Genomic DNA, 144,179 nt, shown 5'->3' with positions numbered 1-144,179 from the left:
TCCCATTCTGGTGACTAGGTACTTATTACTCTCTTATTTTTGGACAATTTTAAGTTTAAAAGTTAAGTTTTCTAGTGAATCAAAATCTGCTTCCCCAGTTTCAGTATTTATTTATTTATTTATTTTTAAGATAATTTTATTGATTTCAGAGAGAGAGAGAAACATCAACGATACGAAAGAAACACTGAGCGGCTGCCTCCTGCATGCTCCAGACTGGGGATGGAGCCCACAACCCAGGCACGTGCCCTGACCTGGAATGGAACCGGTGACCTGCTGGTTCATAGGCCGACACTCAACCACTGACCCACACAGGCTGGGCCAGTGTTCAAGTATTTAAAGGTCATGATTCTTTCTGCCTAAATTTTTAGGTTAAAGTTCTCAAATTCATCTCTTTGGTCCTCTTCCTCCCTTTCTCAAGATTGTGGTCAGACCACATAGAGTTCTTGGAATAGAGTCTGCTTTTTGAAACCTTTTTGACCTTTTGTCACCTATGATACTCTTCCTTCTTATCCTCCTGTCAAAGTATTCATCTTTTAAACCCAGGTGAAACAAGCGCTCTGTGAGATTTTTTTCTCAAATATGAGTCACACCATCCTTTGTGCCACCACGTGAGTATATGCATCTGCCATGTCAGTGGATTTTAGTTCTATGTTTGTGTGTCTGTCTCTGGCAGTACACTGAACTCTTTGAGGCCAGGGATTATGTCTTTGTGTAGTCAGCACTTAATGTGGTACCTAGAATGTATTAGATACTCAGTAAATGTTTAATGAAGGGGAAAGATTCCTAAAAAAGACCTTTAAGTTTTTGGTCCTATGTCATAATTTCTTTTCTGGTCATCTTTAACTATGCCACTCAGAACTGACCCATATACTTTAAATAATGGCTGACTAATGCCAAGTATAATGCGGCTTACTGTGTCTTCATCTGGATGCTAAATTCTTATTAATACTACCAAAAATTGCATTGGCCTTGCTCATATTGAATTTGTAGAAACAAAGTCGCTTCCTCCCCTCCCCCCCGCCCACATGAACTGCTATTAAGCCAGTTTTCCTCATTACATGTATGTACAATTAAATTTTTAAGCCTGAAGATAACATATAACAGTGAACTTATTTCCTTCAATTTTATCATTTCTCTTGTGCTTGTCTAGTGTTTCGTTCTATAAAATCTATAATAATAAAAGCGTAATATGTTAATTAGACCAGACAGCTGAACGACCTTCCTGACATTCTCTGGACAACCTTCCAAACGAAGCCGTGGCTATGAGGGCCGAGCTCCTTGCACAAATTTTGTGCATTGGGCCTCTAGTCTCTCTCTCTCTCTCTCTCTCTCTCTCTCTCTCTCTCTCTCTATATATATATATATATATATATATAATAGAGAAATATACTAATTAACCGGGACGTTGTAATGGGTTGGCTGGACCGGAGGAGGTTGCAGGCGCAGGGTCGGGGGCGGGGCGGCAGAGGCCTCGGTGCACCTGCGCTGGGGGAGGGGCTGATCAGCAGCGGCCCAGAGAGCAAGGCAGGGCCAGACAGGCGACTGGAGGGTGGGCGTCCGTGCGATTTCCAATGGTGCGCTGGGCTCCTAGTTACTATAGTAAAACCGCAAGCCCTGGCTGGTGTGGCTCAGTTGGCTGGAGCGTTGTCCTAGACACTGAAGGGTGTAGTGGGTTCAATTCCCTGTCAGGGACCATACCTGGGTTGTGGGTTAGATCACCGGACAACCAATCTCTTGTTCTCTCAAGGTAACGTTTCTCTCTCTCTCCCCCCCCACCCCTACCTTCCCTCTGAGATTTGTCAGCCTGTTTCATGCTTCTATGTCCCTGGATCTATTTTGTTCATTAGATTCCACATATGAGTGAGATCATGTGATACTTGTCTCTCTCTGACTGTCTTATTTTGCTTAGTATAATACTCTCTGGTCCCTCCATGCAGTGTCAAAGGGTAAGAGATCCTTTTTTATAGCTGCATAGTATTCCATGGTATAAATGTACCACAGCTTTTTTATCCACTCATCTACTGATGGGCACTTGGGCTGTTTCCCAATTTTAGCTATTGTAAATTGTGCTGCTATGAACATAGGGGTGCATACATTCTTTCTGTTGATGTTGCAGGTTTCTTAGGATCTATTCCCAGAAGTGGGATCACTGGGCCAAATGGCAGTTCCATTTTTAGTTTTTTGAGGAAACTCCATACTGCTTTTCATAGTGACTGCACCAGTCTCATTCCCGCCAGCAGTGCGCTAGGGTTCCCTTTTCTCCACATCCTCACCAGCACTTGTCGTTTGTTGATGGTAGCCATTCTGACAGATATGAGGTGTACCTCATTGTTGTTTTAATTTGCGTCTCTCTGATGATTAATGAGTGAGCACTTTTTCATGTCTCTTGGCCATCCTTATGTCCACTTTGGAGAAGTGTCTACAAACATTTAATAAGTTTTTTTTTGTATCTGGGCTGTAACATTTTGATTAGTTCTTTGCCAAAGGATAGTTTCATTTTTTTAAACTTATATTTACCGTTGTAAGTATTACAGATGTCCCCTTTTTCCCCATTGACTCCTTCTACCCGCCCTCACCCCCTACCCCAGGCCTTTACCACACTATTGTCTGTGTTCATGGATTATGCATATATGCACATAAATTAATCTCTTCCCACCCACCCACCCCCGCCTTCCCTCTGAGATTCCACAGTCTGTTCCATGCATCTGTCTCTGGAGTCAAAGGATAGTTTTAAAAAACAAATAGTGTAAGTTAATGCAATAGTAATCTGTGGTGTTTATTATGGCACTTAAGTAAGCAGTCTTAACATTTGATGTTAATATTTTATTAGCTTTTAACTTTGTCTCTGTGTACTTCCCCTTCTTCCCAGGTAAACACTCTGTGTTACCAACTGTAAATTGTTACTTGTCTTGGGCAAGTGGGTAAGTGAGCACTTGCATTAGTTGAAGACAGTTGGTACTTGGCTGTCATCGGCACTCTTGGAGAGTTAGGGATAAACCAAAAAATAGTAAATAAAATAGAAACCACTTTACTTTGATTTTAAAACACATTTGTGGTTCACTCCCTATGTTTCTACCTTTTTACTTCTGGTATGCTTAATGTAACATTCAAATTTCTCTTTTTGCATATTCCATTTGACAGTGGTTGTTTGGAAGATTAGTTGGTAGTGTGAGCAGGTAACCTTGAGATGAATACGGATAATGGCCCCTTGTTTCCTGTGTACCCCTGCACTTACACATGTTTTGTCTCTTGGTGTTCTATGCAGCACTTGGGTGTTTAGTTTTACAACTCTTTGACATTCTATAGTTGTTTCACGCAAATATATTTTTCTTCCCTAGTAAGATTGTAAGTTTCTTTAGGACTTGGACCATTTATGTTCAACCTTTATTATATACCTTTCTTGACTTTCTTAAAGGAATAGTCTCTACTTTTGTCTTCTTCCTCATTGCTCATTCCTCTTGAGTAATGGTTCCTGCTTTCATGATGAGAATTTTACATTCTCCACTGCTTATGAAGAACGTAGATTTTGCTTCTGGCTGTGATGGAACAGATTGAAGCAGACCAAAACTACTGCTGAGAATAATTAGAAAAGCCTGATTTAGAAAAAAATCTCTATGAAGGCATTGGTAAGTTGCCAAGGCAGCCAGGACCTTCAGACATTTGTGGATTCTGGCAAAGGGAGAGTGCAGCTATTAAGAAGCAGAAGAGCCAGCAGAGCTTTCTTCATGGAGCTAGAGATTAAAAAAAAAATTGTGGTTCAGGGCTGCCAAGGCAACCAGAACTTGAGAGGCCAGATACCAGAGAGAAAGGAGGTGCATCCCCCTCCCTCTGCCCCCCTCCACCTGCTTTTCTCTCTTGAGGCATTTGCTGAGTCTTAAACTGCGCAGAGTAAAAGGCTAAGAGGTTTCACAGAAAGATACTGAAAAGCAAAGCATTTTTTAGCAGTTCCTTTCAGTGTTGAGGAGAAAAAAGTTAGGACCTTCTAAGGAAGGTAGGCTTGGTAAACACCCCAGACTCATTTGGACCCTTGAAGGGCTACAAACCAGGGTAGAAGGAGCTTTACAAGCTTTGCAAAGATTGCAGCCTGCCTTGAATCAGCTCATGTCCCGCCCCCATTCTAACTGCCTATCAGAGAACATGGTGAATCCTCTGTAGGAATATAATATCATCCAGAGCCTCTACAGTTTTTTATACACAATGAATGACATTCTAAGAAAATTACCAGGTAAACCAAGAAACCATGTCAGGCATAAAAATAGACAGTATAGAAATATATTCATAGTACCCCAGTTATCTGATAATTTATTCAGTCTCTAGTTGAAGGACAGGTTGTTTCCAGTCTGAGTGATTTGCAGTGAATATTCTTATATGTACATCTTTGTACATCTGTATGATATTTATCTTTAAGATAAAGGATGCCCTTGCTAACTCTTGCCTTTATCAAACATTTTTTTAATCTTTGCCTACTGATACATAAAAGCATTTTGGTTTAAAAGGTTTTAATATCTTGAAATATGAATGAAATTTAACAGATTTTAATATGTTTGTAAATAATCTAAAATGTCCTTTGCCCATTTTATATGGCTTTAAAAAATTATTAAAGAGGTCATTAGGCTTTTAAATTATTAAAGAGGTAATAAGACATAGTGAGTAAGAACACAGATCCTAGAGCTAGATTGCCTGGGTTTAAGTCATATAGCTCTTTCCCTTACAGCAGTGTAGCCTTGGGCAAATTAAAGGCTCTGTGCCTCAGTTTCCTCATTTGTAAACTGGGGATAATAGTCTCTCCCCATCAGATCATTATGAAGATTAAATGAGTTAGTAATTATACAGTCCTTAGAATTGGGCTTGGTATAATGTGGTACATAACTGCCGGCTATCATAATGATGGTGGTGGTGGTGACTGAGATGGAAATTAGCTAAAGAGATTTTTTTATTGGCCCAAGGGCAAACCGCTCGTCAGTGGGCGTATAAGGGCCTGGTCACTCTGCTGCACTGGTGAGTTGAGCCTACAGAGTAAGAAACTCACACATAGTTGTCAGGGTAGCATCTTCCCATTAACGTTCAGTGAGGTTCTTTTTCTAATTTTGTATTGAGTGTGGATGCTTTGACAGTGAGTGACACTTCATTCCTGAGGGTTTGGTGCAATTAGCAAAATGTTTGTCTTGTAGTTTGTTTTGTTTGTTTGCCTCTATTAATACCCGGTAACCACGCCCCAGAGAAAATCCTTTTTAGGAAGGACCTTCAAGGAAGTGTAGCTGCTCCTACAGTTTACATTACCCTGAATGCAACAGTCAGCTTAGGGTACTGGCCACAGGTCTGTGTCATTCTTAAGGCATCATATTGATAGAGTTCCCCTTCCTGCCAAACATCAGTCAGAGGACAGACATCAAGAAAGTACTTGAACCACTGGGTTCATTTACAAATACCAAACATTCAGCATCTCCCTGCCACCGGAGGTCCTGCTAGCACTTCTCTGTGAGGTGAAGGAAGGGCGAGTGGTTGTTTTTGTGCCACAGAAACACTTGAAAACCCCCATTGAAGCTGGTGGAGGGATTGGTGAGATTGGGACTAACTCCTCTGGACTAAGGTTCTTTTCTGGTTCTTTTGGCATCTTGTTGCTCTGCTTATTATTATTTTTTAAAATAATTTGTGTGGTTTTTTTAGAGCAGTTTTAGTTTCACAATGAAATTGAGGGAAAGGTACAGAGATTTCCCATATACTTCCTGCTCCCATACATACATAGCTTCCCCCATTATCAATATCAGGATGGAAGATTGGTTACCAAGGGTGAACCTACAGTGATGTAAGCACCCGAAGTTCATTAAATTCACTTTGAAATGTTTATTAAGAAATAAGTTCATAAATAAGGCCAAGTAGGTACTCCACATACTGACTGAAATCTTACTATGCCTTGACTTATTTGAGAGTAACAAAAATGGGCAGGGGTGGGGGGGAGTACCAATTTACATTTACCAAATACTGCCCGGATGGACGGGGGTGGGCAGCGCACAGAGGATTCGTAGGCAGAGAAGTGCTCTGTACAGTATTGTAATGATGGATACATGTCACTATACATTTGTCAAAATCCACAACACGTACACCACCATTGTATAGTGGATGAAGGTGATGGAACGTCTTCTCTCCCATACCCAGGGTCTAACAGTTCTCTAGTACTTGGTAGACCTTTAAGTTACCGTAATTCTACGTCTGCCTTAGATGCAATGTTTCTAAGGATCTTCCACTCTTCTCAGATGTACTAAATAAGAGTCTTTGTAAAATAGTTGAGACAACCGAAAGATGACAAAGTCAACTTTTCTGCAACAAGCATTTATCAAACTCAATGGGATGTAAAGTTATTAGAAAGTCAAAATAAATACTGTTTCAATCACTGAATAAATGCATAGGGGAATTTAGAAGTGTCATGTACACTTAAGGAGTTTGTGTGTACTTTCCCCTCCTTTTTGACAACATTTAGAACTTACCTTTTATTCCTGTTCTTAACTTGGATTTTAATCATCTATTTTTATAACCAACATGTATTGTGTGCCTTCTATGGCCTGAGTATCTCGGATTCAGAATTTTAGCTAAAAAAACCAACATAACAGATTAAAAATATTATATATATATTGTAACTAGGGTCAAGAGACACAGTGCTTTAGAAAGATGGTTATGTGCAGTCTCTGGAGAACCTTGAATGACATGTTGAAGAGTTTTTACTTTTTGGCAGATCAAAGCCACTTGAAGTCTTTGAGGATAAAAAAAAATCTGGTTATATACTGGAAATATTTACAGACTGTGTACAGGAAAACAGTCTGGTGACAGTGTTTAAAAAATAGAAAAATACAGTATTATGAATAAAACTTTAGCTCATTTAAAATGTTACTTGGTAACATTGAACTAAGACCTTTAAATATAGTTTTTCCTTAAAGTCTTTCAATATGTTAACTTTACCAGTCAGGCCCTTCCAGACCACTCTATATAAAGTAATCTTTTTCTCCCATTTTACATTTGTTTTCTTCCATAGCACTTAGTGCCACCAGTTGTATTATATACACACATTTATTTGTTTTTTGACTGTTTCCCTTCACAGATTGCGAACTCCATGAGAGCTGGGACCTTATTTGTTCACTGCTTCTCTATGGTGCTTAGAACTGTGCTTGGTTTACACCCTTTAATAATCATTTGTTAACTGAATGAGTGAATATTCAAGTTAGTATGACCACAACTTTTAATGTAGTTTACAGTGTGGGGACAGCAGTAGGATGAGGAGTTGGTTGGTTCCTTCCTAGAACGTCCTGTTTAAAAAAGCATCTTCTTGCCCGGCTGGTGTGGCTCAGTGGTTGAGCTTCTACCCTATGAATCAGGAGATCACGGTTTGATTCCTGGTCAGGGCACATGCCTGGGTTGTGAGTTCAATCCCCGGTGTGGGGCATGCAGGAGGCAGCTGATCAATGATTCTCTCTCATCATTGATGTTTCTATCTCTCTCCCCCTCTCCCTTCCTCTCTGAAATCAATAAAAAAATGTTTTAAAAAATCTTCTTTTCCCTTTCTTCCAGAGTTTATATTCAGAACACCAATCAAATTAAGCAAGCCTGGGGAACTTCGTGAGGAATATGAAAGCCTGAGAAAGGTACAGTATACATGTTATCATGCCATTCATTTTTAAAAAGTAAATTAAAATAATGGCATTAAAGAATGCTTAGTGGGAGTTTTGGTTTACACTAGGGGTTTTTTAAATTTACAATACAGAGCCTGTCTTTCTCCACGTTACATTATTCCAGCATAGTTAGGTTGTAGCTATAATGGAAGTAGAGTAAATCTTAACTAAGAGCTCCTTCTAAGCTGTCCTTTCAAAGATGAAAGTGTAGCTCATAGGCCTGTCACGTACCTGCTGCAATAACTGGCCACCAAGAGAGGTCTTCTTGGCATTTAAATGTTAGTTAAACACCAACGTTCAAGCTTTAATAATAATAGCTTGTATTATTTTTCCTTATGTTGCAAGGTTCTCCTAATTGCATGTAACTGGTATTATCTTTTATTGCTTTTACTCTGTTAAGTACTCCAGAATAACTGTAACTTAGGCCAGTAAGAGGGTAATGAAATAACTTCCTAGAGAACCTTCACCCTTGGGAAAGCTTTTACCTGTGTCCACATCATCTTATTTTGGATGTTTTCAAGCTAATTGTCTGGGAATCACTTAGAGAATGAAGTCTTTAAAAAGGCTAGTAATAAGAAGTATGTTACAAGATCTGTATCATCCTTCCCCAGCCCTCTTCCTGCAGCACCATCTCTTACCCACCCTCATAAATGATTAGATAATCATTCTACCTGTGGATATTTAATATTTTATAAAGATGAGTAATCCACTTAATCTGAATCAGGCATCTTCAAACCGAGAGGCGAGACAGATTATTTGTAGAATTTTATATTGAATAAAAAAATCAGTATTAACAAGGCCATGTTAAAAAGGTAATAGAAAACTGTTCTTAATTACTATATATTCTTTGACCCTTTTAAAAAGGAGGATGTCATATGCTGAGTTGAGCTGTCATTCTCCTTTAATATTGGTATTGTGAGGTTTTTTTGTTTGTTTGTTTGTTTTTTGTATTCTGTGTTTTAAAAAAATCACTTACAAAGCTTTTTCTACATAGTAAGAAATTATTCTCAGGGCCACATCAAAATAACCACAGATTCCTGTTAAATAAAATTCTAGAATATGCAGATACTTAGTTCTAATGTACCTTTTCAAAAACATGGCCCTGGCTTTGACTCAGTGGTTAGAGTGTTGACCCTCGGACCGAAGGGTCTGGGCTCGATTCCTGGTCAAGGGCATGTGCCTAGGTTGCAGGGATCTTGGAGAATATGGTTTAAAGCTATCGGCTTGAAGATAAAGAGAAAACACGGAGTGGGAGATAGAAAAAGGAGTTAAAGCAGAAGGCATAGTAAGAGTAGAGGTTTTTATAAGCCTTGAGAGAAAAGAAACCTTGAGTTACTTTTGTTCCTCTTAGGAGGGAGGTGCAGGAAGATGGTTTTAAAAGGGACTGATGGCATAATGTTGAAGGAAGCTAGGACATTCTCATCATGTATAAAGTGAATTGTGTTTGAAAAACACCTGTGTTATTTGGAATAAATAAAAGTTAACTATAGGTCCTTCTCCCATGGGATCTATACCCAAATACCAAAGTTATCCTGCATTCATTGTACAACCTGGAAAATGAAAATTCAAGTCATAAAATCAAGTCACTAATAGCACATCCATACAATGGAATACTATTCAGCAATAAAAAGGAATGAATCATTGGTACATGTTACCACATGGATGAACCCCAAAAAGATGATAAGTGAAAGAAGCCAGATACAAGAGACCATGTATTATATAATTCCATTACAGAAAACTAGAGGCCCAGCACGCATGAAATCATGCACGAGTAGCTCACTTCCGCTTGCCTCAGCTGGCCGCCCCACCCATCCCGCTTCTAGCTCGCTGCCCCGCCCGCCCACCGTGAGAGCCGCTGCTCGTTTTGTTGTGACAGCGTTACGGTGTGACGGCCACGGTCCTTTTATATAAGAGATGTTCAGAATAGACAAATGTATAGAGAAAAACAGATTAATGGTTGATTGGAGTAGGGGGTGAGAATGGGAATTAACAATAAATGGGTGTGAGTGATTTTATTATAGTAGTGAACATTTCTAAAGCTGATTTATGGTGTGTTCCCCAACTTGAGAAATTTACTAAAAATCATTAAATTATACACTTGAAATGGATGAGTTATATAATATGTAAAATATGCCTCAATAAAGTTGTAAAAAAAAATTTAAAGGCACTAGACATTTTATGGAGACCTTGATAGAGAAAAAGATGTCTCAGAGTGCATATTTTCTGAAACAAAAGAAATATATAGTTATCTGGGTGAATCTCTAGGGGAGGAATGTCTTTAAAAATTGGTACTGAGCAAGGGATGGTAAGTGGAAATGAACTCTATAGGACTCCCCATTACTAATTTGATGTATAACATATTACTAATATATTTTTTATTTAGTATACTTTATTATTTTGTGTAAGTGGCAGTAAAAACCTTTATATGGGCTATAAAAAGTTAACAAGAAATTTTATTCCCCTAATTCTGGTTTTTTTAAGAGATGTTTTCTTAATAATCATAGATTATCCTACCCAAGGGATAGTTATGCCTACCGAGCTTACTATGGATTTCTAAATTTTATGATTCTATGAATAGATTTATATTTCTAAGTCTGTTTAAAATATTCTTCCTGCCATATGTCAAAGTTGTCTTTTTTAAATTAAAAATATAATGCAGGAATGTGCCGAGCGAAAAGGTGAATGTTTCCCTTTTCCTTATTTTCCAGGCTCTTCCTAGGTCCTTACACACACACACACACACACACACACACACACACACACACACACGTGCACAAAGCAGGCTAAGAAAAATTAAGGGGAGTGGAAGGGACTGTTTTATTTTGAATTGTTTTTGTGTGTGTGGACACAGCTCGTCAGTAGAAGGGACTGTTTCAGATAAGGGCGGTCAGGGAGGTCTTTCAGAGAAGGCACCATTTAAGTTGAAGCCTGCAAGAAGAGAGGGCGCAAGCCAAGCTAAGGTATGAGGAAAGTGCATTCCAGGCAAAGGGAGCAGCGAATGCCAAGGCCCTGAGACAGAAACAGGTTTGGCTGTTGGAGGAACAGAGCGGCCAGAGCTGAGTGGAAGGATGGCATGGGGACTTGGTAGGAGATGAGCTGGGAGAGATAAAGAGCCAGATCAAAGAAGGCCTAGTTTACCTGGTCAGGAACCTACGTTTATTTAAAATGTGATGGGAAGATAGTCATCTGGCTTATACTTTTGAAAGTTTTCTGGTTGCTATGTGGGGAATAAGCTGTAATGGGCCTAAGAAGTTAGGAATTGTATTTACTGTGAATAATAGAGTCCACAAAATAATGACTCAAACAAATGAGAAGTTTTATTTTTATTAAGTAACAAAAAACTGTAGGTAGGCCGTCCAGGACTGATATGGCAGCTCCATGACATCAGGGATTCAGGCTCCTTGTGTCTTTCTGTTTCGACATTTTCAAGCGTACCTATCTCATTGTGCGGTAAGTGGGCAGATCCTTCTCTAGAAGCACATCTAGACAGAAGGCAGAAAGGCGCATGCCAGCTGACTTGGGTCCTTTTAAAGAGCCTTCTCCCAACGCTCACCAGTGACTTCACTTTTATTTTATATTCCAGTGCCCTGGCTTCCTGTAGTTGCCAGGGGCATCGGCAGCCTAGTGTTTTACCTGGGTGCGTTAGCTTCCTAAGTGGAATCAGGGTCCTCTTATTAAGGAAGGATAGAATGGATATTGGGTGGGCATCTAGCAGTCTCTGCCTCATGGATCAAGAATGGAAATAAGACCAGTTAGGACATGTTTGGAATAAGGCATATGTTGAGTTTAACCAGGGTTAGGGTTTTGCCAGAAGTATGTTGGAGGGAGAGATGTAGTGTACTATAAGGTGTATATGAGGAAGTTGTTACAGTTTTTGGACCATGGTTATTTCAGGAGGGAATTGAGATACATGATAGGGAAAGAGCCGTATGACCCATGGACTGAAGGTTTTAGTGGTGGTAAAGAATTGTAAAAGTAAGGCTATTAGCATACAAGTAAAGCTGGAAAGCTAGGAAGTGATGGTCTAAATGGGAGAGACTTAAAAGTGAGACTGGGAAGAGATTTAGTTATTGGACGTGACAAGGCTTAGGGTATGAGCATGGGAGTGTGTAACTGAAGTACGATGGAAGAAAAGATTTATTAGAAGGAGGTGCAGGAACTGAGAGAGTATACTGATAATGAAATCTTCAGGAATGATCACTGAAGTAGTTGGAGAGAAACTTAGATGGTAAGTTTTTCTGTGAATTAGGGGACTTGACAGAGAGGTAGGTAGGCGACTACCATGAAAAGGGGTCTTGGGTGTGTCAGTCTGATGGTAAATACCTGAAAGAAGCTTGGATTTTTGATGAATAATATGATCCATTGCTTTTTTCACTAACAATATGATTTTTTTTGGGGGGGGGGCTTTTATATAGATACTTTTTCATCTGAATATTTTATAGTATAGATGAGGCATAATTCACTTAATCATTCCATTGTCATTGGTCATTTAAATTGTTTCTCATTTCCCCCAATTTAAAAGTTATGCTGCACTGAACACACATGAACATATATGAGCAAATACTTCTGTTAGGTTAGATTCCTAGAAGTGAAAGTGCAGATTTAAAGGGTACATACACTTTGTATTTTGGTGGATATCAACAAATTACCCTTTAAAAAGACTTTTTCAGCTTACTCTCTCACCAATAGCAAATGAGAGCCTCCCTTTTTTTCAAATCCGTGCTCTAAACTGTTATCATTCTTTTTAATATTTTGCTGATCTGCTGGATAAAATATCTCATGGCTTTAATTTACATTTTTCCTGATTACTAGAGAGGAGGAGCATCTTGTGCTTACTGGCCATTCATTTATGTGTTATCTCGGAATTGCTTGTTTATAATCTTTTCTGAAAACCATTTCCATCTTTTGGGTATTTGCAATTTTGACTGCCAATAACATGATTTTTTTTGTTGCTTTTCTGTGCTTTTCTAGATGTAGTGTATTAAAAATAAGTTTTATGACATTTTATGGCATTTTAAGTGGAGGGAGAACATTAGCATGTGCCCAGTCCTCCATCTTGCTATTGTTTGAGGAATTATTCATTCTTGAAAAAAATACATGTATGTATATTCTTGTTATATTGTTGTCTGCATTCAATATGTTGAAATGAAAATATAATTTACAGTGAGAAATTATTTTAATATTGATTTCATTTTATGTTTCCATTCTATATGAGATTGTTAGGCTTTTTTATCTTTTGAAATAATTGACTCGTCTCTTTAAATTCTATTTTTTTGTTGTATTAAGCTTCTTATTTACACCATTAGTAATTCTGTTTATACAGTGTGTTAGGTGCTTAACTTTGACCACATGGTTAAATAATCGTTGCTTTATGTTAGAGTTGGGAAACATATGATCCAGCATGCACTAGTTTGTCTTTGAATCATTGGACTCTGGAAGGTTGAAGGTAGGGGAAAAACAGCTTTTGCTTAGAGTGCTTATCTCCCTGGTTTCTGTAGTGGGAAAGATGAACTGCTTTCGATAATTCTGTGGATCACATGAGTGGTTTAGGCTTTCTCTGAATTGGTTTACTGACCTATCCATTTTCTTCTTCTCCTCCCCGCTGGTTCTTTTTTGAGGAGTATTTTCTCCCCATTGCTGGCTAAATTATTCAAGTAGTAAGCATGCAGTTCTTAGTCCTTAGCCAGAGTGCAGAGTAATCAGATATGGTCAATGAGTTACTGAAGTGAATAATGTCTCTATGATGCAGACATTGACTTTTGTGAAGGAATTTTTTTAAAGGTAAGTAAACTTTTAGGACCTAATTACCTTTGAACTTATGTATCTTTAACGTCTCTTGTATTATCTTTCTGCCATGAACTGTAAAATATAATGTACTTTATTAAAACTTAAACATTTCACTTAAATCTATATGGCTATGTAATGAATCATTAGCTGAATGTTCAATTGGCCTTACCCCTGACCCCTCCATTTTACAAAAAAAGTTTACTCATTTTAAAAGAAGCTAATATTTACCTGGTAAATTTAAAATATGTTTTGTCACACCGCAGAAGCAGCAGGTTATTTTCTTGTTTGAAAATATTTTTTCCTATTAGATTGTAAAATCTTCCAGGATGGATCTGTTTGTTTAGTCTCTTTAACTCTCCACTGCACCTGATATAATATCTTGCACACAGGTAGTCATCAAATGCTGATTGAATTGAACTGTTGATTAAATAGTTTCAGAGCCACTTCTTTTAAGAGAAATAGCTTGTGTAAGGATGTATAGCTGGTCATGATAGAACTAGTGGTATTTTAAGATTTCTAGAGTTCTTTTTGCTACATTTTTTCTCCCTCTGAAATGTTATGTAATCTTTGAGGAAATGCTTATTTATGGCATGTGCTGAAATTGTCTCTCTCTGGAACCAGAAAATAGATACTGAATCTTCTACATCTTTAAGAGCAGGTAAGTTGTATAGTACCAGGAAGGGAAAACGCAAAAGAGTAAGTTTCAATTTTGACTGCATGAGGAAAGAACAGTTGTTTTGTAGGATGCTCAAAATCTAAAAATGTTAAACATGGTTGTTTTTTCCTCTTGCTACTTACAATTACCCAGACGAGGAAAAACAATTTTATCAAGTAATGTGCTTTTTAAAGAAAATAATACATTTGGGAAATTAAAAGCATGATTAAATTTAATTAGAATAGTAGGTTATTTAGGCTATTTCTACAAGGTGCTGTTTTTCCTTGTCTCTTTTATTTATGAGAGGAGAGGATCAGTAGTTATAAGAATACTGTATCAGTATAATAGTTTTTATGGCTTAGAGAATAGTTTCAAATCATTGCAATGCTAGTTGTAAGCCAAACTAGAGAATTTTCCAGAAGCAGTTGCACCTCTTCTATCTCTAGCACAAAATAAAATATCTTGTTAAAACATTTGATTAGGGAGAGTTTTTGTAAATTAAAATAGCTTTATTTTTCCTGTTTATATCAAAGCAGAATTATAAAATTCTGTGCAAGAATAAAGTTAGGATTGTTAAAAATTTTGACATTTTAACCATTTTAAGTGTAAAATTCAGTACCCTTAAGTACATTCACAGTGTTATGCAACCATCACTGCTATCTTTTCCCAAAAGTCTGTGATCACTCCAAACAGAAACTCTGTACCCTTGAATCAATATCTTCCCACTCTGCTTTCCCCGCAACCCCTGATAATCTCTAACCTGTTTTATTTCTATAAATTTGTTTATTCTAAATATATAAGTGAAATCATACATTTGTCCTTTTGTGTCTAGCTTATTTCACTTGGCATAATATTTCCAAGATTCATCCATACTGTAGCATATTTTAGTAATTCATTCTTTTTTATGGGGCTGAATAATACTCCGTATCATTTTATTTATTCATCTCTTGATGGACACTTGGGTTGTTCTCACTTTTTGGCTATTGTGAATAATGCTACAATGAACATTGGAATGCAACTGTCTGTCTGAGTCCCTGTTTTCAATTATTTTAGTGTATACCCATGAGTGGAATTGCTGGGTTATACAATAATTGTGTTTAATTTTTTGAGAAGTCGTCAAACTGTTTTCCACAGCAGCCGCACCTACCAGCAATGTATGAGGTTCCAGTTTTTCCACATTCTTGCTGGCACTTTTTCTTTTTTTAAATAGTCATCCAGTGGGTGTCTCATTATGGTTTGGTTTTGTATTTCCCTAATGAACAGTGATGGTGAGCATCTTTTATATGCTATTGAGCATTTGTATTTCTTCTTTGGAGATGTATCTATTCAAGTCCTTTGTTCAGTTTTGAATTGGGTTGTCTTTATGTTGAATTGTTAAGAGTTCTTTATGTAGTCTGAATATTAAATCTTTACCAGATGTATATATGGTTTGCAAATATTTTCTTATATTCTGTGGCTTGTCTTTTCATTTTTTGTTAAGGTTCTGTGATAAAAGTTTTTAGTTTTTATGAAGTCCAATTTATCTCTTTTTATGTATTGTTTTGTTGCTTATGCTTTTCTATTTGGCTTTTTCATTCAGCCATAATTATTTTGAAATTCATTCACTTTGTTGCATGTATCTGTGGTTTAGTCTTTTTTATTGATGAATAGTATCTCACCGTATGGTTTTGTCAGTTTGTTTATCTATTTGCCTGTTGATAGGCATTTGGGTTGTTTTCAGTTCTTGACTATTATAAATAAAGCTACCTATGAACATTCATGTACAAGTTCTTGTATAGATAGGTATTTTGTTTTCTCTTAGGTAAATACTTAGGTGTAAAATGGTTAAATTATACGTTAGGTGTAAGTTTCATTTTTTTAAGAAACTGCCAAACTTTTCCAAAATGATTTTACCATTTTAATTCCTACTAGTAGTGTATGAAAGTTCTGGTTTCTCTCACTTATCGCCAACATTGGTGATGGTCAATCTTTTTAATTTTAGCAATTCTAATTGGTGTGTAGTGGTATCTCATTCTGGTTTAACTTTACATTTTCCTAATGTCTAATGATGTTGGACATCTTTTCATGTATTTGCCTTCTGTGTATTTTCCTTGGTTTAATGCTTGGTCATACCTTTTGCTCTTTTTTAAAAGTGGGTGTGTATTTTGAGAGATCTTTATATATCCTGGATACGGGTCTTTTATCAGGGATGTGCTTTGCAAATACTTTTCTCCCAGTGTCAGTCTTTTTATTCTCTTGTCGTCTTTTGAAGAGAAGTTTTTAGCTTTTCAGAATTAGAGTGTATAAGTTTATAAATGTTTTCCTAAGAATGTTTTGCCCAGCTCAAAATCACAAAGATTTTCTCCTATGCTTTCCTCTAGAAGTTTCAGAGTTTGAGGCTTTATGTTTAGGTCCATTAATTCATTTTAACTTAATTCTGATATCTGGCCTGGGGAATAGATCCAGGTTCCTTTTTGTGCATATGGATGTCTTAGTTGTTCCAGCACCATTTGTTGAAAAGACTCCTTTCTCGATTGGATTTTCTTTTCACCTTTGTTAAAAACCATCCATCCATATATTTGTGAGTTTAGGCTCTATATTCTATTTGTACCATTGATCTGTTTGTTTTTACACCAATATTATGCTGTTTTGACTATTGTAGCTTATAATAAGTCTTGAAATCTGGTAGTGTTAATCCTCTAGGTTCTTCTTTTTCAAAGTTATTTTGCTTATTCTTGGTTCTCTGTATATCCATCTGAATTTTAGTATTGACTTGCCAATTTCTACAAAAATGCCTACTGGGATTTTGATTGTAATTGCATTGAATCAACAGATCAATTTGGAGAGAATTGACATCTTAATAATATTGAATCTTCAGACCCACCAACATGGTATATATATTCTTTTATTTATTTAGGGCTCCTTTAATGTCAACAATGTTTTGTGGTTTTCAGTTTCCATATCTTTTGTCAGATTTATCTTGTTTTTAATATTTTCGATGTTACTATAAATGGCATTTAAAATGTTTAAATTTCTAATTGTTCATGCAAGTATATAAATACAGTTGATTTTTATATTTTTATATTCTATCCTACTGCCTTGCTAAACTCATTTAGTAGTTCTAGGAGCCTTTTGTAGGTTCTAGTAGATTTCCTACATGGATTATGTTGTCTGTGAATTGTGGCTGTGTTTTTGGAGGACTTTACCTCCAGATTTCAAGACACATATGATGCTAGTCATTGAGATAGTATGATATTGGCATAAGGAAAAGACATCTAGATCAGTGGAACAGAATATAGCTCTGACACAATGCATTGCTAAGTGACAGTAAACAGGCATAACTCATTTTATTGCACTACACTTCATTGTGCTTCACAGATGTTGCTTTTTTTTTTAATTGAAAGCAAGACTCTCCACCAGCAAAAACATTACAACTTGCTTTATTGTGATACTCACTTTATGCGGTGGTCTGGAACCAAACCTGCAATATCTCTGAGGTATGCCAGGAAAGTGGTATAACCACCATGGGAAACATTTTGGCAGTTGCTTTATAAATTTAAACATATACTTACTGTGCTATCTAGCAATTCTACTTGTAGATATTTAGCCAAGCAAAATAGAAACATCTGTCCACAAGACATGAATGTTCATAGCAACTTTATTCATAGTAGCCCAAAATTAAATGCAGTCCACATGTCCAACACTTGAATGGATAAACAAATTGTGGTACATTTATACAATGGAATATAACTCATCCACAAAAGGAATGTCTTAATAATAAATTCAGTATTGTGGATGAATCTTAAAGATATGCTGAGCGAATAAAACCTGATACAAAGGAAAATATGCTGTATGATTTTATAATAGGCAAAACTAATCTGTAGTCATATTCATCAGATTAAGGGGGTGCCTAGGGCTGAATGAGGTGGGAGATTGATTGCTAGTTGGTTTGAAGGAACTTTCTTGGGTGGTAAAAATGTTCCATAGTGCCCAGCCGGTGTGGCTTAGTGGTTGAGCCTCAACCTTATGAACCAGGAGGTCACAGTTCGATTCCTGGTCAGACCACATGCCCAGGTTGTGGACTTAATCCCCAGTGAGGGCAGAGCAGGAGGCAGCTGATCAATGATTCTCTCTCATCATTGATGTTTCTATCTCTCTCTACCTCTCCCTTCTTCGCTGAAATCAATAAAAAAAATTTTAAAAACTTTAATGTTCTATATCTTTATTAGGGAGATAATTACATGGATACATACATTTGTCAAAACTCATTGAGGTTTATACATTCTGTAAGTGTTCATTTTATTATATGTAGACTGTGCCTTAGCATAGTTGATTTTAAAAAATTAATTCTAAGTGGATTGTAGATATAAATATGAAAGGTCAAATAATAAGCTCCTTAAAGATAACATAGGAGACTTTCCTAAAGATGATATAAAAATACTAATGTTAGCTGGAAGCACTCAGAGGCTCCGCAGTCATGGCAGTGTGGGCTAAGGGCAAGAGCTGCCTGGCGGCCGGCTTGCTGCAGAATCAGGTGGCGATCGTCACCGGCGGGGGCACGGGCATCGGAAAGGCCATCGCGACCGAGCTCCTGCAGCTGGGTTGTAATGTGGTTATTTCGTCCCGTAAGTTTGATGTATTAAAATCTACTGCAGACGAACTGAAGACCACCCTGCCTCTTACCCACCAGTCTCAAGTCACTCCCATAAAATGCAACATCCGTAAGGAAGAGGAGGTAAATAATTTGGTCAAATCCACCTTAGATATTTATGGTAAGATCGATTTCTTGGTAAACAATGGAGGAGGGCAGTTCTTGTCTCCTGCTGACCACATCAGTGCAAAGGGATGGCATGCTGTGATTGAAACCAACCTGACAGGCACCTTCTATATGTGCAAAGCAGTTTACAGCTCTTGGATGAGAGAGCATGGAGGATCCATTGTCAATATCACTATGCTTACTAAAAACGGATTTCCGGGATTTGCGCATAGTGCAGCTGCCAGAGAAGGTGTTTACAACCTCACCAAAACCTTGGCTTTGGAATGGGCCAGCAGTGGAGTAAGGATCAACTGTGTTGCCCCTGGAATCATTTATTCCCAGACTGCTTATGACAACTATGGTGATTTGGCAAAAGACTTATTTGTAAGGTCCTGTCAGAAAATTCCAGCTAAAAGACTTGGAGTTCCTGAGAAAATTTCCTCCGTGGTATGCTTCCTGCTATCTCCAGCAGCTTCCTTCATCACCGGACAGTTGGTGGACGTGGATGGGGGCCAGTCTCTGTATAATCACATGTTTGATGTACCAGATCATGACAACTGGCCGGAGGGAACAGGGGACCTTTCTGTTATCAAAAGGATGAAAGAGTCTTTACAGCTTAAAGCCAATCTCTAAACTAAAGAAAGAAGGAGGTGTCTTTTTTCCCAGAATGCCTTAACATCTTAAGAATGCATTTTTGTACTTGATAGGAGCATGTAATTTGTATAGAAAAATCACTTTGTGTTTTTTGAATGTTTTCAATTTTGGCCATGCAGAACTATTCCTGACATAAATGCATTTTTAAGTCCCAACTAATACCATTTAACTTGTAGTTTTTTAAAAAAAATTAAGAATGAAAATTAACATACTTTATGATTATACTTTTAATTCTAAGAAAGGTATTTGAGGAGTGGAATACTTTCTAATTAATAATAGAGATATCATGATCTCCTAAAAGGTTTAATTATAATAAATCTAAATTGCAACACCACTGTGATTCCAACAACTGGAGTTATATAGTGACTCGTTTTACCTGGCAAACACTTTTGGACCAATAAAGCTTTATGGTAAAAAAAAAAAAAAGAAAAAAAAATACTAATGTTAAACTGCATAAGACCTGGAACTTCTTGTCTTCAAAAGATACTACTAAGAGAGTGAAAAGGGCAAGCTACTGTATGAGGGGGAAAAGGTATATGAACACACACATACATCAATACGTACATTTCTTTTGTATGATGGTGCCCCTTACTTGTGGGGGATATGTTCCAAGAGGCCCCAGTGGACGCCTGAAACTACAGATAGTACTGAACCTTACATATATTACGTTTTTTTCTATGTATACACACCTATGAAAAAGTTTAATTCATAAATTGGGCACAGTAAGAGATTAACGACAATAACTAGTGTTAAAATAGAGCAATTATAATAAAATAAGGGTTACTTGAACACAAACACCATGGTACCATGACAGTCGATCTGATAACCAAGATGGTGGCTACCACGTGACCCACAGGTGGGGAGCATGTACAACATAGATTTGCTGGACATGCACGTCCTGGGATGGGATGGAGCAGGAACGTGTGAGATTTCATTGCGCTTCTCAGCACCACACAGAATTTAACACTTACGAATTGTTTGTTTCTGGAATCTTCCATTTAATATTTTTAGACCATCATTGACTGCACGTAACTAAAACTGCAGAAAGTGAAACTGCAGATAAGGGGGACTACTGTATGTATATGTATTTTTTTTCCCTTGAAAATTGCCTTATATCCAAAAATATATAAATAGCGCCTACAAATTACTAGGGGGTGGGGAGGGACCCAAATATCTAAAAGAAAAAAGGGCAACAGTGTGAATAGGCACTGAGTGAAAGAGGATTTCCAAACATAAACATGTGAAAAACTCCTCTACATCTTCAGAAGAGAAATGCGAATTGAATTCATAATGCAGCACCAATATACATACTTACTGGGATGTCTGAAGTAGACAGATAGGCTGAGAGCACCTGCCATTCTGCCTCTCTGGGGGGTAGGCGTGTAAATGTGTCAGTTCAGACAGCCATGGCAGCATACCCATGCCTTATGAGTAAACAGTGTCTGTTCTAGAATATACCCCACAGAGCAGTATGTGTACCAGGAGACATATTCAAAAATGTCATAGCAGTTTAAGTGTAAATAGCCAAAAACTAGTAATTACTCAAATATCCATTAACAGTAGAACAGTTAAATTGTTTTGTAGGCAAACAATAGAATACTGAAAACAATGAGAAAGAACAAACTATATGCACCTTATATGGATGAATCTTACAAACAGTATGTTGACTGAAGAAAGACAGAATTAATGCATATGTGATTCCACTTATGTAAAATTCAGAAATAGGTAAAATTATTATTATTATTTTTTTTTTTTTTTGGTGTTGGAAGGTGGGATTGTGATTACTTTTGGGTGAGGAGTAGGCAGAAGAGGTACTGGTAATACACCATTTCTTGATCTGGGTGATGGTTATGTGGATATGCTTAGTTAATATAATTTACCACGCCTTACATTTATGGTTTGTATACTTTTCTGTGCACTGTATAATACTTTGGTTTGCTGAAGTTTATTTTTAAATGTTAGGGCAAAGTAAAGCCATTTTCAGGAAAATTTTCATGGTATTCTTGGTAATGTGACTGAGTATGAGGTTAATGTACAAAAGTCAATAGTTTTCCTCGAGTGATTAGCATCTAAAAAAGGAAGCAATAAAAATCATTCCACTTACAGAAGTGGGCAGCTTCACTCTGGTACAACCTGATCTTGTTCAGGGGCCAGCAGCTTGCTTCTTGCTTTTAGCTCTAGGGCTTTTCTCTTGTAGTAGCTGTAGTACCCACCTTGGGCACTTAAGTTGTACCAGCCAATGTGAGGGTTATTTAACACTCTGTGGAGCAAACTTTGGTCATTGAGAGGTGGGAGTTAAATAGATACATGTTTCCCTTTTTCTCACTTCAGACTGACAGTTTTGAGATACACTGAGTGGCCAGATTATTATGATCTCTGAACGCATAATAATCTGGCCACTCAGTGTGTGTGTGTGTGTGTGTGTGTGTGTGTGTGTGTGTGTGTGTAAGAGGCCCGGTGCATGAATTTGTGCATGCACCGGGCCCCTAATATATATATGAGTATATATATATATATTAGGGGCCCGGTGCATGCATACGTGCATGGGTGGGTACTGGCCAGCCTGGCCAGGGGGAGGGGACATGGGCGGTTGGCCAGCCTGCCTGCTGGTTGAACTCCTGGTCGAGGGGACAATTTGCATATTAGCCTTTTATTATATAGGATATACACTGAGTGGCCAGATTATTATGCGTTCAGAGATCATCATAATCTGGCCACTCAGTGTATAGTTGATGAATTTCTCATTTTGTCCTCTGTAGCCAATGATTGGGCCAGTATTCATGCATAAACCTTCTTATTAGATTCTGCTCAGTACCCCCGGTCCCATAGCAAAGAGTTATCTAGCCCAAACTGCCAGTCATGCTGAGGTTGAGACTCCCTGGTATCTGAAACCAATGGTTTACTATAAAATTCAAGTTCTTCAATATTCAATCATGGTGACTTTGGGAAATACTGAGTATTACTTTTTTGTGTCTATAAAATGATAATGATATATACAAACAGAGCCCTTAAAGATTAAATGAGGTGAGTTCTATAAACTTAATACCTGGAACATAGAAGAGTTTAATAAACAACAGCTATTGATTTTTCTTACTCAAGTTTATATGCTGCTTTCTGACACTCTCAGTCATTTTCCGTGAGTATAAAAATTCTTTCCTAGAGACCAAGTTCTCAAGTCCTTATAAATAACCACCAAAAGGACAAAAAAATAACTTCTACAGAACTCAGCATAGAGAAAACGCCAACATGATCCATGTGAAGATTTAAATGGGTATATAGGTTTTTTAACTGTGTAAATTTTTAGCTTTACTAAGATGATGCTGTGTTAGCAGAGACTCAGCACTGCAATGAAAAGGTGGTTTTGACAGCAACACAAGTCTGTTGTCAAAAACTTTGAAAGCAGAGGTAAACATTGTTAGGAGGCATAAGGATAAATTCTAAAACACATATTTAAAGCCATAGGGCATAGTATGTAAATACCATTATGCACTAAACACATTAACACTAAAATATATTAAAGGAAATTTAATATTAAGTTTTTTTAAATTTTAACTTCTGTGTATGTATATATTATTGGGGCTCTACTGTGCATTTAGGATGTTTACTAGCAACCTTTGGCCTCAAGACACTAGATGACAGTAGCACACACACTCCACCTTTCAGTTGTAACCACAGTGTCTCCAGACAGTGCCAGATGTGCCCCGAGAGGTGAAATCATTGGTTGAGAACCACTGAGATAAACCTAGATTTAAATTCCTGCTCTAGGGCTATGACTCTGTGAACTTGAACACATTACCTAACTCTTAAACCTTAGTTTTCTTAAGAGTGATAGCTCAGCACCTGGCACATAGAGTTCAGTGAATGATAACAATTATTATGATGCTAAAACCGGTTCTCTTTTGAGCCACTCCACCTCTTTATCCTCTTAAAGTAAAATGCCCATATGTGTAGCCTATGGCCAACTTGTTGAACAAGAATTTCTCATATAAAATCATCAACATTGATCATTCACATGGGCAGTTAGCATCGCTTAGGATGCTTTCTCCCTGGATATGGATTTGCTTCTCTTCCTCTGGTGTTGTTTGACTTTGGAGAGTTGGGAGTACATTATTTCATTTGAATCTCCTCCTGATACAACATTGTGTATGGTGTTCTTTTAATATTTATCTCCCTGAATTAGACTCAGGGTGTTAAAGACTAGTTCAGATTGTAGGAATCAGGCCTAAAGAAATTAGAAAGATAAAACTAAATCTTTATTGTTTTTTTAACCCTGAGGTAACAGCCAATTAAAAATATTTATTCTTTAGTTTTATATTTTTTGCAAGTATGATTAAAAATATTAGTATCCTGTAATTGCTTTGATATACATTGTCATTTAAATTTTATTAAAACCCTGGGCAGTGAAAATAGAATAAAAAGGAGATTAGGAAAGGAAATTCTTGATGTACTGTAAGTACACAGCAAGACACAACATTAAGTACTTTATTCTCATTTACTTCTTAAAATTGTATCTGCAAAGTAAGTAACATCTGTTTTTAAGAGGATATTTTTCCATTGATTTTTAGAGAGAGTGGAAGGGAGAGGTAGAGACACAGAGAGAGAAAAATCGATGTGAGAGAGATACATCAATTGGTTGCCTCCTGCACAAACTCCAACCTGGGCTGGGAATTGAGCCTGAAACCGAGGTGCATGGCCTTGACTGGAATTGAACCCACAACCCTTCAGTCAGTCTGTGTGCTGGTGCTCTAACCAGTGAGAAAAACAGGCCAGGGCAGCATGATCTGTTATACAGGTGAGCATATGATGGTTCATTTGCCAAAGATCAGCTGGTAAATAAGTGACAGAACCATTAGAACCCATCTTATTCCAAAGCCCATCTTATTTTCATAATGCCATGCCACCTTCCCCAAATAAGGAGCTATAACTCTGCCTTAAATTTCTTTGTAGGTCATGTGTCTTGACCTATTCTCTGCACCTGCAAGGTTAATAGCATAAATTGTAGGACATTGGAATCTGTTGCTACTAGGCCTACAGACCCAGTTTGCCTAGCCCAGCTTCTCTGACCCTCTGTGGCCTACATCTCTGTTGTTCTCTTGGTCCAGTACACTTATATCTGGTTTATGGGAATAAGAAGGTTTTTATGTTCAGCCTCTTTTTACTAAATGAGTAAACTTTTATTTTTTGATTGTGTATTAGCTTGTATGGTTTCATATTGCTCAAGAATGCAGAGCAGTTAAGTCTTAAGCCATGAAGTGTATGCTTGGCAAGAGTCAAGTAAAAACTAACTTAATTAAAAATTAAGAGGGTTTTATATCCAATAAGGAAAATAGTCTCAAAACTGCCATGTGATGTTTGTTCTAATAGACTACTGAGGAAAAGATATTTTTAAGTTTATAGCTGCCTAAAAGTCTACTGTCTCAGTGTGATTTGTATTTTTAGCTGAAAGAAGAAAAGTTACAGGAGGAGAAAACTTCCGAAGATCAAATCCACAAGCTGTTACCAGAGGACACAGACACAGGGAAAAGGAAAATGGATGAACAGAAAAAGAGAGATGAGCCGTTAGTACTGAAAACAAATCTGGAGCGTGTAAGTAGATCATTCTTCTGATGGACATCTGCCTCAAAATCAGCAATTAGTGCCGGTGATATGCATCTGAAAAGCCGGTGTTGGTGAACTCGTAATAGTCACTGACGGCAGTTTAAGTGTAGTGAGAATTTAGCGTCCGGATGAGAGCTGAAGAAAGTAATTTATGAATGGGACAATGAGACTTGTGTGGAAAGGTTAAGGGGAGGGTGGGAGAGAATGGTGAGAGGAAAAACCTAGTGCAGTAGACTACTTGCGGTAAATTTTGTACATATATTGTCATTTTGACTTGTGTTATTTCATATTTGAGTTTTACATGTCTTATATCTTCTAGATTTCCTTAAAGCTTGAATTTCCCTTTATTCTTTATTCTAAACAACACAGTACTAGGAATAAGGTCTTAGATTACTTAGTTTAAATTTAACCTAATTAGACTTTTAATTGAGCTAAATCTTGCCTGAAATTTTTTCATTACTTATTTACCAAGCAAATTACTGGAAAAGGTTATAAGTGGTATATTTAAAGTACTTTTGCAAGGTCCACTGATTAGCTCAAATGGGTAATTACAAGTGAGTTTTTTCTTTAGTAAGTTTTATTAGATTGGAAGTTTTTTATTGCTTGCTGTATGTGCTTAACATATCTATAGAGTCATATCTTTTAAAATATTTTGTGATTCAGGCTTGTTAGTATTTCAGTTATCTTTCTAATTAACTAGAATTAATAAAGCTTTACCATATATGAAGACAGACAATATAGCAGAATAGAGGGGGGGAAAATCTCTGATTCAGAAGTCAGCCTCTTGAACAGGTCCCAATATTAAAACAGACTATATAACTTTGGCCAGGTTACTTAATTTCTCTGTGTTTTTAATATACTATTTGCAAAGATATTGTTCCTGAAATTCAAAAAGTTCAATTATTTAAGCTTTCTTGGATTGATAGTATTTGTTGATTGTCAACAGGCATGTGGGGCTTTTTGAATCCAGTTATAATAATAATAATTTTTATTATTTAATTATTATTAAAAACAACTGCTTGCATTTTATAGGGTTTCAACCTTCTAAAAGATTCAGTTTAACAAACACAAAATGCTTTGTACTCTTAATGCTCTGTTTATTGGGAACTACAAAAGGAAAAAGACTGCTACCAGAGAGGCTGGGAATGAAATATGTGATAGTCTTGTGCATATAGTATGTCTTCTGACTAACAGCCCAACTATGGTCTGTGGTCTGAAGACTGCAATTCTGCCTGTGACGTCACCCCAGCAGGACAGTCCATTAGGGCCACAGGCAAAACAACGCAGAAGCTCGCTTGCCTTCGCCATGGTCTTTGGGTGGAAAGATTACCTGCTGCTGTTTTGGCCTTGCCAGATCCGGGTTTTCTCCAGGAATTGATCTCTAGTATTAATTCATGTTAAGACTGGGAAATTGCTCTAAGATTTTTTTTTCTTTTGCCACTATCATCTTTGAAATATAAATCAGTTGCATAAAACTACTTTTAATCTTAAAAGGAATCAAGAAGTACAAATTCTCAGACCTGTTTTTATTGGTAATAGCCAGTTATGAAAATTTTGTGTGCAAAAACACATTGAATACAATATGAACACTTCAGGTTTTAGAGTTTTGTGATTTTTACCATTTTTCTGTTTGCTTTTATATTTTTGAGGCCTTTTAAGTGGCTCTAATTTTGCTTTAAATATGTGTTAAGAATTTTTGGTGTTGAGTGGATAATTTCATTTAGTTTAGTCAAGGCTACATTCAAATTGAGACCAAAGAGAAGCTCAATAGATTTTAGAGGGAAGTCAGATGAAGGATATTTTATATAGAGAGTGTTATGATTAGAGTGGGACTGATTATTTCACTCCTGTCCCACAAATTCAGGAACTCCCTATCTCCTGTGAAATTAAGTGAGAACTCTTCACTCCAACATTGAGGTCCTTGGTATTACTTTAGCTTGTATTTCCATCCTTGCTTACATCCCAAAACTCCAGGAAATGGAGCTGTTTGCTTTCCCGCAAGTATATACTCTGTATTTTCCCTCCTTAGAGTCTTTGCTCTCGCATCTTCATCCAACTTACCCGTGGACAGGCTATTCATCTTTCCGTGTCCAGTTCAAAAGTTGTCGCCTTCCTGGGACCTATAGGGATTTCCCACTCGCTTCTCTCTACTCCATTCTGCCTTCCCAGCACCCCTCCCTCTACTTTGTAACTTTTATAGGACTTATTTCTTTCTCCCTTACCTTATGGTGATTTGTGTGTTTGTGCTTTTTTACTAGATTTGTAAGTTTCTTGAGTATAGGAAATGTCTTAACCTGATTTAAAATTTCCCACAGTACCTTGCATGTCGCAAGTGTTTGATGCAAGTTTGTCAAGTTGAATGCAAATGGAGGAAGAAAAGTGCTTATTCCAGAATCAGAAATTATGTTATTTGCTCAGAATGGAAACAAAATTGGCAGTGTTTAATTTATTATTTATTATTTTTATGGTACAATTCATATCAATAATAATGTGAATTGTTGGAAAACAATTTGGTATAACAATTATAGTCATACCAAAGATTATAAAGCAGAAAGCGAAAAATTGCTTGTCATCCCACAACCTAGAGATAACTTCTATAAACATTTTAGTAAGTGTCTTGCCAAACTTCTTTTCTAAGTGCATATATACTAAGTATATATATTTTCTTTTTAGAAAATGGAACCCAGTGTGCATACTCTTTTAAACCTTTTCTTATAAACTATTAAATTATGGATGTTTTTCCATGTAAATAAAGAATCCTACATCCTTATTTAGTGGTCTCTTGGTATTCTTTACAGTAGAATTAATTTAATTAATTAACCTGTTGATACTTTGCTATCTTAAACCACCATTCTGATTAGTTCCTTCAAATAAATAAATAATCAGAAGTGGAATGACCAGGTCAAGGGGAGTGTCCTTTTTAAGACTTTTGGTACTTATTATTCATTTGACCTCCAGAAAGTTTGTATATAGTTATCCTCCCACTAGTAGTTTAAGAAAGTACTAAACTAATTTCCTCACACCCTGCCAACTCTAGATATTATCATTCTTTTAAATTTTTTATGTAAATTAAAAAATATCACTTTGGGATTTTATTATGCATGTTTTATACCATTTTAGGAATTTGTAGTGCAATAGGCTTATTTTTACCTAAAGGGAAAGATGAGAGGTAAATATTTTCCTCTCTTATGGTTCTAGGTTTTTTGGGGATGGAAATATAGAGTGATGCAGGGAGGTGCCGTCTATTTATATAATTATCCTACCTAATAAAAAGGTAATATGCAAATCGACCGTACCAGTGATACACCCACAAGCCACGCCCACTGGCCATGCCCACCAGCCAATCAGAGCAAGTATGCAAATTAACCCAACCAAGATGGCTACAGCCACAGAGAGCAAGGTTTCCCAGGTAACAGAGCAAGCCAAGCTTTCCGAGAGCTGTTGCAGGCCTAAGCCTCCACTCAAGCTACAAAGTTTCAATTATAGAAGGTAAACAAATTCAAACAGAAATGGCGGTGGAACGGAGCTTGAGAGAGCAAGCCAGGGTTGCTGGCGGCAACAGGGGAAGCAAAGCTTTCTGCACACCCTGTCTGGGCCCAGCCTCCACTTAAGGCTACAAAGTTTCAATTATAGAAGGTGAATTAACTGCCACAGAAATGGCTGCCGGCCAGGGAGGGAGCCCCAGGCTTGGCTCCGCTCCAGGCTACAAAGTTTCAATTGTAGAAGGAAAACAAATTCCAGATACCAGGGTCGCTGCTTGGGTTGCCAGGGGGCGTGGCTGACCTGCAAACCACCACAGGCCCCTCACTCAGGCTGCCCCACACCCCAAGGGAACCCCACCCTCATCAGGGATACCCTTCAGGGCAAACCAGCTGGCCCCCACCCCTGTACCAGGCCTCTATCCTATCTAATGAAAGAGTAATATGCAGATTGATCATCACTGCAATACACAATATAGCTGCCCCCATGTGGTCAAAGATCCTGCCCCCATGTGGACACAAGATGGCCACCACAAGATGGCCAGCAGGGGAGGGCAGTTGGGAGGCACCCTGCCTTCAAGGGAGGGCAGTTGAGAGGGACCAGGCCTGCAAGGGAGGGCAGTTGGAGGTGATCAACCCTGCAGGAGAGGGCAGTTAGGGGTGACCAGGCCGGCAGAGGAGGGAAGTTGGGGGCAAACAGGCTGGCAGGGGGCAGTTAAGCATCAACCAGGCTGGCAGCAGAGTGGTTAGGGGGTGATCAGGCTGGCAGGCAGAAGCGGTTAGGGGCAATCAGGAAGGCAGGCAGGTGAGCAGTTGGGAGTCAGCAGTCTTGGATTGTGAGAGGGATGTCCGACTGCCCGTTTAGGCCCGATCCTGGTGGGATCAGGCCTAAACAGGCAGTCGGACATCCCTCCAGGGGTCCCAGATTAGAGAGGGTACAGGTTGGGCTGAGGGACAACCCCCCCTCCGTGCACGAATTTTGTGCACCTGGCTTCTAGTTTATAATAATGTAAATGTATTTTTCAATAATTAAAAGTAACCTAGTGATATCTATTATAATGCTAAAGTTTTTTCTTAAAAGATTAATAGTATTTAATTTGATAAAAATATATCTTTTGTTGAGCACTTACTACTTACTAATATACTAACTCCTTTTAATGGTAGATGGAGCATTTATTTTATAGATGAGGAAACTGAAGCTCAGAAACATAAACAACTAACCTACAGTGACCATGATAGTTAACTAATAGAGCTGGGATTTGAACATTCTTTTATTTGGTACTGAATTGATTATGTGGAAACACCTAAATAGAAATTGCCATTATTTATTCGCTGTCGAGTCTATAGATGTCAAAGCTTTTTTTTTTCCCCTCAGAGTTGAAAAGAGAATATTATATAAAATTGTATAATGGTTAGTTCTGTTTAAAAGTTTCTCCAGTGAACAGTTTGTACAACAGAGTTAAGGAGTTGTACCCTACAAAATTTGAAAAGCGTCCCAGTAATTTGTAATCCTATTTCTCAAAGACTAACTATTAGGAAACATAACTTATTGTACTAGTATGTATGTATGCGTCGGCCAAAAAAAAATAACAAAGCATTTCAGGAATGCAGGGTACTCTGAGCCATAAGATGATGTCTTGCATGCCTCTGTCCCTAACTCTCATTTTGGTAGTCATTTGATCATTATATAACTGGTTAATCATTAAATGATCACCTATGTTTTGTTTACCTGCTCTATAATGGCATTGGGATTCTTAAAGAAAAGATGGTCACTTGCTCTCACAGAGTTTATTGTCTGAAGCAGAAGACAGACTCTTAAATAAGAAACTAGAGTTCAGTGAGATTATTTGCTCCCTCTAAAAAGAAGACTTTCATACTGAATCATGAGGCAAATAAATACTCACTATATATTGTATGCAAAAGGCACATATAAAAGAAACGTCAAATGTAAATTGAAAGACTCAAAAAAAAAAAAAAGATTCCAAAATAAAACAAAGGTAAATGAATGAATATCAACAAGGGGGAAAGGCTGACTCTAGGGATACTTGGAAGCTCTTTCAGAGGAAGTGACGTTTAAGATGCCTCTGAAAGGCCAATGAGTGTTCTAGAGGCAGAGCATGTGGAAGGGGAGTATTAGGCAGAGGGAACAGCATGTCCAAAAGAACAGAGGTTTTGAGAGACTAGAGAGGTTCACGTGGAGAGAAGAAAGTGGTTTGGTTGTAACTAGAATCCAGGGAGTTCCCGGTGTGGGAACTGGTATGAGAAAAACTGTGAAAGAAAGTTGAGTCTAGTTTTGAAGATTATTGAAGTATGCTGCGGTGTTTAGACTTTCTCCTGAGGTTACCAATAGTTAAGCAGGATTCTGTGTGTTTGATAGTATGAAGGGGATTAGAAGGAAGGAAGGCTGAAGAGAGTGAGACCAGCGAGTAGAGAATTGCAATAGTCCAGGCAGAAGATGATGAGACTCTAAGGAAAGGCAATGACAATTGAGTATGCATGGGAAGTGTTAGATGAGAGACGTTTTAGCAGTAGAATGGAGTAGAGTGGAAATAGCATGGAGGTAGTTTGGAGACAGATGTTCTGGATTTAAGAACCAGTGTCAGCTACTTATTAACTCTACAATTCCAGGCAAATTAACTCCTCTGAGCCTCAGTTTTCCATCTGTAAAATGCAGCTAATAATCCCTTCTCAATAGAGCTGATATAAACAGTAACTGAAACAAAATATTTAGAAATGTTGGGGTACTCAAAACCTCTATACAATTTATTATTTCTTCAAAGAAAGGGAAAGAAGAGAGTCATAGATGACATTGAGGCTTCCAGTGGGGTTGGTAGTGTGGCTTAAAGAAGATAGATAGTTTGGTGTTGGATATATTAAGTTTGAGCTACATTTGGGATATCCAGATTGGGATCTCCAGGAGGCAGTTGGGAACATAAACATAAATTGGATCTCAGGTAGAAGTGACATAGCGGAGAGATTTGAAACAGCAGCTACGGGAGAATCAATGGGAACCCCTAATGGACACTGTTGTCTCCTTTCTCTCCTGCCAGTGCCCTGCGCGCCTCTCAGATTCAGAGAATGAAGAACCTTCCCGAGGCAAGATGACACAGACACACCGCTCTGCTTTTGTTTCTAAGAACAGCTCCTACTCCTTAGCTTTCCTGGCGGGGTAAGAGGCTGATGTGCATTCAGTCAGGGTTCTTTCATGTTGGGGGATGGGACAGAGGGGACTGGGGGAGCAAACGTGTTTGTGGTAGCTACTTTGGGGGAGGTGGGAGTGGGGAAAAGAGGTGGGAACTGGTTTTCAAATATGGTTGAGGGACAAGGGGCTGACCTGCATTTTTAAAGAAAGTGAATCTCACCCATTTCTGGTATCTTCTCAGGATAAGACTGTGCTAACTGCTCCGCTGCAAAGGGTGAAATTTCCATCCTTCCTCAGCGGACAGTGTCCTCTATTCTCTCTGTGGACTCTTTTCTCTTCGTAGGAAGACCAGAGTTGATTTTATTTTCAGTGCCTAGAACTAAAATATATCTTGATAGGTTTCAAGAGGGAAAACTGAAAAGTTTTTAAGACCTTGCCAAAGGAACCTCTTGATCCTTTAGATTTTGCAGGCCCGTGGGAGGAAAGGAGGGAGTGATTGAATTGGATGTTGGATGATTGGGGAATAATGCCGGTTTGGATGGAGGGAGGGAGAGAGGGAAGGAAGGATAGAGGAAACAGGAAGGGAAGAGCAAATAGAGGAAGAAGGTAGGAAGGAATCATTCATTCAGTAGACATTTTGTGAGCAGCTACTACATGCCATGAGGTTTTAATATAAAGATGATAAAGACAATCATTACCTATATTGCTATCTCTTTTTTTGTTGTTTAAAGCTGGCATTGCTCACCCTTATTTCTAGTCTTCCTCTTTTCCTTCCCAGCAACACTGCGAAGTAGATCTTTCTTGCTGCCCCTATGGACATATACCTGGACCCTTTTTATCTGAAGGCTTTTTCTTGCTAGTCACTAATAAATATGACCCAAAAAGCTACCATATTTAAGAATGTACTATTGTGATCGCTGATGTAGTTTTTGTATCTGAATCCTATTTGTATATATTCTTTTAGAGTAGTCTGATTTCCTGTTATTTCTGAGAGTACAAGTCACTTCCCCTTCCCCTTCCCATAAATGCCTTCCCTTCTCTAGGTAACGGTAACTCTTTGTTCCAGGAAGGCCCTTTCCTAGAATATTTATTCCCTCATTTATTTGTTGAATGGACACTGTATTGTTGTCACTTAGGCTTGACTGATGTAATCAGGACCCAGTAGGTAGGATGTAAGATGTAAGCCACTGTACTTTACATTTATGATGAGGATGAAACGCTTGCTTTGTGTAGATGAGTTAATTGCAGATGCCCTCGAAAGTTAAAGATTGCTTGACTGAGAATTGTCAGTTGCTGATTGTGTATATGGACCCCCCGATTCATAGCAGGCATATCTTAATGATTGTAAGAGGAATCTACTGAAAAGAGATAAAGGTTATGTCGTTCTTCCAATCAAGTCACAATAAACACTTCCTGAAACAAATAAACGTTGCTTTAGCCAATCTGTGATTAATCAGTATTTCATAATTTAGAATGACTTGGAAATGTTTTTATTAATACCCAAATATGATGCCAAGGCCAAATTGCCCCAATTAATTGGACTGACTATTAGACAGATGAATTATTTATCACCAGTTCCAGTGTCAACCCTTGTAATTCATTATCTTAAAGCTAGTTGCAGGTTAATATGTCAATATCTAGAAATGCCTATCAAGGAACTTAGAACATTCTTCTCTAAAGGGCAAAACAAAGCCTGTATGGTGGGTGTGCTTTTGGTTATGTGTGCCTCTGGAATATCTGGAATATATCTTCTTTTCCTGCTCTTTGGCCCATCCTTATCCTTATCCTATATCATTGAGCCACAACGGGTCTAATTTATAGGAATATATTCACTTAAAATTTACTGATAAGAAATGTTTGTGATCAGTATTACACATTTCTGGATTTCGGTATTCATTTTCTAAAATATCCAAGGTTGTGGGCTAAGTTCAGTTATTGGTATAGTTATTAAAACAGTTGGATTTGGTTGTTAGGAAATAGTTTACGAATGTCATGGAAACCTTAGGTTGGAAAATCTATTATGGTAATACTCTGGATTGCATCTCTTATTTAGTCAACATGCTTTTGTCCTTAAGAAAATATTGAGTTCCAGCTGCAAATGTTATTTAGGAAAACAATATAGAGTTGTTAGTGCTGACAATGAGTTGTAGTATATGGATATATTGAAAAAGAATTAGCTTGGTGGTGGTTGCACAATACTGTGACCATAAACTTAAAATGGTAACTTTTATGTTACATACTAGACTGGTGCACGAAATCGTGCACACGGCGGGGGGTGGGGGTCCCTCAGCCTAGCCTGCACCCTCTTGCAGTCCTGGAGCCCTCGGGGGATGTCCGTCAGTCGGACATCCTTAGCACTGGCACAGAGGGACAGTACGTTGAGCGTCTGCCCCCTCGTGGTCAGTGCATGTCATAGTGACCGGTTGTTCCGCCGGTGGGCTGAAACTGGCTCTCCAACATCCCCCGAGGGGTCCCGGATTGTAAGAGGGTGCAGGCCAGGCCGAGGGACCCCACTGGTGCATGATCGGGGCCAGGGAGGGATGCGGGAGGTTGGCCAGCCAGGGAGGGACCGCAGGAGGGCTCCAGGGCGTGTCCAGCCCATCTAGCTCAGTTCTGATCTGCCAGACCCCAGCAGCAGGCTAACCTACTGGTCAGAGTGTCTGCCCTCTGGTGGTCTGTGCACGTCACAGCGAGCAGTTGAGTGGCCTTAGCATATCATTAGCATATTATGACTTGATTGGTTGAACAGCTGACTGGATGACTGGACACTTAGCATATTAGGCTTTTATTATATAGGATATTCTACCACAATTTAAAAAAATAAAGAATTAGTGTTAACAGTTTTTGGATATTTCAATTGCATTTTTTTCTGTCTGTCAAGCAGCAACAAAAGTTTTTCTCTGCAAGTTCTTTTCCTAAAGAGTATTCATATGTAAAAGCTTTTAAAGTTTTTACAACTGTATTTAAATCAAATAAGTCTGCATTTGTTTTACTTACCTACTTTATACACTTTTCTTTCTTGAGCCCAAAAGCATGAAGGAGGTAAGCGTTAGTAGGTCTGATAGGATGGTTATTTTGGAAGGAATCCATCGACAGATTCTGGCTGAATATTGCCAACAGCTCGGTCTATTTTTATTTAAGAAATTAAAAGCCTTTAAGAGGGCTTTGCAGCACTATTAATGAAGTTCTACAGCCCTTCGAAATGAAACTTCTTCTAAATAGGCAGACAGAGTAATAGTTAAACCTAGGTCACTTCTAAGTTAATCACAAAATATATGTTAATTGAAAAAAAATAACTTGATGTACAATTGTAAAGTTAAATTTTATTTTAAATATCTAAAAAACTGGTTTGTTTGCTTTTAAATTTTATTTCTTTTTACTCCTAATGACCTTCTTCTCTACTAGAATAAAAAATAAAACCTTCTTAAAGATCCCTATGCTGTTAAAAGTAATGGAATATGGCTAGAAAATGAAAAAAACAACAACCCCAAAACTTAAGAAGTGATGTGGAACTTAAGAAGAATGGCAGGTTTTAGAGGTGTCAGTAATATCTCTGATATAATAGGATACAAATATCGTAGTAGTTTTTGCCGGGGGGGGGGGGGGGGAGGGTTGCTGGCCAGATGGTGAGTGAGCTAGCTTTTTCCCAGTGCTTCCTGCTATGTTGAGTGTGCTTTACCGCATTTCATTTAGTTCTCACATTAAGCCTGCAAAATTTGTAATATTATCCTCATTTTACAGCTAAGAAAAATGAAGTTCAAGGAAGTTAAATAACTCACCCAAGAATGTATCACCTTTGTAGAGTGACAGATGGAATTGGAACTCTTGACTATAAATCTATGCTCTTTCTATCAAACCATTCTTAGAACCCTGTGCTAAAAGGCTCTGTGCTTGGATCTTTGCCTTGAAATGATCTACCTTTGCAGCAGAAAGCTGCCTTTCTTCTTTTTGTTGGATAATTTATACCCTGCTTGTTCTAAAAAGATACCAGGTTGCTACAGAGATCTAAGCAGCTGTCCAGTTATCATGCTGTTTGAGGAAACTCAAATCCTTTTGCATTATGCTGTGGAAGCAGTGTTTCTGTCCATCTGCAAATGAATACTAGTGTATGTTCACAACAGGCAAATATGTAGAGACATAGTGGACCAGTGGTTGCTAAGGAGGAGAAGGGTGGGGTTTGGGAGTATTAGTTAAAGGGTATGAGGTGATGGAGTTGTTCTAAAATTGATTGTGGTGATACTTAGTAACTGTGAATATACTAAAAACGTAATTGTACACTTAAAAAAAAAGAATACTGGTATGTACAAGTCCGATAACCCAGATCATAAACACACAAGGGAAGGATTGTAACAAAATTTCACACATTTCTAGTTGTATGGCAGCTACAACTAGGCCTAAGGAAGTAGCTGGTTTCATTCAAATATGTGTGTATGTTGGGGGTTGGGGGTCGGTAAAGGGGGATCACACACTCCAGCCTTTAGCTTCTTGGTGGTACTCAGCTCTGACAGACCTGAGAATTTGATTAAAAAAAACTAATGTGGTTATGGGTGAGAGTGATGAGTGAGCAGTTGAGAGTATGAGCTGTCTAATGTTTTATATCATGGATTAACATTTCAAAACTTTTAAAGCAGTGTTTTATAAGGATTAAATCTTCTAGCTTTCCAGCTGCATGTTTATACTGGCTGTCCCTCCTTTTCTTTGTTTGTAAATCATTATGGTTATGGGCATTTTTAGCCTACCTAGACATCCCAGAAACCATCTGGCTTCTTGGCAGCGGAAATTTTAAACGAGTTGCCTTTCAGACAATGCTGCTTTCTCTTGTTTATGATTTAATGATGTGTTTGGGAGAGAGAGCTTCCTAGATGTGCTAGTTTTGTTCTTTGGCAAAGTAGAGCAGAGGGTAAGATCAGTATGCTGTGGCAGAAAGAGCTCAGGCCTGGAATCAGAGAGATACAGGGCGAAATCTTGACTTCAGCTGTATAACCTGGGAAAGGTAACGTCCCTAAGTTCTTCATAAATTGAGGAGGGTGATAACTATCTCATAGGGCTTCCGTATGGATTAAATGAGATACACTATATCTAAAACACCCAGCACAGTGCCTGACAGATAAGATTCCTAATAAATGTTAAAGTTTTCTTTCCTTAAAGAAAAGAGAGGCATTTCTATACAATATTTTTATTCATTTACAAGAAACTTATTGACTCTATCCACTGTGTGCCCAGCACTGTGTTAGGGTTTGGGGATACAGAAACTGGTGTATACACAGGTGGGAGGAGAAGTTACCTCCCTGTTTTTAGTGAAGTTATTGTTCGAGCTCTTTCAGGCCTAAGAATAATATCAAGTTTACTGTCCTTGACAATTTCCAGCCAGCATTTTGAAGCTTCTTAAGGTGACCAAATACTACAATAATAATATCTGTATATTGTTTATTATTTATACAATATTTTTCACATTCATGATTTTTGTGATTCTTTGTGTGCCTGTAACAATACAGTGGGGGGATAGAGTTATATATAGGATCAAAGTTTTTGTATGCTATTGAAGTTAAGTTCATAATAATTTGAAATAGATTGTTATAAATTAAGATGTTAGTTGTAATCCCCAGGGTGACCACTACGAAAATAACCTTAAACTTATACAACCTTATAATAAGGGTGGGACAAAAGTAGGTTTACAGTTGTTTGTATGGAAAATAATACAATTAATAAATAATAATACAAGAATAAACTGTTTCATGTACTCAAAACTGTACACCTACCTTTGCCCCATCTCAGTTAAGTTGAGAAAAAAGAAGAAGCATCTAGATTGCAAAGAAAGAAGTAAAATTACTCTATTTACAAGTGACCTGATGTTATTCATAGGAAATACTAAAGAATTCATGAAAAACTATTAGAACTAATAAACTAGCAAAGTTGTAGGATACAAAAATCAGTTGAATTTCTATACACTAATAGTGAACCATCTGAAAATATAATTAGGAAAGCAATGCCATTTACAATAGCATCAACAAGAATAGAATAGTTATGAATAAGTTTAACCCCAGAGGTGTAAGACTTGACACTCCAAACTACAAAACATTGCTGAAAGAAGTTAAAGAAGACCTAGATAAAGGGAAACACCACTGTGCTTATGGATTAGAAGATTTACTACTCCCCAACTGGTTTCACAGATTCATTGCAATACCTGTTAAAATGCCAATCTCCTTTATTTTTCAGAAATGAAAAGCTGATACTAAAATTCACATATGGAATTATAAAGGATCTCAAATAGCCAAAACAGTCTTGAAAAAGAACAGAAGTGGAGGCTCACACTTTTCTGATTTCAAAACTTACTGCAAAGCTACAGCCATCAAAAGAGTGTAGTACTGAAATAAGGGTAGAGATATCAGTCTTTGGAATAGAATTGGGAGTCCTGAAATAAACTCATTCATCTGTGGTCAGCTGATTTTCAATAAGGGTGCCAAGACCATTTGATAGGGGAAAGAATAGTCTGTTCACATATGGTACTGGGACAGCTAGATACCCACATGCTAAAGAATAAAGTTGGACTCCAACCTCACACCATATATAATAATTAAGTCAAATTGGATCAGACACCTAAATGTAAGAGCTAAAACTATAAAACGCTTAGAAGATAACTCTTAGAGAGTTTAGCAGTACAAAATACTGCTTTCCTATAGCGCTGTCATGCTATGGTGCAGTGGACGTCAGTGACTGGATGGTCTTGCTGGTCAAGGTTACCTTATGGTCAGTCTGTCTCTAGTGCTTTGCAGAGTTGGCACTCAGTGAAGTCTGCTGAACAAATGAATGGAAGAAGCAATGACAATTTCAGTTACACCGAGGCTTACCCAGAAGATTTTAAATGATCAGAAACTGCTCTCGGTGTCTTTCTGGTGTGCTGGAGTGATGCAAGTGTGGCTTTCCTTCCTGGGCCTTTTTATTGTTTTTACCACAAATCATGTTTAGCGTGTATGTAAAGAGGTTCTCCTTAGCACTGTGTACTTGTCATTTGTGCCTCTGATATCTTGGGCATGTAATCAGTGTCTTTAAATTTGATTCTGTTATTGCTGATGAAATGGATTTATAAACAGTTTTTTAAAATTATATTAAGGTAATTCTTAATTATGGAATGTTTGGACCTTAAAGTATAGGTGTAGCCTCAGTTTGAACACCTAATGACAGAGCTCAGTACCTCCTAGGGCTATCACTGAACTGCTCTATTGAAACTCACAAAGTTCTTTCTTAGGTTGATGAGTGTCTAAGTGTCTACTTCTTTCTCCGATTAAATCATGCCAAACAAGTCATATATTTGAAATAATAATGCTGTCTTTTTCAGCTCTGTATCCATTCCCCCCGACCCAAAGTACATGTTACTCACTGCAGCATTTTAATCTGCAGTCCAGTTTACCTCTGGGTGGCTTACAACACTGACAGTTTGTGTAAGTTCTGGGAGTACAAATGGATTTCAATATTGGTCTAGGTAAAATACAAACCAAGCTGACTTCTAAGCTGCCTTTATAGGGTGATGTTGAAGTTTACCACCTGTTCCAAAGTAAATCTCACACTAGAGGGTACAACTCTCACATTGTTTAGGTTCAGTGTTGAATTTTCTTGAAGTGCAGACATGTAATGCAGGTTGGCCACCACTTTCTCCTGTTGATAACACAGCATAGATTTGTTCATCAGATTGAAGCCATCTAGCAAGGTGACGTGGCCCTCAGACATAGGATGAGAAGTTTTGAATGGGAGGAATATCACAGAAATGCTGGAATGGAAGTCATAGGTAGGACAGGCCTTTGCTAGAAATGTAGGAAGAGGAGAGGTGCCCTGAAAATATACTTCATTACCACCTTTATAAATTTTTCTCTGACATAGTAAAACTTCAAAAGTAGGTCGTTTGCTATAAAAAATAGATACGATGTGTTCCATTCCAAAGCTAAGGAAAACTATTTAGGGAAATAATTTGTTTGGAATCATCTGCATGACTGTGTGTCCACCGTGACTTTTGGCTTTTCCTGCCCTGCTCTCACTCCATCCACGTCACTAACAACCCCTCTTTTATGCCAGTCGGTCTTTTAGGCACACTTTTGTTGTTGTGCCATTTCACTGTATGGTATTGAGTCATGTATTTGTATGCCTCACTGGACTCTGATTCCTTGAAGACTTAGACGGTATCTTATTCTTCTCTGTGTTTTCACTGCCCAGATAATGCTCATCAGTGAGTGGCATTTTGGGTACTTACATATTTGTAGGTACTTGTTTCATGGCTGATTTAGATTGTTTGTGGAGACATTTGAAGGGGGAAAATCTGTTGTTTGCAAAGGTGATCGGACAGTGTGTCCACTCTATTAAGGAAGGTGAAGTAGCCCCGTATCTCTCACAGCATGAGCAGAACAGCCATTAGTCTTGTGTTACTGAAGCAGTTCTAGTTTGGAAACAAAAGCGTAAACCAAATGTCCTCTCTGGAGAACTCCTTTTCTTTTGACAGGTTTTGTTCTTTGAATGTGTTTTCTTTCTAAATTAACTCATTTTCCATTGCAGTTGCCCAAGGGAATTGTCTTTCTTGGTGGGTGGCTTTGAAAGGACAGAAGAGATTTTCATTTTTTCCCCTTAGCTAGCATTATGGGCTACGCTTGACTATTGGTCTTTTATTTACTCTTTTTTAGGAACCTAAAGGTAGAAAGGAGTCAGAGCTGCAGTGACACTGCCCAGGACAGAACGAGGAGCAGACTCCGAGCAGCCCCAACCAGCAAAGCCAAGGTACACCTCAGACACCGGCCCTGGGCGTCCAGTCCTGTCCGCCACCTCCTGTCCATGGCCAGGAAGGAAGACATCCCATGAGAAGAGGCACAGGGTCCTTGGCAGACGAGTTATGCGGGGGGAATTTTATAAATAGCAACGATGGGAAGACAGTTTGAACTGGTAGCCCGATGGGTGGCATGAGGGTTGGTAGATGAACGTTTTTAGTTGTAGATGACTTTTTTCCCTATAGATTTTTAATTGTATTGTTTCAAGTTTTAGGAATTTCTGAAAATGGTGTACATTCTAGGTTAGGGATTTCCCCCTTTTCTTAGGCTTATATCACTCTTTATCCCTTTCTTACCCTTTCCCTCCCTATCCCTCTACCATTATGAAGGAATTATGAAGAAAAAAACACGCGTATATATGTATGTATGTATCATCTTTTTAACCTCTTTCAGGTCACAACTATAACCCCAACCTCCAACCCCATCATTGGTGTCCTCTTGTCCACGCAGAACAACCGCTGCCTCTCCGCCCCGGACTTGACCATTGAAAAGCGTCTGCCCTTCAGCTCCCTCTCATCCTTGGCCTCCCTGCATAAGCCCGAGCGCTCCATCAGCCCTGAGAGCAATGACAGCATCTCCGAAGAACTCAACCATTTCAAGCCCATAGTCTGCTCACCATGTACTCCTCCCAAGAGACTCCCTGATGGCCGCGTGCTAAGTCCCCTCATCATCAAATCAACACCCCGCAACCTAAACAGAAGTCTACAGAAGCAGACTTCTTATGAGGCCAGTCCACGGATCCTCAAAAAGTGGGAACAGATCTTCCAGGAGCGACAGATCAAAAAAACCCTTTCGAAAGCCACCCTCACCTCCTTGGCTCCAGAAACAGGGGAAGACGTGCTCGTTTCTGAAGTTATCCATTCTAGCAAGGAGAGGCCGCGTCTGGCTTTAAATACAAGACTGTCCCGGGGACATGCGCTCTCTGAGTGTGTTGGACCCGCCCCCGCTGACCCGGATTATTTCCCCTCTGTTAGCCAAACAAAAGCACAACAGGGCAGTGACAGTAAAAGGAGCACTGAGATCCCATTGGAAACCTGCTGTTCTTCAGGATCCAGAGCGGGAGCCAGTGGGACTGCTTTGAAAGAAAAGTTTGAAGGGTCAGGGTCAACCCCAGATGCCAAGTTAGACAAAACTTGTGTAAGCACAGCCATGAAAATCTCAGCGATTAATTCAGTGATACCCAAAAACAGTGTTTCGGGTGGGGTCCTCAAAACAAAGAAACAGCTGAAGACAGTGAATCATTTTGATCTGCCCAATGGTGTCCTGGCAGACAACCTAGGTGAGGAGCCACTTCCTGCCTTACGTCGGGGCCGGAAAAGACACTGTAAGACCAAGCACTTGGAACAAAATGGGCCCCTTAAGAAACTGCGACAAAGCAGTGGTGAGTTGGGTCTGGCCCCAGCGGACCCAGTCCTGCGAGAGATGGAGCAGAAATTGCAGCAGGAGGAAGAAGACAGGCAGTTGGCTCTGCAATTGCAGCGCATGTTTGACAATGAGAGGCGGACTGTGAGTCGGCGAAAAGGAAGTGTGGATCAGTATCTCTTACGGTCCAGCAGCGTGGCCGGGGCCAAGTAGCACCTCATGGACAGTGTTACCTGTTTTTAAGAGGTCTTTGTTTGGGGCTTGGTCATTTATACTGAAGAGCGCAGTGTTCTGACTTGGGGTTTTTCTTCATGGCAAAACACCCTGATGTGGTTCTGAGAGGTTCCAGGGCCTTTGTAGTCTATATCCAAGGGAACTGTGTCTCTGCCTCCCTGTGACCCAGGCCAGAAGCACTCCCCACCTCCTAGGTGACCCAGGCCTGAGGGCTTCGGGCCAAATCTGGCAGCACCCACTTGGAATGAGATTCAGGAGCACAACGGCCAGAGGTAGAAATGGTAGCGGAAAGAGGGGATACCTTCTCAAACCGATAGATCTGACTTCTTTTAACTGAGTGTATTTTTAAATCGACCTTGCAGATAAAAATAAGTTCCATCTTTTCCAAAGAAGTGGAACAATATAATTCCTTGGCAGAATCCAAAAGATCATGTAGCCCTTCTCCTGACCCTTGCCACAAGTAAATATTCCTAATAAGATCAGTGAGTTTATGCTTCTACAAAAGCTAATTAACATTCCCTGTTAAGAAGTAACATTTGATTAATGCTGTATAGTTGACAGACCATTTCAGTCATGGTTGAACTTGGTCTTACCAGGAGACCTAACGTGTAAGTGGGATTAACCCCATTTTTAGATGATGAAACTGCAATGCAGGTGTTCAGGTTCTCTCAACTAAGTGGCTTAGCCCAGACTGACCACTGGGTCTCCTGACAACAAATCCCATGGATTTTCCACACTGACAGGTGTTTCTATGGACTACAACCCAAGGTCATGCCAGGGGAGCCTAGGGAAAGCTGGCTAGGCATTGAGTACCCATTTTGCAGATAATGAGGTTGACTGGAACTATAAACCTTTGCTGTGCAATTAGTCCCACCCCCACAGTTGACAGCCTCCTTTTTTCCAGGCTGTGAGATAAAAGGCAGTTGGACATCATTATTACTCTCCACGTGGCCAAGGGTTATCTGCAATGTTGATCTAAAGTCCAAAAACTTTGCCCAGAAGTCAGGCAAGAACAATGCTGAAACTCCATACTATGGAAACAAGGTATCTAGCTGGATGCAGCTGGTAAATTCAGTCCCATGGACCTTTGGGGTTTATTTTCCTTAGCAGCTGACACCATGTGTCTTTTGCATCCCTGGTGGTGCTTGGTGCTTCTGCCCATCTGGGCTCATTGAGAATAGGGATTAAGATGTGATTTTAGGGAATCTCAGATGGGCTGACATTCCCTGTGCATGTATGAGCTGTTACTATAAAGTCATATGACTGGCATTTAACAAACCTTTCAGAGTTTATATATCCCAATGTATGTTGTCCCCTGTGAGTGGCCCCAACAGGATACTGCATCGTTTTTCCAATGATGTTGCCATTGGTGAAAACATGTCTGGAACTGTCCTCAAAGTCTAGAAACATCTGGAAACATAGACTCCTAAAATGTTAGAACTGGAAGGGACCTTAATGGCCAAATATTCCAACTTCTTCCTCTTCTTCAGGCAGAAGCTAAGATCCAGAACAATGACTCACTGATCAGGGTCACTAGGGATTTATCTGTCCCCTTATTTTGTTTCTTCTCAGGAGACTTGTCTCCCTTCTCTGAGAAAATCTGTAATCTTTTAGGGTTATAGGAGAGAGAATTTTAAATTTCAGACTAGTCAGCAGCTATTGAAACCTCTGGAAGAGAAGGTGGGATAACAAGAAGGCTTGGAATAATAAATGAGGTGCACCTTTAAAGTCATCAGAGCCATTTCGTGCGCAGCTCATAAACAGTTCCCAGAGATAAGTTCCAGAGATGTCAGTATTTTGGTGATCATTGCGATATGTGGAACCTCCTCAGTGACTACTTTGGTGGGGAGTATCACTCACCTGAATGTATGTATCCTGTGTTCTCTGTGCGTGCACACACGCAGATGTGTGTTTAAAAAACACATCAGTCTCATTACTTTATATTCACACCACTTCAGTTCTAGGTCCTACCAGCAACATATGCCCTCCAAAGGCTGCTGGAGGGCACCTTGGTACCCAGGACAGAAGAGCTGGCACTGGTCTGCAGAAGACAGAGAGGGTGACTTACTAAATGCCCACAGAGAAAACACCAGTCACTGCCGTTTCAGATAGTTCCTTTTTGATCTTAGTATTATTGGGAGGCTAATCTCATTGACAGTAGGAAAGACTTATTTTTCCACTTTCCACCTTTTTCTATATCTCCAATAATTCGAAAAATACTTTTCAGTTGGAACCGATTTTTGTTTTTGGAAAAAAAGATAAATATTTTTAATAGAAAAAGATATATATTTTAAATATTTCCCCAGAGTAATACTTTCATTTTAAGAAATTACATAGTAGTAGCAACAAGTTATAGCTTCAGGTACAGAGTGAAAAGCTACTTGTTGGTAAGAGAATTATGGATCCAGCTTTTACTGACTTTCCCCCTTAGCCCTGCTGTGGTACCTACAATGGTATTGACAGTTGTTGTTTCCCATACTTCCAGCTGAGCAGCAGTACTTCAAATATATGCAAAGCAGTTTAGGTTAGGGAGGGATGTGGCTTAATTTTTAATATGCTTGGCTTCAGAGGAGGCAAAAATCACTAAGGTATTATCTGTATTTTAAGATTCTTCCCATACTTAATAACTAAAACCTGAACACTTTTTCTTTCTGAAAAATTTCCCCTCTCCTGTTGCTTGATTGTGAAGTTGATCACATATGGAGTTGTTGACATGAATTCTTTGGAGAAAAAGAACGACAAGGTAGGGAAATAGAATAATGGGGAGGGTTTATCAGCTAGAATGAGAGATGCACTATTTCACAAAGAAAACGTATTTGTCACAAATCATTGGAATCTGATTCACCGTACTAATTTCTCATGTCCTACTATCTTTGTTTCTTGTGTATATGCATTCTTTGTTTTTTTTTCTTATTAAAGGGACAGTTCTGAAGGATGGAGGTCATTCTAATGGGAAATCTAAGAAATGTGGTACCCTGAGAAGGGGGTTCTTAGCCCTTCTCCTTGGAGAGGGAATGACACTTGGGAACACGTTCCTGACTCTGTTGATTGTATCTGTTGGAAGAAATCATCTGGGCCTGTTGGGTTGGTGTCAAATCAGGGTAGTGTGTATCCAGCCCTTGGCCCCTTTCATGTAATTGCCTCTTTTTAAAGGGTTCATTCTTTTTGGCTGAGGCTTCCCAGGAAAACTTTTTGTAAGTGGCTTCATTTATTTTGTAAATCTAATTTTAAAATTTTTGCCTGGAGAGAGCACTGGTGATGCATGCCTTCTCTCTGTGTTTTTTGTTCATTTTCCCTAAAATGCCCTTAAGAGATTAAAGCTGCTTGACTCATTGCTGTGTGATTACACACTGACCAAAATCGGAGGCTGCCACTGTGTTTGGTGAAGCTGGTGGCCGGAGGCTGTGCTGGTGTTCCTCCTTTCTGCTCCGTTGGACAGACATCTGCTGAGTTTCGAACGCTGTGCCCACTTGTGCTGGGTCGTGGAGATACAGACGGAAAGGACAGTCTCTGCTCTTGTGGAGCTCAGTGTCTAATGGAATGTATTTGAATGTATATGTGGCTGGAGAGTTTGTTAATGGTCTTATGAAAGGCCACTTCTTCCATAGAGATGCTCTTGGGTGGTGCCATTCAAGATACTGTCTAGCACCAAGCAGGCTGCCTTGAACATTTTAGATATTCCCATCAGTATTTGTGGTGTGATTGCAACACTGCTTTCCATTTCCTACATAATTTTGCCAGAAGAGAATGAATGTTATCCTCCAGTGATCGTAGGACAATGAGATCTCTTCAGAAGCTGCTTTTAGCATAAGCATCTATGGCCACATCTCAACTTAGTAACCTCCTAACTTCTTCCCCAATCAGAACCACTCAACTGGAGCTGGCAGCAACATGGCATTTCTTTCCTTTTTCTTGCCTGGCTTTTCATTCAGATGGAGGGCCAGCAGGAGAGGAAGGAAAGAACAATTGAAGGCTGGATCATAACCATAAAATATCATGTAGCTGGAATAGGCAGGCATGGAAATCAAGTCAAACTCTCTCCCTTGCCATCCCTCTTCTTTTTTAAGAAATTAGGAACTTATTATCCAGCACCCTGTGTCCTAGCCTATCTAATAAAAGAGTAACATGCAAATTGACTGTCACTCCAAGACACAAGATAGCCACCCCCATGTGGTCAAAAATGGCTGCCCCCATGTGGACACCATTGGCCGCCACAAGATGGCCACCACAAGATGGCCTCCAGGGGAGGGCAGTTGTGGGCAGTTAGGGATAACCAGGCCAGCAGAGGAGGGCAGCTGGGGGAGACTAGGCCAGCAAGGGAAGGCAATTGGGGGGGGGACCCAGGCCTGCAGGGGCGGGCAGTTGGGGGGGGGGGGGGGGGAACCAGGCATGCAGGGGAGAGCAGTTAGGGGTGACCAGGCCTGCAGGAGAGGGCAGTGGGGGGGGGGGGGGACCAGGCCTGCAGGGAGGGCAGTTAGGGGTGACCGGGCCAGCAGAGGAGGGCAGTTGGGGGGGGGGGGGGCCTGCAGGGGAGGGCACCAGGCCTGCAGGGGAGGGGAGGGCAGTTAGGGGAGGGCAGGTGGGGGGCACCGGGCCTGTAGGGGAGGGCAGTTGTGGGGGACCAGGCCTGCAGGGGAGGGCAGTTGTGGGCAATCAGGCCAGGGGAGGGCAGTTAGGCCTGCAGGGGAGGGACCAGGCCTGCAGGGGAGGGCAGTGGGGGGGGGCAGGCTTGCAGGGGAGGGCTGTTAGGGGTGACCAGGCCAACAGAGGAGGGCAGTTACGGGTGACTGGGCCAGCAGGGGAGGGCAGTTGGGGTGTGACCAGGCCTGCAGGGGAGGACAGTTAGGATAGAATCATCAATGATGAGAATCACAGATTGGCAGGGGAGGGCAGTTAGGGGTGACCAGGCTGGCAGGGGAGGACAGTTAGGGGCAATCGGGCCGACCGGGGAGCAGTTAGGTGTTGATCAGGCTGGCAGGGGAGTAGTTAGGGGGTCATCAGGCTGGCAGGCAGAAGTGGTTAGGGGCAATCAGGCATAGGCAGGCAAGTGGTTGGGAGCCAGCAGTCCTGGATTGTGAGAGGTATGTCCAACTGCCTGTTTACAGGATCGGGCCTAAATGGGTGGTCAGACATCCCTCAAGGGGTCCCAGATTGGAGAGGGTGCAGGCTGGGCTGAGGGACATCTCCCCCCCCCCCAGTGCACGAATTTCGTGCACCGGGTCTCTAGTTTTATATTATAGTTTTCTAGGGTCTGAATAAATAGTCCTTTAAGTTACACACACACACACACACACACACACACACACACACACACACACACTATTTGGTAATAAGGGGGACAACCAAATGATTTAGAAGGCTTTTGGTTTTAACAGTTTTCTTCCTGATTTTTTTAAGTTAGATTTAAAAGGTACCTATACCCCCTGAATATATACCCAGGTAGGAAAAATCCTCCATAGTGTAAGGTGAATATGGAGTCTTGGGAAGTGATATATTTATTGGAACAGTCATTTTAACTACCAAGGGTTAAAACCCAGCCAGCCCTTCATTTTTTTAAAAAAATTGAGAACTTAGGGACTTAAATCTCTCTTCGCCAGCCTTTTCCTTTAACCTATAGAATGGTCTTTGGGCCTGGTTTTTAAAAGTAAGTATAGCTGCTTATAAATTCTGGGGACTCAAAGAGAAAGCAGGTCTGCTTTGGGAAAGGTGGTGAGGAGGGCAGGGCAGTGGGATTCTAGGGAAAGAGGTTGCTGAATGGATTTTCCTCCAAAGAGGATCCAGAAATGTATCCTTATACATCAGTGTTATCCACTGTAACTTTCTTAAGAGGATTGTTCTACAGAAAAAGATATTTCAAGATATAATAGAGGTCACCAGTTTAGAGGTTGGTTAAACTGGATGAAGGAAAAGTGCCAAGACTGTATGTGCACATTGTTCTATGTATTATCAGTATTTCTTTTTCTTCCTAAGAAAAATATTTACACACTTTGCTTTGAGTGAGTAAATGCTTCCTTAATGCCTTGTCAGTAAGTGTGGGAGGCAACCTCGAACTTGGAGCAGGCTGCCTCTCTACCTTTTCTGGTGTCTTAAATCAAGAACTGGTAGAACAAAGCCAAGGTAAGGCCAGGCTTGCTCACCTTCCTTTTCTCTAATTCAAGAAGGGGTAAAAACAGGCAGTGACTGCTCAAAGAGCAAGCTGTCACAACTTAAGTAGCTTTTGGGCCCTGGCTACGGAAGGCAACAGTCAGATTCTCCCGCTCACCCTCCAAGCTGTGCCACCAATGGGAGCAGGTGGGGTCATCCCTTAGCCTCCAGCAGAACACTTCAAGTCCTAAGGAGAGAATGGGTAACTACAAAGAAAACAATGGTTATCATAAATGCCCGTGTGTGTGTGTGTGTGTGTGTGTGTGTGTGTGTGTGTGTGTGTGTGTGTGTGCGCGCGCGAGCACGCGCTCAGTTCTTTATACATAAACACAGTTGTCCTTAGGGCCTTTCCCCCTCCCACCTAGAAATAGGAAATGGGTTGGTTTTACTCAGCCTGCTGTGTGCGTTAGAATTGGACAAGGGGTCTAGATCCTTGTGGACTGCCACTGCTGGCCACCTCTCACATGCATAGAGACTATTTTGACAAAGACAGAGGACTTAGAACAGGTCATGCCCTGTCAAGGATGCTTCTGCCAACAAGGAAATGGCACGGAATCAAATGGGATGATGTGTTGTTTATTTAAACAGTACCACAGAGCATTCTTCAATGGATGTTTCCCTTCTCGAGGAGAAGCCCAAGCTGAGAATAGTAAGTAAATACTCTGTTTCTAGTCAAAAATCTCAGGCAAATCTGGGCTAAGTTTAGACTGTGTGTGATTTTTTAAAAACATGTATTTTTGTTGATTTCAGACAGGAAGGGAGAGGGAGGGAGGGATAGAATCATCAATGATGAGAATCACTGATTGGCTGCTTCCTGCACATTCCACACTGGGTATTGAGCCACAACCAGGAATCAAACCATGACCTCCTGGTTCATAGGTTGACGCTCAACCACTGAGTCACGCTGGCTGGGTGACTGCGATTTTTGATGCTAGCTTTCCTCGGGGAGATGCCCCATGTTGGAATGTCTTGCGTTGGCATTCAGAATTATGGGGGAAATTAAGTAAGATGGAGTTCCTGTAGTGTACAACTATGTCTTCTGAGTTCTGAGTTTCCAATTTACAACTGTTACTCTGATATTCAACCACTCTTCTAATGAATGCACCAAAAAAACCCGAGTAAAGAACTAATGTATGGGATGACATTTTCCTTGCACATTAGGGCTTTACTCAGAACATCTGATATGTTTTTTTAATCCTCACTGGATTACTTGTTCACTGATTTTAGAGAGAGAGAAAGGGAGGGAGGGAGAGAAACATCTATGTGAGAAAGAAATATTGATCAGCTGCCTCCCATATGTGCCCTGACCAGGTATCCAACCTGCAACCCAGGTTTTGTGCCCTGACCAGGAATCAAACCTGCAGCCTTCGGTGTATAGGACAACACTCCAACCAACTGAGCCATCTGATTTTTAAAATACCCTCTTTTGAAATCACTGCTCAGGAACTCATCAAAATAGGCTTGGTGTCAGTTTATCCAACAGAGAACAAATATATCCCTGTTTCATCTAAACTTGTAAAACCAATTTGAAGAACTGATACATGATTCAATGCCATACATGGTAAGCCAGCACTTGAAGGACCTTTGAAATCATCTGGCCCAACCTCTTCCAAAGAGGTTCGTTAAAATGATTTTCAAGAAACAATGCGGTTGGTCAGTATCTCTGATTGTCTCTTGGCTCCTAAAGCTCTACATACCACACTCACTAATTACCTTATAGCCTGGTCACAGCCTGGTGCTGTGAAAGGGGTGGCCCTCACTTACAGATGGAACTGCCCCTGACAGCCTGGAAGCTAGGTCCTCTGACTCCAAAGCCACTGATTGCTTTTTTCTGGGCTGGCTTTCCTCCGGGACGGTGCCTCACAGGGCTAGAGAGATGAGTCTTCCTTCTGCACCCACTGCAGGGGTGGGAGGCATCCTGAAGTAGCAAGTTTGGTGAGACACAAATTGCATCTAAGTCGGTCCTCTCTCCCTCCTGTGGCCACAGTTGACCCTCCAGGGTACTCACTGGCGCTTTGGGTTAGTGATTTGGAAAACAGATGGGCCTAATTTTGAAGAATTGGTGGGAGAAACGATTTCTTCTGTTTTGGTCTTGTTCTGCTCTTATTAGAAGATTGGAGAAGGCTCAGAAGAGTGTGGCAGCCAGTTTCCCATCTGCTTATGGAGAAGGGGGCTGTGGGTGAGAGCCAGCCCAGGGGGTGAAGAATCTAATGATAGATCAGATGTGCTGGGGAGAGTGACTATCCTGACAACAGGGAGGGTGGCTACCACCCCAAAGGCCTTCTGGATTAGTCATGAATGCTGGTTCACTTGACAAATCTAGTCTGAGGCTTTATTCACTGAGATAGGACGAGGCCATGTCTCTTCAAAAGCACAAAACTCAGGAAACCAAGCAACTGAAATTTTCTCAGTGAAGAACCCTCCCTCAGAGTGTTTTTAACACAGAAGGACACATAGAGGTTGAGAACTCCATTGCTGTTATGGGTAAGGTTAAATGAGCTGCCCTATGAGATACATCAAATAAGAAGGTTAAAAATTGAACCCTGGTAATGTGACTAAGTCTGGATTACTCCTGAGATAGAGAAGAGTTGGACACAAGTGGTAAATGATCATATAGCTTCCAGAGATGCAGCAGTTCACTGTATGGGAAGGGGTCAGTAGTCTGATACCCTGCCTTAAAATAGCAGGCAGGTTGCAGTGCTGTGTTTTCTTGATCATGTGGTTTTAAGGGAAGTCCAAGGCAGTGCCTGTGGGGACAAGTCCAGCACTGGCTTCGAGTGTCTTAGCCATAGCTGTGTGTAACCCCATTGAGACAGCTGGCCTGAGCTATTTTCCATTTCATCCACAAATTCAATCTTACTGAGTATTTCCTGGATGCAGACCCTGGGCCTCGCACCAGAGGTGTCATTTGGCACCATGCGGTGTGGTGCCCAGTGAGGTCATACTAGGTAAAAACAACAACAAAATAAACAAAAAAGGAAAGCCCAGTTCAGCTTGAAAGGAGAGTTCAAGGACATACCTGAGCTGAGGCTGAAAGGATGAATAAGAAACATCAGCTCCCATGTGTCCCTACCTAGGTCTCTTCCTAGATGAGTAGTAGTCACTGCGTAGCCTCCTAGTGGTTTCCTTCCTGGGAGTTCTACATTGGCACGCTTAGGTTACATAGGAGGGAAAGGGGGCCAGCTGTCTACACTCATTCTGTAAATAGCCTCCATGAGGGCAAAGCTAATAATCAGGAATGTAGAATGATTCTGGCAGCAGGGAACTTCGGGCTGAGACTAAGATCAAGAAATGTAAAAAATCCTCTATTAGATATCAAAGGTCAACTTCAAGTATAAAAAAAAGGAAAGCAGTTCTGATATTAGTAGTCTGCTGATAAAGACTTAATAAAAGCCAAAGCAGGCCTGGCTGGTGTGGCTCAGTGGTTGAGCGTTGACCTATGAACCAGGAGGTTACCGTTTGATTCCTGGTCAGGGCACAAGCCCAGGTTGTGGGCTTGATCCTCAATTGGGAGGCCTGGAGGAGACAGCTGATGAATGATTCTCATCATTAATGTTTCTCTCTCTCCCTCTCCCTTCCTCTCTGAAATCAAGAAAAAAAATATTCTAAATAATTAATTTTAAAAACCAAAGCAGCAATGCCATTGGTTTTAAGAGTGAGTGAAAGTCCTAACTGGTTTGGCTCAGTGTCGGCCTGCGGACTGAATGGTCCCAGGTTCGATTCTGGTCAATGGCACATGCCTGAGTTGCAGGGCTCAATCCCCAGTAGGGGGTGTGCAAGAGGCAGCCAATCGATGATTCTCATCATTGACATTTCTATCTATCTCTCTCCCTTCCTCTCTGAAATCAATAAAAATATATTTTTTTAAAAATCAATGAGCAAAAGGCAAATTCTGTATAAAAATATCCGATCCAGAGAAGGGATATACTCTTGGCCAAAGATAGCAGAGCTGGGACAACTGAGGGGCTCAGGCAGACAGCTTACCCAATGGCTAGAACTGTCCTATAGCTTTCCCAAAAAGGAGGGGATGAGCTCCCTGTCACTAGATGTGCAGGCAGGAGCTGAATGATCTGTTGTGGTGTTTACAAAAGGCTTCCTGCCTTGAGGTTGGGCTAGGATGGTCCCGGGAGCTGTTCAGGCCTGAGACCCTCTGGTTTGATAGTGTTTCTGGCTGAAGGGAGCAGTCCAGTTCTCCAGAACTGGAACTTAGCCAGGTTGGGTGTGAATGATGGAGTGATTCTCCCTCATGACATTAGGGGAAGGGTGGTTTTGGGCCCCAGGAGGTCTAAGGTGATGAGTCAGCACATGTTCCTGCACAGGAGTGCTGCTATGGCTAACACCTGCATTACCTGTATCTGCCCAGGTGCCTGTGTGAATGAGTGAGATATGACTGACTTTGGACTTGACATGAATGAGAATATATCTGTATTCTGTATGATGAGGATTTAACTGGTCACATGTGAGACTGGTTGAGTATGATAGGATGCAAATATTCTGTGTCCTAATAGAATCTCACACTTGAAATACAGCATCTACGCTGTGCTTGTCTTGTCAGCTGTGGCTACAAGACTATTTCTATAATCACCGTAATTACAACTTAGGTTGTGGAAGTTTGTATCTCACTGAGGATCCTTAATTCTTGTGCCACTGCTTCCTGGACCCTGGGAACTGCAGCCTGCTCTTCAGGTCTGAATTATAGGCACTTGCAGGGGAATAGCCTTAGGAGCGACGGTTGCCAGGTGACACCCAGCATCTACCTCAAATGCACATCTCTGGAATTCAGCCCCATGGCCTTCTCCCGATCCTCCTCTGTAGCAGGTGCTGACTACTGGGCACTCACAGGAATAGGACAATCCCACCGGCTGCCTTGGCCAGAACTAGTTTACTTACATGAGCCCAGGTTGACCTTGCACAGCCCCAGGGTCCATTTTAGAGCCGCAGCCCATCATGCTTACATATGGGACTTCAGTTTGTGTCCTAGATTAGAGTACCTTGGGAAACTCCATGTAAGGCCTCTCCTAAGCTTGTCCCAATTTTATGGCCTGGCTTGTCCTTATCCGATAAGGGAATTCCCAATCCTCCTTCCTCCCTCTCCCACATTTACCCTCACAATAGAAAAAGCTGCCCAATAGAAAAAGTACCATTTCTGGAGCTTGATGGCCTCAATTTTGCCCCCACCGCCATGCCCCCAAACACACTTTATTGGCTGTGGGTGAGTTATCTTCTCGGAGCATTAGGTTCTGTACTACTTCTCTATTCCATCAACTCCATGTTCTATCCTAGCGGTCCACGAAGCTCTGTTGGACACATGTGGCAGGATCTTTCCCCAGTGTGACAGCCTGGTACGGGCTCCAAGAAAGAACGTGGCCTACCTTGCTCTGCACACCCAGTCTTTATTGCTGCTGGGCCAGGCGCCGGATCCTGCCGGGCCTGGGAAGGGGAGCTCCGCCCTCTGTAGCCAGCCAGCCAGCCAGCAAGGCTGGGCTTAGCTCTGAGGCCTGTGCCCAGCCGAGCCAGCCCCAAGGTTCCAGCTCCATCAAGGGAAACGGAGCCCTCAGGGAGGGCGAGAGGCGCAGGGCGAGGGGCACAGGCCGGGTGGCGCCCATGGCCCTGTATGCAGCTCTAGCCTTTTGAGTCACTGGCTGTGGGCTCCGGGTAGAACTCATCCACGAACTGGAGGAAGCGGCTTAACTTGGGGCCGCTCAGGGCCGGGTGGGCCAGGGCCGGGGCCCTGAACACCGACCTCAGCGAGCAGCGCACCATCTCCCGGTAGCGCGCCTGAAACTCCTTCAGCAGCCGCTTGGCCTCCAGGTACTGCTTCTGGTTCACCAGCCCCCGCCGCTCCGTCCGCTGGCGCAGGACAGCTCCTGCAGGAGGGAAGCCAGGAGGGGCAGCAGGCTCGCTCTGGGTCTCACCCAGTCCAAGATGGGGGTGGGGGGTAGGGTGGAAGGGGCTGGATCCAGAGTTCCCAGAAAGTGGGAGGGGGAAAGAGAAGGGTGTTCAGAGGACTGACTGAAAATAGCCTCTCCAGCTTGGGGCCTTAGGAAGCCAGCAGTGTCCCCTCCTGATTCTATCTCAGGCCTTAGTTCTAGTCTGTACCATGCTGTGTGACATTAGGCAACTCCCTGCCTCACTCGGGCTTGTTTTTCCATCTGCACATGGGAAGGACCGGGGCACATGCTCCTAAGGACTCTTCCTGCCTGACACAGCCCTTTGCCTTATGCCAGCAGATGAGTAAACCGCTATATCTCGGGTTATAGCAGCTGAGGACTGGGGGGCAGGGTCATACCTAGCGGAGCCTCTGTAAGGTTCCGGGAGTCCCGCATGCGAATGAGGATGTCATCCAGCATCTGGGCTCGAGTCTTCCGTGGAGGTGGAACGGGGATCCTCTGGGTTTGACAAAGGGTGAGAGAGGAGAGTGTTATCCCAGTCCTATGCTCAGACTTTCCTGGCCTCACCTCCTCACACTATCACAGCCATAGGCCGGGAAGCAATTGGGGGCTCTGGGGAAGCACGGCCCTTAGAAGGCCGGGCGGTGACAGCCACCTCTGTCCCCGTGGGGGCCTGAGCGGGCATTTGTGTACTCAGTGCGGTGCAGGGTTACCCGTTTCTCCTTGGGGACGTAGTGTTTCTGAGGAGTGCCCAGCTTGGGCCTGGAGGAGGCGTACAGGAGTGGGTGCTTCAGCATGTGCTGCAGGGCCTGTGCATTCTTCTGGATTCCTAGGGCAGGAAGGCAAGGTGGAGTCCAGGCCTTCCCCCGCCTCCCACATGCCTCCCCCAATTTTTTCATTCCCCATAGAACAGCGGCCCTGGGTAAAAGGATGTGAAGCCCCACATCTCTCCCTGGTCTGTTGCTGTGTCAGAGGTCCATCATTCATTCAGTGAAAGCCAGTCCCCTTTAAGCAAAGATCCCAATGGGACAACAGCATTGGGGAGGGGAAAGGGGCTGGCCCCAGTGTAACCACATTAACCTCAGAGGGCTTACACTGCAGGGACTGACACCCGGAGAGCACAGCCGCTTCCTGTGAATGTGCCGAGACTATTCGTACATCAGTCTGAAATAAGGGGCTCAAAGAGGGCACTGCCTCCCTTGCCTCAAACCAAATAGGGAGGATTTTGGATGTTCAATTTGGGGTTTAACTGGGAATCTGGCCAGTCTGAGTGTTTGTTCATCAAACCCTTCCTGGAGAGACTTTTCCAACCAGAGCTGGGCCCAGACTGGCTGGAAGCTCTGAACAGCGGTGGCTCCCCAAAGCCTAGTAAGGCCCAGGCCAGGGGTCCTGACATGTGGGACTCCAAACCAGGATACCCGCAGGGGCCCCTTGACAGACATGAGATAGAAGACAGCACCCAGGTCTGGAAAAGAGTCGTGGCGCCAGCCTTGGCTTTGCCCTGACTTGACCTGGGCTATGGAGAGGGCTCCCTGCCTCGGAGGCATTCTCCTCACATACCCTTTGGCTCAATGAAGTCCGGGTCAGGCTTGGCTGTCAGCAGCTCCTCATAGCCACGGTACTTGCTGGAGAGTGTGGCAGATGAAAGCTTCCTCCGAGTCTTTTTCACCTCTCTGGGAGCTGAGGCTGGTGGTGATGGTCTTTGGTCTTTATCCACCTCTGACTCATCCCTATGGAGGAGGGAGTAAGACAGCCCACTCACCTGTGTCCAAAAAAGAAAACACATTCATTCATTCCACTAACATTTATCATCAGCGCTGGGTGTGTCCCCATGCGGGGCCCTGTTAAGGACAAGAACCAAGACTTGGGAGAGAGGACACAGACATGAAAATAGACAGTGACCATGTTCCCTGGTAAGCACACAAGGGCTCCAGGTGAGCCCACAGGAAGCCCTAAGCCAGCCTGGGGTGACAGGAAGCTTCCTGGAGGAAGTGATGCCCTAGCCCAGTGGTCGGCAAACTCATTAGTCAGCAGAGCCAAATATCAACAGGACAACGATTGAAATTTCTTTTGAGAGCCAAATTTTTTAAACTTAAGTTTCTTCTAATGCCACTTCTTCAAAATAGACTCGCCCAGGCCGTGGTATTTTGTGGAAGAGCCACACTCAAGGGGCCAAAGAGCCGCATGTGGCTCGTGAGCCACAGTTTGCCGACCACTGCCTTAGCCTGAACTAAGTGTTCAAGAGCCGGGAGAGCCATTCCCTGGCAGGGCTGCAAGAGATGAGAAAGAAGGACTGTTGCAAGCAAGGAACAGCATGATACAATCATAGCCAGGTGCACAGGTAAGACAGCAAGGTGCATCAGGAGAAACTTGACATGGGTATAGCTGGAGTGCACCATGAAGAGGTGGGCAGCGGGGCAGTAACCAGGAAGGACTGTAAATGCCAAGCCGAGGCTGTTTGTGTGTGTTTTATCCTCACTGTGATGCATGGCAATGCGTTTAAAGAGGGTGAGTGAAACTGAATTCACATTGTAGCTTACCCCAACTGGTTTTATAAGAAACAACTTTATGAAACCTGTATTTCATCTAGGGATGTAGTTATACTCATTTATTAAACTTATGATTTATAGAACATCTGAATAGACCTATAATAAGCAAAGAGATTGCATTAGTAATTTTAAAACTTCCCACAAAGAAAAACTAAGGACCAAATGGCTTCACTAGTGAATTCTACCAAATATTTAAAGAAGAATGGAGAAGGTAGCAGAACACACCCCTTGCTCCTCACAGGCGGCCTCCGCAGAGATGATCTCCCTCCCGATTAAAGAAACAAACAAACAAAACGGCACACCTGGGTGTCAGAGGGGCCTGTTCTGTGTCTCCGCCCCTCCTACCGGTCTCCTCTTTACTTCTCTAGTTGTGGGACTTCCGTTTGGCCAGCTTTCAGGCGGTTCTGAATGATGGCTGTTCTGTATTTTAGTTGTAATTTTGATGTGGTTGTGGGAGTCAGCGAGCACAGGCGTTTACCTACGCTGCCATCTTAGTTCTCTCTGTCTAGTTTTTAATGCTTATTTCCTTATACTCTACTCAAAACTGTTATTATAGTTCATAAAGATACTTTTATACTCGCTCAACCAACGTGGCTCAGTGGTTGAGCACTGACCCAGGAACCAAGAGTCACGGTTTAATTCTCCGTCAGGGCACATGCCTGGGTTGCGGGCTCAATCCCCAGTAGGGAGCATGCAGGAGGCAGCAGATTGATGATGTTTCTCTCTTATCGATGTGTCTATCTCTCTGTCCTTCTCCCTTCCTCTCTCTCTGAAAATCAATAAAAAATATTTTTAAAAAGATACTTTTATACTATATGAATATGTATGCTGCTATAAGTCCTCTGTGGAGTAAGAAATGGATGGATAGAGAATTAGACATAACCGTGTGGACAGATGTGCATCTTGGAAAGATCTGGCAGATTGGAGGGGCAAGACTGGAAGTGGGGAGGGCAATGGTACAATAATAAAGTTTGAGGGGGCCCTGCCAACTCTTCCAGCCACATATGCCCCTTTTCCTACACGGAACCCTTCTGTTGCACTGCCACTGAACCGTTCATGGTTCCTGTACATACCATTCATTTCCTTCCTCTGTATCCCGCTTCATGCTGCCTACGTCCTCACTATGTTAACTCCTGCTCGGCTTGCAAAGCTCATCTCATTCGCACCCCTTCCAGGAAGCCCGCCTCCTGGGCTGGGACAGAGGCATCCCCTCTTCCTCTAGGCTCCCAGCTCCTGGGTTTCTCACTCTCAACACTGACTGTGTGCATTGCTCCTGTCCATCTCCCCATGAGACTAAGGACATCTCAAGGGCAAGACCATGTCTCGTCCATTTGTATTCCCAGGATTCACAGGCATCAGAAGTGAGGTGACCTTAAGCAGATGGGCAGAGGCAGCAGCAACCCTTCCTAAAAACTGTTCAGAACCGTATCCTAACCCCAGGTGCTGTCTCTACCACAGTACCATGACTTGTCCCCACAGGTGTCCCTACCAGTACCCATGGATTAGTCACTGGCAGGCCCTGCTAGGTGTTGCCTTCTGGTTTCCAGACCTGTTGCCATGTGCTTGCTTCTGGCTGCCTATAGCAGTCCAGCCATCTAAGGGCGGCACAGGAAGCTGTGGGAACGGGGAACGAGTGGGCAGGGGCAGGTGGATCCAGGCACCTGCGTCAAGAAGATGGACTCTGTGCTCCTGGTATCCTCATCTGATGGGTGCTCTGGGCTGAGGTGGCCAGCAGTGTCACTCGGGCGAGACGTGGTCTCCTCAGTATGCACGGTGGAGTCAGAGCAGATGGGAGGAAGTGGCACGAAGGGCCGGCGATGCAGGGAAAGGCCCTCCAGGCCCTCAATGGCCATCGTTGGCTTCACAGGAGAGTCTTTGGCATTCGGCAGCACCTCAAGCAGCTGTGACTCCAATGTCTCCTCCGAGGGAGACTCCGTTGTGGTATCAGGTGGCTGATGGAGCACCAGAGGCTGCTTTGGCACCTTCGGAACCTGGGTTTGTACCTGTCATGGGAGGAGGGCTATATTGGCTTGCTTCCTAATTGGAATCTCTCCCATGGACCCTCACCAGCCTAAGACCACTTGGTACAGTGATCGGAGCACTGGGTGATGAGGGCTCATAGGGGAAGGGAGGGAGCAAAATCACATTTACTGGGCATCTACGATGTGCCCTATGCGTGACATACCTCAAAACTACCCAATGAATAATTATCCTCATTTTATAGATGAGGAAATGGGCTCAGAGAGGTAAAATGACTTGTCCAGCATCACAGAGTTATTCAGTGGCAGAGCTTGTTGTGGGCTCCAGGCCTCATTATAAACCCCTGACCATACTACTATGGCCTGCAGGAGCCTTAGCCTCTGTCCAAGGTTTAACATAGTTCCCTTGACTTTCCTCAGGGACTCTTAGGAGGGCAACGGGGAAGATGGTCCTGCTTTTCTGGAAGTCAGCAGCACCAGGCCTATTCAGGATGCTGCTCCTGCACCTTATCTAAAGATCCATAAGGTAGCCCAGCCGGCTTGGCTCAGTGGTTGACCTATGAAACAGGAGGTCACGGTTCAATTCCCGTTCAGGGCAAACGCCAATCAATGATTCCTTCTCATCATTGATGTTTCTATCTCTCTCTCCCTCTCCCTTCCTCTCTGAAGTCAATACAAAATATACTTATAAATAAAAAAGATCCATGAGGCAAATCTCTCTAGGGTTCAGGACCAAGGAAATAACTTCTTTTCTGTTGAACTGCTCAGCTTCCTTAATTAGCAAAAGCCCGTCATCCTTCCACCCTCCTCCTTCACCTCAGCTGCCAGGAGGGAGCCATGTGCTCAGTGCCCTCAGCTGGGCTTAGTTCTTCCTCCCTCCCAGGTTATACGAGGGCTTGATTTTATTCTTAGTCGAAGGCATTTGGTCCACTTAGATCTATACTTTGACAGACGATGTAGGGGAATGGAAAGATCCTAAGCACTGTTTTTATAAAAATATGGGCTGGAATGCAGTCCTACCTTTGAGCTTCCATCTCCTCCGTGTGAAATGGGAGAACAGTCCCTGCCCTGCCTATGCTGCTGAGTTCTCCCAAATGAGATGACGTATGCAAGCATACTAACTAAAAAGTGTGAAGACAGCGTTTTAAAAACAATATTTCCTTTTTAAAATACATAAAACTTTAGTGTTTAGACCTGAAGCCTAAGGATCCAGGGTCTTTTTTCAGAACCCCTGCTGCAGCGCCCACCACACCCAGTGTTGTCATTTGCTGCTGGCAGGAACCGGGCAGCAGGTATTCCTGTCTCTCTGTGGTCTGTGCTGGGGTGCCGGGGTGGGGTTGGGGGGAGAGACACTCTTTGTCTAGGCCTCCACCACTTTCCCAGCTCCTTCTCGAGGAAAGACCAGATAATGTAATTGGTCAGAGGCTGACAGTCACTGGACCCTGTGTCCCTGGTGAGCTGGATTGGCCAAGGGCAGGCTGTTTGGTCTTCCATTTGTGTCTTGCATGTCAAGAGCTCATACAGCGTCTTGGTTACATGTTGGGTGGGTCTGGGCCTGCTCATTTCCCCCAGTTCTGTCCATGCTTAGCCCTGAGGGAGCGCCAGCAGTCTTTGTCCATGTAACTGAGTGAGTAAAAGGCCCAGAGTCTGCTGTGTACATCAGGCCATCTCTGTGAGCACACTGGGACATATAGGCATCTCCAATCCAGCTAAAGGCCTAGCCACATTCTCCAGGCTGTCTGCATTGGAGGTTAGATGGTATTTGCCTAGTTTTACAAAGCACTGATTTGCTTCTCATTTGGTCACTGGATTTGTGTTTATTCTCTATCAGTCAGAACCTTAGAGGTTCCTCTGGACCTGAACACTAACTTAACAAGTACATGATTTCACCTCTCTGAGCCTGCTTCCCTGTCTGCTGGGAGGATTATGGGACAGCACACGTGAAGGTGCTCAGCAGAGTACTGGGCATGGGTGCTCTGTACATGGGAGAGAGGATTATGTAGTTAGCATTCGACTCACTCTGATTCTGCCTGTGCCCAGCTGCTGATGGGGAAGGAGGTAGTAAGATCCTTAGAGGAGGCAACAGACAAGGGGAAGATGATGGAAACCCCTTGAATTTCTTTTTCTAGTTTTAAATGCTACTCTGGTCCAATGAGGGCTCCAGATAAGAAAGAGCTTGGCTGAACAGAGGCAGGCTGTAGAGCGGTGGCAATGGTAAAACTGTACTTAACTTTTGGTACCAGCAACCCCTAGTCCAGCTTTCGGCTATAGGAAGACGTAAGTTCAAGGACGGAGGAGCATTTCACAGAAATTTCTGAAATCCATCGGATGAAAGAGGGATTTAATTTACTTTATGGCATCCCAGAAGGCAAGTCTAAGAGCACTGGCTGGGGAAAGTACAGAGAGAGCCGACGGCTCTCGGAATAAGGAAATGCTTCTTAGCATTCAGGCAGGAGGTGTGTGTTCCTAGGCCTGGCACAGCCTTCATGATTGCCATAGGTGACTATGACTTGCATTGGTATGGGTTTGGGAGTTTATCGTGTATTTTCGTATCTGTTGCTTCATCCAGTCCCCTCAGCAGCTCTGAGAGGTTTTAGAGTTGAGAAGCTGAAGCTCAGAGAGTGAAACTCTTGCCCAAGTTCAGACAGCTACGGGAAGTGATGGGGCCAGGCTCATACCTGGGTCTTCTGATTCTCCCCACATCTTCACAGCTCCTTCTCTGGGCCTCAGTTTCTCTGTAAAATTAGGGGGCCAGATTCAATGACCTGCAAGGCTCCTCCTGACTCTGCCTTTGGGTCTCTCTGTCTCTCATCCCTCTTGGGTTTATCTGTATTAATAGAGCAAGGAAAGGAGAAGACACTGCTGCTACTACAAACCTGCTGGAGGGATTCCGGGCATTGTGGGAGAGTGCAGCTCTATCGCCAGGTTAGTCCACCTACATTGACATAGGCTCCACTCCCTCTGGGGTAGGGGGTCCCACCTTGGAAGCCTTACCTTCCTTGAGGCCTTCCGAGGCATAAAAATATGATGTTTAGCCTTTGATGTCTTCCTTCGAATTAAGTGGATTCCCAGCCGCTCCTGGAGGAAGCTTTTTAGCAGAGGAGGGACCCCTGGGCCATGATGGGAAAATAAGACTACAGTTAGCTAACCTTTACTGGGGCTTACTATGTGCCAGGCACTGTTCAAATGGCTGTACATATATTAACTTATTTAATTCTCACACCAACCCTAGGAGGCAGGTACCCATATTATTTCCATTCGATAGATGAGGAAACTGAGGCACAGAGAGGTTAAGGAATTTGCCTAAAGCAACAAAGATAGTGTGGAGCAAGGATTAGAACTCTACTGTTGTCACTCCAGGGCCCAGGATTCTAAAATGCCTTCAGCTGCCTCAACGTGGACAGTGCATTCCACTGCGGACACAGCATCCACTGCATTCAGTGTGCTCTGGGAGGGGACAGCCCAGCACCTGCACCCTCCCCAACAGGTAGACAAGTCACAACAGACCTGTCCCACAAAGCAGGGTGTCGCTTAAATAGCTCATGCCAGATCTAGATAATTCTGTATTCCATTCCCAACTATGCCTCTTTCATGATGTGTGACCTTGGGTAGGTCATGAACCTCTCTGATTCTCAGTTGCCTCCACTGTGCACAGGGACAGTAATGCCTGCCTAACAGGGTTACTGTCAGGATGACAGGTATTCAGCAGTGTCTGATGTTTTCTCCATCCCCCTGTCCACCCATGATGGAGAGCAGAGCCCGGGGCTTGGCATCAATGAGGTGGGAATGAGGGTGCCCACTATGCTTCCTGGGCACCGGGTTGGAGGGAAGCTTTGTATGCACCATACCTCGTCTGTGGGCCACTAGAGGGTTGTTATGAAAGACGAGCTCACAGAGTGATGGGAAGAGAGCTACTGGCAGGATGGCATCTTCCTTCGCAATCTGTGAGGCATGCAGGAGAGAGCATCAGGTCAACACCGTTCCTCACCTCTGCCAAGTGCCCCCGGGTCCACACTGCAGGGTTACATGCTTGCTAGGATTGGGGTGCGGATGGGGTGACGCGGCTGTGGATGGAACTCATGCTGAGCAGCCTCTGATCCCTGTAATTTCACCTACTCACACCCAGAATACCTTGCCCCTTCTGTCCAAAATTCCATCATCACTGTTTTATGTTTGAAAGCTAAGAATTTTTCTCCCTTCTCCACACTGGTTATATAGCCTAGACCAGTGGTCGGCAAACTGCAGCTCGGGAGCCACATGCGGCTCTTTGGCCCCTTGAGTGTGGCTCTGCCACAAAATACCATGGCCTGGGTGAGTCTATTTTGAAGAAGTGGCGTTAGAAGAAGTTTAAGTTTAAAAAATGTGGCTCTCAAAAGAAATTTCAATCATTGTACTGTTGATATTTGGCTCTGTTGACTAATGAGTTTGCCGAACACTGGCCTAGACCAAGTATTGAGGATGTTGGTGACAAAATAATAACAAACACATATAGCACTTGTCTTGCAAGGAATCTGAGAGGTAGGCAGAGCATTGACTTTGACTTCAGTATACAATTTGTCTGACACTTCATCTTCCTCAAAGCAACCTCTACACACCCTCTCAATAGCAATCCTGATGGCCTTTTTCACTGAGGCCTGTTCTGGGTACTAATTTGTGGAGGGATAGGGGACAGGAGGTCAGGGAACCCACCCATCTAAGGGATAAGCAGAGCCCATGGTAAGGGAGACCTCCTGGCTGTTTGGGGCCCAGAGGCCGCTCTATCGCTGTGAGGCCGGCCTCTGAAGGGCAAAAAAATACACAATTCTTGTTGAGCAGAGTGTCTGGAACATCTGGGGATAACCTTAGGAAGGCATCTATTAGCAACAGAACATACCCAATGGGCAACTAACCAGTTATTGTCTTTCATTTTTGTTCACTCAGTCAAATATTTACTGAATGCACACATGTGCCAAGCATTGGGCTGGGAATGAGTAAAAGAGAAATAACTCCTGTCATCACGAGGCACGGCCTAGTGGGAAACAAGCATGGAAGAACCAGTAACATAAAAGAGAGTAGATTTATAATTCTGATTAGTGCCATAAAAGGGAAGCATATGAAGTACTAGGGTAACGTGACCTAGTGACTAGTGAGGGAGATAAGGTGATCCCAAGATCTGAAAGGTGGGTAGAAGGTAATTAGTGAATGCAGTGGGGGATAAAGTATGTGGTAGAGAAACCTCTGTGTTATCAAAAACCATTTCCTCTACTTTCTGGGCACACAGCTAGACTGTGCATCTTCTTGCCTCCCAGGCAGCCAGATGTGGTCATATGACTCAGTTTTAGCCAATGCAATCTCGGTGGAAGTGATAAATGCCATTTCCAGGTATAGACTGTTCAAAACCTCCTGCTTATCCTCTACATCTCTCAACCACCTATCTACCAGATGCCTAGGATCCAATAAAGTACTCTTATGGCCCTATGGGATGCCAGAGCCAGAGGGACCTGGTCTCTGAATGATCACCAGCCAACCAGTGGATTTTGTAAAAGCAATAAAGCAACTTTTATTGTGTTAAGTCATTGAGATTTTTAAAAGTTTGTTGCAGCAACTGTTATTACTTACTCTGATTAATGCAGAAAGTGTTCCGTGCAAAGAGAAAATGTGTAAAAGGCCTAACAGCAAGGAGGAGAAAAGCCTGTTGGGGGGATTTAAAGAAAGTAGTGTGACTAAAGCAGAGAAAAAGGTTGCTTCTGCAAAATGAGGCCGATGATGCAAATATGAGCAAGACTGAAGCTATTTAAAGAATTTGGTCCTTGGGGAACCCATTAAATGAATTTTTAGAAATATGAGGACCTAAATTTGACAAAATTTGGTAATGGAGGAGATATGATAGGGAGGAGCAATGTAAAGGAAAAAGAAGTATAAGGATGACGACCAGGTTTTGGCTTGAGTAATGGGGTAGATGATGGAGCTATTCCCTAAGGTATGGAGTAACGAAAGAATATCAGATTTGAAGGGAAAGATCATTAATGCACTTAGATACATGTACTTAGGAGGTACCTTTGAGACCTCTAAGTAGATATTCATGTAGGTAGTTGATACCCTGGTTTGGAGTACAGAGGAATGGTCATATGGGAGTTATAAATTTGTGAGTCAGTGGGCCAATGGGTATGTGAAGCCACCCCTAGGAGGATTAAGACATGCATCCTCTGAGAGTACAGAGTGAGAGAAGAAAAGGAACTAGGGGTGGGCTTTGATCATCTAGACCAGTGGTTCTCAACCTTTGTAATGCCACGACCCTTTAATACAGTTCCTCATGTTCCTCTCAACCTGTTGAGAACCGCTAGCAGGGTCGCCTAAGACCATTGGAAAACACAGATATTTACATTACGATTAATTAACAGTAGCAAAATTACAGTTATGAAGTAGCAACAAAAATAATTTTATGGTTGGGGGTCACTACAACATGAGGAACTGTATTAAAGGGTTGCGGCATTACAAAGGTTGAGAACCACTAATCTAGACCATGGACGGCAAACCTTTTCAGTCAAGGGCCAAGCAATCAATGTTTTAGGATTTGCAGGTCGTAACTATTTACCTTTGCTGTTGTAGCACAAAAGCAGCCATTGACAATTAATAAACAAATAAGTGTGTGACTCTTCCAACAAAACTGTACTGATGTACTCTAAAATTTGAACTTCATATAATTTTAACGTCATGAAGTGTTATCCTTCTTTTGATTTTTCACAACCATTTAAAAATGTAAGAATCACTTTTAGTTGAAACTAATATAATATTGTATGTCAAGCTGTAATTATTTAAAGTAAAAAAGTTGAAAGTCATTATTTTATTTTTGACACAAAAATTACTAGACTTCTGAGAGAATATTATGAGCGTAAGTTTCCATTTCAAGGCAAAATTGGTTTTAAAATTTGTAACTTCAGCATGTTGAATGTTAATTTCAACACAGGTAGCTCAGTATTATTTGATATGATCAAAACATCATTAATTCATCTAACAAACTTACTGAGTATCTATCATGTATCAGGTACTATTCTAGATAACAGAGATATAGTTGTAAGTAAAACAATGTTTTAGATCTCAAAAAAAAGAAACCCCACCCTAAATTCTGGCAGTAGACAACTGGTAGCAGACAAAAATATATGTATGTTAGGTGGTTACTGCCATAAAGGAAAACATCACTTAAAATCTCAAGTGAGAAAAAAACACCCGAATAACTTATATCATAACTTTTCTTAAGTCAAACAGAGAGTTAAGGTCTCAGGGTGATCAAGTGGCCTGAAATCTAAAGTTAGATGGGCGACTCAAAGGAGAGATGGGACATAAACACTGGCTTACTTGCAGCAGAATACAAGTGCCACACAAGCATTTAAGAAGAAATCAGCTAGAGCCACATGCAGCCAGCACCTGTCCAAGGAGTGGCAGTCACATGAGCAGCCCACCCCCATCCGAGAAGCAGCAGCCCCACGAACAACCCACCCCTATCTGAGGAGCAGCAGCCCTGTGAGCAACCTGCCCCCGTCCGAGGAGCGGCAGCTCCCACAAGAAGCCCACCCCTGTCCAAGGAGCAGCAGCTGTGCGGAGTCCACCCCCATCTGAGGAACAGCAGCTGTGCAAGCAGCCCACCCCATCCAAGGAGCAGCAGCCACATGCAGCCCACACCCATCCAAGGAGCAGCAGCCTTGTGAGCAGCCCACCCCTGTCCGAGGAGCAGCAGCTGCACGAGCAGCCTGCCCACACCAGCCAGGGGAATCACCACTGCTGTGAGCAGCACCCACCAGAGGAGCCACCACCAACTGAGGAGCAGCCACTGCCATGACCACCTGAGGAGGAGCCACCACCTGAGGAGCAGCTCCTGCACTACTCGACACCTAGATCCTTCAGTGAGAGCAAAAATAGGGAGACAAAGAAACCCCCAAAGGAAAGAAAAGGAGGAATTGTCAGAAAAGTAGCTAAGTGAAACAGAGGCATGGAGTATGTCAGAAAAGAATAAGGGTCATACAGTTCATAAACTGGATGGATGAAAAAATCAACAACTTATGTAAGAATCAAGAAGAAATAAAGAGTGATATAAGCTGCAATAGAAAACACCATGGAAAGTCTCAACAGTAGACCAGGAGAAGCAGAGGACCAAATTAGCAAATTAGAAGACAGGGAAGCAAAACACACCCAAACTGAACTGCAATTGGAGAAAAAAATTAAAAGACAGGAGGAGAGCCTAAGGGGGAGCTTTGGGACAACATGAAACAAAGCAACATACATATAATAGGGGTGCCAGAATGACAGGAAGAGTAACAAGGGTTAGAAAACCTATTGAAGAAATAATGTCAGAAAACTTCCCTGATGTGGGGAAGAAAAAAGTCACACAAGCACAGAGTCCCAAACAAGAAGAACCCGAAAAGACCCACACCAAGACACATCATAATTATAATGGCAAACATTCAGGACAAAGAGAAAATCTTAAAGGCTGCAAGAGAGAGGCAGAAAGTTACATACAAGGGATCTCCCATTAGATTATCAAATGATTTCTCAACAGAAACACATCAGGCCAGAAAGGAATGGAAGAAAATTTACAAAGTGAAGTGATGCAAAGAAAGGGACTGAATACTCTATCCAGCAAGGCCATCATTCAAAATTGAAGGGGAAATAAGGAGCTTCACAGACAAAAAAAAGTCTAAGGGAGTTTATCACTACCAAGCCAGCAATGCAAGAAATGCTAAAGGGATTGGTGTAAAAAGAAGAAATAAAAAGGGAAGAAGGAACACAGGCACAAAAAAGTAAAAATGGCTACAAACAAGTACCTATCAATAATAACTTTAGGAGCACATCCCCAGTAGGAGGTGTGCAGGAGGCAGCTGATTAATGTTTCTCTCTCATCAATGTTTCTAATGCTCTATCCCTCTCCCTTCCTCTCTGTAAAAAAAAAACAAACAAAAATAACAATAAATGTAAATGGACTAAATGCTCTAATCAAAAGACATCAAGTAGCTGAATGGATAAAAAAAATGACCCATATATATGCTGTCTACAAGAGACCCACCTCAGAACAAGGGACTCACACAGACTGAAAGTGAAGGGATGGAAAAATATCTTTCAGGTAAATAGAAATGAAAAAAAAAAAAAACTTGGGTAGCAATACTTATATTTGACAAAATAGACCTCAAAGTGAAGGCCATAACAAGACATAAGGAAGGCCACTTCATAATACTAAAGGGATCAATACAAAAAGGGGATATAACCCTGGAAAACATATATGCACCCAATGCAGGAGCACCCAAATACATAAAAAAGAAAAGAAAAGAAAAGAAAAGAAACAACCCTGGAAGATATCAAAGGAGAGATTGACAACAATACAATCATAGTAGGGGACTTTAATACCCCACTGACATCAATGGATAAATCCTGTAGACAAAAAATCAGCAAAGAAACAGCAATCCTAAATGACTCACTAGATCAGATGGACTTAATTTACATCTTCAGAACATTTCACCCCAAAGCCATGGAATATAAGTTCTTCTCAAGTGCACATGGGACATTTTCAAAGATAGACCATATATTGGGTCACAGGCAAAGTCTCTCCAGATTCAAGAAGACAAGAAATCATATCAATTATCTTCTCAGACCACAATGGCATAATATTAGAAATAAACTGCAATAAAAACAATTTTAAAAAATCCAAACACTTGGAAGCTGAATAGCATGCTATTAAACAATGATTGGGTTATCACAGAGATCAAAGAAGAAATTAAAAACATCCTGGAAGTGAATGACAACAAAAACACAACAATCTAAAATCTATGGGACACAGTGAAAGCAGTCCAGAGAGGGAAGTTTATAGTTTTACAGGCCTACCTCAAAAAAAAAAAAAACAAGAAAATAATGGTAATAAATCATCTAACTCTACAACTTAAAAAATTAGAAAGAGAGCAACAAGAAAAGCCCAGAGTGAGCAGAAGGAAGGAGATAATAAAGATTAGAGCAGAAATAAATGGCATAGAGACCAAAAAAAGATCAATACAAAAGAGCAATGAAACCAAGAGCTGGTTCTCTGAAAGAATAAACAAGATTGATGAACCTCTAGCCAGGCTCACCAAGAAGCAAGAGAGAGGACCCAAATAAACAAAATCAGAAATGAAAGAGGCAGGAAACCAAGATGGTGGCATAAGGTAAACACCTAATAGTTCCCTACCACAACAATTTTGAAACTACAACTGGAAAACAGAGCGCACACCATCCAGAACCACCGGAAAGCTGGCAGAGTGGAAAACCTACAACTAGAGAAAAAAAGAGAGGGGGACGCTGATCCTCAGGAGCTGTGGAGGTGCGGAGATCCGTGAGCGTGGAAAGGGCGGGCGGCTGAATACACGGCAGGCTTGCTTGCAGTGCGCGGAGAGGGAGGGCAGCAGACGCTGCGTGGCTAGCTTTCTCGTTTGGGAGAAAAACAAAACCTCCCGACTGCACTGAAATCCAGCTGCAGTCGGGGAGAAACTGGTCTGTTTGGCAGCGGGTGAGGCTCAAAAGCTGCCTTCTCTCAGAGGCGCGCAGTCATTGATTAGGGCACAGAAAAACTGGCCCTCTTAGGGCGGTGTGGACAGAAACCAAGTTTGTCTGCGCCATTCTGAGACTCCACCCCATCCAAGCTGAGCACAGCCCTCCCAGTGACTGGATTTCTCATTCGGGAGAAAAATAAAACCTCCGGTCTGCACTGAAATCCAGCTCCAGCTGGGGAGAAACTGGTCTGTTAGGCAGCGGGAGAGGCTCGAAAGCTGCCTTCTCTCAGAGGCGCGCAGCCATTAATTCGGGCACGGAGAAACCGGCCCTCTTAGGGCAGAGCAGACGGGAAACCAAAGCTTGTCTGCGCCATCCTGAGACTCCGCCCCATCCAAGCTGAGCACAGAAGCTCTCCCAGCAGAGACACTGCTGATCCTCACAGCCAACTGGCTTGGAGATCAATTCCCGCCAGTGATACCAACAATCCCAACCACTCTGAACTCCAGTTTCTGGGGACATGCAGGGGACCCAGATGCCTACGGGACTCTCGGCCATCGGTCAGAGAGTGAGAGTGACTCTTCTGGCAGGTGTGGACTGACACCAGATTTCAACCACTCTCATAAGGGACACATTCAAGAGGCAGACTCAGTGAGCACCAAAGCCCTACTGTGTCTCCAGCACAGCAATTCTTCCGTTATAGACACAGCAGGCCCTCACAACCAATTGGACCGGAGGTCAATTCCTCCCAGTGTACCAACAGCAATCAGGGCTTTTAACTACACCAAGACTTTACACTCAGCCCACAAAGCGGAGTACCAAGACCGACCACCTAGGGTGATTGGGGAAGCTGAGCTACCGGCCCCTATAGGTCACCAACCACACAAAGCCACTCCATCAACACAGGGAGGCAGCCAAAATGTGGAGACATCGAAGTATGTCACAAGTAGGAGAGATAGATGAAAGCAAACTAATGGACGACACAGTGTTCAGAACCATATTTATAAGGTTACTCAAGAATCTTCTAAAAACCACTGAGAAACTTGAAGAGACCTTCAAGGACCTAAATGAGAGGAAGACATAAACAGATGGAAGAACATACCGAGTTCATGGATTGGTAGAATCAACATCATTAAAATGTCCATACTACCCAAAGCAAAAAACATGGAAAAGGACCAGTCAGAAATTATGCATACACTGTCTGAAATAAAGAATATACAGAGTAGACCACCGCACCCGAAGAGTCAAACCAAAGATCTGGAATATGAGGAAGAAAAAAACACCAAACCAGAGAGGCAGAAAGAAAGAAGAATCCAAAAGTGTGAGGATAGCATAAGGAGCCTCCAGGATGGCTTTAAGTGTACCAATATCCGAATTTTTGGGGTGCCAGAAGAGAGAGAGCAAGATACTGAAAACCTATTTGAAGAAATAATGACAGAAAACTTCCCCCACCTGGTGAAAGAAATAGACTTACAAGTTCAGGAAGCGCACAGAACCCGAAACAAGAGGAATCCAAAGAGGACCATACCAAGACACATCATAATTAAAATGCCAAGGGCAAAAGACAAAGAGAGAATCTTACAAGCAGCAAGAGAAAAACAGTTAGTTACCTACAAGGGAGCACCCATACGACTGTCAGCTGATTTCTCAACAGAAACTATGCAGGCCAGACGGGAATGGCAAGAAATATTCAAAGTGATGAATAGCAAGAACCTACAACCAAGGCTACTCTACCCAGCAAAGTTAGCATTCAGAATTGAAGGGCAGATAAAGAGCTTCACAGATAAGAAAAAGCTAAAGGAGTTCATCACCACCAAACCAGTATTATATGAAATGCTGAAAGGTATTCTTTAAAAAGAGGAAAAAGAAGGAAAAAAGTAAAGATAAAAATTATGAACAACAAATACATATCTATCAACAAATGATTCTAAAAATCAAGTGAATTAAAATCTGAGGAACAGAATAAACTGGTGAACATAATAGAATCAGAGGCATAGAATGGGAGTGGATTGATAATTCTCAGGGGGAAAGGGGTGTCTGTGTGGGGGGTATGGGAAGAGACTGGATAAAAATCATACACCTATGGATAAGGACAATGGGGGGGGGAGGGAACCGGGTGATGGAGAGATATGGGGGGGAAAAAGGAGAAACAATTGTAATAATCTGAACAATAAAGATTTATTTTAAAAAATAAAAAGAAATGAAAGAGGCAAAATAACAACAGACCCCACAGAAATACAAAGGATTGTTTAAAAATACTATGAACAACTCTATTCTAACACACTAGACAACCTAGAGGAAATGGACACATTCCTAGAAAAATACAACCTTCCAAAACTCAATTAGGAAGAATCTAAAAATCTCAATAGGTTGATAACTATGGAGGAAATTGAAGCAGTCATCAAAAAGCTTCCAGCAAACAAAAGCCCGTGGCCAGACCACTTCACAGGGGAGTTTTACCAAACATTCAAAGAAGAACTAAAACCTATCCTCCTCAGACTATTCCAAAAAATTCAAGAGGAAGGAACACTTCCAAACTCATTCTATGAAGTCAGCATTACCCTAATACCAAAACCAGATAAAGACAACATAATGAAAGAGAATTACAGGCCAATATCCCTCATGAACATAGATGCCAAAATCCCCAACAAAATTCTAGAAAATCGGATCCAGCAGTACATCAGAAAGATCATACACCATGACCACGTAGGATTTATCCCAGGGATGCAAGGATGGTACAATATTTGCAAATCAATAAACGTGATATATCACATAAACAAATTGAGAGATAAAAATCACAGTCATATCAATTGATGCAGAAAAAGCATTTGACAAAATCCAACACCCTTTCTTGATAAAAACCCTCAGCAAAATAGGAATAGAGGGATCATACCTCAATATAATATAAGCCTTATATGACAAACCTACAGTCAACATCATACTCAATAGGCAAAAACTAAAACCATTTCACCTAAGAACAGGAACTAGACAGGGATGCCCACTTTGACCACTCCTCCTCGACATAGTACTGGGAGTGCTAGCCATACCAATTAGACAAGAAGAAGAAATAAAAGGTATCCAAATTGGAAAAGAAGACGTATCACTGTCATTATTCGCAGATGACATGATACTGTACATAGAAAACCCTAAAGACTCCATCAAAAAATGATTATATTTAATAAATGAATTCGGCAATATAGCAGGATACAAGATTAATGCCAGGAAATCTATGGCATTTTTATACACCAATAGTGAACTTACAGAAAGAGAAATTAAAAAAACAATCCCATTTACCATCACACCAAAAAAAACCTCAAGATACCTAGGAATAAATTTAACCAAGGAGGTAAAGGACCTGTACTCAGAAAACTACAGGACAATGGAAAAAGAGATAGAGGAAGACATAAACAGATGGAAGAACATACCGAGTTCATGGATTGGTAGAATCAACATCATTAAAATGTCCATACTACCCAAAGCAATCTATAGATTCAATGCACTCCCCATTAAAATACCAATGGCATATTTCACAGACCTAGAATGAACTCTCCAAAAATTCATCTGGAATAAAAGAAGACCCCAAACAGCTGCAGCAATCCTGAGAAAGAAGAACAAAGTAGGAGGTGTCTCAATATCAGATATCAAACTGTTCTCAAAACTGCTTGGTACTGGCACAAGAACGGACATATAGACCAATGGAATAGAACAGAGAACCCAGAAATAGACCCAAACCACTATGCTCAATTGATATTTGACATAGGAGGCAAGAGCATACAATGGAGTCAAGACAGTCTCTTCAATAAACAGTGTTGGGAAAATTGGACACATACATGCAAAAAAATGAAATTAGACCACAAACTTACACCATATACAAAAATAAACTCAAAATGGATAAAGGGGGAGATCCAAGATGGCGGCGTAGATAAACATCTGGGCTGCTGCCTTCCACAACAATTTCCAAAACTACAACTAAAAGACAGAACGTCTATCACCCAGAACCACGGGAAAGCTGGCTGAGCGGAACCTCTACAACTAGACCGAAAGAGATGGGCACAATCAGGACACAAATGCTGAAAAACTGAGGTACAGGGGAGCACGCGTGCGTTACGAGCTGGCGGCAGAGCCCAGCTAGAGGTGGGTGTTGCTTTCTTCAATCTGAAGAGAGACAAGCCCCCAATCTCTCTGAAATCCAGTTTCTGGGGAGAGGCTGGGCTGTCTGCCATCGGGTCGGAGTGAGGGTGGCTACTAGCAGAGCTGCGTGGAGGTAGAATGGTTGGCTGCACCGGGGCACACGAGACGGCGGGGACTCGATTGCGGGACACGGTTGGAGGCGGCTCACTGCCAGCCATTGCTGTTTGACATGCCCTAGCCTAGTGACACCCTGAGACTCCGCCCTGCACAATCTACAAACACACCCAAGCTCCTAGCAGCGGCTTTTGCATATGAATGGCCTTCTCTATTGCAGTTTAAACTAGTAAACTTGCAACCCGATACAGACAGCTCCAAGGCCTCCAAGCTCCAAGCAGGGAGGAGAGGGCTGCGGTTCTAGCTGTAGCTCCTGCAGGGTAGCCTCAGACAGCAGATGAACTGCACCCCATTGGAGATCCAGAAGCCAATGCATCTAGTGGCCAGTGTGAGGCACCAGATTTCAACTCCTCACATCCATAAGTGACACACTCGGGAGGCGGACTCAGTGAGCACCAAAGCCCCACTCACACAAGCCCTGTACAACAAGCGTGTCTCCAGCGCAGCAGTGCTTCCATTATAGACACAGCAGGTCCTCACAGCCAATTGACCTGGAAGTCAATTCCTCCCAGTGTACCAACAGCAATCAAGGCTTTTAACTACACCAAGACTTTCCACTCAGCCCACAAAGGGGTGTACCAAGAGCAACCACATAGGGTGATTGGGGAAGCTGAGCTACCGGCCCCTATAGGTCACTGACCACACAAAGCCACTCCATCAACACAGGGAGGCAGCCAAAATGCGGAGACACCAAAGTATGTCACGAATAGAAGAGATGGAGGAAAGTAAACTAATGGACGACACAGTGTTCAGAACCACATTTATAAGGTTACTCAAGAATCTTCTAAAAACTGCTGAGAAACTTGAAGAGACCTTCAAGGACCTTAATGAGAATACCAAAAAAATGGAAAAGGACTAGTCAGAAATTATGCATACACTGTCTGAAATAAAGAAAATACAGAAACTCAACTGTAGATCACCGTACCCAAAGAGTCAAACCAAAGATCTGGAATATGAGGAACTGAAAATCACCCAACCAGAGAGGCAGAAAGAAAGAAGAATCCAAAAGTGTGAAGATAGCATAAGGAGCCTCTGGGATGGCTTCAAGCGTACCAACATCTGAATTTTTGGGGTGCCAGAAGAAGAGAGAGAGCAAGATACTGAAAACCTATTTGAAGAAATAATGACAGAAAACTTCCCCCACCTGGTGAAAGAAATAGACTTACAAGTTCAGGAAGCTCACAGAACCCCAAACAAGAGGAATCCAAAGAGGACCACACCAAGACACATCATAATTAAAATGCCAAGGGCAAAAGACAAAGAGAGAATCTTACAAGCAGCAAGAGAAAAACAGTTAGTTACCTACAAGGGAGCACCCATACGACTGTCAGCTGATTTCTCAACAGAAACTATGCAGGCCAGACGGGAGTGGCAAGAAATATTCAAAGTGATGAACAGCAAGAACCTACAACCAAGATTACTCTACCCAGCAATGCTATCATTCAGAATTGAAGGTCAGACGAAGAGCTTCACAGACAAGAAAAAGCTAAAGGAGTTCATCACCACGAAACCAGGATTACATGAAATGCTGAACGGTATTCTTTAAGAAGAGGAAGAAGAAAAAAAAGGTAAAGGTAAAAAATTATGAACAACAAAAAGACATCAAATACATACCTACCAACAAGTGAATCTAAAAATCAAGTGAATAAAAAATCTGAAGAACAGAATGGACTGGTGAATATAATAGAATCAGGGACATAGAAAGGGAAGGGACGGACAATTATCAGGGGGAAGGGGGTCTGAGGGGTGTGGGAAGAGATTGGACAAAAATCTTACACCTATGGATGAGGACAGTGGCGGGGGGTTAAGGGCATGGGGTGGAGTGGGGAATCAGGTGGAGGGGAGCTATGGCGGGGGGGAGGGACACCTGTGATAATCTGAACAATAAAGATTTATTGAAAAGATCTGGGGGCCTGAGAGGAGGGGAGTAGAAGCCGGGGGGGGGGGGGGGAAGGGAACATCTGTAATACTGTCAACAATAAAATAAAAGAAAAAGAGAAATTAAAAAAATGGATAAAGGGCTTAAACATAAGATGGGAAACCATAAAAATATTAGAGGAATCCACAGGCAGCAAAATCTCAGACATATGCCGAAGCAATATCTTCACCGATACAGCTCTTAGGGCAATGGAAACTAAAGAGAAAATAAGTAAATGGGACTACACCAAAATAAAAAGCTTCTGTACAGCAAAAGAAACTATAAACAAAACAACAACAAAGCCCACTGCATGGGAGAACATATTTGCCAATGTCATCACCGATAAGGGTTTAATCTCCAATATTTATAGGGAATTCATACAACTTAACAAAAGGAAGATAAACAACCCAATCAAAAAATGGACAATGGCTGAAACTGGTTTGGCTCAGCGGACAGAGCATCGGCCTGCGAACTGAAAGGTCCCAGGTTCAATTCCAGTCAAGGTCATGTACCTTGGTTGTGGGCACATCCCCAGAAGGGGGTGTGCAGGAGGCAGCTGATCGATGTTTCTCTCTCATCGATGTTTCTAACTCTCTATCCCTCTCCCTTCCTCTCTGTAAGAAATCAATAAAATATATATTTTTTAAAATGGGCAACGGACCTAAATAGATACTTTTTGAAAGAGGACATAAGGAAGGCCAAGAGACATATGAAAACATGCTCAAAGTCATTAATCATCTGAGAGATGCATATCAAAATGACAATGCAGTACCATCTCACACCTGTCAGAATGGCTATCATCAACAAATCAACAAATGACAAGTGCTGGAGAGAATGCGGAGAAAAAGGTACCCTCATGCACTGCTGGTGGGAATGCAGACTGGTGCAGCCACTGTGGAGAACAGTATGAAGTTTCCTCAAAAAACTAAAAATGAACTCCCATTTGACCCAGTGATCCCACTTCTAGGAATATATCCCAAGAAAGTAGAAACACCAATCAGAAAGGATTTATGCACCCCTATGTTCATAGCAGCACAATTCACCATAGCTAAGATTTGGAAACAGCCACAGTGCCCATCAGCAGATGAGTGGATTAAAAAACTGTGGTACATCTACACAATGGAATACTATGCTGCTGTAAAAAAGAAGGAATTCTTACCATTTGCAACAGCATGGATGCAACTGGAGAGCATTATGCTAAGCGAAATAAGCCAGTCAGAGAAAGAGAAATATCACATGATCTCACTCACTTGTGGAATATAATGAACAACATAAACTGATGAACAAAAACAGATCCAGAGACAGAGAAGCATCAATCAGACCCTCAAACCTCAGAGGTTAGGCAGGGGAGGGTGGGGGTAAGAGAGAGAGATCAACCAAAGGACTTGTATGCATGCATATAAGCATAACCAATGGACACAGACACCAGGGGGGTGAGGGCATGAGTGTGTGGGGGTAATAGGGGGATAAGGACACATATGTAATACCTTAATCAATAAAGAAATAAATAAATAAATAAATAAAAAGCAAAAAATAAATAAAAAGAAGAAATCAGCTAAAAAATTTAATGAATTGCTAAAGGCCAAGTGAGGGCTAGAGTAAGAGAACAGGGGAATTCCCCTTGCAGACACAAGGGGAATTCACACCCATTTGTGTGTGAAAGACTGGACACAGGAAGGGAGGCTAGAGAAGGCCCTCCTCAGGGTGCAGGCCTGGAGGAGTTGAGCAGCTGCCACTGCAGGAGAGGCAGGAATTAGATAAAGGTCTTCTACAGCTGAGAGAGGGGTAGGACTATGAGAAAGGCCCATTCTTGAGACATAGGGGGCCAGGGCCTATTTAAGACTGGGGTTGGACCCTCCCTTTGGCCATGTTACCCGTGTTACCACCAGACTAGCCAGCACTAAGTAATAAGGAAAGCCAGTCTATTGATGGGGAAGCAACAAGTGTGTGGATATAAACCCCTCAAGTGAACCTAGGGAAGGCTGCAAGCTGAGGCCAGAGTGGGAACATAGAAAAATGCTCTGGCACCCCAGCAAAAACCAGCTATACGCTGTCTCAAAGAGAAGTGCTTTAAATATAAAACTATAGTTTGGTTGAAAGTAAAAGGATCTCTATTAAAATCAGACAAAATGGACACCAAGACAAGAATGTTATTAGATCCAAAGAGTGACAGTCACAATAATGAAAGGATCAACATATACAGGTATATATAAAAATTCTAAGTGTATATACCTGATAGTAGAGCTTCAAAACACACGCAGCAAAAACTGACAAAACTAAAGGGAGAATAAAAACCAAATACACAATCATGACGAGATTTTCACACACAGCTCTCCATAACCGATAGAACAACTAGACAAAACAATGGTACAGAAAAGCTCTGAGTGATACTACCAACCACTTTAACTTAATTTATATATATATATATGGAGAGAGAAAACACTACCCCCCCCCAAAAAAAAACTGCAGAATACACATTTTTTCCTAAATGAACATGGACTGTCAATGAAGATAGAATATAGGGTGGACCATAAAACAAGCTTAAAATAGATTTCAGAAGAATAAAATCCTACAGCTTATGTTATCTGACCACAACAGAATTAAATTAGAAACAAAAAAATATAAGACATATAAAAGAGCTCCATATATTTGGAAATTGACTCACTTCTACACAACCCATGAGTCAAAGAAGAAATCACAATAAAACTTTTAAATATTTTAATTGAATGAAAATAAAAACATGCCCTAGCTGGTTTGGCCTGCGGACTTAAGGATCCCGGGCACATGCCTGGATTGCGGGCTCGATCCCCAGTAGGAGGCGTGCAGGGGTCCGATCAATGATTCTCCCTCATCATTGATGTTTCTGTCTCTCTCTCCCTCTCCCTTCCTCTCTGAAATCAATACAAATATATTTAAAATAAAATAAAATAAAAACAAAAATCACAATTTATAGGATGCAGCTAAAACAATGCTTATATTAAAAAGAAGAAAGGTCTGCTCGGCTGGTGTGGCTCCATGGTAAAGCATAGATCTACGAACCAAGAGGTCACTGGTTCCATTCCTGGTCAGGGCACATGCTCCCGTCGTGGGCTTGATCCCCAGTAGAGGGTGTGTAGGAGGCAGCCATTCGATGATGTTTCTCTCTTATCGATGTTTCTATCTCTATGTCCCTTTCCCTTCCCCCCTCTCTCTAAAAATCAATAAAAACATATTTTTAAAAAAGAAGAAAAAAGATCTAAATCAATAGCCTAAAATTATACCACTTGGGAAACTAGAAAAAAGAAGAGCAAATTAAATTCATTGAGTAGGACAAAAGTAAAGTTTTGAGCAGAAATTAATAAAATGGAAAACAGACAAATAAAAGAGAAATACAGTGAAACCAGCAGCTAGTTTAATAATAAAACATTCAATAAAAGGGATAACTTCTAACTATCTTGGATCAATAAAATAAGACACAAATTACCAATTGCAAAAATGAAAGAGGATTCCATAACACACTTATGGTCCACTTTGTACAGGGTGAGAAGATCACTCAATGGGGAAAGAATAGTCTTTTCAATAAATGATGTTGAGAAAACCTCTATTTCACACCACATACAAAGATGAACTCAAAATAGATCAAAGACCTAAATTTTAAAGCTAAAATGATACAACCCTTAGAAGAAAACAGTTGGGGGGTTAGCTGACTGCCTTAGATGAATGTAAGCAGAGTACCTTGAAAGTTGTCTGCATTTCAGACTTGAGTAGGGCTCTGTTAGTGGGGTTTACAGGAATTAAAACAGGGCATGGATATTAGCAAAATATATTAACATAAAACATGTTAAGGAAACACATGTTAAATCTGTCCCATGGACTTTATATCTGCTGTTCCTTAGGGCTAGAACATTTCTCTATATTCTACCCTTACTTTTCACCTCATTAAATTCATTGATTCAGAGCTCAACTTAAATACCACTCTCTCCAGAATCTTCCCTAACCCCAAATTTTAGGTTAGACACCCTTCCCCATCCCCATCATATACTTCATAGCACTATCAATTTCTTTGTAACACTAAACATGCTTATATTGTGATTATATATATATGTATACACACACACACACACACACATATATATATATATGTGTGTGTGTGTGTGTATACACACATATATATATATATATATATATATATATATATAGAGAGAGAGAGAGAGAGAGACTAATATATATATATATATATATATATATATATATATATATATATGTCTTCTCTATAGTGACAAACCCCATAAGGGCAGGACCCAATCTTTCTTTACACAGCTGTATACCCAAGCCTAAAACAGAGCCTGATACATGACAATTGCTAAATAAATATCTGTGACTGAATGGACGGACTCCTGCCTTGGCCTAAACTCCCTCCACTTCCTCTACCCTGAGAATTCCTGAGCTCCAGACCTATAATGCAGGGAATTAGAGGGCTGGCCTTTAGGCCAGAGCAGCTGGCATTCCTCCCCCTCTCCCATCTCTGCCCCTGAGGGAATAGGTAGAGAAGCAAAAAGTCACCTTGTTGTAGGCCAGGCTAAGGCACCTCAGCTCTGGGAAGGGTGGGGCCAGCGTCTGGTTCCTGGCCTTCAGTAACTTCACGGGAAGAATCTCAAATATGGGAGGAAGTGCACATACCTTGGGTGTCTTAGAAGGAAAAAAAAAGTCCAAGTCAAAGTGCCTTGATGATAAAGAAGTTGACAGCCACCGAGGGCCGGCATGCCCTTCCTATGGGTGTGGTGAAAAGAACAGCCATTGTAGAGAAGCTTGGACAGAAGATACATCTGGGGTCATAAAGGAAGATGTCTCCAAGGGCCCAGAGTTCTGGTTCCAAGTTCTCTGAGGTCACATGTGAGCGAATTCTCCAGCACCCAAAGTTCCAGTTTCAAGTTCTCTGAGGCCAAAGGCTAGTAGCACTGGTGTAGACATCCGAGGTTCTTTGTCCCCACCTCCCACACTATCCTACAGCACTTATCCTGAACTGGACCCTCCTTCTACACAACTGGGCTAAAATTTCTCCAGAGGACAAAGGGGAGTTGCTTGCATTGTTAAGGGGACTTTTCCTAGTGGGGAGACGGAGAAGAGTGACCTGAACCTTGAACACCTGGCTGACGGGTTAGCTCACGTCCTACAGTGGAGGCTCTTCATGGCAGAATGGAACAACAGCTAAGTCCTGAATCACTTCAGGCAGGCCGTGGGGCCTGAACGTGGCCCAGTGTGCATCTGGGTAACTTGCAGGGTCTTGGCCTCTCAGCACAACCCCACTTGCCTGAGGGTCAACATGTTTGATCAAACAGAAAATTGAAATAGCTGGGTTAGCCGTGCCTAACTCAGTTCACTCACTGGTTCCGGAGTTAGATGGAACCCAAGGAAATTACAAGGTAGATGTTGGGCTCCTGACTGGGTTCAAATGAACAAGATTCTCTTCCAGGCTCCATTAGCTAATGTGTAGTTGTACTTCATATTGTAAAATAAATCAACACTTAGTGCATCAATCTTCGTGAGCTTGGGTAGTGTTTACCTTGACAGGAAAACCAGTATTCTGGGCTAACAAAAATAAAGTGTCTAAGCCAGTGGCATCGAGGATTAGACCCTGGATTGGTGTAACTGGCAAGGACCACTGGCTTTGGGGGACTCTCATTAGGAGCTAATGAAATCCATTTTGTGGCAGCTTTACTTCAATGCCAGCTTGATCAGTTGAGGCAGCAACCTCCACTTATTGAGTAGCATCTGAGCATAGTGAATGGGCTCGTGCGCTGTGTGAGGTCCAGGACCTGCCTGCCTAGTCCATCACTGCATCTCCACAGGCCAGCACAGCGCCCAGCATGTGATAGGTACATGGGAAATATTTGTTCAACGAATCAGTTTCTTCAATGTCATATATATAAATGTCTCTCCTTAACTCCAAATGTGATATGTATAAATGCCTCTCCAAATGGCTCCAATAACTCATTTTTGTTTATCAAAATTAATGTTCTAACTCAAGGACATAAATATAAAATAAACAGTGCTTACCTCTGAGGTTGAGAATCCAGGGTAAGGTGAGAACACAACCTCTGAAACAAAAGAGAAATAGAACAAAGGTTGGTGAGAGCATGAAGTGACTCCAGAGAGGCCAGAGTCTGGGCCAGCCACCCACTGTGTACAGCAGACTGCCTCCTAGAGGGGTCCTCACTGGTGGTTAGCGCCAATGCTAAATGGGAGGAGGAGCTGGCTGTGACATCTGTCAGGTAATAAGCCTTTTGCACTTAAAATAAAATCCAAACTCCTTGGCAAGGCTTTTGAGGTCCTGCCTGACCTGGCCCCTGCCCACTTTTCCAATCTTATCTCATGCTGCCCTGCACCCCTCACTAGACCTTCTTTTTGACTTTGCAACGTACAAGCTCTTTCTAGCCTCAGAACTACTGGGCAGTTAGTATTGATCAGAAGACAAACCAATGTGTCTTAGAAGAGAGAAATGTGGATAAAAGATATTATGTCAGAGGATTTAAAAATATTATTTGTTATATTAGTAGAAATTGAATGTGTTAAGACAGTGAATTCAGGAGAAAGGCTAAGCATAACCAGCAGCACTGTAGTAAGGGAGAGGCTGCAGAGTGACGTCATTTTGGGGACCATCAGAAAGAGATGAGCCAATAAACAGTTCAACCTAATAAATCAGAGCATTGACCGGGACTACATCCTGTGCAGGCACCACTCACCTTTGCTCCAGCTAACGAGACCCTTTTCACGTATTAATGATATACTATAAAAGGTTACATGAAATAACATAAACAATGATAGGGTGGAATACCACACGGCATAAATAACGTCTCCTGTGACTCGGGCTGGAAAGGAATCTGGGAAAGGTTTGTGCAAGGAACAAAGTAGGAATTAGCAGGAGGAAGGACTGTGGTCACAGGTGTGGGTGCTGAGGAGCAATCTTCTGGGGAGGCAGAGAGCCCCCCGCCCCCCCGCCCCCCACATCTAGAAAATGAGCTGCAGCATACTAGTACTGCCTGAATGCACGTCCTGCCCTTCTCCGCAATCTCCGGAAGCAGCCCAGACATCGCAACCTGCATCCTCAGGTTCTGATTGGGAATTGTTCACCAAAAAGATGGACAATTAAGAATCTCCTTGTATTTTAGGAAAATTAACACTATAAAAAAGTCATTAAATATGAAAAATAGAAGAACTAGCATCTGAAAGAAAAACCACAAGAGAGTTTAGTTAACAAAAAGGAGAAAAACTTTAAAATAGAATAACTGTATCCTCTGAGAAATTTGAAAGGCTATTTCATTCCTAAAACAAAAGCAGGGAAGAGAAGCTATTAACAATTCTGTGAATTTAAAATAGGGTAATCAAATAAAAGACTTAATAAATGTGCTGGATAAATGAGCAGACCCAATTGAAGAGCTAATTCATAAAATGAAAGACTAAGCTGACTCTCAGGATGCAGTGCAAAAAGGCAAAGAAATATAAAGAATAACAGAAAAGAGGACTAGAAGGTAGATCAAGCTTTAAGCAAATTATGGAATTTCAAATGGAGATGACAAAGAGAATGGAAAGGGGAAAAGAAAGGAAATTTCTCCAAGGTGAAGAAAACCACATGTCTTTGATTGAAAGAACCTTTAAAGTACCTCACAGGATAAACAAAAAGAGGTGTACATGTGGATGCACCTTAGTAAAATTTCCAAAGGATAAGAGGAATATGTTAAATTCCGGAGAGCAAAAATAGATTTCCTATTGGGAGATGAGAATCAGACTGGCATCACTGGCAACAATGGATGTAGAGGGCAATGGAGTAATATCATCCAAGTTTTAAGGGAAAATTATTTTAAAGCTAGCAATCTCTATTCAACCAAACTAGCATTCAAATATAAAGGTGATTTTGAATATTTAGAAACTCAGGAAAGTCTACTACTTGTAAACCCTCTTTGAAAGAATAATTTAAACAGCAAAATGAAAAGCAACACACAAAAGCAAACTGTCTTTGCTGCCATCTGGCTTTGTTGGCAGCGGGGTGGCCATCTTGAGACCTCAACAGGAACCAACCTACAAAGACAAGCAAGCTGGCCAAGGACGGCCGAAAAGAAGTTGGAAAGAACCTGAATCCTTTGAGGACATCAGTGCCCCCAGAATTAAGCATCTCTGGAAAGCCTTACCTCTGAGTCTCTTGTTGAGATTTTTTTTTTAAATCAACTTTTGATTAGATTTTAGAAGCATCTTAACTGAGAACTAGTTAGAAAGTCACTGAAATAATTCATGTGAGACCTCCACCTTCCCAGGTCCAATAGCTGAAGTGTAGCAGCTCCGCAGGGAGCCACCGACTTTCAGAATAAACTCTCAGAAGCTTACTCTCCCCATGGGGCTAGAGTCTCTGGAACAAGGGGCATCACTCACCTGTTCGGTCATCATCCTTTTTCATGGGCAGTATGGTATAATCCGGATGTTCATCTGAGGCCTCAAATACCCATGATTTGGGCTGCAGAACGGATGGGGGCCCTCTCCGAGGACTCCCTCTGTCTCCAACCCAATCCCCCGACCCGTTGCGGAGCTGAACCTGCTGTAGGTACGGGATCCGGAAAATCTTGTTTTGGTCCAGGCTTAACTTCTTTAGTCTTCAATTAAGGAAAGTGAATACAGAATCTCGGCAATATTATACCTCAGGGACACATACCAAGCAACTTTAGGGAAGAATATGGACTCAGTCTTGGGACAATTACTCCTCTTGTATGACCTTGAGCCAGTGGCTTAGCCTCTCTGGGCCTCAATATCCCTACCTCTAAAATGGGAATAATATTTATTAACCTTTCAAGGTTCTTGTGAAGATTAAATGAGGTAATGTAAATGGTTTACTGAACAAAGTCGTGTTCAGTAAATGGTAGCTGAATCCAAAGTAAAATTTCCAGGGATCTAAGCTTAACCATTTAAGTGCCACCATTTTCATTACTTTAACCAAAAAAGCGGTAAATTTATCTTTCTGATTCTGATTCTTTTTTCTTCTGTCTCCTCTCTCAGGGTCAGGATCCTGTCTCTGGTAATATCTCCCCTTTCCCCCCTTTCTCTTTGTGGCTTCTAATCCAGTCACATGATCAGAAGTGCCTTTACTGATACCCTACTTTTATGGCTGAGTTAAAGCTCAGAGGGGAGAAATGACTTACCCATGGCCACATAGCAGAGATAAGTGGTGGAGTTGAAATGGAAACCCAGGCCTTTTAGCTTCCAGAGTGGCATTCAGGGTGTGAGCTAGGCTGGGGGTTATAGAGGGCCCTGCAGAGAGAGGCTTGTGGCGTTACCTCCTGAGCCCAGCCAGGCTGGCAAAGCAATTGGGGTTGGAGAGTTTGTTGTCATCCAGCATCAGTGTCTCCAGTGCTGGGAACCTCAGGATGTACTTCTTGCTTGTCAGCGATGTTACAGATGTCTCCCTGTGAGTGCAAAGATCTTGGTTAATGAGCAAGGGCAGAGGACAAACTCCACCATCCCCAGGAAGAAATGGAGGATAAGGAATCAATCAAGAAGTCTAACCAACTTGGAAACTTCTCTAGTGGCCCAGAGAGGTCCCTCAGAGAAGGACCAGAACATGTCGTTCCCTCCCCCAACCTCACTCATACATACAGTCTTCTGTATGGAGGAAGGTTCCATCCATTCACTGATAGGCTCTGTGAGACTGGGTTGGGGCAGGATTGGGGGGGAGGGGCACTTGTAGTTCTCATGGAAAATACCAGAGTGAATGAGGCATGACTGAGTTGGGGAAAGCATTCTGTAGGGAGAACACTGCACATTTTGGGGTCAGGACAGACACTCGGGTAGGCTGTCTCATACCAAGGATGCTCACCATGAGATCACCAGGAGACAATGCCCTTGACATGGACCACAGCCTTGCCACTGAGTAGGTGGGGTAAGGTAGGCTGGCTGCAGTAAGGCTAACATGCCTTCATAAAATGCACACATCAGTGAAAAACTGAGCAGTCTCTTTTTAAACTTAAACCCTTGGAGGATTCCCAGAAACACCCAAAAGTGGGATCTAACAGGCTGAGGTCCTGAGTCACACAGATGGGGCAGGAAGTAGTGGCATTTTAGGTACTACCATTAATGTGACCTCATTTTTGTCCCCAGGTGGGTGAGGTCTAGGCAACTCTTTTTAAGTACACGAAGGCAGATGACTCAAGTCATGTTCTCATTCCGTCTCCTCCATACACTCATAAACACACACGTTGACATCCAGTCACAAAGACATATAGATGCATATAAGCCACAAATAGCAAGAAGGTAGGGTAACATTTCTTCAGAGCTTACTGCATTCCTGGCATTGTGTTAGGTGTTTTTTGTTGTTGTTGTTGTTAATTGCACCCCAACTGGGCCGGAGATTGAACCTGCAATAAGGTGAAGGTACATGCCCTTGACTGGAATGGAACCTGAGACCCTTCAGTCCGAGGGCCGACGCTCTAACCACTGAGCAAATCGGCTAGGGCTGTGTTAGGTGTTTTAGATATGTCTTCTCAGAACGGCACTATGGAAGACAAGTGTTATCTCCTTTTCAGATGAGAAACTCAAACTCAGAGTGACTTGCTTATAGTCTCAAAGCTAGAAAGTGGCAGAGCTCAAACTTGACTCGAAACACCAGGCCCTGTCCTGCAGCCCTCACCTCTCATATCACATCTTCAAGGCCCATGTGGATTCAAGTGTGGGGAGATGGAAGGGTCGTTGTTGTCTGTGCCAGAGAGAGCTTGATAAAGATAGGTGGTGAGTTCAAAAGTCCAAAAGGACTAGAACAGTACACTTAGAGTCAGGAATATTTCCAAGGTGAATTTAGAGAGGGTATAATAGCCATTCACTCATCCATTCATACTCAGAAATTTCTTTTACAACCATTTATGGAGCTGGGCACTGAGAATGCAAAGAGAAAAAGAACAAATACATCCTTTTCCTCAAGAGGCTTACAGTCTAGTGGAGGAGGTGCACACACTGCACACAGTGGGACAAAGGCTACAACAGGGGTGCAAAGCAGGTGGGCGTTACCGCTCGGTGAGGAAGGCCCAGGGAAGGCAATGTTTAAGTTACACCATGAGAAATGCAGAGGGAATTTGCCGTGCTCTTAACCACAGTGAGAAGAGGGAAAGGGAGAGGGAGGAAAAGGATCTCTTTGTGGCTGAACTGTAATGTATTTAGAAGCTCTGGGAAGTCATGTTTCCCATCACGGGGCCCAGAGAGACCCAGGCAGCTCACCTGCACAGAAAAATGAGGCAAGTCAGAGAGGAGCAGATGCGAAAGCTGACAGAACTGCCTGGCTCCTCCATAATGCCTAGGACCTACCTTTAGTATGGTCCTAAGGCATGGCTGTGAGATTCCCCAGGGTTCTAGCTATGACCATGACAGTTCTGACTAGAAAGGGAACCAGTCAGATATGGTTTCAGAAAGAGCCCTGGCAAGTGTGGAGGGAAATAGGCTTGACATCCAAAGACCAGAGACAACAGAGAAGGAAAGAAGCCTCTGTTCATGAATTTCAAGGTCACAGATGACTCCTTTTTCCTTTCTGAAAGGACCAACTTTCATATACTGAATTTTAAATTTCTACCTGAGAGAATCACAGGAGGGTGCACAGCAGCTCTGTTGATTTATAATTAACTGGCCTTTATTTTACTTCAGTGAAATACTAAACAGCTAAGAAATAAGCCTTCAAAAAAATTCCTCTTAGACTCCATAATGGAGAAGCTGGCTTTGTCCTGTCTCTTGTGACAAGTCATAGTGCTTTGCCTTTTAAAAGTTTCACCCTAATTATAACATAGAAAAGTTTGTTTTAAAATAGGGGGACAGTCAATAGGTGGGTGAGGAGGACGAGATGCCTGACTTCGGAAGAAAGCATCGGGCTCTCCCACTAAGCCCTTCCCAGGGCAATCCTGGGAGAAGCGCTCTTAGAAGTGGGAGGAGTCTGTTTGTAGTGGAGAGGCCGAGGTTTCCAGCTGTTCAGAGTGGTGCTATTTTTATTATACCTTCTCTTGGCCAAAGGAATTAATAGCATTTAAAATCTGATAGGTTTAACTTAACTTTTTGTGTGTGTCCCTTTAGAAGCAGCATGGGAATGGGGGTCAGGAGCCCGGAGCTCTGATTCTCGGGCTGCTGCTGCTTTGCTTGCTGTCAGTTCTAGGTGGTGTCAAGCATCTCTGGTCAATTCCTTTATGTGTCTGGTGAAAGGGGGTTTCTCTTATTTTACATTGCAAGACTTTGGCTAAAATTATCGTTCAACTGACTGAACCCAGGGCTGTGGCAAACAAAATGAGATTTAGCAAGCTCTAAGGTATGTTCAAACGTCAGATCAGCGCCTGTGATAAGATACAGAAAACCCACCAGGCCAAACACAGGATGAGGGAGGCATGGATTAACAGTTTACTTGAGTAGAAGAGGACTTAGGATGTGGCTGCTACAAAGCTAGTGATCTTTTAGGTAGTGATGGGAACACAGTGATTAGAAAAAAGGAGGTAACCATCCCCCTCTGATCTGTGCTGGTCAAGCCTGAGAGAGCTGACTTGTGTGGTCCAGTGGGGAAAGGGAATAGGCCTAATGGGAGAGCTCAAGTATCAGCTGTCAGTCAAAACAAGTATGAGAACAGTCAAAAGATGGAGTAGGTCAAATATGATTCTCTTCACGCACCCAAAGATAATAATGTGATCTATCCAGAAATGGAGATGCAAATAATTCAGAATAAATGAGGTATATGGTGAGATGGAGAAAGGTAAAGAGAAAAGAGGATGGAGAAGTAGGTAGAGTCAATTCATGTATCCTTACAATCAATGTTAATGGAGTTTATCTAGCACAGTGAGGAGCTGCTAACGGACTTTAAGCAGGGAGGTGGTAGAATCAGATGTGCATTTTAGAAACATCACTTTGGCTGATGGTAAGGAGGATGGGCTGGGAGGTAAGAAACTGGAAACTGAGACCAAACAGAAATGGGCAAGTTTGAGGAAAAGTTATGAAGTACAATTCAAAGCATCTGATGACTGGACAGATGTGTGAGGGAGGGAAGAATGCAGGCGTATGTCCAGGTTTCTAGCATGGAGAGCAGTGCCCACCACTGAGGCCCACTGGCATGGGCATGTCTGCGATGAGTTTGGTATGATAAACAGGATCTATGGGATTACAGCTCAGAAGCTAGAAGTGAGGCAGAGAAATAACAGACCGAATAAGATGAGAACATTAAGAAAGAGCATAAAGATTTAGAAAAATAGCAGCTTAAGAGAGGACAACTGGGGATCACCAACATTTAAGAGGCTGAACCACAGAGCATACTGGGTGTGGACAGATGAGTGGGAAGAAAATGACAATAACATTTGTCTGGAGCCTCACAGACTTTAAAGCACAATTATTTCAATTTTTACTCTGATGTAAGTAGAAGTGCATTCATTCTCCCCATCTTATATGTAAGGAAATAGAAGTGTAAAGTAGTGAAGACTTGCCTTAATTTATGTAACAAGACTTTCCACTGAAATTGGAATAATGAATAAAATATATTTTAAAAAAAAAGACCTATCAATTAAAAACATGTAAGGAAATATTATGCCAAAATCTAAAAATCCAGAGACAGGAACTGAGCACAAGACGCCACTTTTGCCTTGAGGACATTTGCTGGTCTTGTTGAAACAGAAGGACGGGCCTGTACTTGCAGACCCCCTATATGAATCTGGGATCCTAAAGGGATATATACCCTTGGGAGAGAGAGTGCACCAGAACTACCTCCATTCCCCTCATCCCATGGCTGGGGAAGACTGCCTTGTAGTGAACAGAAAAGGGCAATGCAGAGGGCAGACTGGTACTCTCACAAAACTGTAGCCCAAATTTGTATCATCAGAGTGATTCAGAAAATATCCAGCTAGTTTAACGTAGTTTAAAATGGCTCCATATTGAGTGCCCCTAGGAACTTGGCCAAAATAAATGGAAAAGTTCATGGTATTGCCGACTAAATAATGAGTATAAATTAGGAAATACAGACCCAGCCGAAACCGGTTTGGCTCAGTGGATAGAGCGTCGGCCTGCGGACTCAAGGGTCCCAGGTTGGATTCCGGTCAAGGGCATGTACCTTGGTTGCGGGCACATCCCCAGTAGGGGGTGTGCAAGAGGCAGCTGATGGATGTTTCTCTCTCATCGATGTTTCTAACTCTCTATCCCTCTCTCTTCCTCTCTGTAAAAAATCAATAAAATATATTAAAAAAAAAAAGAAAATACAGACCCAAATAGATAGATAGATAGATAGATAGATAGATAGATATAGATATAGACATAGATGTAGATATAGATATAGATATAGATATAGATATAGATATAGATATAGATATAGATATAGATATAGATATAGATATAGATATTAAAAAACAATCTTCTTTAAGGCTTCTTAGAATTAACCACCTATAAAAAATTGGGGAGGTCAGTATTTAGAAGAAGAGATGCAAAGGGGTTCATGCAATATTAAGGGCCACTTTTCCACTAGGGCTGTGTGCTGACTCCAGAAGTGGCAGAGAGGCTGAGAAAGCCTCACAACCAGAACAGAGGATCTAGGAATTAAGGAATGAAAATGAGAGCTGCTCCTCTTACCAGTGTACCTAACACTCCATATGCAGCATCTTTGCTTCTCATCCTGCAACTCTGAGCTCTTCTGGGTTAGAGGCCTTAGTTTCCTAAGGAGGAATACTTTTCCAGGGGCCACAAGCATAGTTCCACTTAACTGGAGATTGAGTTTACTACTGGCCACTTGGCTTCTCTGTCCCACTGAACCAATCGGCAGGAAAAGAGGGGCTTATTATATTGGCTGGGTGGTTGACACTAATTATCAAAAGTAGATATGATTGTTGGTATACCTTGACGGCAAAAAGGAATATGATTGGAATCTAGGGAGTTATCTGGCATTCTTCTTAAGGTGTCCGATTCAGTAGTCAAAGTTATTGGAATTTTTGGAAGATGAAAAGAGTTCTGTAGAGGGATGGTGGTGATGGTTGCACAACAATTTGGATGTACTTAATGCCATGGAAGTGTACACTTAAAAATGGTTAAGATGGGAACGCTTCTGATAGGGAACGGAGAAGGGTCTGAGCTAACCCTTGAAATATATATAAAATCTACGTAAGAAGAGGATATAATGATCTTAAGTGTTGTCTCTGGAGTCAGATGGACCTGGCTCTGCCACTTACTGGCTTTGTAACTCTAGGTGAGTTATTTATCCTAGCTTTTCTTCAATTTCCTTGTCTATAAAGTGGGGATGATTGGATACCTACTCATAGGTGTGAAGATTAAATGAGTTAATATGTGTTAGTACTGCATATGTATTATTATTATTATTATTATCTCTATATATAAAAGGCTAATATGCAAAGTGTCCCCTCGGGAGTTCAACTGCTTGCTATGACGTGCTCTGACCACCAGGGGGTGGCACGGAATGAAGGGAGGCCCCAGCCGGCAGCCAGGGAAGGGAGGCCCCAGCCAGCAGCCAGGGAAGGGAGGCCCCAACTGGCAGCCAGAAGGAAGGCCCCGATCGGCCCTGATCACTGGCCAGGCCTAGAGACCCTACCCATGCACGAATTTCGTGTGTCGGGCCTCTAGTTTTAATATATTTCTTTATTGATTTCAGAGAGGAAGGAAGAAGGAGAAAGAGATAGAAACATCAATGATGAGAGAAAATCATTGATCGGCTGCCTCCTGCACGCTCCCTACTAGGGATCGAGCCTGCAACCCAGGCATGTGCCCTTGGCCAGAAACGAACCTGCAGTCTGCAGGCTGATGCTTGATCCACTGAGCCAAGCTGGCTAGGGCTATTATTATTATTAAGAAAGGAAGAACCAGTATATTCTGGCCAAAAGCAAATGTGTGGAATGGGAATATGCAAGGCTTATTTAGAGGGTTCATGAAGAATAGCCTGGCAAGAGCAATAGCCACAATTTACCAGTGACCAATCAGAGGCAAGTAGAGCAACTTGCCAGACACTGTGTCTCTCCTAATAACACAGAGGAGTGGGGACGCTCATCGGAGGCCTCCCTATCCTTTGGGGTCCTGCTCCCATGGTTGCCTTTACTGGGAGCCTGTCTTTACAAGACTACTGAACTGGTTACTTGTACCCAGAGGAAGAGACACATAGATGGAGCCTCAACTGTAGAACTTACTCCTCTGTGACAGCCAAATTCATTGGCAAGAAGGTAAGCCCATTGCCTGTGAGGAGCAAGACACGGAGGCGTGGCAGAATCCCAAGGTCACAGATGGCCTCCGGATTCAGGCTGTTGAAGGAAAGGTCCAGGAACTACGGAGCAAAGACAAAAGAAGGGGGAACGTAAGTACGATGCAGGACAATAATTTTCATACATGAGGTGGGAGCTAGCTACTTTTTTTTTTTTTTTTAACTTCTGGGGGAGGGGTATCACCCACAAGCTAAAACAATCCTGACTCTCTGGATTAATATTTAAGGTCTATCAGAGTCAGTTCCCAACCTATGTGTCAGCCTAAGCTCCCACTGCAAACCTTTATTTATCCTTTGGTGCTGGCCAAAGTGACCCCCGCCACATTCCTTGCCTCACGTTACCTAAGGCCTTAGCTTCAGCTTTTCACTCAACCAGGAACACCCTTTCTCCATGTATCTCAATCTAAGCCCCAAAGACCAGGTCAGAAGCTGCCTTATAAAACCTTTCCTAACTTTCTGGCTAGATGGAATCTCTCCCACTCTCCTCTGACTTTGAGTGCTTTATCTAGACTGCTTTGGGCCGGGCGGGGGGCGGGGGCGTCGTACTCACAGTAGGCTATGTATCTGCCATAGCTGGATATATGTTTGAGGAATAAGGATCTTGGTACATGGATGTGCCTAGCAGAGTCCTGGCACACAGTAGTGGACTAGACCACAAACCCTCTGAGGTCAAGGGCCATGCCACAGTATCTCTGTATCCCTGTAACCTAGCTTAGGACCTGGCACTAGTAGGTGCACATAGAAAATAAGCTGAATGAACTGGCTTATTCAGTTGGCTTATAAGGATAATGACCCCACTTGTCACCCTATCATCAACCACCTTTTAACTGGCCACTAGATTAAGAGATACTTGACTAGGGTCAGGAGGCCAGTCAGGAAACTGAGTTTCTCTCAACAAAGACAAAGGCAATTGGGATAAATGATGTCAGTTCAGTCTTTGTTTTCTCTTTTCTGAGCCTCTCTAAATACTCACTCACTTTAGCTCTTATGTATGAGTCTTTCTCCCTTCCCTTCCCTTCCCTTCCCTTCCCTTCCCTTCCCTTCCCTTCCCTTCCCTTCCCTTCTCTTCCCCTCCACCTTCACACACCCATTGGAGCCTGTCGAATGGGGCCAGTTTCAGCATCTTATCCAGCTGGTGCAGGAGCAAGGTCTTTGGTTGGTGGCTTAAGGATTACATAGTCGGTCAGACACATACAACTGATTGTAGGTCATGGCCAGAGGAGGACTGGGTTTGGTCTGACTCCATTTAGTAATTAATTGATGGACTCTGTAGACCTGGGTTTAAATCCTGGCAAACTGTGTGATCTTGGGCAAATTACCTAACCTAAGTTTCCTTACCTACAAAGTGGAAATACTAATGAGCTCTTAAGAGGAATTATATAGGTAAAGCTTTTACCATGGAGTCTAGTACATAGGAAAAGCTTAGTTGATGTTGACTGTCATCATCATCATCATCATCATCATCATCATCATCATCACCGTCCCTTCATTCAAGGCTCCTATACTGAAGGTTTACTTTGAACCAGTTCCTGTCCTCTGCAAGTTCACTACCTAGTCAGGCAGCTAGATACATATATGTGTATCAAGTAGCAATGCTGCTGGGATAGAGGTCTGAAGCACAAAGGAAGGAATGGTCAGCCCTACCAGGAGTCCAGATAAGCTTCACAGAGCAGGTGACACCTAAGCTGTCCTCGGAGACTAGTCGGTATTCACCAAATTGTTAAAAGCAAAAAAACATGCAGTGCAGCAAGTGGCACGTATAGAAGCCAGGAGGCAGGAGACAGCCTTGCTTGTTCTGATAGCTATAAATTGTCTGGCTATAATAAGAGTCCATGTTATTAAGAGAGAGCTTGATAAGACTAGACAGGCCATGACAGGTGCCAAGCACCTAACAAGTGCCAAGTTTATGCCTTCAGCAGCAAATTCCAAATTTTGAGAATTCACACAACGGGGTGATCCCACTTGGCAGAGAAGCAAGCCTTCAAGGAGGAAGACCTGGAAAGCTAGCTCGGAGAAGCACAGGTAAAGGTGGGGAAAATTCTCTCCCTCATATCCATATGTGGGTAGTCAACAGACAATGGATTCTACCTCCTTAATATCTCTCAAACTTGTTCCCTCCAACCCATTTTTCATAGAGTATCCATAGTGGTTTTTCTACAATGCAGTTCTGATCCTATTACTCCTGTCCCAAACCCCTCAGTGGATCCCTGGTATCCAGAGGATAGGGTTCAAACTCCTTAGCAAGACTTCCAAGGTTCTCCACAGTTTCTCTTCTGTTACCTCTCCAGGATCATCTACCCACACTCTACCGTTCCTCACTCTCCATTCCAACCTTACTGAGCTGTTTCACCCGTGTTCCAGCTCAGGAGTTGGCACACTAAGGCCTGTGAGCCAAATCCAACCTGCTGACTGTTTTGCTTGGCCTATGAGCTAAGAATGATTTTTTTTTTCAATTAAATTTATTGGGGTGACATTGGTCAACACGATCATATAGGTTTCAGGTGTGGAATTCTATGTTACAAGATATTGTAACATTGTATATTGCACCATGTGCCCATCACCCAAAGTCAAATCTTCTCCTGTCACTATATTTTTAAATGGCTGGAAAAAATCAAAAGAAGAATAACACTGTGTGAAACTTATGTGAAATTCAAATTTCAGCCTCACAAAGTTGTAGTGGAACACAGCCCTCCTCATTTGTTTTTGTTGGTCTATGGTTTCTTCCTTCCACAACAGCAGAGTTGACTAAGTATGACCATATGGACCACAAAGCCTAAAATGTTTACTGTCTGGCCTCTTACAGAAAAAGTTTGCTGACCCTTGTCCTAGCTGCTTTAGCCATTTAATGTTGGGTCCAAATTTGCTTTCCACAGAATTAAGGGCAGTTCGAAGAAATGAATAGTCTTAGCATCGTAGGCCACAGAATTTCACAGCTGGCCCAGAATTTACAGAGGAGGAAACCTAAGTCCCAGATTATTTGGCCAAGGAGGTATGCCAAAGTAGTGGCAGGACCAAGACTAGAAACAAGTTCTCCTGACTCTCAGGGCAGGGCTCCAGCTGACCCTTTTTCAGATCCGGTTGCAGAGAATCAAATTATGACAAAATTAAGTTTTTCTAAGTTGACTCCTGAAGAATTTTACTCTGGGTGGCAGCCTTTCTGGCCAACAAGATTCCTAACCTGGCTACAATATCTGCTGAGTCATATCAAGTTTTATCACACATCAAAATATTCATTACTGTGAGCTGCAAACTCAGGACATTTGACAGGTTTATTCTTTTTCTTAGAGAGCCCTTGCAATTCCAAGAGAGATGAAATTAAATGACTGGCCAAGAGATTTGGTCTTCTCATTTATACTCTGCATCATGACTTTGGTCAGCTCTCTTATGTAAATAAATTCCCTTGGGTAAGGTTGGGTCTGCTGGATAAATACAATCCATCAGAAGCTATCTATAATAATAAAAGGGTAATATGCTAATTAGATGAGACGTATTCTGGACATCTTTTCCGGATGTCCTTCCGGATGAAGCCAGAGCGGGGGAGGGGGTGGGGACAGCCTGCCTGGGTCCCAGGTGCCTGCGGGTGGTCAGAGGAGGGAAACCCGGGTCCCAAGTGCCGGAGGGAAGCCGGTGCCGGCAGCCGGGGGAAGAAAGGCCTACTCTTGCATGAATTTTTGTGCATCAGGCCTTTAGTCAAACTCTAAAGTAGAGCCTCCAAGAAGTCAGTCATGATCAACCCATAGATCCAAGCTAGTCAGCTGTGGGGTCAGAGCCCATAGTCGTGTCCCCTCCCCATGGCCCATTGGCACTTGAAACAGGGGTTTAAAATAGGTGTAAGGAAACCAAGATGCCTGGCTTCATGCATGACTTGAAGGAGCTCAGTAACTACCTTTTTAAAAGTAAAATAATGAATAAATGGAAGTTCATAAGAAGCTCACGGGCCTGTAGGTCAGGGTAATGGTTCCCTGTATCTCTAGAGTACCTGGAACCTGTTTTGCACTATCTATACTGAAATCTAGCATAAGATGTTTCTAACATAGCACACACAATTGCATCAGTTGTTTTAAATTTAATCTGTTTTATTGGACTTTTAGGGCAAGTCTGAACACCATTCCTATTCTGAATCATAGAAATCCCTGTTGCCCTAACCGGTTTGGCTCAGTGGATAGAGCGTCGCCCTGTGGACTGAAAGGTCCCAGGTTTGATTCCGGTCAAGGGCATGTACCTTGGTTGCGGGCACATCCCCTGCAGGAGGTGTGCAGGAGGCAGCTGATCGATGTTTCTCTCCCATTGATGTTTCTAACTCTCTATCACTCTCCCTTCCTCTCTGTAAAAAAATCAATAAAATATATTTTTTTTAAAAAGAAAGAAATCCCTGTTATCCTCAATATAACACGGAGAGAAGGTACCATTACATTCAGTATGGCATGCTAAGAATGCAAGGATATAACTGTATTTAATCCATTTTAGGAGGACTGCCATCCCAAACAGTCAAAACTTTGACATATAAAGGACATCAACTTCCTAAAAAATTCACTCTGTAGAAGGTCTTTTCTTGCTGCCTCCTCCTCCCCACCTTCCCCAGATTAAGTGGGGGCTTTTATGAAGAAAGGCTGACCACTGATGTTTGAAGATTAAATAATTTAAGTTACCAAGTATTTGGAGTGAACCCCAAGGCTCATGACATACAGACATTTTGCTGAGGTGTGAGTCGGAAACACTTCTGCTACAAGGCCAGTGTGTGGGGAAGAGTCCATTATTCAGCAAGTGAGCCTGGCCAGATGCCCAGCCTCACACCTCGCTCCAGCTCTGTTGTCCTCTACTCTCCAAGTATACACTGACTCTCAGGTAGTGACAAAAGCTGTTTCTTTGTGAAGAGTGGCACTAAAGTTTTCGTGGAAGTTGAAGAGATGATTAACTTGAAGTACAAGAACCATTTTCTATGCATGACTACAGGAAATTTAACTTAAGAGAAAGCCAAGAATGCAAGCTAATTTTTCTGTATTTTTGAATCTGGGGTTTAGAGAACAGCTGTGGATGTTCAAATGTAAAGAGCCTATTTTACTTCATACTCCTTTCTGGGCCTGTGGACTAGGCCTATAGCCAGCCTTATCTAAGCCTGATAGAACCAATCTGGCTCACTCACACCAGGATGGTCTGTGGAATCAGTCCACATGCCTCTAGTTCAGCTGGTCTAATCTGCTGTACCTAGCACTTAACTTCATGGCTCCTCAACCCCCACTGGATCCAGGACCCCCTCAAGCTCTCCTTCCTTTAATACTCTGTTTAAACTCACTTTTCTGCATAGACTCCTTTGGATCTGACCTTTGGCAATTATTTTCCAGGGCCCTGCACCATGGCCATAGGAATAATATATTCTCATCTATTTGCCACTGCTGCCACCACCACTACCACCAATCCCATTACTCCCATCACTCCCATCAACCCCACTACCCTCCCCAGAGAACTGCCCAGAACCTAGGGTCTGGCTTTCAAGGCCCAGAAAGCCCCTTCCCAACAGTTGTAAGCAGTCAAGAGAGACCGCTACACCCATTCCTTACAGGGAGACAGGTGGGCACCAAAAACTCCCTACCTCCAACTTACTTCCAAGAAGTTAAAGTCTCCATGTTTCACGTAGATTGTTTTGATGCCGTTAAACGCAAGCTCCAGTTCCCTTAAGGCTGGAAACGTGTGAAATGCCTCTATAGGGGGAGGAGAAAGAGAATCTTCAGCTGGTGAAGGACTTAAGATAAAGGTATTAACAGTGGTCGCTTACTGGGTTCCCAGGGTGTTGGGCAAGGTGCTTTACATGCATGACCTCTAAGTCTCTAACAATCCTGAAAACTAGCTGAGGAATGAGAGGCTCCACTAGGCTAAGTGATTTGCTAAAATAGAATTTCTGGTAAGTGAAGGGCCAAAAGTTGACTCTAAGACTGCCTAACTCCAAAGCCCATTTTAAACATTATAATAAATTATAAAATCCTATCTAATAAAAGAGTAATATGCAAATTGACCATCACTCCAACACACAAGATGGCCACCTCCATGTGGTCAAAGATGGTTGCCCCCATGTGGACACAAGATGGCTGCCACAAGATGGCCAGCAGGAGAGGGCAGTTGGGGGGGACCAGGCCTGCAAGGAAGGGCAGTTGGGGGTGACCAGGCCTGTAGGGGAGGGCAGTTGTGAGGGGACCAGGACTGCAGGGGAGGGCAGTTGGGGGGAACCAGGCCTACAGGGGAGGGCAGTTGGGGGTGACCAGGCTGGCAGAGGAGGGCAGTTGGGGGCAACCAGGCTGGCAAGGGAGAGCAGTTAGGGGTGACCAGGCTGGCAGGGGAGGGCAGTTAGGGGCAATTGGGCTGATAAGGGAGCGGTTAGGCATCAATCAGGCTGGCAGGGGAGTGGTTAGGGGGTGATCAGGCTGGCAGGCAGGCGAGCCGTTGGGACCCAGCAGTCCTGGATTGTGAGAGGGATGTCCGACTGCCCGTTTAGGCCCGGTCCCACCTAAATGGGCAGTCGAACATCCCTCGAGGGGTCCCAGATTGGAGAGGGTACAGGCTGGGCTGAGGGACACCCCCCCCTCCTGTGCACGAATTTCGTGCACTTGGCCTCTAGTAAAAATAATAATTTCTGATCATAAAAGTAAAACATGTCCACCAAAAAAGTAAAAAACACAGAAAATAATAGTTTCCTTTAATCTCAATACCGAGATAACTATTGAAAGTTTCATGTATATATTCCAGACTTTTTCTCATGTGTCTACTGAAACACACACACACACTTCTTTTTACAGAAATGGAATTATACCCTTCACACTGTACTGTGACTTGCTTTTTTCCCCCTTAACAATATGACTTAAGGATTACTCCATGTCAAAACTATAGGTCTGCATAATGTCTGAATTATGTTCTACAATATAGACATACCCTAGTTTATTTAACAATTCCCCTATTGACAGCTTTTAGGCTATCTGGATAAAAGGTAAAAACACTTTCCCCTTCTGCATGACAACTGGACCTTGGGTTAACTTTCTAGTCCGTTCCCCTGTAACCTGAAACAAATGGTATGATAACTATGTTCCTGAGCAATATCGCTATGATAAAAATCACACCTGGACTAAGAGAAACTATAAATGAACAATAAATACCTGGTGGAGACACCAAACTTTGGGCTTCCCTGTGTGTGGTGACTCCTATAATTGGACATGTCCTTTGCAGAAACTCTAGGACAGTGGTTCTCAACCTTTCTAATGCCGTGACCCTTTAATACAGTTCCTCATGTTGTGGTGACCCCCAACCATAAAATTATTTTCGTTGCTACTTCTGTAGAGCCTAAAACCATCGGAAAACACAGATATTTACATTACGATTCATAACAGTAGCAAAATTACAGTTATGAAGTAGCAACAAAAATAATTTTATGGTTGGGGGTCACCACAACATGAGGAACTGTATTAAAGGGTCACGGCATTAGAAAGGTTGAGAACCACTGCTCTAGGAGCTATGTCCATGGAGTTTTACAGTGGCTATTTGTTCCAGTGGGAAATGACGTTTTTAAGCCAGAATGGCTCCTACATCCACCCAATGAGAGTGTCATTGTCTTGGACCTGACCTGGTGGCCACAGATGACTCACAGATGGTTGCATGCACTGCTACACGAAATGCTGAGGCCTTCACTGAAGAGGAGCTGGTGATGCTGTGTGGCTGTGTGGAATTACTTGTATCCTTCTAAGTGAACATGGTGTCAAGTGTGGCCTATGGTGCTCTTGTAAGTCAGAATGTTCAGTAAAGCCTAAATTTTTAAAAAGTAGGTATTTCAGGATATTTCCAACGAACATCCTGTACAAGTGTGCTTCTATAGAATAAATTCCTGGAAGTGGAGCAACTAGATGAAAGGCAATGACTGTTTTAAGAGAAACTGTCAAATTGCCTTGCGAAGATGCTGCACCAATTTATTACACTTCTGCCAGTTGAATTCGAGAGTATCCATTTCCCTACCAATGTGGTCCAACTGTCATCAGTCCTCATTTTTTGCCAGCATTTGATAAGTAGAAAATAGTATTTTGATGCTGTTTTAATTATTAGTGAGGTTGAGCATCTATAATAATAAAAGTGTAATATGCTAATTAGACCGATGTCCTTCCGGATGAAGCCGGGGTTGCGAGGGAAGCCCGGGTCCTGGGTGCCAGAGGGAAGCCGGTGCTGGTAGCCAGGGGAAGGAAGGCCTACTCTGGCACGAATTTCGTGCATCGGACCTCTAGTCTTTTCACATGCCTGTTGGCCTTTGTATTCAAGCCCATGTTCCTGACAGACTACACTGTTTCCTCAAGGGCAGGGACTTCATCACATGCTTCTTCAAAATCACTCCTCAAACAACGCATTCAGAGGGAACTCATCCTATTTCTTCCCAAACCTGCCTCTCTTCTAGTGCTGTCTCAGTGAATCCCCTTGTTCCTCCCTCTCTCCATATGCCCACTAGTTACCAAGTCCTGTTATCTCTGCCTCCTCCTGGACCTCCTTCTCTTAACCCCTATTATCTTTATTGCCACGGCCCTGATTCAGGTCTCACCTCCCCTCCCTTGGAAAAATAAAACCATCTCCCAGGTCTCCTGGTCTCCACCTTCTTCTTCTCTTGTAATCCACCCTCCTCTGAACCACCACTGAGCCCCTCTATTTAAAAGCTGTTCAAGGTTCTCTTTCTGCCTATAGGATTAAATCCAAGCCACTCAGGGCCCTTGATAATCTACTCCCTACCAAGCTTTCTAGTTTCTGTTCTCTACTACCTGCATCCCTTGCAAACATACAAAGCTTCTTTAGGGAGCCTGATCAGGCACTGCCATCCACATCTGCTCAGTCAACCTTACCTTCTAATTCCTGAGTCTCTTCTATTCATTTTTTTAGATCTCAGTTAGGTGCTCCTCTTCTCAGAAGTTTCTCCAGACACTCTGGCCTGGTTTGATGTCTTGATTATATTCTCCCATAGCCTTTTGTGATTCCTTCTATCACTGCATTTACTGTCTTCTGCTATAACTGTGTCTGAGCCCATCTCTACCACTAAACTAAGACTCAGCAGAATAGAACGTGGCTGCATTCATTTCTAAAAGTCAAGCATTCACACAGTCCTGACATCCAGCAGGGGTCGCTGTGGATTTGCTAAATAAATAAGAAGGCTTTATGCTCCAATAGGAGCTCTTACTGGCTCAAAAACACCTTCATATATCCATCTCTTCTGAGCCTACCAGGCATTATGTCTCGGAGAGGAAAATGGAAGCAAATTATCTCCATTTACAGATAGAGAAGCATCAGCTCACGGAAAAATGTTCTCAGTAGGTAGTGCCCGCTCTGGGTTACAATCCAGATCTGTGTGTTCTCCAGCACCCAGCTTACTGTACTATAAAAAACAGTTGAGTGGCCAGTCACAGGTGGACTGACAGGCAGGTTCTAACTTGAGTGACTGCCTGTGCCGGCCAAGAGGCAGAAGACAGTTTCCATGAAGAAAAAGCTCACCTAGAGGTAGCAAGTTTTCTGAGGCATTGATGTAAATCACGGAATTAAAATGCTTGAAGTCCTTTTCCTTAGCCTGCAGAAAGGCATTTCAAAAGAATGTTCAGAAAAGTACATTGAATGATACTCTGAAGACCCATGTAACCACTATCCAGCTTCAATAAATCTGAATATTTTGCTGTCTTTGCTTCAAATTTCTTTAAAGAAAAACATTTCAGAGTTGCCCTTCCCTCCATATCCCTCCTGATCCCATTCTTCTCCCTCTCTCCCGCAGATGACAGCTATCCTAAATTGGTGATTATCATTCCCATACTTGTATTACATATTACATATGTATCCATAAACTACATGTAGTATTATTTACGTTTTTAAAACCATATTAAATGCAATCATACTGTAGATAATCTGAAACCTGCCTTTCTTGCTCAATACTATGTTTTTGAGATTTACTTGTGTTGCTACATGTAGTTCTAGTTCATTCACTTTAATTGCTGTATAGTATTATATAAGCAATCTCTCTTTGTATGCCATGGAAGGCCTACAAATAAAAAATGCATGCCATAATATCCTGTATATACATTGGCTAATGGTAGGCCACACATTTGGCTCTGAGATACCTATTAGGCAATGCAAGAAAGAAAAAGGATTCATTACAGTAGCTCCTTGGATTACATCGGAGATCCATTCCTACAGCGAGATGTAACGCGATTTTCGCCGTAAGTCGGAACACACCTAAATAAGCACCTATGTCACTCACATGGAGCACATACACAGCAGTAATGAAGTGAAACAGTAAAAAAAATTTAAAAGAAAGATAACAATTCCTGACCTTTACTTGTGGTAAATAAATCATAAAAAACATAAAACACATATGTAAATATGACGGAACTTTTTTATATAAATAAATGGGAGGTGGTGATGTAACCACGAAACGACATACATCGAGTCCGACGTAACCCGAGGACTGTCTGTACATGAGTCACAGTATCTATAAGTTAAGAACAAACCAGCATCTTGGGAGAAACATTACCACTTCTGGCACTGAAACCTGACAGAAATTTCTCCTGTAGGCTCTTTTGATGGTAACTCTGTCACACAATGAATCATGCCCCCCAAAAATTCGATGGCCAATTCAAACACACTTCTACAAGGCTATTTCCTTTAATTCACCTCACATGGGACGATGATAAGACCAAATTTAGAACAAAAGATTGTGTCTTAATATTGTTTCCACCCATGAGTCCTTGTCTGATCCTCCCCTTCCCTTGTGACCAGATCCCCATGCCCCAGGGACTCTGGAGGTCCAATGGACAAAGAGCCAGGAGCCACCTCAGGTGTGGCTCACCCCAATTACATCCCTGCTGTGTGGCCTCACCTTAGAGAACTTCAGGCCGCTCACGTTAATGGTGCACAGTTCTGACGGGCTCCTCACACAGTGGTGCTTCAGCTGGAACACAGTGCAGAGAGTCAATTCTCCAGGTCCCAACAAAGTTTATCTAATTGGCCAGGGCAACAAATGACTTCCTGTAGAGCAGTGGTTCTCAACCTTCCTAATGCCGGGACCCTTTAATACAGTTCCTCATGTTGTGGTGACCCCCAACCATAAAATTATTTTCGTTGCTACTTCATAACTGTAATTTTGCTACTGTTATGAATCGTAATGTGTTTTCCGATGGTCTTAGGCGACTCTGTTAGTGGTTCTCAACCTGTGGGTCGCGACCCAAAGGTTGAGAACCACTGCTGTAGAGCCTAAGACCATCGGAAAATAATTTTATGGTTGGGGGTCACCACAACATGAGGAACTGTATTAAAGGGTCATGGCATTAGGAAGGTTGAGAACCACTGCTGTAGAGGAAGGGAGCCTGGTATAGTGGGAAGCGCATGGGCTTTGAGGTTGTTCATCTCAGCTCTTCCACCTCTCAGTTTCCCATCTGTAAGATGGGGATAGTAACATTGACTTTATGGGGTTATTAGGAGGATTCCTTTCTCTCTGTTCCTTCTCTGTCTTTTTGGCCCCATTTTCTCTACCTGGTTCTAAAAAAATCTATTTCTGAGGCTTTACCAATCTTACACATTTGTCATAATTTGTTCGTTCATTCATTCATCCATCCATCCATCCATCCATCCACCGAATATTTATTATTCACTATGTTGGGCCATGCATTATGTTAAATATATCAACAAACTTTCTTCTAATCTTAACTATTATTATACTGCTTTTAAAATGAGAAAATTAAGACTAAGAGCTAGTGAGAGATCTATGATTTAAACCCAAATCTGTAATCACTAAACTCTGTGCTCTTTTGACTGCCATATGTTGCCCCTCAACACTAAAAGGTTGGAAGGAAAGTTCAGCTTTGGAGCTTCTATTTCTGTTTAACTGAGCATTATTCCTTTTTTCTGTTAATCATTTATTTATGATGTCTTTTATGTTTAGACATGAAACTAGGCACTGGGAAGATAATAAAGGAAAACAGAGATAATCCATGTCTTCATACAACTTTCAAGTACATGGAAGCCAAATAGCAAGCAAGTTTTTAATGTGATAAATATTTTAAATGAGAAATTCAAGATGCTAAGGGAAACAATTATAGGAGGTGGAAGTGAGGCCATAGTTACAGAAGGAAGTAATATTTCAAATGAGACCTAAGAGCTAAGTAGGAGTTGGTCCCATGAAAGTGGGTGGCAGGGGCTGTGAATGCTATCAAGACAGGAAAAAGCAAGGTGCTTTTGAGAGGATGGAAAACAAGAGAAGGCTAGGGAGGCAGTCATTAGATGCTATCCAAAGTGGCAACGTGGATAAAAAGCCATCTCAGTTAATGTGGACCTTATGTGTTGCTGGAAACAAAGGGGAAAAGACCACAATGAGAAGTGTTTCTGCCCTTCCTCAGTGCTGCTGTTTCAGTCCTTCTCACCCTCAATGGGAAGTGAACAAATCATGAAAGGAATTCCATAGGACTCTGTAAAAAGCTTCCACCTCACCACTTGAGGTGAGATTCAACTACCTATCTCCTCAAAGCTCTCTTTCAACATCTGATCTGTGCAGAAACCCATCTCTTGGGAACCACAAGAGAGCCTGGAACAAAGTAGGCTGCCAGAGAGTTCTTCGTAGGGAACTATGAGAACTGGACTGTGCATTAATATTGGCTTCCAGAAGGTAAGCCACTGAGGCATTGCACAGAGCAGACGTGAAATTACCTGGCTGGAAAGCCTGGCCCAGGCACTGGGTGATATCTGCTCACCTCTCCCGGCCGTCAGCCAGACGCTACACCCACAGGACAAAGGTTGAGGGGTGTAGATATTGCTCCCCAAGCCCCCCTGCTCCTAGAGAGATCTCCCCAGAGCAGAGCAGGAATCGCTACACTCTACTCGGTGCTGGGATGGGATTTTCAATTTATTGTTCCCCTTGATTTACTCATTTGCCTCCCCAACTCAATTAAGAATTTTTACCTGATATAATGTAAAGGCACAGGTTTTGGAGTCAGTAAACCAGAGTTCTAACCCTGAGTAGTTCTAATCCTGAGTAGACCAGAGTTCTAATTACTAGCTATAATTTACCTTGGCCAAGGCAAATTAACCCTCGGGGCCTCAGATTTCCCATCTGCACAATGGCAACAACAAAATAGAGACAGATCTCACAAGGCGTAAAGAAAGCTTTATACACAAAGCTTTGGGTTCCTTCATCATCCTGGCTGTACTCCATTTGCCCCTCTAAAAGTCTGGGGTGGATTGGGGTAGTTGTAGAGTGGAGCAGCCAGGACAGCCACCAGCTGATATTGCCAGCCATTCCAGGATGCATTTACTCTCACCAGAAAATCCTGGTCCAGCACGTGTCCAGGAATGTCTGCTTGGTTTTTCCATGGAGACCTTTTCTTCCCTTTGGTCTCAGAAGAAACCTTCTGGCTTTTCTGACCTTCAGGTGGTGCCTCAACCGCACTTCCCTTGGGCTTCTTCTTGGGGGTTTTCCGAGCCACTAACCAGTGTCCTCGGCCTGTTGAGAAGATCAGAACAGTGAGGAGCAAACGCTTTCAGAACCACAGCTAGTGTACTTACAGATTATTTACCTAAAATACTAAAACCAAAAAGGCTTCTCATTACCTAACATGCACCAGATACTGTACTGCTACTGGCGATGGGGGTTAGGGAGAAGATGTCTACATAATTATCTCAATTAATTGGCCCCCAAACCCAGTGAAGATATGGTACTGCCCCATTGCACAGATGAAAAGGCTAAGACTCAAAGAGATGAAATGATTTGCCTAATTCCTTCCTCCACATTTTTGCCCTTAAACTCTAATTGTTCTTCAAGACCCCAGATCAAGTATTTCCTGTTCTGTAAAACCTTTACGGACTCCCCTCAGCAGAGCTGATCATTCTTTCCTATGCCGGCTAGTTACTGGCCCATTTGTCATCTCTTGGGTAAAGCTCAATGTGTGGCATCGTTCAATGGGCTCCATCTTTCCAGAAGTTACCCAGGACCCCATCATTATAGGGGGAAAATTGCTTCAGAGGCTCAGGGTAAGAACATGATAGAACAGCTGTCATTAAAACACACACACACACACACACACACACACACACACACACCAATAACACAAGTTCACTGCAGAAAGAACTAGAAAATGGATGTAAAAAAAAGAAGAATGTAAAATGAATAAATGTGAAAAGGAGAAGGAGGGGGAGGGGAGGAAGAAGGGGGAGGAGGGGAAGGAGGGGGAGGAGGGGGAGGAGGAGATGTTTACTGGTAAACTCACTTAATAAAAATCATGCCCTGGCCCATTTTACTCAGTGGTTGGAGAGTTGGCCCATAGACCAAAGGGTATCTGGGGCACATGCAGGAGGCAACCAATCGATGTGTCTCTCTCACATTGATGTTTTTCCCTCTCTTTCCCCCACCTACCGCGCCTTCCTTCCTAAAGATTAATGAAAAAATATCCTTGGGTGAGGATTAAAAAAAAAAAATCATGACAACATTCTAGAATCTATTCTCTCCATCAGCAATTTTTTTACTGCAAGACATTCATGGCAATCTGTAATTATTTTATTTATTCACTTATTTATTGTCTTTCTTGCCCTCTAGAGTGGTAGTTCCACAGAGTATAGAATTTATTCATTCATGTCAATATTTCCAAGGCCTGGAACAAGCTTACCACACTGTGAGTGTTGCTGAATGAACCATGAGCTACAGCCCCCACCCATAATCATCCATTCAGACTTTTCCTGAGCGTCTACTTTGCGCTGGGAGCTGGGGCTATGGAGATGAATAAGATAGAGGCCCTGACTCAAAGGAGCTAAATATATATATATATAAAAATATATATATATATATGGATTGTTATGGAAGCCCAAAGATGGGAGCTACCAGCCTAAGGTATGAGCTAGATCTAGTAAGTTGAAAGTTGACTGGGTGGAGATGAAAAAAAACAGGCAGTCTGGGCAGAGGGAAGAGCACAAGTACCCAGAGGTATGAAAGATTGGGACCAGCCCTAGCCAGTTTGGTTCAGTGGGTAGAGCGTCAGTCTGCAAACTGAAAGGTCCCAGGTTCGATTCTGGTCGAGGCACATGCACAACCTTGTAGGCTCGATCCCCAGTTGGGGGCTTGCAGGAGGCAACCGAACAATGATTCTCTCTCATCATTGATGTTTCTATCTCTCTCTCCCTCTTCCTTCCTCTCTGAAATCAATAAAAATATACTTTAAAAAAAAAAACACGATTGGGACCACACAAAAGAACCGCACGGAGCTACGGGAACAGCTTGGTGCCTTTGACCACTGGCTCCCTGCCTGGGGGGGTTGCCCTAGCTCACCTGACCAATGCTGCCAATCCTGCCTCTTGGACGCAGCTCCTGGCCCAAGTCTGGTGTGAGCCAGTTCCCATTCCCATTCTGGGCCTGAAAGTTCAAGCACTCCATTTCCCAAAGCTGTCCCCATTTAGGCATAGACCTTTGTCCTATATTCCAATAGCCCTGACTCCTGGAGACTCCAGTCTGAGTTGATGCCAAAACGCCCAACACTGCTAGGAAGGAAGGCCCAGAGTGTGTCAGGAGATCAACATGAGGGAAGAAAGATGAGGCTTAGAGGTGAGCAGAGTCAGATCAGAAAAGGTCTTGAGGACTAGAAAAAGAGCTTGGGTTATAACGGGGTAAGCTTAGAGCAGAAATAGTATCTATGGGAAGGTTTTTTTCTTCCCCCTCATCATTTTTCATTTTGAGATAATTTTAGACTCCCAGAAAGTTGTAAAAATAGTACAGTTCCTGTACAGCTTTCATCCAGTTTTGCTAATGTCTTATTTAGTCATAATACAATGATTGAAACCAAGAAATTAACACTGGTATAATATTAGTAACTAATCTTAATAACCCTTCTTTGAATTTTGCCAGTTTTCTCACTGATGTCCTCTTTCTGTTCCAGGATTCAATCTAGAATCTCATATTTCATTTAGTTGCTATGTTTCCTTAGTTTCCCCCAATTTTGTGACAGTTCTCCCGACTTTCTTTTTCCTTGAGTGATTTTGACCCTTCTGAAGAATACCAGTCAATTATTTTGTGATATGTCCCAAAACAATTTGAATTTGTTTGATGCGTTCCCATAATTAGACTAAGGCTTTTGCACTTTGACAAAACTACCACAGAAGTGATGCTGTGCCCTTGTCAGCACATCAGAAGAGGGGGTACATGATGTTAATATGTCTTATTACTGGTGATGTTAATATTGATCACTTGGATAAGGTGGTGTCAGCATAGTTTCTCTACTGAAAAGTTACTATTTTTCTCTTTGCAATTAATAAAGATAGCTTGAGACTATGCAAATATCTGTTTCTCATCAAATTTTTTGATCCACTAATTCTAGCATCTGTGATGGTTGATTTTATGTTTCAACTTGGCTTGGGTATAGTAAGGAGTTATTCAATCAAATACTAATCTAGGTATTGCTGTGAAGGTATTTTGTAGATGTGGCTACCATCTACAATCAGTTGACTTTAAAGGAGACCAACCTTGATAATGTGCATGGGCCTCAACCAATCAGATGAAAGAACTTAAAAGCAAGAGCTGAGGTTTCCCAGAGGAAAAAGAATTTTGCCTTAAGACTGCAGCATCAGCTCTTCCCGAAGTTTTCAGCCTTCCCTATAGATTTTAGACTTGCCAGTCCATCATTTTTATAAGTCTATTCCTTTAAATATGTAACGTGTGTGTGCTTATAATGAACATATATATTCTAGAGGCCCAATGCAGGCCAGGCCAAGGGACCCCACCGGTGCACGATCATGGCCAGGGAAGGACCACAGGAGGGCTCCAAGGCATGTCTGGCCCATCTTGCCCAGTCCCGATCAGCCGGACCCCAGCAGGAAGCTAACCTACCGGTTGGAGCGTCTGTCCCCTGGTGGTCAGTGTGTGTCATAGCGACTGGTCAAACGGTCAAATGAACAGTCGGGCACTTAGCATATTAGGCTTTTATTATATAGGAATATATATGTGTGTATGATATGTGAATGTATGTATACATACATATATATGTGTGTATAAATACATATATATATAAAATTATGGGCTGACAGATATTTATTCAATGGTTTATAACCCAAATCTACCTTTATCTATTTTGTTGCTCAGAATGTCCCAGCTTTGGCTATTGAAAGCTCTTTTAAGTTGGCTCTTAAGTCCTTTTGACATGAACCTATCACTTTTCTGACCACTTCTTTACTTCTGGCACCACAAGATGTTCTAGGCTCAACTTGTATTTTCCCTGACCCAGCCCTAGAAACCCCTTGTTCTCTGAGGGACCCTGGCTTCTTTTATTGGAGAATAGTATTTAGAAACCACAATGTAGGTGCCAGTACACACTTCATGACTGAGGTATCGCTGCTCTCAGTGGACTAGGAAATATACACACATATACTAACACATGCAGATACATCTGACTATATTTACTTCTCTCTCTCTCTCTCTCTCTCTCTCTCTCTCCTCTCTCTCTTTCTCTCTGTGTGTGTGTGGGGGGGGGGGGTAATGGGTATAACATCATGATTTCATACTGAGAATTCCATGGGTGGGTTTGAAACAGGTAGGAGCCAGAGAAGGTCTCTATGTGAAAAATGAAATCACTCTAGAGAAGTGGGGAGGACAGACAGGAGAAGATGGTTCTTCCAAAATGCAATGCACAGAGTGACCAGCAAGTCACTTCATGTAGAGTAAACTGGGGGTACTCCTCCTTGCTCTACTCTTTCAAAGCAACAAATCCAGTCCAGTGAAGCCACACTGCTTTGGCAGTGTTCCACCTGCATGGCTCTGCTCGTGTTGTGAGGAGTCCCTGCCGCAGAGGTGTTTTTAACTAGATAAAAGTTTGAAAAACTACTTAGCAGAGTCAAGTTTAAGCCATTTTACTTAGGAGCTTGGCAGAATATAATTCATCATTGAACAGGAAACAGAAAGAGGAAGATGGCTCGCCAGAGAGGGTGGGCACTGTGGGAGCTACATGTGGGAGAAGTGGGAGAAGAGCTGGGCTTGGTGGATGGGAAGAATTTGGATAACTGGAATGAGGGCTGGAACATTCTGGGAAAATATAAACAGCTATGTGAAATGAGAGCACTATGGAAAAGGGCATAAATAAAGGAATGGGGCTGCACAAAGGATGATGGGAGGTCAGACTCTGAAGACAAAACAGCAGGTGAAGGAGCCAGCAATGGGAAGTCACTGAACAGAAGGGAACACGATGGTAAGACATGCACTTTAGAAGGCTCCCTGAGGCTGCTGGGGAAGATGGACTGGAAGGGATGGGAATCGGTGGGGCAGGGAACAGAAGTCGAGGGGCTGGAGAAAAAGAAATGGACATGAGAGACATTCTAAAGCAGGAGCCGGCTGTGAGGCAAAGGTAGCAATGTGAGAAGTCACCTGACCTTCCTCCGGTTTCCGAAGCAGATTTTTGGCTGGAAAGCAGTTGTTCAGGTAAGGCTTCCCATCATCCAGCTTGTACATTCCTGAGGAGGTCATCACCCTGAGAGTGAAGGAAGGAAAAAGAGGAAGTAGAAGAGTGAGGAGGTGCAGCATTGCTCTCTCATCTCATACCACCACACAGTATTACACCCTATCTCTGAGGGCCGAGAGGCCACGGCCCTGCTTCAGAAATGGGCTTCACGTGAAGAGGGAGACAAAGCCTTGGGTTGTTTTTTTTTTTAGTTCAAATCAACCCTAAACCAGCAAGAGCATCACCTTTGGACTCAGGCAGACCTGGTTTGAACACTGGCTGTGAATTTCCTTGCTCCATGAGTGGGAAAGTTACTCTATCCCTCTAAGCCTGTTCCTCACCTGCAAATGTGGGTAATAACACCTATCTTCATAGAAAGATAAAAGGATCAAGTTAGAAAGGTAGTGCCTGGTACACATTAAGTGCTCACTAGAAATGTTCTTTGTTTTAACAGAGTTCAGGGAAGAGGGGGGCTCACATTTTCGGCAAGGTGATAGGCAAATAATGAGATTTGAACTGGGTAAGTAAGATTTGAGGGATGAATTGAGTTTACTGATAGAAAGATAAGCATTCTAAACAGAAAAGCCACATGACTGAGGACATGGTGGTCAGCATTCCTGGTGCAATAAAGAAACAATCTGACCCAGGAAAAGGATGAGTGTTTGCAAGTCTTGGACAATAAGGCTAGACAGCAAGGGTGGTGTCTGCTCCTGAAGGGCCTTCAGTGCCAGGCTAGGAGCTCGGGTTTCACCATGTAAGTAACTGAGAGCCATGGATGATCTCTGAGCTGGGGAGAGCTATGACCCAAGCTGTGCTTCAGAAAGAGAGATCTGATAAAAATAATGCTAGGTGAAATGGGATTCCACTAACTGGTCATTGAGTCATGACACTTCCAGCTCAGAAATACTGTTCAATATACTTTTCTGTTTCTCACTGCTTTAAATCTTTCATCCCCCACCGGCACCCCCAATACCACTGAGCATGAAGGTCAAATGTTTGAGCCTCATCTTAAGGCCCCCGAATAGCCAAATGAAGGATACGGCGGTATTCCCAGGACCCAAGAGTTTTTATACATATTTCTGAGCTCCCTAATTAGACTCTAAGCTCCTCCAGAGGAAGGACAGCATCTATGATGTTCATCTCTCTTTTTTTGGGTGTGGTGGTGGTGGGGAGATCTTGGTTATAAAGTTATAAGGAAATATTTAAATAAAAATTTAGTAGGGGCCCTGGCCAGGTAGCTTGTTTGGTTGGAACTTCCACCCAATGTGCCAAGGTTGTGGGTTCCTTCACCTATCAAGGCACATACACGAAGCAACCAATGAATGCATAAATGGGTGGAACAAGTCAGTTTCTCTCTCTCTCTCTCTCTCTCTCTCTCTCTCTCTCTCTCTCTCTCTCTCTCTCTCAATATAAACACTTGATGTTCATCTCTTTATCCCCAGCACCTAACCCAGCACCTGGCACATAACAGATTCCACAATTATTTGTGGAATGAATGAGTGATGTTGGTATCTTCGTTGCTCCACCACAAGGCACTCTGAATTTCCTGATTCTTGACCACCCCCAAAAGGATTGGAGGCCCCTCCTATGTGTCCCCACCACAACCCATACCTCTAGTGTAGTACTTATTACTTTACTATAATTGTTTGCTGCCCTTACCAACTTTCCACCTGCTATGAAGCCTATGATACCTTATCACCTATGTAATCCCAGAGCCTAGCATAGAGCCTAGAACTCACTAAAAATGTGTTGGGAAGATGAATGGATAGATGGGGAAAGATCAACAGTAATTCACTCAATCTATCTTTTAGGAAATCTCTCTTGTGACCAACTACAACTATCTGCCAGATAGATGAATGAATGAATGAATGGGAAATGATAGAGATGATGACTGTTGGAGAAGGCTCAAGTAACTTATAGAACATAGGAACCTTGCTTCTGGTCTGCATAGTACTTACTTGATCTTTGATCTTGGGAAAAGTCTCTTTACTTCCCTTTTTTTGTGTTTCTTCACCTGTAAAATAGATATTACACTCCTTTTTAGCCTGCCATTCAGAGCTCTTGACCTTGCTCCTTAATTATATTCTTCTATTATTCTTCTGCTCCAAAATGTGTTTCACCTAGGGCCTAGAAAAATACCGTACTCTAAAAAGCCCAGAAGTAGGTTGACACATATGTAGAAATAGAGACAGAGACATAGATAGGAAGGTGGGACAGAAGAATAATTTTATGACAATGGGATGTGGCTAGAGTGCTTAAATAAGATGTGCAAATCACAAATCAGTAAGGAAAGAATCAGTTTATATAATCATTTACACAAGATAAATTTATGCACAGCAACAGTAGCAAAGACAATGTTGAAAGATAAGATACAATCTGGGAAAAGACATTTGCTATGCACATAACACAAAGAATGAATCAGACTCATGCTCACGGGGGATATACAGACCTGCATACAACTAATCATAGAAATTCCAATTCCCTATGTGGAACACTAGGTGATAAGGTGTGGATTTACAACTAATGACCTAAAAGGGGCACATAACCCCCAGGTCACATTGTCTAGAAAGTAACCCAAAGAGAAATAGGAACTTCACCTGCAGGATGGAAAAAATAAAGTTCAAGTTCCAGATTTAGAGGCTGCCTGCCTAGTAGGCTTCAGTTACTTCTGGTCTCATTTGAAGGAGCTAATCTCAGTCTAATTGTAGTGCCTCTCAGCTACACACACACACACACACACACACACACACACACACACACACACACATGCTTTTCATCTTGTCTTATTCCTTTGGCCTATCACACGTCGCCCCTCTTTGCCGGGCTCATGCAGATGTCTTCTCCTCAGGTTGACCCTTCTCTGTGCTACTATCTAAGGCCTGCCTCTTAATGGAGGCCCAATGCCCCATTAAGTATATTACAATGGTCTGCTCAACTGCCTGTTCCCCACTCCAAACACCCCATCCCCCAACCCCAGGCTGTGAGCCGCTCTAAGGCCAGGCCTGGGTCCTACATATTTCTCCATCACCAGCACCTCATACAGCCCATTGAAGAGGCTCAATGAACGTTCACTGAAATAAACTGAACCATGAACACAATGCTACGGAGCACTTCATTCTATCTGGAGGAAGGAAGAAGGAAGGGTCAGGGAAGGTTTCACAGAGCAGGTGACGTCAGAGCTGGGTCATGAGAAATGAGAAGTTATCAAAGATAAACAACAAAAAGCTACAGGGGCATCTTCACCGAGAGGAGGACATCTCATCTAATATTATTTAGTGATAATTACCAGATGAATGTTAGCTTTGCCAAGACAGGTATGTTGTCAGCTCTATTCAACAAAATATCCCCAGTGACTGCTATATAGTAAGACTCAGTAAATATATGTTTAATCATTTGGACACTTAGGGGTTTATGGAAATAAAAATCACACACGGGATGCAATGTAACAGAGCATTATGTGATAACTCTGGGTCGCTAGAATGGGAATTCTACGAGAGTAGGAAACAGATCTGTATCCCTTGGTATAGTTCTGGGCAATGTTGCTGCTCAAAAAATTTTGTGGAAAAAAAATGTGAATTAGTAAAAATCTAGAATACTATTACATCCTAAAATTATACAAGCAGAGCAGCAGAGGGAACATACCATGCGTTTTGATGTTAAAAAACACCTGGCTTCTAAATCAGGTTCTGATACATGCTATGTGGCCTTGGGTAAGTTCCTTACTTTCCTCACCTGACAGGGCTGTTAGGGGACAAAATGGACGTAATGAAGGTGTGGCACAAGTGACACACACACACACACACACACACACACACACACACACTGAAGTATTACTTAGAAATAAAAAAGAATGAGCTCTCTTCTTCAGAGCTGCCTACAGAGGAGGCAGCCATTTTCTATTCTGCCTCATGGCGGCCCTCAGACCCCTCAAGAAACCCACGATTAATCATCAGAAACAGGACCAAGAAGCTCATCTATCACCAGTCGGGCAGATACGTCAAAATTAAGCGGAACTGGTAGACACCCAGAGGCATGGACAATAGGGTGCACAGGAGATTTAAGGGCCAGACCTTGACGTCCAACACCGGTTATGGGAGCAACAAGAAAGCAGAGCGCGTGCTGCCCAGTGGCTATTGGGAGTCACCGGCCCACAATGTCATGGAGCTTGGAGTGCTGCTGACGTCCAGCAAATCTTACTTTGCGGAGACTGTTCCCGACGTTTCCTCTCACAACTGCAAAGCCATTGTGGAAAGAGCGGCCCAGCTGGCCACCAGGGTCACCAGTCCCAAAGCCAGGCTGCACGGGGAAGAAAACGAATAGACAGCTTATGTGCACATTGTATTTGAGTTTAATAAAACCATAAAATTCTTCCATCTGGCATTTAAAAATATATATACACATATAAAATAAAAAAAGAATTAAATCTTGCCATTTGTGACATGAATGGACCTAGATGCTAAGTAAGTCAGAGAAAGATACCGTATGACTTCACTTACATGTGTAATCTAACCTTTTGCACTCGGATGTCGAGTGTGACTCGACGCGGTTAGCATTAGAATAAAGGAATCGAGTAAAAAGCAAGCGAGTGCAAAGGGTTAAAAAAAAAAACAAAACCCACAAAAAACGAACAAAACAAGAACAGATTCACAGAGATCAAACTGATGGCTGCCAGAGGGGAGGGGTTAGGGGGATAGGTGAAAAAGGTGAAGGGGAATCTAGTCAATAATGTTGTGATAACTTTGCACAGTGACAGATGATTACTAGACTGTATGGTGATCACATTGTAAGGTATGTAAATGTCGAATCACTACATTATACGCCGGAAACTAATAGACTAGCATATATCAACTGTGCTTAACAGGAAAATAAGTAAACGCACACAGGACACTGCCTGGCGGACAGCAGTCAGTGAATGAGTTTTCTGTAATTCTCTGACAGCACACACGAAAACATTACTAACGGCTAAGAGGACAGTCGCCAGGGAGAATAACTGGTGCCAACAGGCCTAGAAAAAGATGAAGAACGAGCTCCCGCCCGCCCTCTGGAAACACTGCATTTGGGACGGGGGAGGCTCTAACCCCCTCACGCAAACTAAGTTTCCAGCCGCACCGGCCTCCGGCGTCGCTTCCGCCTCCGAGGCGTTCGAGGGGGCGACCTCCCGGTCAGGCGGGATGCGCGCCTGCGAGTCTCCCGGGGATCTCGGAGCAGCTCCACGGTGGCGCCTGCCACTACCTCCTCTACTCCTTAGTAACCGCGACGCGGCGGCTAGCCCTCTGGGCAGCAACCGGCAGCCGGCGCGTCTAACTACTACAAATCCCAGCAAGCCCCGCGGCCACTTCTGAGGGCCACCTCGCGTCAGCCCGCCGCGAACTACGGATCCCGATGGGCTCCGCGCGGCACGTCACGCCGTGGGCTTCAGCCAATCGGCTTCGGACAAGTAGGAGTGGGAGGGAGACGCCTAGGCAGACAAGATGGCGGCGGCTGGACAGGGCGGGAGATCTGGTGGTGGCGGAGGCAGTAGTGGGGCTGGCGGTGGCTCTAGCTGCGGGACAGGCAGTGGCCGCAGCGGCTTGTTGGATAAGGTGAGGACACAGTTCTGGGGGACAGTCCAGGCCAGCGGAGGCCTGGGAGGCGGCGAGCCAGCCTTCCCATCCCCGCCCCCCTTTTCTTCAGAGGTGTCTCGGGGGCGGGGAGTACTGGTCTGGCACACCAGGGGAACCCCACGGGCGCTTACAGCCCGCTCGCTCCAGACCCGGGCTCTTTCCTCTCTAGGTCTGCTTTCCTTCTCGGGAGTGCTCCTGGTCCTTAATGCTGGTCACCACAGCTTCTTAGGATAACCTGATTATCTCCGCGTTTCTACGCGGCCGTCGCTTTTCCTCGGTGGTGTTGGGGCTCCTGTTCCATGTGCCCATTTCACCGATGGGGAAAACTGAAGCCCGAAGGAATGAAAGCATCTGCTGGAAGTCCATAGTCCCTAAACTCCCCACCACGACTGCCACCCTTGCGTATCGCTAAGGATTCAAGTTTTTAGGCGTTTTATCACAGATACCCCGAATACTGAACTTAATTGAGTATTGACTTCCCCTGCTGGGCCGACAGGAAGCCTTTAAGATTTATTTTTTCTCTCGCCATCTTCACCCTCCCCCCCCCCCCCCCATTTCCTCCTCTTTCTGCCTCCCAAGTGCCCGGTGAATCGAATTCGCGAGTTTGCTGCTTGTTCCTGCTTTGCCTCTTCCCCCCTCCGCCCAGACACGTTTTAAAAAACTACGGTCCTAGCAACAAGGGTTGAAAAGAAAAGAAAAAAAAGGGAAAACTCTCTTCTTGGGTTGTTCCTTCTTGTCCTTTGCCTAGCATAGCATCTTGGAAGAAACAATTGCATAGAGATCTGCGTCCTAGTAGTGGTTCTGCCTCCGATTAATTAGTTGTGTGACCTTGAAATATGCTTATTCTTCCTATGTATGTCCTCATCTGTGAAAGGAGGGTTTACTAGCCTTAAGGTTCCCTTCAGTTCTGTCATTGTAGGGCCCTGGGCCAGTTGGATGAGAAATGTTAAGCCTGGGTCTTTAATATAGTAAGTAGTCAGTGTTTTTTTTTTACTTTCATTGAAAACAGCTTTCAGACTTCCCTGTGCCTAACACATGGTAGGTGCTGAAGAAATGAATACGTATCAAATCGAGGGGTCCTGATCTTTTTGCTTCTCTTTTGGTGTCATCCGATTTGAATTACATAATTCTCACACTCTCAACCCTTCTTAAGGGACAGAATGTGTTCTGGGGGTTGGGTTCAGAGCAGATTGCTCTGAAACATGTGAAAATGTTGGGAATTGATGGTCATTTTCACACACAAATCCTGCCTTCCTGCTGGGTGAGCACCTTACTGCCTCTGCTCATCCTATTGACTGCTTTTGCCTTTCCCTCTATTGGGAGTACCACCAGCAAACATTAAGCATGGGCATTCTGCTAAGGTAGTGATTACTGAAAAGTATATATGGCATCATTGTGTTATTGAAAGAACCTGGATTTGGGGGTCATCAGATTTGGGCTTTGAAGTAGCTACTTTCAGACTGTAGGAATGCTTTGTTAACCTCACTAAGCCTCCTTTTCTTCATCTGAAGTGTTAGGGGTTTGGGGAGAACCAAATGATAAGCATTAACGATCTCTATAACCTATAGTGTCTAATACAAATGTGTGATGGCATAGGAATAAATCAAGAATCCTATTGTCAGAAAGTACTCAGTATTGCTGAGTATCAGACATGGGATACCCAGAATATTAAACATAGACGTTTTTGGTGTATTTAATTGTGTACTTTTTACAGAAGTTCAAATGAGAGAGGGAAAATGATCCCTGAGATCTAATTGATAAGGGGGTAAGGCCCCAGGGGATGACCTCTTGTCTGAAGTGGAGCTGGGACTTTATTTGGGGGGAGAGTGAGGGAAGGCATATACCAGTTAATGTCCTTGAGCAAAGGTACACAGATGGTGCCTGATGTTTCTTAGGTAGTGAGTTGATTGTACAGTTCTGTAAGAAACCTGTAGTGACAGGATTGAAGAGGGCATGGGCCCTAGCTAGCTTGGCTCAGTGGATAGAGTGTCAGCCTGCAGCCTGAAGGGTCCAGGGTTCGATTCCGGCCAAGGGCACATGCCTGGGTTGCGGGCTTAATCTCCAGTAGAGGGCGTGCAGGAGGCAGCCAGTCAATGACTCTTATCATTGATGTTTCAGTCTTTCTCCCTCTCCCTTCCTCTCTGAAATCAATACAAATAAATAAATAAATAGGTCATGGATTGTTTGAAGTAGTAGCAGGAAGCTGTTGAAGGTTTTTGAGATTAAAGTGCGTTTAGGAAAATTATTCAGATAGTTTGGAGAGGTAAAAATTAAAAGCCTTCTAGTAAGGCCTTATACCATAGTAGTTTAAAGGGTTTAATGTAAAATGAAAGACAAGTTTAAGTTCTAGTGCAGCATGTTAAAAGCTGCATGGCTTTGGATAAGTTACTTGGTATTCCTGAACTTAAATTTTCTTATGTAAATATTGTGGATGCTCATCCTCCTATATAATAAAAGCCTAATATGCAAATTGTCCCCTCGGGCGGTCGTTTGACCAGGAGACCAGGAATTCCACTCCTTGCTATGATGTGCACTGACCACCAGGGAACAGCACGGAACAGCAGGTGTCGGTGATGCTCTGAGACCTCTCGCCGGCTACCTGGGGGCGGGGGTGATGGGGACAGAGGTGTGGTGAGGATGCAGGGTGTCCACCGAGCTCGCCCTCACTCCCCCTGCTACCCTCTCCCAGGACAGTAGGGCTCATGTGCCTGGGAAGCCCCATGCTTAGGTGCCAGGGGCCTGTGAGGAGCCCGCCTCCCACTGGAGTGGCCTCTGGCCTCTTCTGGGTGAGCCAGGCAGCAGCCACCAGGACCACAGGGCCAGTTGGGCTCCTGTGGGTTTGCTCAGGAGCCAGTCTGGGAAGCAGGCCGGGAGAGAGTGCACTGCCCACCTGGCTTCCATGCTGCGCCACTGGGTGGCCCAGAGGCCCACACTGTGCACAGCCTGCATCTCCTCATGGGGACTCGGGCACCGTGACTCAGGTGGAGTGGGGCACGCAGGGGCTGGGGGCCCAGGTGCTGCCCAGAGCCCAGAGTTCAGCTGGGACCTGCCCTTCCACATCAGACGCTTGTGCTTCGATCACCGGCCAGGCCTAGGGACCTCACCCGTGCATGAATTTCTTGCACCGGACCTCTAGTATATACATATTACAGGCTTGTTGTAAATATTAAATTGTATAATATTGGTAAATGTTCCTTGTAAAGGGCTATAAAAATAGAATGACAAGGTGATGAGAACCCCCAACTTGAATAACAGAAGTAGGCGAAAATAGACAAAGGAACACTTGGCAGAATTAACCAAGAAGTGAGATAGAAATAAGTCAGGAGCTGTTTAGGCACTTTCGGAAAACTTCTTTTCTGCCGTACATTGAGTTATTCCCCTTCTGAATTCTCTAGCATTCATGGCACATGGGAATGAAAAAATAAATCAGGAGCTGTTTAGGTACTTCCTTTTGGAAAACTTCATTGCTGCCTTACATTGAGCTGTTCCCCTTCTGAATTCTCTAGCATTCATGGCACATGGGTATTAAGCTGACACTTAATGTGACATACTGTCTTGTATTGTTATGCCAATTTGTATTTGTCCATTTTCCCATGAGGTTCTAGAGTAAGTACTTGCAGTAGTGAATTAAACAGAGAAAAACTTCAGATCTGCCACTTCAGTCTTCAGAAACAGTCTTAGAAGATGGTGCCTCAAGTTGTCTGAAAACTGAGGGTACTGTGGAAGAGAACATAGGAAAAATATTCTCACTGGAACAAGATCTGAATGAATAGAGAAACTTTTGCTATGTGGGAATGAGAGGCTTACAGTATCTTTGATTTGTCTTGATTTTTGGAGGGTTTTTATTTTATATCCTCCAGCTGTAATTTTACTTGCCATAAACAAATATAATAAAGCAATGCAAGGGTACTTATAGCTTTCCCTACCAGTGGTGGCGAACCTATGACACGCGTGTCAGCACTGACATGCGTAGCCATTTCTGATGACACGCGACCGCTGAGGCGGCCGCATGCCAAGGATGAAACATTTGCGAAATAATGTTTTTTCCTCAAAGTGACACACTACCCGAGTTATGCTCAGTTTTTTGGCGAAGTTTGACACACCAAGCTCAAAAGGTTGCCCATCACTGCCCTAGGCAGATGTGAATTTCTGTTCCAGCGAAAATGACTTTAAGAACAAAACACTTCTAGTTTCCTGGTCTTAAAAATAGGTATGCAAATATAATCTGAACTCCATCATAGAATAACTTAGATCATTGCAAAAAGTTATTTTGCCCAAAATACACCAAAGCATTTTGTTCTGCCTAGCAGACTATAAAGAAAAGTTGCTTGCCTAATTTGTTTTGACTATTAAAATTAATATGTTGTATTAAATCATTCTTTCCAGAAACTAAACCCTTTTCTGTCTCCTGACTGGATTTGTTTTGGCTATTAAACTGTGGTATTAAACCATGCTTTCTAGAAGCTATATCTAGACCCTTTTAACCTCATAGCTGGATTTCTGTCTCTTGGTTAGATTATCAGCTTAATCTTAAAGTCCAGCTTTTGTGACTTAGTAATTGAGAACACAAGCTCTGGAACCAGGCCATCTGTCTTTGAATCCTGCCTGCCACTTACCAGGTATGTTCTTGGGCAAGTTAGTAAATCTGTTTATATCTGTTTCTTCATCTGCAAAGTGGGGATGATTATAGCATTTACCTTAAAAGGTGGTGTCTGGCACATAGTAAGTACTCAACAAAATACATGTAGCTACTGCTAACTAGCAGTTATTCTGGGTATATTCACTTTCTTAAAATATTTTTTATAACATGATATGGAGACTGTCTACATCAGACCCCCTTGGGATCCTGGTTAAAAATACAGATTTCCGAACCTCGTTCCAGACCTGAATCTGATTCTCTAGAGGTGGGGCCTGGACATCTGCATGTTTTCATACATACTATTTATTTCCTCTACATTTTAACAATTCTGGGTTAAGAACTGCTGTCCTAGATGACTTTTTAAATCTCTTCTGGTTCAGACATCTTAAGTTTTTTTATTAGTTTATTAACTATTCTGCTTAATCATTAGTGTTTTCTCTAAAATGCTTGTAATGAAGAGATCTTGAAGCTCATCTGTTCCAACCTCCTCATTTTGTAGACATGGATACAGTTGGAGAGGGGAAAAGAAGCAACTTGCCCAAGACCACACAGTGCGTTAGTAACAATCCGGAACCTGGCTTCCCCAGTTCTCAGTCAGTTCTCTTACCTTAGTATGTTGCCTCTCATTCTGGAGCAGGCCATGTGCTAGCTAATATAGTAGTGGAAAGAGCATCTGTTTTGAGATTGGAAGACTTGGGCTTAAGCCTTGGCTTTGTCACCTACCAACCATGTTTCCTCTGTTACTCTCAGTGATGGTATCTTAGTTTGTCAGACTTCTGCATGGTATACTTGTATCCTGACCCAGCTCTGACAAAGACAATGAACAGTTTTATGGCATTACTGTAAGTGTGTGTGTGCTTAAAGAAGCAAAGTGCTGTCTTGGTCTGTTTTGCTCAGTGGTTAGATCATTGGCCCCCACACACTAAAGGGTCAAGGGTCAATTTCCAGTCAAGGGCACGTACCTGGATTGTGGGTTTTACCCCTGGACCCGGTCAGGGAGGCAACCAATCGATGTGTCTCTCTCCCATCTATCGCTCGCTCGCTCTCCCTCCTGCCTCTCTTTTACTCTCTCTGAAAATCAATGGAAAAAATATCCTCAGGTGAGGATTAAAAACAAAAAAAGAAACAAGGTGCTGGCTTTTTTAACATAGTGTTGCAAACTAAAATTTAATAGTATCTCAAAACTCCTTGTTTTTTACTTCAAATTTAAAAGCATTTTTTGTCAAAGGACACTATCAAGAAAGTGAAAAGACAATTTATAGAATGAGAAAATATTTGCATAATATATATCTAACTAGAGGCCTGGTGCACGAAATTCGTGAACAGGTAGGGTCCTTAGGCCTGGCCTGCGATCAGGGCCCATCTGTGGGGCGACTGGCGGGGCAATCGGGGGGGGGGGGGGAGCACTGGCACCCACCTTTGGGGTCTGCAGACAGCTCCTGCATTGAGCATCTGCCCCCTGGTGGTCAGTGCGCGTCATAGCGATGGGTCGTTCTGCCAATTTGCATATTAGGCTTTTATTATATAGGATAAGGGTCTAGTGTCTAGACTATATAATCTTATATAACTCAATAAAAAGACAGCCCAATTTTAAAAAGAATAAAAGATGTGAATAGCTCCACAGAAGATATATAGATGGCCAATAAGCACATGAAAAGAAGTTCAACATATTAGTCATTAGAGAAATTCAAATCAAAACCACAATGAGATACTATTTCACACCCACTAGTCTGACTATAATTTAAAAAAAATATATATATATATATATTGTTGGTGAGGATGTGGAGAAATTGGAACCCTTTTACATTGCTGGTGGGAATGTCAAGTGATTCAGCTACTTTGGAAAACAGCATATTAGTTCCTCAGAAAGTTAAACATAGAGTTAACATATGACTCTGCATATTCCACTTCTAGGTATAAACCCAAAAGAATTGAAAATATAAGTCTTGCATGAAAACGTATGCAAATTATAATAGCAACATTCTTCGTAATAGCCAAAGGGTAGCTGCAACCCAAGTATTCCCCAAGTATTTGTTGACAGATGTACTAGTATGTATAAACAAAATATTGTATATCCAGGCAATAGAATATTTGGCTATACAAAGGAATGAGGTACTGATACCCATTACAACCTGGATGAACCTTCAATACATTATGTTGAGTGAGAGAAGTCAGTCACAAAAGGCTGCATATTATATGATTCCATTTAGTATATAAAATGTCTAGAAGGGGCAGATCCATGCAGACAAAAAGTAGATGAGTGGTTGCCAGGGCTGGAGGGAGGCTGGGAGGGGAGTGACTGCTTATGGGTATGAGGTTTCTTTTTTGGGTGACGGGTGTATTCTGAAATTAGATAGTGGTGATAGTTGCACAACCTTGTGAGAATAATTTAAAAAACTACTGGATTGTACATTTTAAAATGGCAAGTTTTATAGTATGTGAATTGTATTTTAATTTAAACTCTTTTTTAAAATCTTTATAGTGCTTACTGAGTAACCTATGAAGCTTCAAATTATTAATATTATTATTAACTGCTTATTCACCATTTTGTAGCTCAGTGATATCACAGAAGTTAATAACTTCCATTTGCCCAGGTCCCTTTTTTGGCTATTGTCTGCACCATTTCTCTGCTGTGGCCTCCCTCTTGTGAAATCTCAATAGTAGTTTTTCATATTACTCAACCTTTCAGTAGTATTTGACTCATTGGTCACTTCGTTCTTGACATGCTTTCTTTATGTAGCTTCAAGAACACTTCTTGCTCTTGGTTTTCTCCCACCTTCACTCGTCTCTCTATCATTTATTTATTTATTTATTTTGTTTATTTATTTTTTTAGTCTTCTTCCTGGCCTATAAATATTGGCAAGTCTCTGGCCCTCTTCTCTATCTACACTCATTTCAAAGAGATACCCAGTGTCATGGCTTAAATATAATCTGTAAGTTGATGACTTCCACATTTATATTTCCAACCTGGACCTCTCTGAGCCCTAGACTTATATATCCAACTGCCTACTTGCCATCTCCACTTAAATGGTCTAATATATATTTCTATTTTGTATATGATAAATATATAATAATTACTGCTATAAATACTGCTACGTTTATAGACTTGTATATTATTTCATGTTGATGTGGATATGGAAAAGTGTCCAGAAGTGGGAACTTGAATCCAAGGTGCTAAATTGTCTTCTATAGGTGTAACATTTTGAATTTCTGCCAACAATGTGTAAGAGAATCACTTTCCTCTAAGTAGCACAGTATTTGGTAACCTTTCTCAACCTCTGCAGATGAGGGAAATTGAAGCAGGGTTTGTCCAAAAGTCACAACTCACTAGTGATATAACTTGGTTTTTAATTCAAAATGTTCTTTCCAACAGATTACATTGGATTGGCTGATTTCCTATAGTTAAGACATGCTGGTAAAACATAAAAGTTGTTTGCTGATGAAGATACTAGTATATTAAAGGAGACCTTCCTCATTTTATTAGTGTCTGAAAGTTCATAGATAAATATTTTCTGAATTTTGTGGTCACAAATGAAAGGATAACCAAGTGGAGATCTTTTCTATGCTCACATTTGGATAGAACAGGAATGGGATATGTGAGTTCACACTGTAGTCTCTGTAGCCCATGTAAATGTTCTGGTTTTGGGCTTATAGATTTTTGACTTCTCAGCATGGAGACTGGCAACATCCTGAGCATAACCTGATTCTAGTGACCCTAGTCTCCTTCACCTTCATTTCTAAGTGTTCTGTCTTTTAGATGTCCAACATCGGAAGAGAAAGAGTAAATGGTACTGTACTTAAGAATGCCTTTAAGGAAGTAGTTCATTTTACTTTCAGTAAGATGCCATATTTCTTGATGTACAACTCTTTATTTTACAGTGGAAGATTGATGATAAGCCTGTAAAAATTGACAAATGGGATGGATCAGCTGTGAAAAATTCTTTGGATGATTCTGCCAAAAAGGTACTTTCTTGAGGTGGGGGTCTATTAGTGTGTGTACAGCTGATGGCTCATCTGCAGGATCTTTTTCTTCTGTCATTTGGAATGACCTTAGTTTTCCAGTGTTAGGAATTGAGCCAGAAAGCAGTTTCTAAATTCCTTACAGTGTATGTGGGGGAGCGTGTGTAAAAATACAAATGTTAGTTACCTAACGCCCCTCTTCAAGTTCTCTAACATTTCAGTTTCAGAAAGCTACTAATCTGTTGTTTTTAGGTTAATTAGTTAAGAGCCAAGAAGGTTGAGGGAATATAACACATTCATCCATGATTGGTCATCTCTCTAATTAAAAAGGGAAAATAAAATTTTAGTTTCATTCCAGAGAATAAGTTGAGGATTTTAAAAAATGTATGAGAAGTTGATGAACTTTTTCGCTGGGATCTGTTATAAACAGCTTGAGTCCGTTTGCTTGGAACGATAAAATTCTGATTAGAAAGAACTACTTGGTAATTTATATGATTCCAATATAACTTTTATCATGGAAATTAAGAATAAAAGCAGATTCTAGGAAGGAAGCATTCCTGTTAGCTTGATTCCTTGTTCTTCTCACTAGGTACTGCTGGAAAAGTACAAGTATGTGGAGAATTTTGGTCTAATCGACGGTCGCCTCACCATCTGTACCATCTCCTGTTTCTTTGCCATAGTGGCTTTGATTTGGGATTATATGCACCCTTTTCCAGAGTCCAAGCCTGTTTTGGCGTTGTGCGTCATATCATATCCTTTTTTTATACTCAGGTTTGTTTTCTAGTGACTATTTTAAAATCTTTACTCTTAACCTCCCTGTTTCCTACAAAAGACAAACTTTGATCTGGGTGTCTGCTAATGTTAGAATTTAATATCAGCTATGGGAATCTATAAATTTATCTAGTAATTATCACTGACATTTTAGATTTAGTATGTTTTATTTTATCTTTAACTAGAGGCCTGGTGCATGAAAATTCATGCACCGGAGGGGGTGTCCCTCAGCCTGGCATGCCCCCTCTCACAGTCTGGGAGCCCTCAAGGGCGGGAGGCGACCCGGCGATCAGGCGACACCCCATCACACCTCTGCTGCTGCCACTGCCGGCAGCGCAAGCCTCGGCTGGCCCTGGTTACCTGAGCCTTGGGCAGCCCTGGGCGGCTGGGCAGCTGCCATTCGAAGCTTGCCTACACCTTGGGCTGGCCCTGGGCAGCTGGGTAGCTGACACCTGAGGCTTGCCTGCGCCTCGGGTGTCGGCTGGGCAGCTGCTATCCGAGGCTTGCTTGTACCTTGAGCTGGCCCTGGGCGGCTGGGAGGCTGAGGGGACTGGGGGACTCTGGAGGCCGGAGGCAGGTGTGCGGAGCGGCCGGGCCCACCTGGGGATGGGCCCGGCCTTGCTGCGCGCCTGCCACCCCGGCGGGGCTGAGGGGACTGGGTGCCACCATCTTGTGGCTGTGGGCACCGCCGTCTTTGAGGGCGGCACAGTCAATTAGCATATTCCCTCCTTATTGGCTGTGGGCGCTGCCTTCTTTGCGATGACGTGAGGGTCAATTAGCCTATTCCCTCTTTATTAGATAGGATTCTATTTAGTTATTAATAGAGGTCATAATCCAAGTGTGAGCACCTGATAGCAAAACACAATGATGACTAGCTCTTCTTATTTCTAGTCTAGAACTTCTCCCATTAGACCAGGTTGCTTTAAGCCACTCATTCCAGGATATTAGGAAAGGATCAGATTTTGAAGGTTAGGTCTGTGTCAGGTTTCCTTGAAGCTGAGAGGCTGGACTGGGAGTTACTGAGCATGAGGTATATAGGTGGTGTTTGTGTGACCGTGGAAATAACCTATTGTGGAACTAGAGAAACCTAGGTTTGAAATCCAGGTTGTTTTGTAATCTTGTGCTAATAAGAACTCCTTTTTGGAACTGTTTGAATGTTACTTATTTGTAAATATGGGTAATATATACTCAGAATTATCATTTTGGTAGGCAGTTTATTTTTCTTAACAGTGTTACCACAATCTGAAATATTTCTAAAATCTTCACTTCAGGAATTTCTCTTCAAAGGTATTTTGCAAACCATTTAATAAATCAGGTTCTGGTCAAAAATGGTATTATTCAAATTGATCCCAAATCATAGTCCCCAGATGTGGCATCTACAAATCATCCCATTATGAAATTTTTCACTATACTTTCCTGCCTCTCATGGTCATAAAATTTAAATTATACAGTGTATACAAAGCTATTATGCCAATTTCTGGCACATAATAGGTTCTCAGAATAGTAGTTAATACTGTCAAAAACTGAATATAATAAGTTCTATGTATATGAAGTAATTGTTCTTATAGTAAACTAATCTAAAGTCACTTCTCTTTTATTGCCTCATCAAATTGGTTGAGTTCGGTTAAGTTCACTGTGATTATTAGTTTTGTATTTTAGAAATAAGCACAAGTCTTGGCAAACTAGGTGTTATCATTGAACAGAAAAGATAAGAGCTGGTTTATGCCCTTCCCTTTTGAAGTTTATGCCCTGTCCTTTGAACAGAAAAGATAGCTGGTTTTCTTTCTTCCCTTTCCAAGTTCCCCTTTGAAGTATTCTAACCTGAGAGCCTTGCTTCTCTTGGTACATAAACATAAGGATGAAAATGAAATGGCTAAATATTCAGGGTTTTTACAGCAAGACAGAACTCTAGTAGTTTTTGTAGCTCTTGCTTTCCAATATGTGTTAGTCCTCTTTTGTGAATATGTTTGTGTGTTTTCCCCTTAACCTTATTCGAACCTATTTTGTGATGATGGGGATCCTGACCATTTATACCTCATATAAGGAGAAGAGCATCTTTCTCGTGGCCCACAGGAAAGATCCTACAGGAATGGATCCTGATGATATTTGGCAACTGTCCTCCAGTCTCAAAAGGTATGACTATCCTCACAGATTCTTAAATCCTGGTGTTGGCTTTTCTCTGGGTATTGAGTCATTATCAGCAACAGACTATTGTATGCCTACTCTATGCAGATCATACTAGTCATGTAAAATGAAGAAAGGATTATGAATGATCTATAAAGTTTTTCTTAGCATTGCAGTTCTGATGTTGCATTATCACAGATATGCTCTGAGGATAAACTCTGGGAAAAAGTACTTTGGTGGAGAATGAAGAATGATTCTCTTTTTCCTGTGGCTAATTAACTGAGTCAGTTAGGGTGCAGAATTATAAAGGCCAAAGGTTTAAAGTCAGTTATCTTTGAAGAATCTCATTAGCTTCCATTTCTTCTTTGCAATCAGGAATCTCTGAAGCAATGTGCCAGGCAACTCAGAGAAGGAAAATTCAGTCTGTTTCTGACCAGCAGTAGGTATAACTTTGTCCAGCTGACAACTGAGATCTTTCTAGGTATCTAGAATAGGGTTCAAATTCCAGCTCATCTCTTTCCAGCTGTGTGACTTCTGGTATGTCATGTAAACTATGAGCTTTAGGAGGGTCAAAAATGACTTGTAGAGTTGTTCAGAAGACGAGATACTAGTTATAATAATAGCAAATTTCTATTGAGCATGTAGTGGTTATTGTGCTAAGTGCATTATCTCATATAAACCTTAGAACAACTCCTTTTTAAAATAAGAATACAGGCCCAAAGAGTTCGGTTAATTCTTTCAGGGTCATACAGCTCAAAAGTGAATTCTAGCAGGTATTCCAGCCCACGCCTGAGCCAAGAATTCATGCTCCTTTTTTTAAGACTTTTTACTTTATTTTTTTAGAGATGAAGGAAGGGGTGGGGGGAGAAACATCAATATGAGAGCAGAACATCGATTGGCTACTTCCTGCACGCCCCCTACCAGGGATCGAATCACAACCCAGGCATGTGCCCTGACCGGGAATCAAACTGGCAACCTTTTGGTGCACAGGGTAATGTCCAACCAACTGAGCCACATCAGCCAGGGTAGAATTCATGCTCTTAGTCATAATCCTAAAAACATGGTACAGTTTCTAGCATATAGTAGGCTCTCAAATTACAAGTACAGTTATTCACAAATAGAAGGTAAGTGCAGCATCATTGTAAAAAAGCTTCTCATTACCAACTTGTTGAGATGCCTGTGAGGAGAAGCAGACCTTCCTTCTGATGTTGCAGCTGAGTTCTTATCTCCTCCTGGCAGAGCTCACTGAAACATAGCTGCAGAATTCTAGACCCTAATGTCATCTTGATTTCATTATTTTCATTCTGACTTGTGTTTTTTAAGCAGCTTTATTGAAATATAATTCACACGCCATACAGTTTCCCATTTAAAGTGTATACAGTTCAATGGTTGCTAGTGTATGTATAGATATTTGCAGTTGTCACCACAATCAATTTTAGAACATTTTCATCACCTCACAAAGAAAGCCTGTACCCTATCCTCCCATTCCCCACAACCTTAAGTAACCACTATTCTACTTTCTGTCACTATAGACTTTCTTGTTTTGGATATTTCATATGAATGAATCTTATAACATGTGTTTTCTTTTGTGACAAGCTTCTTTCACTTAGCCTAATGTTCTCAAGGTTCATCTGTGGTGTAGCATGTGTCAATATTTCATTCCTTTTTATGCTGAATAATGTCCCACGGCATGTATTTTGCTTGCCCATTTATTAGTTGGTAGACATTTGAGTTGTTTCCATCTTTTGGCTGTTATGAATAATGGTGCTCTAAACATTTGTGTACATTTTTTGTGTGGGCATGCATTTTCCTTTCTTAGGTAATATAACTAGGAGAGGAATTGCTGGATCCAATTTTAACTCTTAAAATTGGTTGAGGAAATGACAAGATTGTTTTCCAAAACAGCTGCACCATTTTACAATTCCACTAGCATTGTATAAGGGTTCTGATTTTTCCATATTCCCTGCTGAATTTTACCAACTGCCACGTTATTGGTGCCTGTGGAGAGGAAATAATGCCACCCCTTTTCCTTCTGATTGCAGTTAAATATAGACCCACTTCTCTTTCCTTGAAGAAAACTTCTGGTTCATTGGCACTCTCTAACATAGCTCTTTCCAGAAATCTTAGTGGATGATTATTCTAGTACTTCAGCCTCTCAGTTTTATTTTCTCTTTTCTGATTATCTTGTTTTCTACCAAGTCTTTTTTTTCCCCCGGAGAGGGAGAGAGAGAATCATTGATTAGCTGCCCCTGCATGCTCCACACTGGGGATCGAGCCTGCTACCCAGGCATATGCCCTGACCGGGAATTGAATTTCATAGGTCGATGCTCAACCACTGAGCTATGCCGGCTCAGCTAGCTCAACCAAGTCTTAAGCACTTATTTCCCTGGTCATATACTAGACCTAGCTATTACTGATAGGTAAGTACCTTCAATAATTCAGTTTTAAGTATCCCACTCTCTGGCCACTGCTTTATCTCCTTGTAGTTCTCTTGTCCTAACAGTTCTTCAGCTCCATTGGCTTCCCTTGAGCCTGTCACCTTTTCACTTCACTGTCCCTCTTCCCCTCATTTTCTCCTTACCCATCTTAGGTTCCATGGCATTTCTATAGTCCAGTTACTCTCTCACAGAGGATCTTTCATACCTTCTCTATCTTCGAACCTCCTTCTCTCCTCCTGCACCTTTACTCTCAGCCTCTTTTGTTCCTGAGAAGATAGAAGCAACCGGAAGTCTCGCATCATTACCTGCTCATCATATTCCGCTTTTCTAAGTTCCTGTCTGATGCTGCCTCTCCATTTGTCCACTAGATTCTTTTTTTTTTTTTTTAAATTTCTTTATTGATTAAGGTGTCACATATTTGTCCTCATCCCCCCATTCCCATCCCACCCCTCTCCCCACGCATGCCCCAATCCCCTGTTGAACTTAACCGTTGGATAGGCTTATATGCATGCATACAGGCCCTTTGGTTGAACTCTCCCCCTCCCCCCACCCTCCCCCTCCCCTCCGCTATCCTCCCTCTGAGGCCCGATAGTCCGATCGATGCCTCCTTGCTTCTGGTTCTGTTCTTGTTCCTCAGTCTATGTTGTTCATCATTTCCCCTAGATGAGCGAGATCATATGTCACTAGATATATACTAATAAGAACTGAATGTGAGACGAGCAATAATAGTTATGCTGACAGGCAAATGAATCAATCTGTAGCGAGCTTCCCCCTGGACCAACAGTTCTTTTGAGACCCAATTTCAATGTCCAGTAGTTCCTTATGTGTACATGTCAGCACTGACCCCTCAGCTCTGGATGGTGGACAAATGGTGGTAATGGAGGTCCGACTCCCTCTGGTTTGGTCTCGGCCGAACCCAGGGGCACGGCGTCACCCGGATTAAGGGGCACGTGGCCTCACCCATACCCAAGGGGCGCGTGGTCTCACCCGGGCCTGGGACCCAGCCTCACCCGGATGGATCCAGGGGCGCATGGCCTCACCCGGACCCAGGATCTGTCTTCACCCGTACCCAGGGACGCTAGGCCTCTCCCAGACCCAGGGGCACGTGGCCTCACCCGGGCTTAGTTGCACAAGGCCTCACCTGGATCCAGGGACACATGTTCTCACCCGGACCCAGGGACGCTTGACCTCTCCCAGACCCAAGGCCACTTGGGCTCACCCGGGCCTAGTTGCACGAGGCCTCATCCGGATCCAGGGACACATGGTCTCACCCGGACCCAGGGATGCTTGGCCTCTCCCAGACCCAGGGCCACTTGGGCTCACCCGGGCCTAGGTGCACGAGGCCTCACCCGGATCCAGGGACACATGGTCTCACCCGGACCCAGGGACGCTTGGCCTCTCCCAGACCCAGGGCCACTTGGGCTCACCCGGGCCTAGGTGCACGAGGCCTCACCCGGATCCTGGGACACATGGTCTCACCCGGACCCAGGGACGCTTGGCCTCTCCCAGACCCAGGGCCACTTGGGCTCACCCGGGCCTAGGTGCACGAGGCCTCACCCGGATCCAGGGACACATGGTCTCACCCGGACCCAGGGACGCTTGGCCTCTCCCAGACCCAGGGCCACTTGGGCTCACCCGGGCCTAGGTGCACGAGGCCTCATCCGGATCCAGGGACGCATGGTCTCACCCGGACCCAGGGACGCTTGGCCTCTCCCAGACCCAGGGCCACTTGGGCTCACCCGGGCCTAGGTGCACGAGGCCTCATCCGGATCCAGGGACGCATGGTCTCACCCGGACCCAGGGACGCTTGGCCTCTCCCAGACCCAGGGGCACGTGGCCTCACCCGGGCCTAGGTGCACGAGGCCTCACCCGGATCCAGGGACACATGGTCTCACCCGGACCCAGGGACGCTTGGCCTCTCCCAGACCCAGGGCCACTTGGGCTCACCCGGGCCTAGGTGCACGAGGCCTCACCCGGATCCAGGGACACATGGTCTCACCCGGACCCAGGGACGCTTGGCCTCTCCCAGACCCAGGGGCACGTGGCCTCACCCGGGCCTAGGTGCACGAGGCCTCATCTGGCTCCAGGGACACATGGTCGCACCCGGACCCAGGGACGCTTGGCCTCTCCCAGACCCAGGGCCACTTGGGCTCACCCGGGCCTAGGTGCACGAGGCCTCACCCGGATCCAGGGACACATGGTCTCACCCGGACCCAGGGACGCTTGGCCTCTCCCAGACCCAGGGGCACGTGGCCTCACCCGGGCCTAGGTGCACGAGGCCTCATCTGGCTCCAGGGACACATGGTCGCACCCGGACCCAGGGACGCTTGGCCTCTCCCAGACCCAGGGCCACTTGGGCTCACCCGGGCCTAGGTGCACGCGGCCTCACCCGGATCCAGGGACACATGGTCTCACCCGGACCCAGGGACGCTTGGCCTCTCAGACCCCGGGGCACGTGACCTCACCCAGGCCTAGGTGCACGAGGTCTCACCCGGATCCAGGGACTCATGGTCTCGCCTGGACCCAGGGGTGTGTGGGCTCTCCCAGACCCAGGGGCGCTTGGCCTCGCCCGGGCACGGGATCCAGCGTCATCCGGGTCCAGGGGCACATGGCCTCACCCGGACCCGGAGTCCGGCCTCACCTGGACCCAGGGGCATGTGGCCTCACCTAGACCCAGGGACGTGAGGCCTCACTTATACCCAGAGGCGTGTGACCACACCCTAGCCCAGAGGCGCGCAACCCCGCCCGCACCCGGGTCTCAGCGGGGCCCCGTCTTCCCGATCCCAATTCCTGCCGGTCAATCCCCCCTCAGCAATTCCCCTGGCCATCCTTCCAGAGCTCCAGTATAGCTGCTGCAGAACTCGTCGGGCGGCGGCTCGGCGAAGCTCCGGTGCGCCCGGTGCATGGCGGTGGGCCGGTCTGGCGTCGCTGCGTCGGCCCTTGGGTCTGCATAGGTGGCCGGTCGCCGAGCATGTGCACCTGGCCGCTTCCGGGGCGTTGAGATTCTTGACGGACTCGGAGGTCAGCAAGCGCGGAGTCTCCCACCCCATGTCTCATAGGGGCTCGTCTGTCCGTGCTTGGCTGCCAGTGGAGCCGTCCCCTCAGCCGGAGACCGCCGGGGGAACTGCGCCGAGCACGTTCCAGGCCGCTGTTGTATCGCCTGAGCCATAGTTCTTTTGTGTCGCCTGAGCTGTAGTTCTTAAAGTGTGGTCTTTGGGTCACCGGCATCAGCTTCATCCCACATACCCCTCTTTTATTCTAGTTGTAGAGCATCTACTCAGCCAGCCCTATGGTGGTCTTGGATGGTGTCTGCTCTGCTCTCTTGTCATAGTCTCAAAGTTGTTGTGGTAGGCAACAATCAGGCTTCCGCCCTATGCCTCCATCTTGGTCCTCCTTTGTATAGTTAAGTCTTGATTGTTGTTGGTGTCACTGGGGGGGCTCTCTTTGTCTATAAAGGAAGAGTTGCTGTGCAGGAGACACGTTTATGGGCCGGGTCTTGGTGCAGCAAAGCTTTGGCGCTCACTGAATATTCCTGTTGAATGTGTCCCTTATGCACGTTGTTGAAATCTGGTTTCATCTCCCACAGACCACTAGATGCCCTCGTTTCTGGGTCTCCAATGGGGTGTAGATCAGCTACTGCCTTAGGCACTCAGCAAGGATTACAGCAAAAACTGTAGTTTCTTCCTCCTGTCTGAGTGGCCCTGGAGCAGTCCGACTAGAACAGCAGTTCATCTGGTCCGCTGCCAGAGAGCAGGCCACCCACATGCATAAGCCGTTGCTTGGGGCGCAGGTGTGCCTGCAAGACTTGCGGGGCAGGTCTTCAAAACGTGCAGGGCGGGTCCCAGGGCGGGGTCTCAGGGCGCCAACAGGCCATGGTGCGGCGAGCCGCGATGGCTGTGAGTCTGGTCCTTCTGCCTTCCACGTATCTAAGTCTCCTCGTTCCGCACTCCAGCGCAGCAAACACTGATTGCTGGGCGCACCTCCGCAAGAGTCCCGCCTCTCCCCGCAGGCATCTGGGTCTCCCGCGGTTCGCCAGAAGATGGATTTCAGGGTGATGGAGAGCTAATCTCCTCTGGGTTTGGAACAAAAGCCCCTTTCCCCCGCCACCAGCCAGACCCACGCGCCTCCACACCTCATCCCCTCCGATTTCGCTGGGTGCGAGGCAACAGAACAGCCTTTAACCTCCGCCGCCATCTTTTTCAAACTTCCCAATTTGTACTTCTTAATCCCTTCATTTCAGTCAACTCTACTGAAGTCTAGCGCCGCCGGGAGGTGCACGGAAAGGGCGCCCGGGCCTCCGTCCGGTGCGCGGTGCTTGCGTCCCGCGGAACCAGGCGCGCGAGGGCCGCGAGGCGGGGACGGGCGCTGGGCGGCCGCCGAGCTCCAGGCACCGCCATCGCCGCGTTCCGGGCGTCGCCGCCGCGGCGTCCCCCCAATTTGTACTTCTTAATCCCTTGAATTCAGTCAACTCTACTGAAGTCTAGCGCCGCCGGGAGGTGCACGGAGAGGGCGCCCGGGCCTCCGTCCGGTGTGCGGGGCGCGCGGCCCGCGGTACCAGGTGCGCGGGGGCTGCGTGGCGGGGACGGGTGCTGGGAGGCCGCCGGGCTCCGGGCGCCGCCGCTGCGGCGGCGTCCCCAGCGTCCCGGGCCGGGCGGCCTGCGGGGGCGGCGGAGTTGCGAAAGTGAGTGAGTTTCCCAGGGTTTCGCCCGGAATGGGGTTCAGTGCAATCGGAGCCGGCTCTCAGCGCACTCCGGAGCCTTTATCTCCTTCCTGCCAGTGAACGCCGGCCAGGTCATCAGCCGCCCCTTCCTCTCCGGTTCCATCCTCCCCGCAGGCGCGTGTGCTCGTGTCTCCGCCTGTTTCTCCATACCTTAGGCTTTTACGGCTTCCCCGACTGTCCCCGTGGCCTTCTCCTTCCCCCCAGCTGTGGGCATTTCAGTCCACCAACTTTCCTGTGGTTCTGGACGATGTCCGTTCTGACCTCTAGTTGTATTTTTGAAATTGTTGTGCCCGGCTGCAGGTTAGGTGTTTAACCTATGGCGCCATCTTGGTTCCTCCTCCACTAGATTCTTACCCCTTCTCATTGACTTGATGTTTCTCCTTCTGCTGAATTATTCTTTCTAACATACAAACACGCTGTAATTTCTCCCAACTAAAAAAGTTGTTTTCTTTCTCCTTACTCTTCTCGCACATTGTTCTCATTTCTCTGTCCCCTTTTCTTCTTCTCCCATTATCTTCTGATCTGCTCCTCTTCACTTCTCTTTCCTCATTGTACTTGACCTATCAGCAGCATTTGACACAGTGGATCACTCTCTCCTTGTTATACTTTCTTTTTAAAATAGGCTTCTAGGATACCATAATCTTCTAATTTTCTTCTTACCGTAATGTCGGTTTCTTAGTCTTATAATTCTTCATTATTCCCTTTCTCTAAATTTGAGATACGACCAGTGCTTGTTCCTAGCACCTCTTCTCTATTTTCACTCACTAAGTGTAATCTTATTATACTTTCAATACCATCTATATGATGATCTTTAAATCTGAGTTTTCATACTAGCCCTCTACTCTGAATTCCAAATGTATCCCAGCTTTCTATTTAACACTGGATCTTAATGAGCATCTCAAAATGAACACATCTAAAACATAACTCTGCTATCCCTCATTTAAACCTACCTCAATAAATGGCAACGCCATCCTTCTGATTACTTAGGTCAGAACTCTGGAATCATTTTGACTTCTCTCTCTCAGTTCTTCCAACAAATCCTGTCAGCCCTACCTTCTAAATATATTCAGTCTGACCACTTAACATCTCCACTGCTACCATCATCTCTCAATTAGGTTACTGTAATAATGTCCTAATGGACCTCTGCAGCTGCTCTCCCTGCCTGTAGTCTATTCCCAGTACAACAGGCAGAGTGATCATTTTAAAACTTAAGGCAGATCAACTCAATCCTCAGCTCAAAACCCTTACTCATAGGAAAAAAAACTAAAATCTTAAGCATAGCTTAGAAATCCATACTAATTTTTTTTCTGCATCCCATACACATATGCAAACACACCCCTCATCTCTTGTGGCTTTTAGCCTCCTACTCTATTATGTTCTTTCTTATTGGTCTCTTTTCTGTTCTTCACACATTCCAGGCATGCTCTTGTCTCAGAACCTTTGCATTTGCTGTTTCCTCTGCCTGGGATAGTCTTTTTTTCAGGTAGCTTGTTTTATTACCTTCTTTAGGGCTTTGCTCAGGCATTGTATTTTTTTACTTTATTGTTGGTTTCCTTACACACACTAAAATTCCCAAAGACAGGTTTGTCCTTGTGTTCACTGCTCTATATCCTTAGCATGTAAAACTGCCTGACATGCATAGTTGGGGCTGAATAAAATATTATTGAATTAGTGATTATTTCTAAAATGCATTAGACACAGCTCATTAGATCATGTTCTGCCATCAAAGTCATGGAACTGCCAATGGAACTGGATCCAAAAGTCCAAATATTGGTGTGATATCAGCAGTAGTTGGTCAGAGCTTGAAAAAAAAGTCTTCACTCCTAGCTCTCCAGGTGTGACAAATAACTGGCTAGATGACAGTTTTTAAGTTATGATTTTTTTTTAGCACTGGTTAATGATAGGCACTTTTAACCATGACAGTGATCCTGAAAAGTAGGGGGTAGTTTTCCTATTTTAAATGCACAGAAACAGGCTAAAACAACTGCTTCCTTTAAAGATACTACCAGCCTGACAATCCAGAATCTGCCCTAATAAATGGAGGCAGAAACAGGTGGGAATAGGGGAAGACTGTCAGCCCGCCAAAGTTTGATGTTATAAACCTTTTTGAATGGATGGAGATAGTAAAGGCCTTCAAGATTCCTTAAGGTGTAGCTAAGGAATCTCTAAGAGTTCATGGAGCAAAAGACATCCCTTGCCTAGCATCAGGGTAGAACATGGAGCTAGATTGATTACACAGTCTAAGGACTGAGCAGCCTGGAATTGGGGAGCATCTGTGAAAACAAAGGTTCTTCATTTACTTATAAAAATGTGATTGCCCAACAAGTGCCAAGCTAAGAATAGAATACAAAAAAGACAAACATTTTGCCCTCAAGAATCTTTGAGTCCAGTGAAGAATACAAAAAAAATAAAAAAAGAAAGAATACAAATACATAAACATTATTTCTATAGGTAATTTTATTGATAGCATGGGAGCCTATCATTGAACTTGGCATATGATAGGCACTCAGTATTTGACTATTGATTGATGGTGCTGTGCAAGACAAAGGGGAAGACATCTGACCTAATTTGGGAAGGCTTTCTCAGAGAAGATTAAGACCTGATATTAACAAACTAGAGGCCCGGTGCATGACATTTGTGCACTGGGGGTGGGTGTCCCCTAAGTCTGGCCTGCTCCTTCTCAGGGAGCAGGCCTAAGCTGGTTGGCAGACATCCCCCAAGGGGTCCTTAGCGCTGCCTCGGAGGCAGGAGAGGTTCCCGCCACCACCACTGTGCTCACCAGCCATGAGCCCAGCTTCTGGCTGAGCGGTGCTCCCCCTGTGGGAACGCACTGATCACCAGGGGCAGCTCCTGCATTGAGCATCTGCCCCCTGGTGGTCAGTGCGTGTCATAGTGACCTGGCTTTCTGCTGTTCGGTCAATTTGCATATTAGCCTTTTATTATATAGGATGGGAACCAGTCAGTTGAGATTGGAGAGAAGTGGCTACTAGGAAGACCCATCTAGCATAACAAGTAACAAAGTTCAGAGGTGAGAGAAGATGTTCCATATGGCTTAACAGTTTATGACAAGAAAGATGAAGGACGTACACAGTAATTAAATCAGAGACACTAAACAACACCTATGAATCAGCATTTGTATCTTGAAGGCAGTTTTTTGAGAGAAATCTTTGTGTAGGCTTCTCACCTCTATTCTTTGAAAATACTTGGTGCTCTGCTATTACTGGGTGAATCTCTTCCTTTGTTTTTTTATGATTGTTGATTTATTGTTTTTGCTTAGGTTTGATGACAAATACACTCTGAAGCTGACCTTCATCAGTGGGAGAACAAAGCAGCAACGGGAAGCTGAGTTCACCAGGTCCATTGCTAAGTTTTTTGACCACAGCGGGACACTGGTCATGGATGCATATGAGCCTGAAATATCAAGACTTCATGACAGTCTTGCCACGGAAAGAAAAATAAAATAGCCAATTCTAAAAGCAGCCATCTTTTTGCAAGATCAGGCAAAATTATGGGGTGAGAAGGAAAGAAGCAATGTAAAAAATGTTAAATGTTACTGTTTTGTCCTGAAATTTAGTCCATTCTGGATAAATAGGATTTTCTATCTGAGATATGAGAAATTATAGCTCTGATATCTAGCTGTAGCTTCCTTGGTCTGCTGATTACACTGTTTTCATTTGCTTTTCTGGAGAAGCATTTTTGCTAAAAACTGAACAGACTTTCTCCTTTATATCTAGCAGAATAGTATAGCTTTGTGCCATGCAGCGTATTAAGACTCAGTTTTTAAAATTGTCAATCTGTTGTTAATTCCTGTTTCAATAGCTGTTTTAATTGTATCCTTAATTCAGGATACAATTACTTGTATACATCTTCACACACCATTTTTTGTGGTGTGTATATATCTGACGAGGCGAATTGGGGAAAAAACCCAGCTTTTTAATTTGTTTAAAATAGATCCTCTGCCTGTTACATTTTGTGTGCTCTTAACCGATTAAAGAAGCCAATGACATTTTTAGTTTTATATTGTCTATGCTTTTCACTAGTATATCCCTGTTGATTTGCTGATTTGTTTGTGTCCTTTATTAACTGCCATTTTCTAAAATTTTTTTCAATAAAAAGAAAGAAGATATGAAAAAATGGAGTTTTTGATGGTTAGTTTTGATGGAAGGAACAGAGCAGCAAGTGTTAACAGTCTTACTCTACCATAGGTTTCTTACATTCTAGACTGTTTTATTGGTCAGAGACCCCTAAGAACCTGTAGTGAGGAACTGGTAGCTTCCCAGTGATAACAATGACATTCAGTACTTACTTTGTCAGGTAGTGTACATGTATTAACTCAGTAATGCTCACAACCATCCTAAGAAGTAGGTATTATTATTATCCCCATTTTATAGCTTGAGGGAACTGAGACACAAAAGTTAGTGATAGAACTGGGATTTAAACCTGGGTAGTCTGGCTCCAAAATTGTGAACATCTTCTTTTCCAGTATTTTCCTACTGTGGCAGAGAAGAACTGAGCACTTGCCTAGATCCTGTGAGCTGTAAGGATATTGTCCCTCTATCCTTACAAAAGTATAATTCTCACTGAACCTAGTACCTAAAACCATATTCACTTTATAAAACATCACACTTATCACATTTTGCTCTTTGACTTGGGAATGTTGCCCCCTATCTAGTGTCACACCGAGGGGGTGTGGAACATCAACAGGTGGGAATTTTATTCCTGTCAAGCTGGGTAAGTCATGTGATTCTCTGAGCTTCTAGGGCCCTCTACCTCCACAACCCTTTTTAGATGATAGTTCTATTCTGTAAGCTATTCTGTCAGCTTTTGAAAGAGTGTAATTGGATAATTGTATTTTCACAATGAAGGAGTTAGAGTTATTGTTAGACACAGGGGTCCCAAGACTTGCATTTGTAGATAGGTAATAACCCTCTCCAAGATGATTTCTTGGAGTCTTGCATACTTGAATATACCTTTTTCTTTACATATATAAACATGTTATCTTCACTTTTAAAAAAAAAACTTTTACTTTCTATTGAAGGAAATGAGAAAATCACAGAGACAATGCATGATACTTGTTAAGGAAGAATGGCAACTATTGGTTTGTCTCATAGCCAACCCCATCCTATATTCTATCATGTCAACCTTAGATCCATTTAGAGACAAGAGTAAATGTCTCAAAATTTTTTTGCAATGGGCCTTGGCTGCTGTGAGGGAGCTTTGACCCTTTGGGGGAGCGTTCCCTTTGACAGACTCTTCTGGGAACCATTGATGAGTATTGAATAGTACTCTGCCTGGATTTGGTTTATAATGCTATTGAAGGTGATCCACTGACGAATGAGAAACTGCTGGGAGAGGCAATCTGTCACGAGCCCTGAGTATTCCACTTGGAAGACAACAGAGTGTCAAAACAAAGACACTCTTCTTCAGGACCACAAACCAGAAATGAATTATTGCTATTAATTGAACTGTCTGGGTCACTCATGTAGATGCCCTCAGTGGGGGCCGTTATTTGATGAGACCAACTGGAATCAAGCTGCTGCTGCTGAAGCCTGTACTAAGATTGTCACCATTGTTGCCTGGATCTATCATACCAAACGTGGCATTACACCCACCATAGTAGCCTAGGCACAAAGTAAAACAGTTATGTTTCTGATGCAGAGGCTACTGCTGCATGCCAGACTGTGACTCCTTTCAAAAGTCCTGTTTGTCTAGCCTTGAGTGAGACCACATAGCACAGGGTATGGCCATCACCCACTCTTGGCTGATTGACTATATCAGACCTTTGGCTCCCTCTGGGGGTTATCAGTAGTACCTCACCACTGCTGACATGTTTTTCAGGTTAGTGTTGCTTTTCTAGTTCAGTCAACTCCACACTATTTTGATACTCAAATTAATCTGTCTCATGTTTTTGGTTGTCTTGGCCACATACAGTCGGACAGTGGTACAACTGTTATTATAAAAGCCACTTAATGGTGGGCTGTCAGCCAAGGTATTTGATGGACCTTAACTCTTCCATCCATAGGAATTTAGTATTGTTGACTGTTGGAACAGCTTATTTAAAAATGTACTCAGAAGATTTCTGACTCTACCTCTCTAACCTCATCCTGGTCAATACATTTTAGTAAGGCAGTTTGGTCACTAAATATGGCTGTCCACTGAAAGCAATTACTTCTTCTTGACTGCTATGTTAGAGTTCTCTGAAGAAACAGAACAAATAGGATATGTGTGTGCATATATAAAGAGATGTATTATAAGGAATGGGCTCATGATTATGGAGTTGGAGAAGTCCCATGATCTGCTTCTGTAAGCTGGAGAACCAGGAGACCCAATGATATTGTTCCAGTCTGAATCAGAAGGCCTGCAAACCAGGAGTAAGTTCTAGTCCAGAAGCAGAGGACTGATGTCCTAGCTTGCAAACAGGCAGAGAGTGAATTCTACCTTACCCTGACTTTTGTTCTGTTCTGGCCTCCAACAGATTGGATAAAAGCTCACCAACATTTCAGAGGGCAGTCTGCTTTACTGAGAGCACTGATTCAAATCTCATCCGGAAACACTCTTCAGACATATCCAGAATAATGCTTAACCAAATATTTGGGGGTCTCGTGTTCCAGTCAAGTTAAGACATAGAATTAATTATAGTTGCTTACTGAGTAATGATCAGAATGAGGGATTGGGGAGTGTAGTATAGATTTATTTTGAAAATTCAGTATTCTGATGCCCTGACTGCTGCTGGGTATGTTTTCTTTGCCATCATAGTGTCCCCAGGCCAACCTGGTTGCCACACCCTTTCAGGTGGCACCTTAGCCAAAAGGAGGCCTTAAGTATTCACATTTAATTCTGGTTTAGCCACCTGGATTCTTTTGTTGGTTTGACATGGCTCTAGATATAATATTTGAAAAAAGAGTCGCCCCTGGAGCCTTCCTCTCAGAGGAGAATGGCATAGTAAACTCCCCCAAACTGTTGTAAGCTCCCTAAACTTGGCTGATGACTGGTTTTGCCATCCCCACTAGGTGACTGACCACAATTTGATAGCCATTTCCTTTAATCTACTGAGAAGTCTATTGGAAAAATCAGTACTTTCAGCTCCTATACTTCATGCACATCATGTCACAACTTCCAGAACCTCCCACCTCCCTTGTAGTTCTTAGTCATCCTATGGGGAGGACAAATGCCACCTGGCTGGTTGTGTAGGCATGTAGGAAGGTTGGACTAATTGCCATTAGGCAGTCTTTCCAGAGTAAGGACTGGTTTCAATTGTTCTAAGTCAGTGGTTCTCAACCTTTCCAATGCCGTGACACTTTAACACAGTTCCTCATGTTGTGGTGACCCCCAACCATAAAATTATTTTCGTTGCTACTTCATAACTGTAATTTTGCTGCTGTTAATGAATCGTAATGTAAATATCTGTGTTTTCCGATGGTCTTAGGCTCTACAGCAGCGGTTCCAAGTGAACTGAGAGCTCTGAGGCCTACCAGGTGGCCATGAGGCCACATCAGGGACACTGTCAACCTGTATTCCCTGAGAGATGTAGGTCCCATTTGGGAGGCCCCAATAATTGTAAACAGGGCATCATATATGCTCCCAGGATATCCCTGTGTGGAAGCCAGGCACAAACTTGCCTTTCCCCCTGAAAACATGGTGCCTTGCACCATAGGGAGGGTCATAAGCAACTTTCAGGTGTTTAGGGAAGCATCACCAATAGACCAAATAGTCATCAAATAACTGTGGGAATGCTCTAAAACGAGGCTACCCTTGGGTCCAGGGGGAGCTTCCTGGAGGGGTGCTGACTCATGCACACTCTGCAGGAGGTTATCCCTATCTTAAGGCTCATTCTATTAGAAACATGGCTATGGAATTTGTTCCTGTCTTTAGCTGAAGCCATCAATGATACCACCTTAGCCCTGGAATACATTCAGGTGAGCCTCAACTCACTGGCCAGTATGGTTATGGATGATAGAATTGTTCTCAACTTCCTTGTGGGCCAAGGTAATCTGTAATAGCCGACGTATCCTGTGTACCAGCATGAATACTTAGGCCAGGTACATGGTCAATAAAGAAAGTAGAGAATACCATCTGGCTTTCTAAGGTAGACCTTGATGACTTACTAATGGCTTTTAGTTGTTGGTTTGGGGGGATGTTTTGTTTCTTTGTGGGTTTTTGTTGTTGTTGTTTGTATTTCCAGCTGGTTTGGTCAAGACCCTTGGGTATGATAGAGGTCAAGTCTGCAGATTGATCTCATCCTGTTTCTTGGAGTTCTGTTGACAATATCCTTAATTAAATGCTGCATGAGACCATTAGAATGGATTTGGTCCCCATTTTTGTCAGATTAATCAGAGTGATGGTGTGGCATACTCAAAAAATTCATTAGCAGCCATCTGTACAAAGTGCTGTGGAGGCTTGAATAGGAGTAACTATTTTAGCATGGAGGACTGAGAGGTCCTTATACAGGAAGTGAAACCTGTCCTATTTGCGTCATGAAGTAGATCATGAGTAGGTCATGTGTGCCCATTTTACAGATAAGGAACCTGAGGCATAGAAATTAAATAACTTGCCAATGTCGCTCAGCTAGGAAGTGGGAAGTCAGAATTGGAGCCAAGATCTCTTTGAAAGGGCAGAGCAGGACAGCACAAAATGTACTGTACCCTCCATCCTGTGTAACTATGTATATGGCTCCTTTTTCTTAGAAAACCGCGAGAATGTAACAGTTGCATAAACCTGCCTATAGGAATGTAGAGAAGTAGACTCAGTCCAAATTAGGCAAGCTGCACAGTACCCACCGTGTAACCAGACCCCTGACCCTGCTCCCTGACCAATCAACGGGGCCACGAACGTCCCCCCCCCTCCCCCGCCCAGTGCTTTGGACCCCCTTTAAAGCCTTTGTTCTCCCAAGGCTCCTCCTCCTCTCCCCACCTCGCTGCTGCGCCGGTGTGTGTGAGTGTGGGACTGAGCTCAAGCTAGCTTGAATATAGGCTCTTTGCTTTTGCATCGGACTCGTCTGGCTCCCTGGTGGTTTTTCTTGGGGACCCCGAATTCTGGGCATAACACTCTTCACCTCCAAATCTAGAGGTTTCTACTAAACCTCACTGCCTCAAGCATAAGAGTGAGCCCATCAGCCAAAGAAGAATTGAGAGCGAGTTGGCATTAGTTTTAGATATTTTTCTAAAATTGGCTTGGTGGTCCACAGAGTTGGTTGTGAGTTTGGGGAAGTCTGGTGAAGAACCCTAGCACTTTGTATAGGCTCATCTTTAAAAATGAAATATTTCAGACATAATAAGGTGTTTTTAAAATATATCTTTTTTATTGACTTCAGAAAGGAAGGGAGAGGGGGAGAGGGAGAAACATCAATGATGAGAGAGAATCATCAATGGGCTGCCTCCTGCACGCCCCCCATTGGATGGGGATTGAGCCTGCAACCCAGGCATGTGCCCTGACGGGGAATGGAACCCTTACCTCCTGGTTCATGGGTCAACACCGAACCACCAAGCCACACCGGCTGGGCTTCAATTACTCATATAATGGAATACTATTATTTTCATATATATATATATATGAAAATAATAGTATTCCATTATACTATTATAATACATACATTATTATATATATACATATACATACATATATATTATAATACATACATATATTACATATACATACATTATATATTATATTACATATTACATATAATATTATATTACATATTACATATTACATATGTAATATACATATTGCATATTACATATATTACATATTACATATAATATTACATATTACATATATTATATATACATAATACATACATATATATACATATACATACATTATATATTATAATACATACATATATTATATATATACATTATACATACAT

The 144,179-nt window shown here is 42.8% G+C and overlaps 4 protein-coding genes and 1 pseudogene across 4 annotated transcripts in view; 4 read left to right on the top strand and 1 right to left on the bottom strand.

Annotated features, from left to right (window-relative positions):
- Positions 1–45,448, top strand: part of RNF169 (ring finger protein 169) — a 56,148-nt gene extending 10,700 nt beyond the window's left edge. The window contains exons 2-6 of the mRNA XM_054725637.1: positions 7,561–7,634; positions 24,932–25,078; positions 31,620–31,738; positions 40,378–40,471; positions 40,912–45,448. Of these exons, the coding sequence (XP_054581612.1) occupies positions 7,561–7,634; positions 24,932–25,078; positions 31,620–31,738; positions 40,378–40,471; positions 40,912–42,093 (1,616 nt within the window). The 3' untranslated portion in view covers positions 42,094–45,448. The remainder of the gene's footprint in view (positions 1–7,560; positions 7,635–24,931; positions 25,079–31,619; positions 31,739–40,377; positions 40,472–40,911) is intronic.
- Positions 18,548–19,668, top strand: LOC129151288 (peroxisomal trans-2-enoyl-CoA reductase-like). Its single transcript, XM_054725638.1, has one exon. The coding sequence runs from the start codon at positions 18,560–18,562 to the stop codon at positions 19,469–19,471; it is 912 nt and encodes a 303-aa protein (XP_054581613.1). The 5' UTR covers positions 18,548–18,559; the 3' UTR covers positions 19,472–19,668.
- Positions 45,449–53,635: 8,187 nt separating the features above from the next.
- Positions 53,636–114,327, bottom strand: XRRA1 (X-ray radiation resistance associated 1). The gene is made up of 19 exons (XM_054725636.1): positions 114,254–114,327; positions 112,015–112,070; positions 109,989–110,086; positions 104,909–105,090; positions 102,475–102,546; positions 101,103–101,175; positions 97,203–97,300; positions 91,531–91,664; positions 84,685–84,813; positions 83,789–84,006; positions 81,422–81,462; positions 79,928–80,053; positions 62,526–62,619; positions 61,672–61,787; positions 58,360–58,701; positions 55,710–55,911; positions 54,863–54,978; positions 54,548–54,647; positions 53,636–54,125 (listed from the first exon to the last, which is right to left on the bottom strand). Exons 3-19 carry the CDS (start codon positions 110,080–110,082, stop codon positions 53,881–53,883), a joined length of 2,382 nt encoding a protein of 793 aa, XP_054581611.1. The 5' UTR covers positions 110,083–110,086; positions 112,015–112,070; positions 114,254–114,327; the 3' UTR covers positions 53,636–53,880.
- Positions 113,950–114,409, top strand: LOC129151289 (60S ribosomal protein L32-like; annotated as a pseudogene).
- A 1,109-nt stretch (positions 114,410–115,518) lies between these two features.
- Positions 115,519–138,317, top strand: SPCS2 (signal peptidase complex subunit 2). The gene is made up of 5 exons (XM_008149975.3): positions 115,519–115,638; positions 124,178–124,261; positions 124,848–125,008; positions 127,028–127,162; positions 137,589–138,317. The coding sequence occupies exons 1-5, from the start codon at positions 115,528–115,530 to the stop codon at positions 137,773–137,775; spliced, it is 678 nt and encodes a 225-aa protein (XP_008148197.1). The 5' UTR covers positions 115,519–115,527; the 3' UTR covers positions 137,776–138,317.
- The last annotated feature ends 5,862 nt before the right edge of the window (positions 138,318–144,179 follow it).

Source organism: Eptesicus fuscus, chromosome 13, assembly GCF_027574615.1.
Source record: "Eptesicus fuscus isolate TK198812 chromosome 13, DD_ASM_mEF_20220401, whole genome shotgun sequence".
Lineage (NCBI taxonomy): Eukaryota > Metazoa > Chordata > Mammalia > Chiroptera > Vespertilionidae > Eptesicus > Eptesicus fuscus.
This window is presented reverse-complemented; position numbering and strand designations above follow the sequence as displayed.

Excerpts from the sequence above, each read along its gene's own strand:
- SPCS2 (XM_008149975.3), top strand. The coding sequence starts at position 115,528 with ATGGCGGCGGCTGGACAGGGCGGGAGATCTGGTGGTGGCGGAGGCAGT. Across the intron at positions 124,262-124,847 it reads TGGATGATTCTGCCAAAAAG|GTACTGCTGGAAAAGTACAA; the intron begins GTACTTTCTTGA and ends TCTTCTCACTAG. Across the intron at positions 125,009-127,027 it reads TTGGCGTTGTGCGTCATATC|CTATTTTGTGATGATGGGGA; the intron begins ATATCCTTTTTT and ends CCTTATTCGAAC.
- LOC129151288 (XM_054725638.1), top strand. The coding sequence starts at position 18,560 with ATGGCAGTGTGGGCTAAGGGCAAGAGCTGCCTGGCGGCCGGCTTGCTG.
- XRRA1 (XM_054725636.1), bottom strand. The coding sequence starts at position 110,082 with ATGACCTCCTCAGGAATGTACAAGCTGGATGATGGGAAGCCTTACCTG. Across the intron at positions 102,547-104,908 it reads TGCTGGACCAGGATTTTCTG|CTGAAGCACCACTGTGTGAG; the intron begins GTGAGAGTAAAT and ends ACTGTGTTCCAG. Across the intron at positions 80,054-81,421 it reads CTGGATTCTCAACCTCAGAG|ACACCCAAGGTATGTGCACT; the intron begins GTAAGCACTGTT and ends TTTCCTTCTAAG.